At 53.0% G+C, this 140,996-nt stretch overlaps 2 protein-coding genes, 1 long non-coding RNA gene and 1 other non-coding gene across 8 annotated transcripts; 1 reads left to right on the forward strand and 3 right to left on the reverse strand.

The window, feature by feature from the left end:
* Positions 1-13,810: 13,810 nt before the first annotated feature.
* SYNE3 (spectrin repeat containing nuclear envelope family member 3) lies at positions 13,811-100,435 on the reverse strand. Of its 3 annotated transcripts, XM_059183032.1 has the most exons (19): positions 100,325-100,413; positions 99,387-99,460; positions 68,714-68,871; positions 58,882-59,054; positions 57,672-57,981; positions 50,183-50,344; positions 48,198-48,545; positions 44,569-44,705; positions 43,278-43,452; positions 37,238-37,420; positions 36,561-36,704; positions 35,423-35,557; positions 32,253-32,414; positions 31,952-32,124; positions 31,409-31,538; positions 30,143-30,301; positions 27,066-27,215; positions 26,022-26,060; positions 13,811-18,649 (listed from the first exon to the last, which is right to left on the reverse strand). In XM_059183032.1, the coding sequence occupies exons 3-19, from the start codon at positions 68,855-68,857 to the stop codon at positions 18,419-18,421; spliced, it is 2,955 nt and encodes a 984-aa protein (XP_059039015.1). In that variant the 5' UTR covers positions 68,858-68,871; positions 99,387-99,460; positions 100,325-100,413; the 3' UTR covers positions 13,811-18,418. The 3 variants fall into 3 exon arrangements, with proteins under 3 accessions (XP_059039015.1, XP_059039014.1, XP_059039013.1); XM_059183031.1 differs by lacking the exon at positions 99,387-99,460 and having other exon boundaries at positions 100,325-100,435; XM_059183030.1 differs by lacking the exons at positions 68,714-68,871; positions 99,387-99,460; positions 100,325-100,413 and adding an exon at positions 59,182-59,234.
* An 11,092-nt stretch (positions 100,436-111,527) lies between these two features.
* LOC131836955 (uncharacterized) lies at positions 111,528-116,496 on the reverse strand. Of its 3 annotated transcripts, none has more exons than XR_009355857.1 (4): positions 116,250-116,496; positions 114,818-114,988; positions 114,491-114,704; positions 111,528-113,330 (listed from the first exon to the last, which is right to left on the reverse strand). It is a non-coding gene; the product is annotated as an uncharacterized LOC131836955 (long non-coding RNA). The 3 variants fall into 3 exon arrangements; XR_009355855.1 differs by having other exon boundaries at positions 114,491-114,712; XR_009355856.1 differs by lacking the exon at positions 111,528-113,330 and adding an exon at positions 113,347-114,010 and having other exon boundaries at positions 114,491-114,712.
* On the reverse strand, positions 115,302-115,575 carry LOC131837772 (small Cajal body-specific RNA 13). The gene has a single exon (XR_009356355.1). It is a non-coding gene; the product is annotated as a small Cajal body-specific RNA 13 (non-coding RNA).
* A 298-nt stretch (positions 116,497-116,794) lies between the features above and the next one.
* Positions 116,795-126,707, forward strand: GLRX5 (glutaredoxin 5). The gene is made up of 2 exons (XM_059183033.1): positions 116,795-117,127; positions 126,063-126,707. Exons 1-2 carry the CDS (start codon positions 116,833-116,835, stop codon positions 126,239-126,241), a joined length of 474 nt encoding a protein of 157 aa, XP_059039016.1. The 5' UTR covers positions 116,795-116,832; the 3' UTR covers positions 126,242-126,707.
* Positions 126,708-140,996: the final 14,289 nt, after the last annotated feature.

Genomic DNA, 140,996 nt, shown 5'->3' on the forward strand with positions numbered 1-140,996 from the left:
CCTCTCCGGAGCCCTGGCCTGCTCTCTTGGGCCTATCTGAGCTTCATGTCACCCAACCCTCCTGGGCTGGACAGGACTTTCTCACTGTGGATGTCAGAATCCCAAACCCAACTGGCTGAGGGAAAAATGAGGATTTATTGATCGATGTAACTGGGAAGTTCACGAATGGGGCTGGCCCCAAAACTAAAATATTATCACTGGCCTCAGTTTCCCTTTGTCTGTCACACTCAGACACACACACACACACACACACACACACACACCCCAACATACTTCTCCAGGGTCCTCTGTGTATAGAACTAGTTTTTCCTGCTATAGGTGAGTTTCTTCTTTTTGTCCCCAAGGAGACAAGATGTCACAGCTGCAGAGAATCCCGGCATCTGGCATCCCAGCTCAGTCACACTGAAGGTAGACCTTTTCGCTCTCTCCCTCCATACTGAGACTCCCAGCAGGAGATAGGTCCCGCTCAGTCCCCCGCATTGCCTGTATGATTATCTGCCTATGGCCGCAAGACCGGAAGCTCTGCTTGGCCAGGGCCTGGGTCACGTGACCACCCCCTTGGCCAGGGCACAGGATCGGCGGGCGCGCTGGAGTCACAGGGATGGAGGGCAGAGCAGGTCAAAGAAGAGTCTGTCTAGTCCAGTGCCTACATTTTCCCATGGGTACAAAAGGAGAGAAGATCTTACTAATTGGGGATGCAAATGGGGTATTCATGATTACCCTCCAGGATCCCCCCATTTTGGCAGAAATCGTTTCCAAGGCTGCTTCCCCCCAAGAGCAGGGGACATCAAGGAGGCAGTGGAAGCCAAGGGGGGCCCATTGCCCGTCTTCGCGCGCGCCCCAGCCCACCCCATCCAAGCCCAGAAACCAGAGAGCTTCGAAGACGCCCGTTCATTCGGTCTCCAGAAAGCCCAGTTGAGATCTGTTCTAATCCACCCGCGTGGAAAGGTTTCCAGTGTGTTTATCCCGTTGCCATGGGTTTGCTTTCTGCGTCAGGCACTCTGTCAGACATGACAATTGAATAATATTTTTATTTTTAGGCATGGGTCACCAAGTCTTTTCATTCCACTGCCAGGCTCGCCTCCGCACCGGAGCCCCAGGGAACAGGGCCTCCGGGCGCCTGGAACTTGAAAGGCTGCAGCAGGAAGCAGGGTGGGCGGCGTTGGGACTGAGCTGGACACTGTCCTGGGGGCAAGAAGCCCCTGTCTCGGTGGGGGTCCATTTTGTGTCTTGGCGGAACGACGGTAGTTGGGTTTGGCCAGGACCTGGGTGCCATCAGGCCCAATGCATAAGGCTGGCAGGGTGGGCGGGCAGGTGGGTGGGGCGGACGCACTGTGGGTGGTGGGACGAGGGCCACACGGTTGGTGGCCTGTGGTAATGGTGGCGGGGAGCAGTCGGCTGCTCAGGATCAACAGAGAACCACGGACGCCCAAAGGTGGGATGTAGGCTTTAAGTGGAGGCGGGGATGAGTCTCGAGGGTCTAATCAAAGCGGGGGGCGCTCAGAAGGAAGACCCTCCCGTGAAGGGCTGGGTGCAAGTCAGGCAGGACCTGTGGACAGGGGCCCCAGGCAGCCTCAGTTTCCTCATCTGTGTAATGGGGATAATAACTGTCGTCGCCTCACGGGAGTGATGTGGAGGTTATGTGTGGGGGTTAACACACGCCTGCCATAAGGTGACCGCCACGTGAGAATCAGCATGTGTGACCATCCCTCCTGTCACTTCCCTGTTCATGACCGGCCTTTGGCTTCCCAACCCCCACCCTGTGTCTTGTCCGCCTCTGCCCTGCCCCCACACTCCTACCATCCCCAGGCACCTGCATGCCTTTCAGAGGCCGGACCGTCTCAGATTCCCCCCCAGCTGGAGGGACATCCCCGGGATTTGTTTCAAGGTTCTGCTGATGTCATCTTTAAAGCGTTCAGATGGTGAATGAGTCTGGTATCTTGAAGAGGAAGGACCCCTGGAAATAGACCTCAAAGGAGGTGATGACATGCTACCCGCAGGGAGCTGTCCCGAGAAGTGATCCGTGGCCACTGACCGTTTCACGGGCAGGAGGACCCCCCAGAGAAGGGGGATGGCGGGGGACCAGCCTGGAAAAGCCTCGGCAGGTTGCAGGGTGCGGCCTTCATGCCCACTAGAGGGGAATGCGATAGGGCTCCTTGCTCCTGCTTTGAATTTAAAAGAGGGAAAAATCTAGGCGAAGGGGTGTGAGTCATGAAGAGACAGCGCCACCTGTTTCTTGAAGCTTGCTGTTTGGAGAACAATGAGGAGCCCCCCACAGGGCCACTGTCACCGCACACCCCAGGTCGTGGGGCCATCCTCGAAGGGCACCTCACAGCAAAGGGCTGGGGTTCTTCACCCTGGAGCTGTTCGTGGTGCCCGAGGCAGTGGACAGGGAGCACGGGAGCGGGCGAGCACGGAACAGAAGGCTTCTCTTCAGTCCCGACCGTGGGAAGCCTGCCCGGGCCAGAGGGCCCCGCGGAGGCCACTTCGGCAGGGAGGCGTGGGACCTTAAACCTGTGTTTACTTTAAGCCCATTTCCTATTGAATCTGGACTCAAAGTTGTTATGAAAAGAGAAGTCTCGGTGGGTAATTAAATATTTATGCTCTTATTTAACAACAATTTCCATTTTAGTAAAGAACGCCCGACTTCATCGTTCCCCAGACACTTCTCACCTCTGCCTGGAGCAGGCCCAGCTTCGGGTGGGCCCAGAAAAACATGGACTGGGGTGGCCGGGGGCAGGGGGGCAGATGCCTAGAATGTCAGGCAGAAGGTGAAGCTTCGTCCAGACTACAGCGGACAGTGTCCGGGGACTGACCGAGAGCTTGTCTTTGACCATCACGACGCTTGGGGTCAAGCTGTGGCCCCACCTCCAAGAAGCAAACATTTTTCCCTGAGCCTCACTTACCTCGTCTGTAAAATGGGCACGAGGCTCTCTGCCTTACTGGGAGGCTGCAAAGCTGAAACGAGTGAATGAGTGTTGGTGGTTCCCAGGGGCGGTGGTGCCAAGAGTGAAGGGAGAGATGGTTAAAACACAGGTTCTTGGGCTCCTCTGCTTTTCTGATGAAGTGAAACTGCGCTGGGACGCTGGGACCCTCTGACAAGCTTCCGGATGATTCTCACCCCAGTCTGTCCCCAGGAAACCCTCGTGTCTCTGAAGGACTTTGTACAGAGCCCGGCACGTCATGAGCCACCAGTCCACGGAGGGCTGCATTCTTGTACACCAGTCGAAGCAATAGTGCGTGTGACAGACAGTCCCCAAGTCCAGCCACTCAAAGGAGTCATTTGTTTAGTTCATGAATATGCATGTCAGCGATTTGGGCGTGGTGGGACGGCTCTTTGGTTGGGCTCGGTCACAGGTCCGTCACCGGCTGGCAGTCCAATGCAGCCACGGCACACGGGGAGACGGATGGACGGATGGATGGGTCACAGGACTCCCCTCCTCCAGCCGGCTAGCCTCGCCGTGTCCTCTTGCAGGGGGCGGAGGCACACATATTCCCAGGCCTCTGCTTACTGTCACGCTTGCGGTCAAGCCAGTGGTCCAGTAAGTCACCCGGCTGAGCCCAGAACCGAGGCGTGGGGAGCAACCCACCCAGACAGAGGGGGTCCCGATGGGTGACCTGCCCAAAGTGGGGGGAGAGGAGTGAAGATTTGGGGTGATTAATATAATCAATCCGTCTCTCACAGGGATCCTTTTAGAAAGTAACAGCGTTGCACCTTCTTTGCCTACCAAATTTGTTTCAGTGAGCATGCATTGCGTTTTAAATTAAAAAGACATCATTATTTCCCTGTCCCCACTGCATGTCAGAACAGCAGTGGTGATCGAAGCAAGAGCAAGACGATTTCTGAGCACCTCCTGTATGCCAGGCACTGGGCTAAGTGCTTGAAATATTGGCTCGTTCGACGCCCACAGTGACCCTAGGAAGCAGTGTGTTAGTTTCCTACTGCTTCTGTAACAAAACTGCCACATGCTCCGTGGCTCAAAATAACACAGATTTATTTAATTTTATTTATTTAATAAGATTAATAAGAAGGGGCGCCTGGGTGGCTCAGTGGGTTAAGCATCTGCCTTTAGCTCAGGTCGTGATCTCAGGGTCCTGGGATTGAGCCCCGCATGGGGATCCCTGCTCAGCGGGGGGCCTACTTCTCCTTCTCCCTCTGTGCCCCTCTTGCCCCCTGCTGTGCCCTCTCACTGTGTGTCTCAAATACATAAGCAAAATCCTTAAAAAATACATTAATAAGAAGTCCAAAATGGAGCTAAAATTGAGGTTATTAGCAGGGCTGTGTTCTTTCTGGAGATTCTAGGAGAGGATTCATTCCTTCTCTTTTCCAGCTCCTAGAGGCCATGTGCATCTTTGGGTTTGTGGCTGCCTTCTGGCAACAGGGGTAAAAGAATGGATGGACAGATGGACAGACGGATGAATGAATGGCACACAGAGAGATGGATGGATGGATGGATGGGCAGATGGACAGATGGACAATGGATGGACAGACAGGGGATGGATGGACAGGCGGATGGATGGATACATACCAGAATGTCTCGTCTCCCAGGCTCTCATCTCCCAGGCTCTCAGCTCTCATCTCCATGGCTGAGACAACTAAAAAGCATCTTTCTCCCCCGCATCTCCAGGGCTGTAGTTTCTTTTCTGTCCGTCAGCATCAGGACAATTCCCACTTGACTTCGTGGGTGAGAGCCATTCTCTTCCCAAACCTCCCGCAGAACCAGCCCCCTCCAGTTGTGAGAAAGTAAGTATGATGCTAAATCATCAGCCATGTCGGTCAGGAGAACTTTAACAAAGAGATTAGTTCTGCTTTTATTTGTTGGTACAATGGAGAGCATGAAATATTTAATGGCGTCGTAATGCAGAGCAGATGGGAAAGATGTGGCCTTCCAAGACCTCTCCTCTCCCACCTTCCCCCAACAGCCGAACCAGGAGGCCCTTGAGGACACTTTACAGGCTGGAGGGCAGCCAAGGGACTGCTTGCCCAGGGGCGTCAGGGACCGGCCCAGCCGCCCCTGAGAACGCCTACTGGGTTATCCACTGAAGAGGATCCAGTTACAACCTTCGGCACACTGGAGATGCCACAGTGGACCAAGACGCCGCATGGGGTTCAAGTCCTCCTCAGCTTTACATGGTTATTGGTGTTCAGGGAATCTTTTTCTCTGGTGCTGATTGTCATGGAATTTCTACCCACAACCCTGGAAAGCTTGAAAAATCACCAAGGAGTCAACTTCGATTTGGCTGTGTGCTGTGCAATCTTGGGCAAGTCTTAACCTCTCTGAGCCTGTGTCTTCAGCTGCATGAGGAACGAGAAGAGCCAGCTGAAAGTCCCACGAAGCCTGAGTGAGACAGTGTGTCAGAGCTGCTGACAGGCTCATAGCAGGTGTGCAAACCGTTTTCGGGCCCAGCGGGCGAGTGACCAGGCATTGAACTGCGGGTCCCACCAAGGAACATAGCACATGAGCACTATCTCTGGATCTGGGTCCCACATAAAATTCTAGAAATGTGAACCGAAAGGAATCTTGGGCATTATTTAGACTAAAGGGTGCGAAGCAAAGGCTCATGGGCCACATCGAGCCTCAAGACACGCGCGCGCGCACACACACACACACACACACAGTTTGTACAGGTACTTTCTAGTTATTCAAACTACTTGCCACTAAAAAGGAAAAGAAATGTTCTAATATTAAAGTCTGACATCTTGTGTGATCTCAGAACTGTCAGATTCAGTTACCCAAGGGTCCCCCAATCACATGGCGGCAAACGGCAGCCCAGCCCCAATCCTTTTTCTCCTGATAATTTTTTCACACGTGGTCTCGTCTCTATTTGCGTTTCCCGGCTCGGTTCCGTAAGGATGTGAGTTTGTGAGCCCCGATGGAGCGCAGTCCTCTCACCTTTCGGGACAAATAAGACTAAGAGAAGATAATCCTGATATGCCCGTCCCCCCACCGCTGCCCTGGGCTTCACCATGAGATCTTGGAGCGCTTGGCTTAGTTCAAGCCCCGGAGTCCTTCGTAACCCAGCGCTTTGGGCGGTGCTTCAGGTGAACCCAGCAGGTACCTCCGCGCGGGGTGACTTTGTTCCGCGCTCTCCAGCCCGGCTGTAGTCTTCACCTTGAGGCTTTGTTCTCTCTCCTGTACCCAATACATAGTCTTGGGGGTGGGATACAGTAATGCCTTTGACATCATTGTAAGAACCAAATGAAATAAGTACCCAGCAAACTGTGAATACTAGGTTATCATGTTATTAAGCCCAGTGTGCATTAGTCATAAAATAAACGGCTCTCTCCCTGACGTCTCCTCCCACTCCTGGATAAACTTGGGTTTTGATACATGCGCAAACGTAGCTTGGGGGAGGGGTTCTGGCAATCCAGACTGCACATTTTGTGTTTGGCCTCCTGGGCCTTGGGTCGGGGGTCGGACATGCCTTTCAGCACAAACATGATCGTAAGAAGATGTTTCTTTAATTAATGCAATCTCCTTCTTTATAGCTCTGACCCCCTCCCTGACCCCGAAAGGCAAGATTTGCTGCGTGTTCAGATGCTGGCTTGGATTGCTCTGGAGGCCCCCACCTTCTCCTGACCTTGCCCATCCAAAGGCTCATTAACCCACACAACAGCCTTTTTTCTTTCCAAGCTCAGTTAAAAAATAGAGAGCGAGGGGCACCTGGGTGGCTCAGTGGGTTAAAGCCTCTGCCTTCAGCTCAGGTCATGATCCCAGGGTCCTGGGATTGAGCCCCGCATTGGGCTCTCTGCTCCGTGGAAAGCCTGCTTCCTCCTCTCTCTCTCTCTGCCTGCCTCTCCGCCTACTTGTGATATCTCTCCCAAAAAAAAAAAAAAAAAAAAAAAAAAGAGAGAGAGAGAGTGAGAAATGTCCATTCTCTTTCCCTGGCCCACAATAATCCTCAAATTATGCACAATATCTGGAACAGAAAAATGGCCTCAAATTTAATTTTCTGGTTTCTGAAGAGACTTCATCAGGGAACCCCCCGCGGATGGGCCCCAGAACTCTGCTGGGGGAAATGCCCCCAGGAAAAGCAGTCATGAACGCTGGACAGCGAGCCATGCGTGTGTGTGGCTGTGTGCGGGTGCGCCTCTGTGCGTGGTTTGCGGGGAAGGTAACTGCATGGGGTGTGCGTGTCTTTGTGCATGCGTGGGACGTGTGCATACGTGTGCAGGTGTCCTTACATCTATGAGGTGCACCTGTGCACAGTGTGTGTGGGGAGATGGTGCGTTTGTATCTGGTGGGAGCGCGGATGTGTGCAGGTGTGTCCGGTGTGTGTGTGCAAGCGTGTGTATCTACCGTGTGTCGAGTGTGCCTCTGTGTCAATGTGCACGTGCACCAGCCTGGCTCTGCACACGTGCCCCCGAGTGAAAGATTCTGCGCAGGATCTTCTCGAGCTTCCCCCGCTTTGCCAGTGTGTTGTCCTCTCTGCGTGCTCCTGGCGTGCAGGGTGCGTTAAAGAGGATGGACACCGCCGCGGGAATTCTCCAGAGCGATTCACATCCAACCCCACGTGACAGTGAGGGATGTGGAGGAGCAGAGCGGCCACTCCAGAGCTACCTGGACGCAGAGGGAGGTGGTGGCCATTGCAGGGACTGGAAGCAACTTCTCCCGACACCCAGTCCCACGGGCTTGCTCCTGGGTCCCCTTCAGGGGGGATCAGAACCAGCCGACAGGGAGTCAGTCGGTCTTCCCGAAGGATCTGGCTGGGATCCAGGGATGAACAGCTTGGATACATGCAGTGGCTGGGCGGGGAGTTGCCTAAGCAGCGTCCTGAGCGGGGGTTGGTAATGCATCTCTGTGTGGCCAAGCAGGAAGTAGTTCAAGACTCTGTAGGCTAAGAAGCGAAGTTGAAGCTATTATGTAGGTACTTAGACAACCACTCGATATGTGGCCATGTAAACATAGAACCGTTTAAAAATTTAAAAATTATGGTTATCTTCTTGGGCTACACAAAACAGGTGATGGTGGATTTGGCTTGCTGGCCAGCCCAGTCCTAGAGGATGTGAACAACCAAATAGCTCTGGATTTATGGTCAAAGCCAGGGGACGAAAGGATAGAGCAGGAATCAAAGAGCAGCTGGGGAAGAGAAAGTGCAAACCAATGGTCATAAATTAGCCTGAGGGGAGGGCAGAGGGGGAGGGCATGTCGGCGTTGCAGGTGTAAGAAGTTCAGTCACAGCCTGTTAGCAGAGAAGGGTCTCCCAGCAGTACCCCGAGGAGCACATGGACAGAAGTCCGTGTTGTGGACAATGCTCCAGTGGGGTCAGGAGCTGTGGTGGCTGAGAGGACCCCCATCTGCTCGTCCAGTCTTCCCATGGGTGGGAACCTCACACTGCCCGGTCCCAGCACCACGTCCAGTTGCTGGATGAGTGCCCAGGTGCGAAGTCTTGGCCTCTTGTCTCATGAGGTCACTCTGTGAGCTAGGAGATTCACATCCCAGGGCACCCACGCCTGCCGCACAGCCTCTGCCCCCTCAGCCTGCCTGTGGTCTCTCACCTGGAAGTCCCTGTGACCAGCTGTCAGAAGAGGAAAGACTTTGAGCTTAGTTTCCACATGGCTTTGGATGATATGGTGGAACCAGCCAGAAGGAGAGTCCTGCTGAAGGCTGGGATGATAAATAGCAGGGAGCGAAGCCCCTCTATGGGCTGACTTTGAGCTGTCTGTTGGCCTTTGGAAGGACACGTGGCCGGCGGTACCGATCTACATGGATGCTGGGCAGTGGCCAGCACTGGGAAGTCAGCTCCGCGAAGGCTGACTGTGTTTGTCCACCATCTTATCTGTACCTGACATATCACAGGAGCTTAGTCATATTCTTGACTTAAGGAAGGTCAAGGGCTTGAAAAGGTCAATTTTGGGGATTGATCACATGGAGGTTTGGGGAAGAGGCTTGTGGGTGGCCCATTTGGAGTAGATCTCATATGCAGGGGTGTGTGTGGGCTCTCAGCTCCCCCAAAGCCTGACTATACAGAGGAGCCTCCTGAGAGTCTGACGGGCAATCCCACAGCCTCTTTCCCCGGCCACCCCAGTGCCAGTTCATGGGCTACATTGAAACGGGGGCAGGAACTGGGTGGTTAACCTCAAAATTCAGTTTACAGACTTCGGGATACTAAGTTAAGGTTGTGAATGAACCTGAGGGACAGAGCATGGAAATGGATGTAGCGACCTGTGAGACACGGGGCTCAGTGTGCACCTGTTTCTACGGGAGAAGCAAGTGCATTCCAGGAGTGGGAGCCGGCTGTTTCTGCTACTGCTTTCACTTGGAGATGTAGATGCAGAAATAGGGGTGTGCATGGATATTATGTATTGATAGGTGTGGACAGTGGGGTGCTCCCTCAACACCTACTAAAGCCTTGCAAGATGCCCACCTGTAAAGCAGAGAGGGAAAGCTAAAGGGACATTTCCCGACTCCTTTGCAGCCAGGTTCTGATGTGCGCTAGGTTCTGCCCGCCCAGATTCTCCTGCACAGATGCGCAGTATGGAAGGGAGGGACACCAGGAGATAGCCTGACGTGGGGGACCTGTGTGCCACAGCGGGCGGGGGCAGTGGAGACCAGACTCCTTAGGCAGCCACTGCCCTGGTTTCCTGGTTTGGCGACTTTCTGCAGAGTGGTCCTGGGCCAGAGTTATTCCTGGATCTCAGGCTCGATTCTGTGCCTTCAATTCTTCTAACAATTCTGTGAGCCACTCGATACCCCGAAATTTATTCTTTTCTCCTTAAACGAGTGAGAGTGGATTCTACAGTCTTCGGTGGAACCCTGGCTGATTCTAGAACGCCCCTCTGCAACAAGGATCCCCAGGACCTTGTAAGGGCCAAGGGGACACCCCAGACTCCTAGCAGCTGTAGCGGGGCAGCCCTTTGGGATCAACCTCAGTGCCCTACAGACTCCAAGTTCAGGCGGCTACAACAAGACGAGTCTGCTGAAGCTGCCCGACATGACGGAGGAGCTGGCTGGGATAGGGTTGCATGAGTAGCTCCTGATCACTCCGTGTTTACTCTGTGCCAAGTACGGTGCCAGCCCCTCCCACGGATGATCCCTTGAACTCCTAACCTCATCCCCTCGTGGTGAATATCATTCCAGAATACTGCAGAACTCCCCCAAGGTCCGGACCTTGATGATATGGTTGCTGGGAGCCACACACAGATCAGGCTGACTCTGCGTCTACTCCGTGAACAGATCCAACCCCATTTTAGGGGAGCAATTTAAGGGCAAAAGATTAGTCTTACGATTTTCCCAAGGCCAAAAAAAAAAAAAAAAACCCACAAAACCCAAACTAATTAAAAACAATTTTTTAAATTTGGGCTCATTTTAGAAAAGGTGCAAAACAAGCACACAGTTCCCAGATCCCATGCCCCCAGGCTCCTCTGATGCTGACATCTTAGATAGCCACGGGACACTTGTCAAAACCGAGAAATTCACACCTGTGCGATGTTATTAAGGAGACGACGGACTACATTTGTGTTTCATTGAGTTTTTTGATAATGTCCCTTTACTGTTCCAGGATGCAGTCCAGGATACCAAATTGCATTTAGCTTTTTCTTTTCTTTTTTCTTTTTAAAACTTCGCTTTTTGTCATCCCGTCACCTGATTCCAAAGCAAAAGGGCCTCAATTATTTGCACATGCTCAAGGACGGGAAACCCACACTCACGTGTGAGAGAGACGGTCGCAGGACAATTTGGAGCAATTTCCCTTGCTGTCCATCGGTAGCGGAGGCCCCCTGTTAGAAATTGGCAGCAGAAGGCCACGGCGAAGACCCAGCGGGAGCTGGAAGCAGTGGCCGAGCAGGAGGCATGTGCCAAAATGCAACTGCCATCCGGAATCCCCGCCCCGGGAACCCCGAGCAGGCTGGGGTCCTTCCCTTCGCGGCCTCATCGAAGGAAGCAGGGTGGGGGGAGGTCACTGCAGGAGAGGTGGGGGCCGGGGCTGGCGAGACGGCGACAGGAAGGGCCAAGGCCAAGTAGCTGAATAACGTTCGCGCCCAGGGGTTTCCACGAAAGATGATGAATCTCTCCAATTAAATGTGTCATGGCCGGGCTGGGTCGCCACAGATGAAAACAGGGAAGATAATTACTTCCATAGCAGGGTTGCTTGGGGGCGGGGGGGAAGATCACACAGTTGCAAAAATGACTTGGGGCGCCTGGGTGGTTCAGTCGGTGCAGTGTCTGACTCTTGGTTTCAGCGCAGGGCACGATCTCGGAGTTGTGAGATCGAACCCTGCCTTGGGCTCCGCGCTGGGTGTGGAGTCTGCTCAAGATTCTCTCTCTGCCTTCCCCCACTTCCCTCTCTCTCTCTGTTTCAGCAGTATTATTGTTTTCTTTCTACGGATGGGTAAACAGATTAACCAAGAAATTAAGTTCCCCAAAGTGACATAGGTGAGAAGCATGGGAACAACCCCCTGCCTTTTCAGTCTTGTACTTCTCAAATCCGTTCTGTCCACCATTAGGACGAATTCGAAGGAAGGGCTGCTGGGAACTCGGTCGTGATAGGAGCAGTTCTCCTTTTCTGCCTCCTCACCTTGGCAGTTTTTCTGGCACAGCAGACTTTGCTCTGAACGAGCTTCCAGGTGAGAATGAAGGACTGATGGGGCCCAAAGGGGGTGGCAGGGCGGGAGTCGGTACATTTGCATTTCATACTCTTTCTGATATGGATGGAGAACATGAAATCTGTTTTAGCTTAAGAAAAACTTTCTTTCTTTTTTTTTTTTTTAAAGAGTTTTTATTTATTTGTCATAGAGAGAGAAGTGAGAGCAAGCACAGGCAGACAGAGTGGCAGGCAGAGGCAGAGGGAGAAGCTGGCTCCCTGCCAAGCAAGGAGCCCGATGTGGGACTCGATCCCAGGACGCTGGGATCATGACCCGAGCCCAAGGCAGCTGCTTAACCAACTGAGCCACCCAGGCGTCCCAAGAAAAACTTTCTATAAGAGAAGCCTCTTCTGGGACCCCTGGATGGCTCGGTCAGTTAAGCATCTTCCCTTGGCTCAGGTCATGATCTCAGGGTCCTGGGATCAAGTCCCAAGTTGGGCTCCTGTTCCATGGGGAGCCTGCTTCTCTCTCTCTCTCTCTCTCTCTCTCTCTCAGATAAATAAATAAAATTGAAAAAAGAAAAAAGAAAATCTCTTCTTTTAAAGAAGAGATAGTGTCTCTCTCTCTCTTAAAAATAATAATGACTTGATCACCCAGCCAGGAGGGTGAGAACTCCGCTAAGATTTAGAAACTATGGTTTTCCCACCGAGATGATGTTCTAACACCGAAATGCCTGACCCAGGGTTTGACGCCTCCGTTGCAGAAACAAGCACGTCCGCCCCATGCTTACCATCAACGATATGCGGCGTACTCTCACGTCCTACGGATTAAGGCCATTTAGAAGCAACTACACAGACCAATCCCAGGACCTACATAATCCTAAAGGGCACAGCACCCTGGGGGATGGGGTTCTGTCTTTCTTCACCACGTATATTTTGTTTTGGGGGACAGCCAATTAGAAGTCAAGGAGCCACAAGAATCATGAGAGTTTCTTTGCAGGCCCTGGGTGCTCCCTTAAGACGTAAGCCTGTAGGTCCCAGGATCCCTGGTGGACACATTTCTTCCAGGATATTCCTTGCAGCGAACAAACACTGCTCTTGCTCTAGTCCGACAGTAGAAAATCATTCCGTCCTTCACCACCAGCTCCTACCAGCTGGGGCACTGGGGACTTCATTGCTTCCCTTGCTGGGTATGCCGGCCTGTGGAAACCGAGGACCCCCTTCTAACCGAGGACCCCCTTCTAACACAGCAGCCTCTCCCACTCAAGTCAGGGACTCAGAGAGCAATTGGAATGGTGTTGAGGGTCAGGGCACGTGCTCTGGGACCGGATCCTGCATCTAGAAGATTCCAAGTCATTCTCACTCACAATTCTGGACACCACTTAGAGGAACGGAGAGTCTAAAACCTGGTTCCACCTTCTACCAGCCCTTGAGGGCGGACGGATTACAGACACCTTTTTCTCACCTGACAGGCCTGGTTCTCTCTCCTCTCAGGAAGTGATGAGGGTTTCTTCAGAGAACAGACCAGGAAGAGTATGACAAGCAGTACTGAAGGTAACAGCGCATTTTTTTAAATTTGAGGTTGGGGGCGATAGTAAATAACACAGAAGGCAAAGCCTTTCTATTCTAAAGCCTTCCCATGGGAAGTGGGTATACTTCGTAAACAGAAGATTCTAGACACAAATTCCCCTTCTCTTGGCAAGCCAGGGCCATTGCTAGGAGGAGGGGTCATTAACAGGCAGCGGGTCTAGGACTCATTGCTGGTTTCTTAGACCTCCCTCGAATGGTAACCCCCTTCTCCTTATCTGTGCCCTCTCTGGGGACAGCGCCCAGTGCCCTGTGGGTTCAGAAACCAGACCCTCAGACCCGAGAACTGTTTGTTAAACAAACCATCAACATGGGGTTTTGATCCAAGGGGTGAGAGCAAAGTGCTTGGAGGGCCTTCTGTTATTTGCCTGGTGCCTGCCTCTGTTTTGGGCCGCCTCTCTCCTCAGTGCATTTGGAATTTTCAAAATCCACTTGGTTTACCCCCCGGGATGGCTGCCCATGAGCTCTGGGGAGATGCTGGCAATGTCTGTGAGCACGCTTCCGGGTGATCCCGACATTCCGGTCGAGCTGAGAGCCGCTGTTGCCCTGAGGTCGGAGGTCGGCCTGACCAGAGTTGCCTCCGCCCAGAAGTCAGAATTTAAAAACCAGTCAGGCCTCACCACCTACTCGCTTTCTCCTCAGAACCCCTTCAGACAAAACCCCTCAACTTCAGAAAAAGATGTCCCAAACCACACAATGCTTCATAGACCAAAATAGAGATTTTTTTATTTCCAAACATAAAGCAGATACATTTTTCAACACATAAAGCAACAACAAAAACAAGCCAGACTTCGGGAACACAGCTCCTTCCAACTGGAGCAACAGAAAGGGACTTTGAAACGCAGCACGGAGACGAGGCGAGAGGAGCCCACGCGTCCCTCCCTCCTGAGCAGGAAAGGCTCTAGGCCGGCTGTGGGCTTGATGTGAACCGAGATAAAGCACACACGTTTCAGAACACTCACTTGGCTCTGGTACGGCTTGCCTTCCCTGAAAGCTTCATTTACTGCAAACGCATGTTTTACAATCACAAATAATATGAGGAGAGTGGATATGGTCCCTGCGAATACTGTTTACATAACAGAACATTTTAAACAGTGAAGTTAGTTTGCCTTTGATGCCAAAACCCACTTACGTGATGTGTGCACACACACACACACACACACACACACACACCCATTCTACCCATCCACACTGCATTAACCAGACCGGGCCATCGGTGTAAACAGCTGGTCAGTGTCAGGTTGCAAAGATGGCGCAGCTTTGCCCCTGCGGACCTGGCTGACAGCAGAGAGGTTATAGGGAGGTGGCTGAGGCCTCCGGGGTGGGGGTGGGGGAGCTCTGCAGCGGTGTGGACCCTTCCTTGGCCAAACCAATCACTAGATTGTCTATACTTCCAACCCAGGAAACCTCCAGTGGGGGAAAGTGGGCTTCTCCACTTGGCATTTCCACCCACAAATTTGTACCATGGCCCATGACTGCAGGTGAGTCATTGTGCCAGGAACAGAAATGACAATACACCGGGCACCTGGGTGGCTCAGTGGGTTAAAGCCTCTGCCTTCAGCACAGGTCATGATCCCAGGGTCCTGGGATGGAGCCCTGCATCGGGCTCTCTGCTCCGTGGGGAGCCTGCTTCCTCCTCTCTCTCTCTGCCCACCTGCGATCTTTCTCCGTCAAATAAATGAATAAAATCTTTAAAAAAAAATGACAATACATGTGGAAGATCTGAGGGTGTGCACATCCACGGCCACAAGAGGTGAGAGCAGAGACAGAGCAAGGAGGTGAGCGACAGAGTGAGTCCCATACACTGGGAACCGCTTCCTCTGAGTCCTGGAGGGGAGTTGCGGTGTCAAACACACTCACCTCTGGGGTTTTTCACGCGATGCTATAAGCACAGTGGAAGTCCCCACCCCGTGCTGGGCACCAAGCACGTCAGCCATGCTTGGGACCGCGCAGGGGGACAGAGAGGGGCTCAGCCCTGGGATGGGCAGAAAGCCCTGCTTCCCTGTGTGGCGGGAAGTAACCGCTGTGGAGGTGTTGTAGAGGACCCTGGGGACGGTGCCCCCTGCCCACCTGCCGCACGGTGGGGGGTGACCCTGTGCAGAGCCCTGGGTGAGACCAGCCCTCGGGAGATGCCCGCTCGCCGACCAGAGGGCAGAGCGCTCGCTCTCTGAAATCCACCTGCTCCCCGGCAGAGCCGGCCCCAGCCCCCTCCTCTCCTGCCAGCGTGGGCTTGGCACGGGCTTGGCACGGGCAGACCCGGATTCGAATCCCACCTCTGCCTGGGCAAGGGTCTCTACGTCTTCAAGTCTCAGCTCTCCTGTCTTTCGAGTGGAGGCAGAGTCCCCGAGAGCTGTTGTAGGAATGAAACGAAATACAGCTCCTCGGGCACCGAGCAAGGGCCCAGCACCTGCACGCACCGCGCAGAAGGCACTCTTGGGAGGATGCCTTCGTCCTGCGCCCCGATGCGGAGCTCCTCCAGAGTCACCTCGGCCCTCCGCAGCCGCACATCCCACCCCTTACCGTCGGAGCATGCCCGGGCCTTTCCCCACGGAGGTGCGGCTGGGGAAAGGGCCGGCTGAGGGCCACTTGAGGAGGGGAGCAGCACCTTTGATCATACTGTTTCCTCTTCCCCCTGCTCCCCTCTGCCCCTCTCCCTCGGCTTCCCCTTCCCATACCCCCTCTCTTCTGCCCTCCCTTCTCTTCCTGCCTCCTCCTATACTCACTCCCCTCTCCTCCTCTTCCTCCCCTCTTCTTCCTTCTCTCCCTCTTTCCTTCTCTCTCTCTCTTTCTGTGTCACACACACACACACACACACACGTGCGCGCACACACGAGCCCGCTTGTGGAGCTGGGCTGTGATATTCACATCTCTTTCCACGACTCTCACTCCGGGGACAGAGGAAAAATAAACACACGCCGGTCCCACTGGGGCACCTTTCTCAAATGGCACTTGAAAGCTCTTTGCGGTTGTTCAGGAAGCTGGAAAGTCATAAAAATCATAACTGTCTACATCCACTTGAAGCAGAAGAGATTACACTTGAAAAGCACCAGCGAGGAAGCTGTTATTTCACAACTGTATTTATAAGAAAGTAATGAAAATATCAATTCTTTTTTTAAAAAATTATGCAAACAAGCAGGATCTATGGCCTCCTTATCAACGTTTAAAAAATATGCAGAGACATCCCCCCCACCCCGCCCCGCCAGCCCTGCACATTGTAGCCCTCCCCTCCCCCTCCCTGATGGGGGCCACAGGGGACACAGCTGCCTTCGCCTGGAGTGCCTATTCCTTGTGGAGCTGCTGACATGGTGGGATCGGGGCCCTGTCACCGTGAGCCTGGGGACAGGGGTGCCGGCTCTGTCTGGCCTTCCCGCCTCTCCCTGTGTGGCCACGGCTAAGCTCCTCTCCTCGCTGGGCCACAGCCTCCCCACCTGCAAAGTGGGAGAGTGGAAATGGGAGATTGCTCGAAGGCCCTGCCCTAGTCTGACCTTGACCTTCCAGCATCAGACCCACATGGCCCAGGGAGCATCTGGGCTCAGCCACCTGGGCCCAAGGCCTTGGTTCCCTCAGCCCTGAGTGTCCACAGTAGTGGTCCTGGCGAATAGTCTTGTGGTTCGGTTTCTTGGTATCCGGAGAAAAGTGTGCTTTCCAAGTGCAAACCAAGACCTCTTCTGAGCGATACCATTTTCCTGCCTGTGAATGTCCAGCTTCTCCGAGCTTCAGGGAGGCCTGGCTTTGGGCCCTTGGCCACTGGACAGGGAGAGGCCATCTGTGTAGGTCTGTGGGGCGGGGCTTGGTGCTGTCAATCAGGACCCTCCTGGGTCCTCAATTTCCTTCCCTTTAGAGGGCCTTTCTGAGTCTGGACACTTTATGACCCCAAAGGCCTGTATGACCCCACCCCCCTTGGTCTCCTCCTAGAGGAGAACAGACGAAATCAGTTTGTAAAGAATGGGCACAAGGCATTTTCTAAAAGGCCACTTAGTGTTGATTTAGGGGAAAACATGATCCAGTTATAATGCACTTAGGAGCCATCGAGAGTTCCCTGGGGAGGAAGGGACATGTTTCCGGCCTCAGGGCCCAGCATGGAGTCCCCCGCCAACCCGCTCCTCCCCAGGGGGTGCTGGGAGATTAACAGCCTAGCCCTGCCAAGAAGGACCCTCGTTTGGGATTTGGGGTGGTCTCGGCCACCGGCCCTTGTGAGGACACCTGTGGGACAATCTGGGCCCAGACGACACGCCTCTCTCTGAAGTTCTTTGTTGGAGGAGGAAGAGGCAGAGCCCCCCAAGACAGGCTCAGCTCCAAAGTCCATCTCTGATCTCTGTCCTGGATCCCAGATCCCTGGTGCCTGGCCTGCCGGCCGCTCCCCTTCTGGCCCTTCAGCTCCAGTGCAGACCAGGAAAAAACAGCCCGAGGGTGACAGACGGGACACATCTTCCCCAGGGGTCCAGCACGCAGCGCTCCCCATTCTGCACGAAGACCCCAGCGATGACGTTTCTTTCTTTCTCTTCTCGTTGCATAGAACACGTGGAGCCCCGGCTCAGCTGCGGCCAGATCAGCGTCGCGGCCCCAGACGTCCAGCATCGCACTGTGCTATGGGAGGTGGAGGGCGGGGTTTGCGCTTTCCACACCCCCTCCCCGCCCCCACGGAGCCCTTCAGCTATGTGCTGTTTCAGTGCTGGGGCTGCTCCTTCCAGCCCTTCTTTTCATTCCTAGATATCACTTGTCACTTGTCACTGCTGTCACCTGGCCCGCCTTCGATCATCACCATTTCTGCTTCCAACACGGAGCGTCTAAGCTGCTGTCCTTTGTCCTCGCTGTGCCCAAAGCAGGAGTAACTGGGCGCTGAGCGAGGGCCTGTGTGGCTCGTTCACGTCCACAGCTGGGGGTCTTCTCACTGATGTCGGGGCTCAGGGCTTGGCTTCTGGGCAAGCGGTGGCCGTAAGTGACATGTTATTGCTCCCACTTTTGGGGTGGGGCGGGGATGGGGGCACCGCAGACCAGGGCAAAAATGCCACCCCATCCCACCAGACATGCACACTGCTAGGCATGTCCCCCTACAAAGAGATGTCCTATATGAAACAATACAGACGGAGCATCTACGCACAGAGGATATAAAAGTCCATCCGGTATTCCCTGGTCACGCACAGTCCATCTTCCGTATAAATAGACTAAGACAACACCGTATAAAAAGTGGTTTTCTTTGGGGCGCATTAATACAGTATGTATACTGAGGCGGCCCCGCCGGCGGCTGGGAAGCAGCCCGGGGGCCGGCGGAGGGTCAGGGAGGAGAGTCCCCTGCGTCCCCCACGGGTTAGGTGGGCGGCGGGCCACTGTAGCGGAGCATGAGCCGGAAGGAGCGGGCGAAGTTGTTGGCCAGCGAGCAGCTGCGGGGCTCCTCCCCGACCGGGAGCAGGAACAGCAGCAGCAGCAGGAGCAGCAGCAGCAGCTGCAGGGGCAGCGCCACGCGGCACGCCTTCCGGAAGAGCGCGCAGGGGTCTCGCCACTGCCACGGCCACCGCCACCGCCACGGCCACTGCGGAGTCTGCAGAACAAAGGCAGGTGTGAGTGGGCTCAGGGGCCCTGAGCGGGTGGGGAGGGCGAGGGGGACGCTAGGTGAACAGCGGCTCTGGGCTGACTAGCTGGGGCTCAGTTTGCCTGACTGGGAAGCGGGGCTTCTGTTTTGCCAGAAATGAGGATCCCCGGTTTTCTCACGGCAGTCACGGTAGGGAAGGTACCGCTGTGCTCGGCGCCACGCTCTCCAGCACCACCTCCTCCCCCTTCTCCTCCACCTTCTGCATCACCACCGTCACCATCGACACCGCCAGTATCACCCAAAGGCCAGATACACGGGTCCAAAAGCCTAATCAATGGTCTTGCTGTAATACCCATGAAAGTTGCCAAAACACATTTCCCAAAGTCTAGAGGCACGGGCTGGGTTGTGGCCTTGTGGGATGTCCTCACTGCCAAAAAGTGCAGGCCCAAGAGCTGGCTACTCAGGGAAGTAGAGGCCCCATGGCCCAAAGACAGCACAGTGCAGGGCAGAGGCCTAGCTCTTAGGGACCTGGCCGACTAGGGTCCAATGTGGACTCTGTCACACAGTATCTCTATGACCTTGGCAGAGTCAGTAACCTCTCTGGGCCATTTCAGTCTCAGCAAGATGGGGATAAAACACTTACCCCCATTTGTCAGGTTCTAGAGAGGAGTCAAAGCAAAGTATATTTATATATCAATTTAAAAAGTATATTGGTAGGACTACTATTGTAGAATGTATCTCTTGGGTCCTTGAAGAACCAAAGGGTCACTGTCCAGGAACCAAGAGCTACAGTGAAGTGATGGAGAGGATGATGATGACGATGAAGGTAATGGTGGTGGTGGTGATGATGGTGATGGTGGTGGTGGTGATGGTGACAGCATGAGGATGGTGGTGGTGGTGATGATGGTAGAAGAGGTGAAGATGATGGAGATGGTGGTGATGATGGTGATGGTGGTGGTGGTGATGGTGACAGCATGAGGATGGTGATGGTGGTGGTGATGATGGTAGAAGAGGTGAAGATGATGGAGACGGTGATGGTGATGATGATGGTGATGGTGGTGGTGGTGATGGTGACAGCATGAGGATGGTGATGGTGGTGGTGATGATGGTAGAAGAGGTGAAGATGATGGAGACGGTGATGGTGATGATGATGGTGATGGTGGTGGTGGTGATGGTGACAGCATGAGGATGGTGATGATGGTGGTGATGACGGTAGAAGAGGTGAAGATGATGGAGATGGTGGTGATGATGGTGATGGTGGTGGTGGTGATGGTGACAGCATGAGGATGGTGATGATGGTGGTGATGATGGTAGAAGAGGTAAAGATGATGGAGATGGTGATGATGATGGTGGTGGTGATGGTGGTGATGGTGATAGCATGAGGATGGTGGTGGTGGTGGTGATGATGATGGTGGAAGAGGTGAAGATGATGGAGATGGTGGTGATGGTGGAGATGATGATGAGGATGATGGGGATGACGGTGGTGGTGATGGCAATGATAGTGACAATGGTGATGGTGATGCGGTGGTGATGATCACCATGGAGGTGGTGAGGAGGATAACAATGATGACAATGGTGGTGATGGTGACAATGGTGAGGATGGTGATGGTGGTAAGGAAGGTGAGGATGATGATGGCAACGGCAGTGATGGTGGTGATGAGGAAGCATTGCTGAATGTGGGTGTTCTTGGGAGGTTCTGACCTGAACACTTCTGACTCTCCAGCTCTCACACTTGACTCACCTCACCTCCTGCCACACGATCTCCTCCAGGTTGATAACACTTGACCCTATGCCTCCAGCTCAAGTGTTCTCACTCACCAAAGCCCTTTGCCACTGACTTTGCAAAACCAGACTTCTTGTAACCCACACAGCTGAGAGGCCCTCCTGGTGGCGCTGCTATCAGCAGTGTCTCGAGGAGGGAGTTAGGTAAGTCACCTGAGTCACCAAGTGAGCATGAGTTCCCAGCGACATCATGGGTCTCCCAGTAAGGCACCAAGAATACAGCAACCCTTTCACAACATTCCTGCCAGAAATGCACAGCCCGACTCCAATCACAAGGAAATACCAGGGAAACGTGCCTTGAGGGACATCCTATAAAATCTCTGACCTGGACTCAAGGTCAAGGTCAAGGAAAACAGAAGACACGTTCTAGCCTAGAGGAAACCAAAGAGATGTACCAACTGAATGCAGTGGGTGACCCTGGACTGGATCCTGCACGGAGGAAAGAGGTCTACAAAAAAGACCAGAAGTGGAATATTAAAACAATGGGATATGACTCAGTGACAAAAAGAAATGAGCTTTCAAGCAACCACCAAACCAGATGGGAACCTTAAATGCATATTACCAACTGAAAGAAGCCAGTCTGAGAAGGCTCCATACGGTCTGATTCCAACTCTACGATGTTCTGGAAAATACAAAACTACAGAGACAGTAGAACAATCCGTGGTTGCCAGGAGCTCGGTGGGGGAGGGTTGGGTAGGTGGCGCATGGGGATTTCTTGGGCAGTGAAGCTGTTCTGCGTGGCACGAGGAAGGTGGATATGTGCCATTCCACATTTGTCAAACCCATAGAACAAGCTTCACAGTGAACCCTGATGTAAACTCCGTGCTTCAGCTAACAGGGATGTGTTGATATTGTGACAGATCGATTGTGGCCGACAGAGCATACCAGTGCAGGATGGTAATGATAAGGGAGAAGTGGGAGAAGGATTGAGGGGAGGGACTAGCTGGAACCCTCTGTATAGTCTGCTTGATTTTTCTATCAACCTAAAACTGCTCCCCCAAAAAAAGTCTATTAATTTTTTAAAAGGCTATCGAGGCAGCTTTAAGATTTTGAATAATGACTCTGCATTAAGTAATGGAATTTCACCCACACGGAGTCTTACTGACACTGATTGTGTTCACTGGAAAAAATAAGACAAAGACAGAGGCACCCAGGACCCAGCACGAGAAGAGACGCCAGAGCAGCTGTGGGCGGGGAGCGCGGTCACCAGCCTGGACTGCCCAGAGGCCAGGGACAGGAGGCCAGAGACACGCTCACGAGGCTTAGTGAAGCAGGAGTTACCATTACTTCGCTGGGGGTGAACTTCAGAGGAGTGGGGAGGTGGGCAGAAGGCAGGTGGGCTGCGTGACGGGGTTGGGGGGAGCTGAGGACATAGGGCACATAGAGAAGAACCTGTCTGGATTTCTGAAGTCAAAGACAAGTTTTAAAACCTTGATGTCCGAAGAGTTAGCATAGACTCTTTCCTACATCGGTCGTAGCCTGTCGCTTCTGGGCTTGGTGGACAGATGGACAGACAGGGGCCCAGGATAACACAGCACATGGGGGGAGGCCCGGCCTGGGCTCTCTCCTCTTCAAGGTCAGAGACTGCACAGTCCCAGAAAGCCCCACCCTTTGACCAAGAAAGAGGCAAAGTTAGCCCCCCAAATCGCACAGGGAATCACAGCGGGACAAAGCCACGTTACATCTTCTCTGTCCCCAGCCCAACTGGGCCCTTTGTCACATATGGAAAACGGGCCAAGAGGCCATGCTCCTCCCACTACAAAGAAGGTGGTCACAAGCGACAAAGGCTGGCACCTGAGTGTTAAGAGTGTCATGCCAGTGCATAGTAAAGATTTTTTTAAAAAAGATTATTTTTTAAAAAGTTGCCATCTAATGTAGAGAACTCACTAAGGCTTCCTTATATTTGACAACTCAGTATTTCCCCTGATCTAGGACACCGACCGTGAGGTGTGTCATTATTTTATAAACCACTCAGAAAGGACACAACCAACCAAGATGAGGCATCTGATGGGAGACTCCACCTAAATCTGGGCCCCAAGGGGCCTCGCCTTCCCTGTCAGGGGAAAGGAGAAGTCATCCCACCTCCCAGTAAGGGGAAACAAAGAAATACGAGGTATTATCTTGGCACTGGGTGAAGTGAGGGGAGTCCCTCTTCCCTGCGAATGTGACCCACAGCTCCTGGGTGTGGGGAGGGGAGAGTTCTGAGTTTACACAATCAGTGTGAGCTGAAGGAAAACAAAACAAGACACCACCTGCAAGCAAAGATTTTCCACTTAGAGAAATCTCAGGTGGTGAGCGTCCTGGGTGGTGGAGGGAAGCAAGCCCAAATCCTCGGGGAGAGAAGTAGATCCTAGTAAGTCGCCCAAATTCCAGAAATGTGAAAATGTGAAAAATCACGAGTCTTAAGACCTATGCAATATGACGGAGTAAATAAAATGTAACTTTGGGTGGCTCGGGTCTGGGGCTACACCCACAGGGGCCACACTGTGCAAGGGAGGGGGTGGGGGTTGCTCTCCAGTCGTGCAAACCAGTGCCTTGGCCCTGCCCCAGTCGACCCAGGCAACCAGAAACCCTTGCCAATCTGTTCTTCAACAAACAATGTGTTCTTCCCCACGCCCATGCAAAAATGCAGTCGACTCATGGCCCAGTTGCGATTGAAAAAGCAATTATGTGTCCTGTGTCTGAATGCTGCAGGCACGCGTCTCCGGTGGCACCGAGCTGCCAAGTGTGTAGGCAGCTGCAAATTTAATAAATCTTAATTATTGTGTTTATACAAACAAGCAGGCTGAAGCCACTGACGTCGCTGGAGCTTTCAATGACTTGGTGCATGGAGGGAAAAAAAAGTGCAGAGAACCAACTGCTCATAAATAATTAGCTTCGGGGCAGGTCCCCCCCCCCTTTCCTTTTGGACTAAAAATCACATACGAAAGGTTTTTAAGTTGGCAAGATTACAACAGCCTGAAGACAGAGTCTGCTTTCTGCCAGTTGGGCGCGCGCGTGTGTGCACGTGCACGCGCATTGGCGCAGGTATGCGCATGCGCGCACACAGACGGGCAAACCACTCAAGAACCGAACCAAAGGGAGAAATCCCTCCACCCCCAGGAGCGTCACTGCTCTCTTTGTTCTCAGAAAGATAAGCAGGGGCCGTGTCCGCAGAAGTCTTCCGGGGCCTCACTGATGGGGCAATTAAGCACCTACTGTATGCGGGTTGTTACAGGAACTCTGCAGACCGTTAGCTCGGTGGACCCTCATTCTGTTCAGCGGAAAACTGTGGCTGAGGGACACGTGGACAGGCACACACGCTAACGGCGGGTCTTAGATTCAAATTTGGGGCACAAAACCGTGGTTCTCAAAGTGTGGCCCGAGGCGGCCTCAGCATCACTTGGGAACCTGCTAGAAACGCAGGTTCTTGTGCCATCTCAGCCCCTGTGAATCAGACACGCAGAGTGGGACCCAGAAGTCTGTGCTTCAGCTGTCACATCAGTGAGCCCACAATGGTCTCCGCACACTGGCTTGTAGGCTGCTTACATCCCTGCAGCCGGCTTCACAAAAGCCAGCCAGCCAGCCAGCACCGAACTCAGATGTTCACCTACTTAGTTATTCTCCAGAGCCCGAATAAGCACTTTTTTTTTTTTTTTTTTTAAAGCCACAAAGAGCCTGCCTGTTTTACAGACCCTACAAAACTGTGCCCAACATCTGCCGGCTGCAGGTAAGACAATCCCTGCTATAAAGACCCCAGTCTGCTGCTGCCCTTCAGAGCCCCAGCCCCAGAGACACTCACTGCCCTGAGCACCATCAGCTGGATGTGGGAGCCCTCCTCCCAGGCGCCCTCCACCCCGAGGGGATGCCCAGTCTCCGGGGGCGGGTCTCTACTCTTGTGCTCACCCATGGATCTCAATTTCCCAGTGGCACAAAGTTGGGGCTCAGTAAACCCTTGTGAAATGAACGAAGAGTGAATGAGTGGGAGACAGCAAGTGAACACAGGGCTGTGGACACTCCACATTCAGCCAGTACAGGCTGCTGGGACACTGAACCTGCTCGGGAGGCCTGGTGCCCCAACCACGTGTCCCCCTACACAGAAACACTCAGTGAGCACTTACGGTGTGCAAGGCATCAGGGACCCAGACAAGACTCCCATGGAGTCCAACCAGAAGCTCCAGATCAGAAGAGGGCTCCCCATGGAGGGGCTTACAATGCGGAGGCCACCAGGAGTCACCAGGCTAGACTGGGAGACACCTTGTTCTTCCTGAAGCTCTTCCCCATTTCTTGGGGAGACCCTCTGTTATTCCAAATTGGGGGTAAAACCAGACCTCTAGTCTCTCTGAAAAATTCTACAAATAACTTTTCACATGATCTTCCATACCCATTCCAAAGGAAATAAAGTCAGCATTGATAATTGATCATTGATCATTCCATTTAACAGATGGGGAAAGTAAGAGGCAAAGCAACTCAATCCAAGCTAGTTGACGCCTGGCCCAAAGCACAGTGTTGGTCTTGTGACGGCCCCATCCCGTCCAAGGGATACCCATTCCCCTGCAGATGTGAGATGTGAGCCCCAGTCAGAGACCAAGAAGAAATCCTGGTGCTCAAAGCACCTGGAAACAGATTCCATGGCATTAGGGATCTTGAGGAACCCAGAGCTATCTGGAGCAGAGCACGCTGAAGGCTCTCTTCGTTACGGGCCGGTGCTTGGCAGGGAAACAAGTGTGTTTCCTTGGAAAAGGTGACATCAATTTACATTGGGTTTTCCCCGAAACAGGGATACCCACTGGGCCCCCGAGATGCCGTTTCGAAGGCACAGCATGGAAAGCCAAGATGTGGGCTTTGGAGCCAGAGGCCAAAGACCACCCAGAAGCTGCATGGGCTGGGCTGAACGAGTCATTCCAATCTGGTCATGGCTCAGTTTCCTTATGCTTATGTGGAGGGAATGATGCCTCTTGAGAGTTGATGGGACAGTTAAATGAGATGCCCTGATCATGATTTAGCACGATTCCTGGCACACAGTGGACAGTAACTACCTAGCATCGAGGGCAATAATAATTATTACTCATTAAGATTATTACTGCTGTCACTGTGACTGTCTTGGCCCGCAAGCACCTCGGGAGGGGCTCTTGGCACTTCTCAATGGGCCCAAGCAGAAACACCTGCTGGTAGAACAGGAAAGGCACGACTCCCCCTTCCCCTTCTGTCCCTGCCCTGAGCCCTGGACACCCAGCCACCACTCAGGGGGCCCCACGATCCAGCATGCCCAAATGGTCCAGGTTTCCTGGGACAGTCCTGGTGTATACCTGTTGTCCCCACATAACTCCCAACAGTGTCCCTGTCCGTTCCCCATCACATCCTGGTTTTGCGTGAAAAACTCCAGGGTCCTTCCTCTATCATGGGTGTGTCACAACCGAGTACATTCTGTACCCTCCTGGGGCTTTCCCAGGGCCCCGGGGCCCCACATAGGGCAGCCCAGAGCTCATTCCCCACAAAATGTGCCTCGCACCTCATGGAACCTTCCAGAAAGCCCAGGAGTCTGGCTTCAGCATCGCAGGCCTACCAGCCTCCAGACACCCTGCCCTCTAGCGTGTGGAGCAGATGGCAGACACGGTACCTTTTGGAATCCAGTCGGCTCCCCTGGAGAACTCTGTGTCTGTTATTTTCGGGAAGGAAAGGAAAAGGGGAAAAAAGACATTAAGTGAGTGAAACTCAAATCCCAACAGAGCCTGTAATGGAATATTCATTCTGTCAGGGGAGTGTTTCTTTAAAACTTCTGGTCATCTGGATAGGCTGAACCAGCAGGTGATTCGATTTAATGAGCTTTTTAACGCACTTCAGGCCCAGGTGGGATTCTGTCTGGGAAGGCTCAGGCCAGGGGGCCCCTGGCCAGGGCTATGCTGACACCTAGTGGCCAGCACTGGCTGTTGCAGGGACAGCGGAGCAGGAGCGCCAAAGCTTGGTGTCTGGGGTCTGAGGACCCATACATAGGGCCCCCCGAGGTTACCTCAAAGGCCCTCACCTCCGGCTAGCCCTGTGCCTCAGTTTCCTCGTCGCATCTCAGAGAATAACAACAGCACCTTCTTTATAGGGTTGTTACATGGATATCACATTTCATAAAGGCTCTCATGACTATTACTACTTTTTTGTGCAAGGGTTCATGGGGACACAAAGGGGGAAGGTGCTTGTCCCACATGGCAGAGCAAATCGGTGGGGGAGCAGGGCTGGATCCCAGGGCTGAGGGCCGCGCTCCCCTCTATCATGCCTCCACTGGTGGGGCGCTCTGAATGCTGGCTCTGTGGCTTCCTGGCTCTATGACCCTGAGAGTTCCACTTCTCTGCGTCTCAGCCCCTGCTTTGGAAACTGGAGACAGGACTGAATAGCGTCCTGAAGGTTTTAGCTCAGTAGGCAGCAAAGCTGTCCTCACACATTAACAGTGATGGCTCCCGCCATCGTTCCCAGAGCGCCAGCCACACAGGGCAGCAAGACGACCATGTGACATTTTGTAACCGAGCACTGCTCTCTTGGAGTGGTCGCCTCAGTCTGGAGTGTGGAGGCCCAGGGCAGAATGTGTGTGGCCCAGCTCGTCTCCCTACGTGAGCCTGGGCTTAGCCAGAGTCCCATCCTGAGGGCCTGGGACCCACGCTTCCTTAGCACCTACCAGCAGGTAGCTGGAGTCCTTGAGCTTGGACTTGTACAGCATCCACTGGTACCGCAAGTCCTCCAGCTCGTTGGAGGTCCCCCTTGCTGGCCCAAGTTGAAGGAGGTTCTCGAAGAGATGCTGACCTTCTGGCACCCGAGCCTCCAACTCCTGTGGGGAAAGGGCAGTGTCCTGTGAGCCTTCTAAATGGCCCAGACCACCCCACCTGGCCAGTTACCAGGAGCCAATCAAATTTCACTTGAGAGGCATCTGGCAGAACCTGTAAGGTGAGAACCCCTTCAGGCAAATTCAAGCCTAGGCCAGGCAGTCACTTTTGGGAACAATCCGGAATGATCTCCATGGTGACTTCCATCTCTAATGTTCTAGAACCGAGTCTTCTGGAGGGCTTGGCATCAGAGTTGCCCTCATTATAAAAAGCTACCACGGTTGAACATGCTTTTCTGTTGGCATGGGTAAGCCTGGACGTGGGCTATGGGGATTGGACAGATAATCCTCAGGACTCTGGGGCTGTAGTGATGTGGGGGTAGGAGCAGGGCTCCAAATCAGAGCACATGGGTCTAAATTCTGGCTTTGTAGCCTTGCTTTCATCCATCCTACTCACAGTGTGACACAGGTAGTTTGCCTAGCTTCTCAGAACCCATGAGAGTGTGAGCTGGACAAGAGTGAGGCTTAACCTGGGGCAGTCGCAAGTTGTCTGTGATACAGCAGACAGTTGGGCAGTGGTGGCAAGAAATCAAGAAATGAATTGTGGCCGAATGTGAAGTAGGAGGTCCACTAGGTCACTGTCCCCTAGATCATTGGACAAAACCTCTCGCTGAGAACAAACTACTAAAAACACTGAAAAGGCTTCCAAGAGTTGGCAAGAGAGTGAGGCACATCAGGCTAAAACCCAGGAAATGATGAAGCCCAGAGAAGTAAGCCCATTGTCAGGCCTGCTTTTGCCTGCAGGACACTTGCCAATCTGGAAGAAAGAGTTGTGAAGCAGATCATGATTTTGGAAGCCTCACAGGGCTACAGAGACAAAGGTCAAGGCCTGGGCTCTGTAGGAGTGGAGATTCTCATAATCTGCTCCCCCTGTGGCTGAGACTTCCTAAAGGTTAATCAGAAATAAACTCACACCCTGTGTGGACTAAAGTCTGCTCCAAGTCATCAGGGGGCGCAGGGAGCCTCCAATATTGAACTTGGATTCCCTGGTTTCAGAACAATGAAGCCCTCCTTGCCTGGAAGCCACAGACAAAATCCTCCCTGGAGAAGAGATGATCCTCAATTTCAAATTAGCCCTATACTTCTTTCACCACATGTGATGCCCAACACATAAGCAAAGCAGCCCCACGCCTGCAAGACACCGACAACAAGAACAGGCAGAAACAACACGCAGAAGAAACGTTCCTAAGATGACTTGAGATACTAGAATTATTAGACACACTTGGTAAGGCAGGTCTCTTTACTAGGCTCGAAGGATTAAACACCAGGCTGAAGAAGATCAGCAGGGTTCTGGAAGCTATGGAAAGTGACAGAGTGGTTATTTCAAGAGAACTGGGTAGAAATTACAGAACTGGGGAATATGTATCAAAAGGTAAGGGCATAACAGACATGTGTAAAATGAATGAGACAGCTAAAGAGAGAATCTGTAAACTGGAAGGCAGGCTAGAAAAAGTCTCCAGAATGCAACAGGAAGAGACTGAAGGATGAAAAAGACATAAGAGAAGTGAGGAGACATAGAGCCCCCAGTGAGGGGGGCTGGGCAGGAAGACCATGTTTCAGCAGCGTCACAGAAGGAGAGGAGAAGGGGAACAAGGCAGTATGTTAAGAGGCAATAAACAGAGGCAATATGATAAAGTATCACAGAATTTTCTAGAAAGACTCTAAACCACAGATTCCAGAATCCAGATGAGTTCCAGGTAAGAAAAATGTAAAAAAAAAAAAAAAAAAAATCCAAACCCTAACATATCCCAGTAAAACTGCAGAGAAACAAGGAAGAAAAGAGGTAGGCTGGGGCCTGGTTGAGCTGACCTCATGTGATATGCTTAGGGTGCAGATGTGTTTGGATTCTCTACTGAAAAGTTCTCGTCAAGGGAAGAACAAAGGCAGGTTTATGATGCTAAAGGTCACTCTGGCTGCAGATCTGAGCTGTGACCTGGATGGGGTCCCAACAGAAAGGAAGGAGGCCAGCTGGGAGCCTGCCACCATAATCAAGGTCAGAAGTGGTAACTACCTAGATTAACACAGTGGGAGCAAGCGGGCACAGAACAAAACACACCCAGGGGTGGAATCCAGAAGGGCTTGGGGGATTGTTTAGACGTGGAAGTGAAGGAGAAAGAAGATTGGTGGTAGAAGGATTGTAAAAATCGCTACGATCCTCCCAGTATACCTCCTCCAGCCATATCCATGCCCTTTGTGATATGGCCTTGAGTATTTCCCATCAGGAGGTGGAGACGCTTTTTCCTCCACCTGAATCTGGCTTGGCCTTGTGATTTTCCTTGTTCAACAGAATACAGGGGATGTCATGTACCAGTTCCTACTCTAGGCCTCAGAAGGGTGCCCCCACTTACCCTCTCAGGTAATGGCTCTGCTACTAGAAGCCTGGGCTGCCCACAGGAGGAGAGCCGATGCGGGGTTCGTCTCCAGCAGCCTGCCAACCCCCAGTAGAGCTGCCCAGCCGACCCATAACTGACAGCAAATCAGGGAGCCCTGCTGAGACCAGAAGCATTGCCCAGATGGCCTTAGCCTAGACTGCCAACCTTCAGAATCATGAGTTAAATGAAACGGGCTGTCTGAAGCCACAACCCGTCAGAATGGTTTGTTACACAGCAACAGCTAACTGATATCAGAGTTGAGATTAGTAGTGATATTTTCCAAGTTCCCTAGGCTGAAGGAATGAATGGTTCTTCTAGAGTTCTTCTGAAACATGTGAACCCCAAAAGTTTAAGAACTGTTACTTATACATAAGTAAAAATGGCTCACAAGCCAAGTGCGTTCTCTCTTTCTTTCTTTTTTTTTTTTTAAGACCTCCCTGGTGGCAAGCACATCCATGGGGGGAAACCCTGTAGACAGAGGGTCTTTCTGTGGGAACTAACCTGCAGCTTTGTCTCCCTGGTCCTCAGATCCTCGGCAGTGGCTGTTCTCATGGCGACGATTCTAATCAGCTTGGCATTTTCCTCCTCCAGCCACTGCTCGAAGTCCCTCTGGAGCCGGGAGAAACCTTCATGGCCGCCTTCATCCTGGAGCGGATTTGCCTGCAGAGCACACAGCACCGTCAAGGCATCAGAGGTGAAACAGCCCATCGGCCCCGAACCCTGGGGGTTTCCACTGAGGCAGAAGATGGGGATGGGGATGCACAGAAGGAAGAAGAGAGGCCTGGGCGGGAGGAGGCATGTCCCTCCATTCGATGTGGCCATGTTAGGAGTTTAATTCTGATTCAGGTCCCGGGGTCCCGCAGGGTTGGGGTGGCCCAGGGGTCTGCCTCCGCCAGTGTTCAGGGTGCCCTGGGCCCCTCAGGCCTGTGCCACGGGGTCTCGTGGATGGGTGTCTGCATGGCACGTGGGATCACGGCACTTTCGGCCCCGGGCTGCTGGAGCTATGACAGTGGGTCATCGTGGCCACCTGCTGGTGTCCTAGTGGCAGCCGCCACCATTCCTTACCAGGACGGCTGGAACAGTGGTCACCTGTGCACCACACCTGGCCCTCTCCAGGCTCTGGGGCCAGAAGGAATGTCTCAAATGCAAGGCCGTAGTCAGCGAGGCTGTGGGTGTGGCCCTTTGAGGGCCCGAGGTCCCAGTCTGCCGGGACCATTTTTCTGTGCAGACCACCTTTCCCCCACCCTAAGCCCCCCACCGGTCACAGCGACCCCCAGCAGGTCATTTGGGAAGGGACAGTACAAGAATACAGGGGAGAATGACAGCTGGCATTGGTTTCTGAAGAACCAAGAAGGAACGTCTTTCTAATGCGTTTCCTTGGCCATCAAGAGAAGAGACAGATAACGCAAGGTGGTTAGGTTAGATCTCTCCAACAAAATACAGCTTAGGGCACAAAGAGGGGCCCACCTTGCACGACTGCAGTTTGCACTCAGGGGTCAGCAGGAAGCCTTCAGCCCTGTGGGGCCGGCTGGCTATCTTGTGTCCGAGGGGTGAGGACCTGTCCCCACAAGGGACGCCTCTGACCTTCCCTGGGGCCTGGGTCTGGGGTCTCTGGGTCCCTCAGTACCGTGGCACAAGGAGCAGGGGCAGGGGCATCCAGGATGAGACCCAGCCGAGTCCTGAGCCGAGCACGTGGCTGAAGACCATCCCCCATCCCTGACACCAGCCCCGGCCACCCCCTGGGGGAGGCCCGAGAGTCAGACGCACCTGACGGCGACGCCTGGAGACAGGATCCACGGGATCGATGAGAAACCCGGCCTTTGGGATGTTGTTGGTGAAAATCATTTTCTTCCCCGAGTCCACTTCCATCCTCTGAAGCTGCCGGTTTCTGATGAGGCTGAGGAGACAAACGGGCCAGTCACCGCGGTGATGTGACGGGGACTCGCCAGGTCACAGAAGTAACAGAACCGGGGCACCGCGTGGTAGGAGCCCATCCTCTGGGTCGCCGATCCTTCGGGTTTGCCGGAACGCTCCCCTGGCACATGCATTTCCAGTTTCCTACTGGAGACCCACGTGACCTTGTCATTAAAGTGTAGGTGCCCATGGAGAAGGGGGAGGCCCCAGGCAGCGCGGGCTGGGGGCTCAGCCCCAGGCTGGGACACGGCTCTTGGGACAGACCAGAGCTGCGCCTGGCATCATGCTTGGCACCCAGTGGAACCCCAGCCTCCTGTTCTAAGGGCACCCCAGGGCTCTCCCCTGCATGGGAAGGGGGTGTTGCCTGAGACCAGGCTCCGAACCAGGGACCCTCACCTCAGCAGGCTTTCCTCCAGCCGCCTCAGGGCCTGCCACGATGCCACCAGTTCCTCCAGCTCCTCCTGGACCACGGCAGCCCCTTCCGGAGACGACTTCTTCATCACCAGCTGGCCGTGCGCTTCGACCAGGGGCAGCTGGGCCTCCTTCTCTGGGAGCTCAGCCAGCAGCCTCTACAGGACACGCGGCCCCGCACAGTGAGAGGTCGGGGCGGGGGTCTCCAGTCCCCGCATGTGGGATCTTTGGCCTCCCAAGCCTGCTTCTTGGGAGGCAAGGGAGGGAACTGGGTAAGCCGTCTTACCTCGACTTCGACCTCTCGGGACGGGGCGTCCCAGGGGCCCGTGTCCTCTCGGTGTGACCGCAGCTTCTGGGAGACTGTGGCAATCCACTGCCGCAGCTCCAACAGCTCGTGGCAGAAGGTACAGTGCTCCCGCACGCCCTGCTGGCACCTGTCCGTGAGGTCCTGCAGCACAGCCCCGGGGGGGCCCAGTGTGGTCTGAGCACCAGAGGGGGCTGGGACCCTGGGCGCCCCCATATCCTACAGGCCCCCCAGTAAGATGGCCCTTAGGGCTCCCCACCCAGGAGGAACACAAGAGGCAAGTCCTCCCTTCTGCCCAGTACAGGGAATTTGCCCTGGGCAGACCAGCTGTGGTTTAAAGTATCTTTAGTCCAGCATGACTTTTACAGACAGCACCGTGTCCGGATGAGGGTGCGGGCAATCAGGGCTCCCCCGCACCACCTGTGTGCACAACCCTCACACACCGCTTGGGAGAACCAAAGGTCAGTGTCTACTACAACTGAACACAGGCATCCCTGTGCCCCAACCATCTCACTGCAGAAGTAAATGTAGGAGACACAAGCAACTTCACCAAAAGGCACGCCCGCGTGTGGTGCTGCTTGTGAAAGCCCCGACCTGGAAGCTAGCCAGGTGCCCAGCGACAGAAGCACGGGTGCGTGTGCGGAGCTATCTTCAGACAGGGGGATATTTTAGAATGAACAGTTTAAACAAGAACCTAACGCAACACTGTGAATGAATTTATAGCCAACCTGTGGGCAGCTGGGAGCTGGACACAAAAGATAACGTTCTGTCGGATTCAATTAAAATAACATCTAAAATCGGGCAAACTCAATCCATGGTGTTCCAAGTTGAAAGTCGGGGTAACCCTCAGGTGCCAGGAGTGGTGGGCAGTGACTGTGGGGGGCAGGAGGGGCTCTGGGGGCCGGGGGAAGCCACTATTATTCTATGTCATGATCTGGGCGCTGGCACGTGCACAGTTTTTAAAAATTCATCCAACTGTACCCTTAGACATTCGCTTTTCTAGATAGGATTATATTCTGATAGTTTTTGAAAATGGTCTTGCTTTTTCTTGCCTCTCCTCTGGGTCAGCCCCTCTCAGCTCTCTGAGGCTGGGCCTCGTTCTTCTCTGTCTTCAGGAAAGGAGGGCGCCTGTCTGTCCTCCTGGTCACCCAACCTGGGCCCCTCTGAGCCCTCCCACCGGCCCACCGCAGCGCAGTCAAACCCCCAGGTCTCTCTGCGAGACCTGGCAGAGGCCACCCCCGGCCCTGCCCTCCTGCATTCCAGATGCAGATGCGGGCTGACATTCCAGATGCGGGCTGACACCACTAGACGCCAGGCCCACTAGAGCTGGGGACACACAGACGCTGCAACCCATCTTCCTGCCACAAACCAGCGACCGGAGCCCGAACAGTCACCTAAGACTCCGCTTCTCCGCAGTGTCACCACACCTGCCCTTCCCGTCTCCTGGGCACCTTCAGACCCAACGCCTTCAGTGGCCTCGGGTCGCCTACTGGGGTAGGTGCCCTCCCCCCCCCCCCCAGGAGGAGACAGGAGGGTCACTTGGGCTGTGGGGGAAGGACTTATTTGCACTTAAAGGATTTAAAAATCCCTGAGTACCCCAGTAATAAAAGGGGGGGCATGACTTCTTTGAAGAAATATGTAGACAACAAATGAAGAAGCATGAGACGATTGGAGAATCCACGTTCCCCCGCTGCTAATCAGGCTCAGCTAATGCTGCTTCTAATTATTATCACGATCAAGCAGACTCATCACATGATACAAGCATTAGTGCTCATGCTTGCTGCTTCTCTGGGTTCTGTGGGCTCCCAAGCAGCAGGGACGGTGATTCCTTTTTCTCTACGCCCCCCGCCTCCACCTTGAGACCCCTAGCTGCTAATTGATTAAGTGGAGTTAAGTCAGTCATGCAGATCAGTGGGCATCTATAGGTGGGCCCGTGTTTCCTGGAAGCTCGCAGGGTGGGGGCGGGGATTGGTTGCTGTGACAGTGATGGGGCAGGAGTGGCACCTGCAGATACAGTGAGAGCGACAGGTGTGGCCACCCTGCTGCTCCACGGCCTGCAAGGTTTCCTCGTGCCCTCCTTGAACCCGCAGTGCTGAGAAACGTGCGGATCATGACTCCGGCTTGGACACTTTCCCCAGCTGATGGACAAACACAGGTTCCTGGTCCTAATAAACAGGTTGATTTTTCCAGGAATGCCTCTACTCCGTCAACGGATGGAAGACTGTGCTTTGGTGTGATTGAAACTTCACCAAGTTTTCACATTTTCAGAGAATCTCATAAGTAGAGGCGCTGGGGGCGGTCACCCACACGGGGCGTGCCTTCCTGGGACCACCTTCCGCACTTACGTGCCAAAAGCATTTTATTCGAACTACTGCCTTTTCTCTCTCGTATCACAGGAAAGGCATTACATGCCGTTCTTACATTGCATGGATCACTTAGATTCTCTATGAATTTCGGGATGACACAGGATTTGGGGAACATTTGATATTAAAATAGGCCGGGTCCTGTAGCGAGGAAAAGTCCGCCTTAGACTGTTTTCTTGAGGGCCGGCCCCACAATCCCCTGGGCACATGTGACCAACGCCGACCTGGGCCCCTATCTGAATCAGTCACTGAAACTTGTCCTCCGGCCAGTTTTGAAGAAGCGTGCACCCCGCCCCATTCCCAGGGCTCAAGGGGCCGGTGGAAGGGTGCAGACCCGACAGAGCCCAGGGCGGCCGCTAGAGGGCGCTGCAGAGGAAGCCCCGGCAGCTGCAGCGCCACTTTCAACTTGCCCTTAACACAGCCAACGCCCACTGCACGCCCGGGGCTGCTGTGGGGATCAGAGCAGCCGGTTCTGTTCCTCGGCCTCCTGGCACATCTGGAATTATATCTGAACTTGCTATTTTGCTGACTCATGGTCCATCCACCCACGAGAATACAATCCCCCCCGGGGAACAGGGGCTTTGGCTGGCTGGCTGGTGCGGCCTTCCGCCCCAGAACGCTGCCTGGCATACAGGAGGTGCTCAATAACCATCTGCTGGGTGAATGAGGAAGAGAAGATAGGAACGGAAAAAGAAACACAGAAAGGTTGGAAGGAATAGGCAGAAAAGGCAGGAATAGAAAAGGCAGAGGAAGAACCCCAGAGTGTAGGATCCCGGGAGCCTGGTTTACCTCCAGAGATCTCTGCAGGGCCTGGTAGCTGGTGGAGAGCTGGTCCATTTTGTGCTGGTGGCTAGGGTTCCCCTGGATGAGAGGCCTCAGGGCCTCCATCTGTGCCCCTAGGTCCAACCCTTCTTCCTGAAGCCCCTGCAGGAAAAGCAGCAAGTGTGGCTGTCCTGTTTGCCTCTTGTCATGGGAGCCGATCAGGGTTGGGGGGAGAGAGTCTGAGTGGAGGAGCTTGGGAGGGTCCCGCCGTGATGGGGCTACCCACCCCTGAGGCTGCACCCTATGGCCACCTGACAGGTTCCCCTCTCAGAGCTGGTAAGATATTTAAAAGGAGACAAAAATATTCTGGGACAGGGTGCTTGGGTGGCTCAGTCTGCTAAGCATCTGCCTTCAGCTCAGTCAAGATCCCAGGGTCCTGAGATCGAGCCCCGCGTTGTGATCTCTGCTCAGCACAGAGTCTGCTGCTCCCTCTCCCTCTGCCTGCCACCCCGCCTTCTTGTGCTCTTTCTGTCAAATAAAATCTTAAAAAAAAAAAAAAAAATTCTGGGACACCAGCCTGGAAGGCTTCTCTGGGGAGCAAACTCCCATGTGAATTCTTACTTGACGACCACTTCTCCTGGAGAAGAATCACAGCCCAACCTGAGTTTCAAAGCCCCCAAATGCACCATTTTTAATGTCTTCCTAAGAACCCTCTCAACAGAAGTATGAGCTCTGCGGGAGTTTTAAAAGGATCCTTGTATCACGTGCAGTTAAAATCTTATCAGCTCCTTATCAAGCCGATAATTATTGACCCGCAGTCTGTGCGCAGCCTGCAGGTGTTTTAAAACATTTATTTTCACTTTCAAAAACCCAATTATTTAACTGAAGGCCGCTGAACTCATTAGGAACCCTTAGCAAAGCAATTTAAGGAAAACTGAATACCCACAGTAGACTTTGGAATCACAGAGTAAACACCACTTTGCTGGGCTCGGGAATCAGCAGGTACTAAAGGTCTCTTGGAGGCCGGAAGCCACCAGATAAATCAGCAGAAATTCAGAGGAAGGTCTGAGCTCAGGTGAGAGGCTCTGTGGCGGCTGGAGGGGAGCTGCTTCTGGGCTCAGCAGAGCCCCTGAGCAGGGCCACTCAGGCCCCATCAAGCCCTTACCTGCAACCTCGAGAGCTGGGCCTGTTTCCGAGGAAGGTCCTGCTGAAGCCCATTCTCGGTTTGCACCCTGTCTTGGAGGTCCGAGAGCTTCTTCTGGAGGGGCTTAAAAGCAGCCCCAAAATCTTTGTGCTGGGCCAGCAAGCTCTGCAGAGACACATAACGGGCAGCACAGAAATTAAATTTTCTCACACACACCTTGCACAACCTGCCCCTCATACCCGCATTGCTCTTTCTCCAGCCTTCTCCTGGCTGCTTCACACCCACTCAGGCATCACCCCCTCCAGGAAGGCTTCCTGGAGCCCTTGCGGAGGTTGGACGCCCTCCCTGGAATCACCGTTGGGGGGTCCTCACATGACGGCTGTTCCGCTCTCTAGCACAGAAATCTCCTTTGACACTCCTGCCCCCCCAACCCCGGGAAAGCCAGTTCTGTGTGACAGCAGTGTAGATGGGTTTGGGGGGCAGAGGAGGGAATGGCAGGTGCCCAGGACACCAGTTAGAACCAGTTAGAAGGCTCGCTCGTTCATCACATCCGGTGTACAGATGAGGAGCTGAGGCCATGGGGACGAAGGGAGAGGGCAGGCCACTGGCAGCCGGTGGTGCCGCTGAGGCAGGAAGGCAGGCCACCCCCCTCCCTCCCCAGATGGGCTGGTGCCCAGTGGGTGGCCCGGGACACCTACCTGCAGCTTGCTTTTCCTCTGCAGAAGGCTGTTGTGCAGCAGGTCCCTGTCCCGCACAGAGCTCGCCACCTGCTCCAGGAGGGCCGTGGCTCTCTCCGGGCCGAAGATGCTCTGCAGCAAGTCCTTCTTCAGCTGCAGCCCCGTCAGCTGCTCCTTCAAGCGCGAGCTCTCGGCCAGCGCCGCCTACGGCAGACGAGGCGTCCGGTAACCCCAGAGGCCGGCCAGGGCAGGTCCTCACTGGGAGGCTGTCCTGCTGCCCCCGCCCCCCCGCCCCATAGGACGTGCGCCTTTCATACCCGGAGTGGAGGGGATGTCAGAACACGTTGGGGAGGCCCTGCATTTCAGGGTCACTGCAATCCACTCTCACCCCGCCCCCCAACTTCCATCTAATCACCAAAACCTGGGCAAGAAGTCTACCTCCTCTCCAGCCATCCCCACTGCCATGGTCCAGTGATCCTTTCCTCAATGACCGCCCCCTCCAACCTCATCACTGACAGCAATGGGCCTACCCCCTGGGCGCTGTTTAGGACATTCTGAAGGTCTAGGGGCCTCGGGGAGCGTGGTCGGTTGGAATTCAGGAAGGCCCCCCGGAAGAGGTGACGACAGTGTGGAATTTCGCTGTGTGGGAGCTCGCTGGGTGAGGGAGGGCCTAAAGGAGACGCATGTGATGAGAAGCTGGCTCCCATGCAGCTGCAGCCAGACCCGGCACAGCCCGGGCCCCACCTCCTCCAGGAAGCCTGCCCTGACCACATCCCCAGCCTATGCTCCCTCCTCCTGCCCCAAAGCCCTGGGCCAAACCTCAGGTTCCTGCTGATTAATTTGCTGTTCGGGGTAAGCACCTCTTGTGGCTCTGAGGGCCCCCACAGGGGTCTTGGCGTTAGCCGGCAGAGTTTTTCCATTTTATACCTGTGACATTACTGAGATACGGAGCTAGTCAGGGAGCTGGGAAGGAAGAACAAAGATCCCCCCCGGCCAGGTAGGTAACCCTAATCCAAGGCGGAAAGTGATCACTTCCCCGAAAGTTTCTACAGAGCCATCTGGGTGTTCAAGGCAGAGCTGAACACTCCTAGTTGGGGAAATCCAAGAAGGCTCCCAGAGGAGGCAGTTTTTCCAACAGCCCTCGGAGGGCAGAGAGGGTCCCTGGAGGAAGGGCAGCACAAACATGGCCGACACAGCTGAACTGGTGTAACCTTCCCACGAGGGCCTGTGGTTGGTGATCGGTCACACAGAGGACAAGCCTCTTTAGGGAGGGGGTGACCGGCACTCCCTTTTCAGCAAACCTGGACACCATACCACAGGGGTCACAAATTCCAGCTGAGGAGTCGCCATTGTGAGTGTGAATTCTGTACTAACTGGGAGGCCTTGGGTAGCTCCGAGACTCAGTTTCCTCATCTGTAAAATAGGCGAAGTCACACCCAACTCACGGGGCTGGATGAGGCTGACATGAGGGGAGACCCAGCCAGCATTTAACACGGTGCACAGCCCACAGCGGGCACACGCTAGCACACGGCCCTTCTCAGCTGGGGTCAGTACACCAGCTCTTCCGGGATGAGCTGCATCCCCTGCCGAAAGATAGGAAGTCGTGGTAGCCACTATCCCCAACTACCTCCGAACGTTGCTTTATTTGGAGATAGGGTCTTTACTGAGGTTACCAAGTTGAAATGAGGTCATTAGGGGGACCCTCATTCAGGGTGACCTGTGCATTACTAAAAGGGGAACTCTGGACCCAGATACACATGCGCAGACAGAAGAGAAGGGGAGAAGCTTTCCATGTGACCCCAGAGGCTGAGATTGGAAGGATGGGTCTATAGTCCAGCCGACATCAACAACCGCCAGCAACCACCAGGTGCTAGAAGAAGCAGGGAAGCCTTCTCCTCTAGAGGCTTCAGAGATAGCATGACCCACTAGACAGCCTGATCATGGCCTTGCTGTCTCCAGAACCATGAGAAAATGAGGTTCTGCTGCTCTAATATACCAAGTTTGGGGACTTGTTACAATTACCCCCGAAAACAAGTATTTCAGCCACGTCCAATGTTGGGGCCTGGTGTCTCGGTTTCAGAGGAACTTTGCGGTTCCATAGGATACTCTGAGGCTCAGTGTAGGAGTTGAGTCAAGAAATATAGGGCTGGCAGCCTGTTCCTGGCCCGTGAAACCCATGCTTCCTGGGAAAGGCTGGTGAGCGTAATCCAAGACATGATCGCAGCCAGCAAACAGCATTTAAACACAGACAAACCACAGTCCTGCCCGATTTTCCAATAGACTGCTCTATGAAACTCCTGGCCTGGGGGTCCTGAGTCACATTCTAGAAAGACAGTACCTACGCCTCCACCCCCGGCCTGGCATAGGTCCTGGTTAGCTTTCTGCCCCAGGGAGATGGACAAGATGGAAACACAATTGGGATCTAGTGGGAAAAGCACCTGTTGCTGAATCAAAGCCAGCCCTGACACTGTTGCTGTGTGACCTTGAGTAAGAGCCTTCCCCTCTCTGGGACACAATTTCCTTAACAGTCAAAGGATAATGATTTAATTGTCCTGCTTGCTTCACAAATATCTTCCCAGGACCCAAGTAATGGCAGAAATAAGAACATAAGAGGCTAGAATCCACCATTCTAGTCTCAGCTCTGCCTCTCGAGTTACCTTGAAATTGAGTGCCTCTGCCTGACCTTGAACAAACACCCTAACTTCTCTCTGGCTCTGGTCCCTGAGGAGGAGGGAATGATGGAAATGGAGACCAAAATCTGTACATGGATATTCAACATATACAAATGATGACAAGGAAAACCGGAAGCAACCTAAATATTGTAAGAAAGGAAAAGCATATTATGCAGCCATTTAAAGTGATGACTTTTTGGAAACATTTTATCTTTTTTCCTTAAAATTTGTTTAGTTGAAGTATAATAGACCTATAACATATTAATTTCAGATGCACAATATAGTGATTAGGTATTTGTGTACACTGTGAAAATGATCACCACATGAAATCTAGCACCATCTGTCATCACAGAAAGTTATGATTATTTTTTCTTTATGACAATGGTTTTTTTTTTAAAGATTTTATTTACTTATTTATTTATTTGGCAGACAAGGATCACAGTAGGCAGAGAGGCAGGCAGAGAGAGGAAGAGAAGCAGGTTCCCTACTGAGCAGAGAGCCCGAAGCGGGGCTCGATCCCAGGACTCTGGAATCATGACCTGAGCAGAAGGCAGAGCCACCCAGGCACCCCGACAATGAGAGCTTTTAAGATTTACTCTTTTGGCAACTTTCACTATGCACTACGATAATGACTATAGGAACCATGCTGGACCTAACAGCCCATGACTTATTTATTCCGTAACTGCAAATCTATACCCCTTGACCCCCTTCACCCATTTTGCCTATTCCCGACACCCCACCCCATTGGCCACCACCATTCTGTTCTCTATATCTACAAGTTTGTTTTTTTTTTTTTTTTTTTTTTGAGATTCCACATAGAGATGGGATCGTGTGGTATTTGTCTCTCTTGGCTTGACTTGTTTCATTTAATGTAATGTCCCAAGATCCATCCATGTTACTTTCAGTGGCAAGATTTCATTCTTTTTTATGGCTGAGTAGCATTCCATCATGTATGCTCGGACCTATCTATCACATCTGCTTTTATCCACTCGCCCATCAGGGGACCCTTCAGTTGTTTTCAGGCCTTGGCTATTGTAAATAATGATGTCATGAACAAGGAGATGCAGATATCTTTTCAAAGTAGTATTTTTGTTTTCTTTAGATAAATACCCAGAAGTGGAATTGCTGAATCATAGGGTAGTTCTATTTTTAATTTTTTGAGGAACTTTCATACTGTTTTCCACCATGGCTGCACCAATTTATACTCCCACTGACAGTGCTCAAGGGTTCCCTTTCCTCGACATCCTCACTGATGCTTGTTATCTCTCATCATCTGACAGGTACTATCTCACTGTGGTGGTGAGATGCACTGCCCAGATGATGAGCGACGTTGAGTACCTTTTCATATGCCTGTTGGCCATCTGGTTGTTTTCTTTGGAAAAACGCCATTCAGACCCTCTGCCCAGTTTCTGATGAAAAATTTGCCAATAGTTCATGAAGTTTCCCTTATCCGTAACACATTATTTTTCTCTTGCTGCTTTTAAGATTCTTTCTTTAAAGTTTTGACATTCTGATTATCATGGGTCTCCCTGAACCATTTTAAATGATGCCAAGAGAAAGCTCAGATGGGCCAACTACAAATATCAGAATACACAACTATATAACATGATCCCAAATACACAAAAATTGTCATGTATTATTTAAGGCTTCTGTCTAATGGTGATCATACTGCATAGAAATGGCTAGATGGATTTTCAACAGATATAAAGGGTATTATTTGGGATTGTCTGACCTAAAATTGATTTTTCCAACACATGTAAGATCCTCAGGCCTCCCCCAAGTGAATTTTATGTGTGTTGAAGGGCCCCTAGAAATACCAGGTTGGATAGAAAATGTGATGTTGTGTCCCTCCACGTGTTAAGAGTGGTCCTAGGGTGCATGGGATTGTGGAAGCTTTCTGCTTCCTTCTTCACAAATCTTCACATCTCTAAGCAGACATGACTTCCATAACCAGAATGAAAATTAATATAAGGCGAGGCTTGTATCTGACATTCTTTTGCGTCTCCTCCCATTCAGTGTGTCTTAGAATCCCTGGACCTAGTATTTTATGGACTAAAATGCTTGAAAGTATTTCATGGACTTCAGAGCTCCACTGGGTACCATCAGGCAGCATTGATGGGCTAATCAGAGCTGCCATGTTGACGGGCGTTTGTGGTAAACGTTGAGGTCTGCTCACCCAACACTCATCCCTCCTTCTTGCTCACCCAACAACCAGCATTGTGTCCGGATGGCAAAGTACCCCACTAAGGGTGCTGAAATAAGTTTCTAGGATCAAGATGGGTCTACCTCCACCCTGGATGCCAAGGCAACAAAGTGAAACTTCCAGATAAGTTCTGATTCCCCATAAACGCTCAGCTTGACCATAAACACAGTGTATCTAGCCTGCGATCCCCAACGTCAAGCCAACTCTTGGCCTTCTCAACCCAAACAAGGCTGACCGTCAGCCTGTCAGAGGTTTTCTATCTGTCTTTTCCTTGTTCTTCATTCTTTATCCTATTAAACCTTCCTGCTGTCTGCCCCATTTTGCAGTTCTCCAAAAGGAGGCTGTCCGCTTCATGAAGCGTTAAACAAAGTTGGTTTGTTTCTTCTCAACTGTCTTCTTTAATCACGTTTGACACCAAACAGTCTGTTTGGTATAAACCAGTCCTGGCAAACCCATCGTTCTCAACCAGTGATGGGCCCAGGGAAAGTCATGTGATCCAGCAACTGAGCTGTAAGGAATCCCTTGGGGCTTCTGGAAGGAGGGTTTGCCTCCCTGTTCAAAATGGTGAACAGAGAAAGCCTTTTTGCCCCCATGCTGTTCCTTCCTGAACAAGATGTTGTTCATGGGAAGATGCAAGCTTGCTGTGGTGGCAGCCATCTTGGGGCCATGAGCGAAGATGCGGCTTTGAGCTAGAAAGAGCCTGGGTCCCAGAAGATACTGTTGATCTGTCAAGCCAGTCCTGAACCACCTGAAAGTGTCTGGGTTTTAAGCTACCGTTGGTCAGAATTTCTGTCACTTGTCACATGCCTCCTAACTGATGCCCACGCAGTAAAGGTAATGGCCTCACATGCCCTCCCTCAAAATTGCTCATGCTTCCCCCAGAGGACTGTCTGCAGGAGGATCCAGGACGGAAGGGGTGTGGGAGGGTCGGTACAAAGTCCTGTGGTCACACCAGCTACCAGACTTTGCCTTCTACCCAAGAATTGAGGATGACCTTGGTCGCTGATGACATTTCCTGTGTCTACTTAGAACTTGCCAGGCAGGGGTACGATGAACTTTGCCCAGATTCCTGGAGCACCCAGGAACACGCCTTTCACTGGAAGTAGGGCTGTGGTGTCATGCCTAGTGGGTGTGGCCTCCCTCCTCCCCCCTGCACTGGTCAGCCGTCCTGGCAGGACCTGCTTACCTCGATCTGGGGCAGGAAGGTGTGAATGGCAGGCAGGTCTGGCAGGCTGGCGGTGATGTCCAGGAGCCTCTGCGCCAGGGCCCTCCACAGCTGCAGATCCTGTAGGGGCCGCTGGAAACGCTGCCACAGCTCCAGCCCCGTGGCATTGTGAAGTTTGGCGCTCTGCCCCTTCAGGCTGTGAGGGCCACAGAGGAGAGACACGGAAAGAGGAGAGAGTGGGGTCAGTTCAGAACTGAGGCGACTCCCGGGGAGCCCAGCGCACGCGCTCCCGTAGCCTGCTGGGGGTGGCTATGGGGCCTTTGGCTGGATTAATGTGCGCTGGAAGGAAGCCAGTTCTCAGACAGACCTGCAGCCCAGCCTCACGACCCAAGAACCTCAAGCCTTGAAGAGGAATCATGAAGCCCCTGGCCTGGTCCAGCTCACCCCCAGGCACCTTGTGGAAGCTAAAGCAAAATCCCTTCCTGAGTGAGAGACCATCATCCTGGTCCCTAATAATTTCTAGAAATAATCTCTCAACTACGACATCCAATGACAGAGAGCTAGCATGTAAAACCTCAGCAGGAGAAGCTGGAGGGGAGTCCCTCGGCTAGCGGTGCAGAAGAAGTCCACGGTCCTGCCACGGCCTTAGCTTCCCGCAGGGGATCCCAGGCCCCTGCTCCGAGGTATAGATGTACAGCAAGTGGGGAGCCCCTGAGTTCATTCAGAAGGAGCCTGTGTGCCAGGTGGAGGGAAGAGAGGTTCTGTGGATACGTGGACAGTGTGCTATGTTCACAACCCCTTGGAGGCTTGTGGAGCAAAAAGAGCTACAGGCTGCAAACTGGCACTGTGCTCGGCTCCAGAGTGGGGCGCGCTCTGATCTGCTGGTCTTGGCTGAGCCAGGACACTGGAGCCCCAGCTCTGCCTGAGCCCATGGGCCAAGGGCGAGGTAGAGGCTGGTCTGAAGACAGGCTCAGATGCCGAGTCAGCACCATCTGCAGGCAGGGGGATGGTGTTTGTCTACCCAAAAGCCCTCCCTTTGGGCCATGACTTGGGGGACGCCTCCCTAGGGCAAAGCTACATGGAAACCGATGGAACTCGGTGAATGAGCCACGCCTCCTGGAACAAAGCCAAGTCCAGTCCTTCTGGGAGCAAAGTCCCAGGGATTGAGGGGCACCAGAATTATGTTAGAGTTCCCAGATTGTAAGAGAAAGCAAGCACGTTTCCCGGCGATGGCCTTCGATGCAGTCAGAAGCCCCCCTTGCGCCTGGGGTTCAAGGCACTCCCTGAGCCCCGCCTCCCTCGGTGCGGATACCTCTGGAACTCCTGGAGGGCAGCGACCACGCTGTCGGAGAGCGGCTGTGGCTCACAGGAAAGGGCGATGAGCTCCTTCAGCTGGGCCTGCAGCCGGGCCACCCGGGGCTCTTCGGCCTCGAGGGCCATCCGTGTCGCCTGCACACACAGACCAAACCAGAGGGACGCGGGAGAGTCAGCGATGGAGGAAGAGTGCGGCCGGCGGGAGAAGCCCGTCACCCGGGGCAGGGACTGGGGTCTCCAGAAGCTCAGCCTTTGCTCTCCTGCTCTGGGCCCTGACTTTGGCATTTGCTCTCACCATCCTGGTTTTTGTTTCTATCATCACTGACCTCAGTGTTGTCGTGAGGACCCACACCTAATAACACCAATAACGAATACCTTGGGAACGCAGCACCCGCCGAGTGTTCTGGGTGTCCCATTCACTGAAGCTGGGCAAAGGCCCTGGGAAGTAATTATCTGGGTCCCCACGGAACAGCCAAGGGAAGCTCTGGCTAAGAGTTTTCTGCTGGTCGTGGGGCCAGTAAGCCGTGGACCTGACGTGGGAGCCGGGCCCCTCCAGCTCTGAGACTCTGCAGCATTAGAGGAAAACAACAGTCTGAGGTGCTTTGTGGATCTGGTTCGTTATTGGTAGACTGACCTTGACCTTGATGCTTGCTGGGCCCATGCTCAGTAGGAGGAGAGATGGGGTAGTGGAAAGTGCTGGGCTTTGGCATGGCACAGGCTGTCTGGGAAACCCCCTCGGCCCCTTCCTAGCTGGGCAACCTCGGGCTGTTCCCTCACTGCTAAAATGGGGACACCCCCTGGACCAGGCACTGGGTACAGATCAGGAGTCTAGCCGTGCCGCTCCCCAGCTGCCCCACACGCAAGCCTGAGCCTTGGTCCAGATCATTCACTCACAGGGACCAGCAGCAGCTCCAGGCAGCCTCAGTCTTGGGTGAACCACAAGTGACCTGGGACCCGCGGGGAGCTCAAGGGAGCAAGGTCAGCTGGAGGGATGGGAGGCAGCAGCCAGGGGTGGGAGGGAAGGCTGTGCAGGCAGCGGGCTCGGAATCTGCCTGGGCAGCCTGACTCAGGCTCCAAATTATTCTTGTCTGTATTTAGTTATGAAGCAAATGTAACGAAATCTGTGCATGTTTTCATAGAAGAGGAAGATACAACTGGTGTGTGTGTGAACTCGCAGTTTCCGAGCCAGTCACGAGGAAGCCCCGCACATCAGCTCCCTGGAAGGCTGGCCGGCCTGCGGACAAGAGAGCCTTGACCGATGCCGGGCAGGGGTCTGCAGTGAGGAGCAGAACCGTGGGCTGCTTCGAGAGAAAGGCCCGTCCAGACCCCACAACAGTCAAGAGTCAATGTGGGGCCCAGCAGGTCACAGAAACGTCAAGTGACCAGGGACGGACCAGCAGGGACCCAGGGTGGAGGCTGCCGCCCACACGCTGGTCGGGCTCAGCCATGCTCCTCGTTAGACAGAGCTGCCCTCCTTGTGAAATAAGGGGGCGGGGCTCTTCCAGCCCTGCCGTGCCCTTTCTGCGCCCATGAGGTGGGCATCTTTAGTGGCTGGATTTTTGGGATGCCCACGAGGGGGGCCGTGTGAAGCAGCTGTGGTCAAAGCTGGGTTAGACACGAAACTGCTCTGACTTCAACCTCAGCTGCTAAAAGTCTCCCTGAAGGGGATGAATGGTCCCGCCCGGTCCTCCTGGGGATGCGGCAGACCACTCCCGGCCCCTGTTCTCCGTGGGGACGGGTCTTGGGACTGCCCGCAGAGTGGCCAGGAGGTCCCAGCCCATCTGAGCTCCAGTGTCCTTGTTCCTGGTCCTTGTCTCTCACTGTGCTAATTTCCTAAATCTGGGAGTTGAGGGCTAGAAGCGTGTGCTCTGGAGTCCGACTGTCTAGGTTCAAGTTCAAATCCCTGGCCTCCACCTGTGGAGTGCACAACCACAGGCTAGTCTTCAACTCCTGAATAGCCTCGGTTTCCCCACCTATAAAAGCAGATCAAGCTCTCAGCATGCCAGGTAAGCAATGACTACCTCGCATCGGTTTGAAGATGAGCACGTCACCCTTTCACCTGGGGCCTGACACCCTGTGCCTCTCTGAAGTTTGCCTGTTTCTCGGGAGAGGGAACAGTCCACATTTCCTTCTTGGTGCAAGGTGCGGCAAGTGTCCTCTATCTTTCACGTGCTCTGCCAGGCCATGGTGGCTCCCGGCCAAACCTGGTGGGTTCCATGGGCCTCGTGGCAGAGTCCCCCTCTGCGCCCCCAACTCCGATGGTTGGCGTGGAGCAGGTCAGGTGTGTGTGCCTACTCCTTCCTACAGAATACAGATAAGTGCAAACAGCAGCTGTGTGAGTGTTCACTCAAGAACAGACGTCTTGAGTCATAAACTCCAAACTTCCGTTTTTCATTGATTTCGGTGAGTCATGACTTGATTGTAATTGAGAAAACATTGGAACCAGGTGGGGCAGAGAGTTCACAGGGAGGTGGTCAGGCTCCTGCCTCGGGACAGGCTTCCTGACACACAGCCGGGCCCAGGCAAGAAGCTGTCATGATAGGACAGTGGCAGGGCTTTCTAGGCCTTTCTTCCCGAACTGGTCCTCCTTGAGCACCGGCTTTGGCAGGTGAATGCTAAGCACATTTTAAGTTTTCACCTGGTCATTTCTGTTCTGCATACAACGGAGGGTTAAAGCACTTCTCTTAAGACCACGCAAGTAGAGAAGGCAGGATCTGTGCCCCAGCAGTCTGACCCGAAAGCCCACGCCCTTGACCCCTGCACTCGCCACCTCCACCTGTGCCAGGCAAATGGTCCTAAAGAGGAAGCCATTCCCTCTGGACAGAGCTGGTCGCCGCAGTGGAAGCTGGTCTGCTACGAGGCTCGGCGAGCCCTACGGCCTATGTGCCTTGTTTCTCCCCACACAAAAACGTGTCCGAATATGGGCAAGAGAAAGAGAAAGAAACCGAGCGACAATGCAGACTGGAGGTGGGATGTGGGCAGCTTTTCTGTTAGACGTTTCCCGCCACGGCACTAGCGCGGCGCGGACCCGGTGAGTGAGTGAGTGAAGACAGGAGTCGGGGACATGGGAATCCTCTAAAAGTCTCTCTGGGCGGAAGTCAGACCCGCTGAGTGTGCACACGGGCAGGAGGAAGGCGGATGCACTTCGACTGCACACTCTTGTCTGGGTGGGAAGCCAGCCCACCCTCCCAGGATAGGCACTGTCTGCGAGGTCTCCCCAGGACCCCAGCATCTCTACACTGAAGCACGTGCCCTCTGACCTAACTCTCCCTGCTCCGGGCTCAGGAAGCCCATGCTACATCCCACCACTGGGCAGCGGAGCGGCAAACTCAAAGCCAGTCCGCCTCTGGGTCATCGTGTGATCCTGGGGAGGTCGGGGCTGGAGAGGTAAAATCTCTCTGGGCCACAGTTTCCTCATCTGGAAAATGGGTACGAACACCCAACTTGTGTATTAACACCCAGGGAATCCAGGTTCCCAAAGATCCAGGGAAATCAGAGTGAGTGTGCTTAAGGCTTAGCTTGATTCTCCCCCCAGGCAAGGGAGCTCCACATGGTGAGGCCCCGAGGTGAGGCCCCGAGGCACACACAGCCCCCGGATGGTCCATATCTTCGCCAAATTCTGCTTACTGAGTAGCGTCTCCAGCGGGCCACCAGGTCGTCCTCGGTTCCCGCCTTCATGGGGGGCTCCAGGCCCTCCTCGGCCAGCCTCTGGAGGTCCTTCTGGAACTCTCCCAGCTCGGCCTCCAGCTGCCGCCGCTGCTGCTCGCAGGCTCCCATGGACCTGAGCAGGCCCTGCAGCCGGCCCTCCTCCTCCCCACAGAGGACGCGCAGCTTCTCCAGAACCCTGCGCATGTCCTCCAGCTCCCCGGCGATCCTGTCTGCACCCAGAGGGGACGTGTTCTGGATGACGCCCACAGCCTGCTCCTCCAGCCGCCTCAAGGATGTCTCAGCCCTCGGAAACTCATCAGCGATGTCCTACGGGGAGGGGGGAGCAGGGAGCGGGCAGAGAAACACATGAGCAGGGAGAGAGAGGATCTGCCACATTTCCCAGAGCCCCTGGGAATGTCACGTTAAACGCCCATCCCTAGACTCCCAGGTTAGGGTCCAGAACGCCTTTCCAAGGAGTGCGCTGTCTGCCTTAAATGGGGTTGACTCGCAATGCCACGATAGGGTTCCCTTCCCTTGCCTTTTATACCCATTTGATTAAGTCCAGGAGAAAATCTGTTGGGTGTTTCTGTCTTTAACCCTCTCTGCTGTTTGTTGATCTTCGATTTTAACGAGGACAAAGGCAGCCTCAGAAGTAGGAGGGCAAACAGAGCCTAGTGACCTGTTTGGTTTCATTATATTCATTTGCATGGTCATCTACTAATTATGAGCGAGCGCTGGCCTTCCATTCATGACAATGAGCTCCATTTTCCTTTCAAATACAATGTTCATTCACTTTTCATGAAAAACAAATTTATAGAAACACCTTTCAATCTCTTTTGTTTGAAAGTGCCTTCCAAATATGTTACTTTTTTATCGAAGTGTCGTTGCATGGGGTCAAGTATACAGATCGTAAGCATGAATGTTCTGAGGATTTTGAGAAACACTCATGCCCGTGTAGTCCACACTGTTCCCACAATTTCTAATATCCCCAGAGCTTCTAGAACGTCACATATTTGAAGTCACAGACTATATCAGCTTTGGAAACTGGCTTCTTTCAGTAAAATACCCTCTAGAGTCTTCCATGTTGTATATAGGAGTATATAGGAGTACCTCATTTTTTTAAATTGGGATATATATATATATATATATATATATATATATATATATATATATATATATATCTCCTGTTCCACAACATCTAATACTCCCCTGACTAAAATCTGAGTTGCTTTCAGTTTGGGACTATTACAAATAAGGTCTGGCAAATATTCTCATACTAGTCCTGTAACATTTTTTTAGAGTCATTGTTCATTGTGTGTGTGTGTGTGTTTGTTTTTTTTTTTAAAGAGTCACCTTAAGTACAAATATGAAATAAATGGTACAGGTGCTGGATATCTGTGGCAGAACTTATAATGCGATTCTGGAATTTCTGACGGTGATCCAACACTCCATTTACAGAGGACATCAGAAGCTCATTCGAGGTCATGGCCATTCAGGAAGGCCAGAACAGACCACATCTCTCACCACCACAGGCCTGATGCCTATGCCAGGATTCCTTACCATGGCATTCTGACACCTATGGGGGGGGGGGAGGTCACTCCCTTGTGGGGGCTGCAATGTGTAATACAAGATGTATCACAACATCTCTGGCCTCCACCCTCCAGACCAATAGCATCTCTACCCCCAGCCCTAAGCACCATCTCCAGACATCGCTGGAATGTCCCCTATTTGAGACCCACTGGTCCAGAGACCACGCTGCCCTGGCCTCGGGTTTCCAAATGCCCTGCTGGCTCAGAGATCTCCAGAAAGCAGCTCCTTCATCCATGTGGGGGTCTGCATACCCTGGGTTTTGTATCTCCTGTGGCCCCTAGGGCATCCTATTAAAGACATGACAACCCAGACAGAACCCCCGTCCTGGAGCATTTCCTCCGTGGCCCCTCCGATGGAGACACAGCCCAGTTTACCTGCAGCATGGAGAGCCGGTGCTGGGTGGACAGTTTGCAGCTGCGTCCCACACAGCTGCTCACCTTATCCATCACCGCCTTCAGCCACAGCTGGAACTCGTCCACATCTGCCTGGAAACGCTCATGCTCCTGGGTCATCTGCTCCAGCAGATTCACTCTGTCCTGCGGGAGGGGAGGAGAGTCACCCCCTACGAAGGTCCCCTGGGCAGGCTACCTGTGGCCTTCAAGGCCTGCCTGCCTGCTTCTGTGTATGTGTGTGTGTGTGTGTGTGTTTAGGGGGTGCGAGATGCAGCCAACCTTCTGTCCTGCTGAAGGCAAAGAGGTCCCAGATGCTCTCCTCTACCTTATTAGCAACCAAGAGACTCTTGGTCAAAGCACGTCCTCACTGGGCCTGTCAACTCTACAGAATTTTTTGTCTTGCCATGTCCTGGGGGTGGCCCTCAAGACAGGCATGCTGTAACAACAACTCTTACTACACAGAACCATCACGGGAGCACTCACTGAGGTGCGGGGACTGCTCGAGGAACTTTCACAGGCATTATCATCTCCTTGAGCTCTCCTGATCACCCCATCAGCTGACATTATTATTATTATTATTATCTTGGCTAGACAGATGGGGAAACTGAGGCACAGAGGGGCGCCTCAGAAAGCACATGCCCAAGGTCACCTGGGTAGGAAAGCGTCAAGGTTCAAACCCAGAAGGCAAGAAGGGGCCAGCAGGGTCTGCAGGCATGCTAATAAACAGAGGCTCCCCCCAGTTCCTTCTGGGTACGGTGATGTTGCCGGCATGGGCTGCGGTTACCTCACTTTGCAGACAATCCCACTCTTGTTCTAACCACACGGGGACAAGACGGTGTCCTGAAGGCGGCTGTCATCAGGGAAATAGCAGTGTCCCTGCTGTAAGACCTGTGTGCCCAGGGATGCTCTTTCTCAAACACACCCCTGATCACAGCTCCATTTCTCTAAAGCCCTCCATGGCTCCCCATTGCCCATAGGCCCAGATTTCATGGCCATAGCCTACGGGTCAAGGGCAGAACCCCAAGATGTGGCTGTAGCCCTGAGGTCAACGCCCTGTGCTCAGGAGCCCCCTGCCCATGACCTAAACCCTGGCTTGCCTCCTGCCTCAGTCTCCCTATCTATACATGTGGTGAGTAACTGTCCCTGCCTCGCTGCGGTGCAGTGGGATTAAATGGGTCAGAGCTCACAGAACCCCAGAACCACACTGGGAGGCTAGTCAGCCCCTAATGCCCGTGAGCCTTTGACGCCTGTCACTTGCTGTCCCCTGTGTTCTTGTCACACCCAGCGGAGCAGGAGTGGGCAAGAGAGCAGCTCCGTCTGGATACACCGACCTCCAGGCCCTACCTCCTCTCTGCCGTGGCCGGCCGCCCTCAGGCTGAACGAGCGGCCTTCCCTCTGTCCTGTGCTTTCCCCCTGGCCTTGTCCACCCTTGTCACCTTCTCGGCGAGCCAAGGGCTCCCTACACACCAGGCTGCCCCGGGCTGACTTCCTCTCCAGGCCCCGCGCAGTGTAGCTCTGAGAATGAATACATAGATAGAGTATGGCCAGCAGAGGGATGTTTTCAAGGAGAGCCAAGAAGAGCGAAAGAGGGACTTCCTTCTCCTGAGCACCCGCTAAGTCCCAACGGAGCCCAGCCCGCCCATTCTGCAGACGTCCAGGCTGATGCTGGGAGGTCAGTCACGTAACTCTAGAAGGGCCTTCTAGACAAGATTTAAACGGCCAGTGCCTGACTCCAACATCCTGGCTCCAATCCGGAGGTGGGCAGACTAGATGCTGGATGTCTTCTGGCTTGTCCGCGCCATGGCATCTGGTAGGGCAGTTATGTAAGCGCTAGGCTGCGGCTCACCAGCCGCCAGAGACACACCCGTCGAGCAAGCTTGTATTTCAAGAAAACTCAAATGTGGACGCTGGGATATGAATTTTGTAACATTTCACATGTCCTGAAAGATTCTGTTTTTTGTCTTCCTCCCTTGAAGCGGGTAAAAGCCATTTTCAACTCGCAGGCCGTACAAACTCAGGAGATGGGTCGGACTGGGCCCACAGGCCCTCATTGTCTGGCCTCAGCTCCTCCTCGGCCAGGGAGCAGGCAGTGTCCAGGAGGGCACTGACCCTGTCCGAAACGAAGTCAGAAGTTCCCAAATGGCCAGTGTGGACAGACCCGTGGATTCAGAAAACTTCCCCGCCCTTTGAGAAAGTCCTCACCAAACCTGGGAATGCGAATAGTAATTCATTTAGACCTTTGCAACAACCAGGGCAGGGAGGAAGAGCTATCCCCATTTTGGAGATGGGGAAACTAAGGCACGGGGCCAAGGCCCTCAGTGAAGAGCCGGGAGCCTCCCAGTAACGGACCGAGGCTCGGTGCATCACCAGCAGCGCCCAATGGGCGCCCAAATTCCAAAGGTGGACCAAGAGACCGTGACCCGCTCCACACCTCCCCTGCTGGCTCTTCCTTCCCGCGGGATCGTGTGCCTCCCTCAAAACCCTCCAAGAGCTACCCCATCCGCAGGAAAGCCTCATTTCTGAAACTGGGTCAGGAATAACAAACAGAGAATAAATGTGGGTTGATGCTGATGGTGACAAGTGTCCCCCCCCCTTCCCCGAACGTGCTGGCCGGCGGCCCTGCCAGTGAGCAATGAGGTGCCGGCCAACGCTCGCGGAAGGCAGAGGCAATAAAAGTCTTCGTGATACTGAGCAGGCGCCCAGAGCCCAGCGCGGCCGAGAAGGGCAGGCGTCCAGACTTGCTCTGTGCCAGGCAGACGGTCACAGAGCACCATCCAGCCACGGCCGGGCAGGCACCGTTGCTGGACGACAGGGTGACAAATGCGGGCCTGCCTAGCCTTCCCGCATCAGACCAAACAATTAAACCATCTGTGGCGGGCGGGGCTGTCAGGAATGTCAAAACCCAACCAATTAACAAGGGCAGCGTGGACTGATGTCTGTAGGTCTGTGCCAACAGCTCTGATTCATGGCCAGATGCCAGACGGACACGCCCCCTTCGAGAGCCGCCTGGGGAAGCCGGGGGAGGAGGTCGCCGCTGGGTGCCTGGCCCTTTCACAAAACATAAAGGGTGGTTAAAAAAAACACCTCGTAGTAAACTAGCAGGACCCCGCTGGCAACCAGCCTGCTCTCTTCTTGACTCCCCAGGGCTGGGGTTGGCCGTGCGCCCCACGGCTCACCTCAGGGCTTGGCCAGTGACTCAAGTCCGGGGTCTCCCTCCAGGGGTGGTCGCAAAGGCCACAGCCCGGAGTGGCCCCCACAGTGCCTCTGTCGTCCTGTCCTCTTCAACACCGGCGGCTTTGCTAATGAACGCGTCGGAAGTCAAACACGGATTTTCAGAGGGTGAAAGCAACGGGCGGCTGACTAGCTTGAGAGAAGTTGAAATGGACCCTTCACTGGGGAAAGGCAGGTGTTAACGCGAGAAGGTCTGCTACAGCTGGAGCTGTGCCCCCCGATTCACAGGTTGCAGCTGAATCCCTGAACATGTTGGTATTTGGAGGCGGGGCCGTTGAGATCAGGGTCACTTGAGGCCATGAGGATGGGGCCTCCAGGATGGGATTGGTGCCCTTAGAAGAAGGGACAGCAGAGAGCTTACTGTCCCCCTCTCTGCCATGAGAGCGAGAAGGCAGCCATCTGCAGGCCAAGGAAAGGCCCCTCACCAGGAGCCAAACCTGCCAGAGCCTTGATCCTGGACTTCACAGCCTACAAAACTGTGAGAAATACATCTGTGCCGTGGTGTTGTGTGATGGCAGCCCGAGCAGACGAGGACAATGCTGCATAGGCCCACCCTGAGCACAGGCCTGGATTCCTGGCCTCGTCCTGTCCCTGGGTTAGGAGCGTTTCAGCGGCCCGCCCGGGGACGGCTTTCTTTTCTGCCTTGGGAGAGCCCTTCATGCAAGGAGAAGCCTTTGTCCAACGTCCGCGGCAGGTGCACAGGAGGCATCTGGACCATGAAGGAGCCTCAGGGGCCCCAGGACATGGAGTGTTGCATGCCTTGCTTAGCACAGAGTTCCAGAATGTTCCTATGGTCTAGGGCTGCAAGACTGGGGTGTGCCCCGGGGGTTGGGGTCTGTGTGGTGAGGGCTCTGTCTCATCTCAGTAACGAGGACCTTGGGCTTGGAAGTTAAATCTCTAAGGACAGCACCAAAGTTGGATTTGCTCACTAAATTCTGAGTCTTGGCACGCCTGAGTGGCTCAGTCATTAAGCATCTGCCTTCAGCTCAGGTCATGATTCCAGGGTCCTGGGATCAAGTTGCACATTGGGCTCTCTGCTCAGTGGGGAGCCTGCTTCTCCCTCTCCCACTCCCCCTGCTTGTGTTCCCTCTTTCATTGTGTCTCTTTATGGCAAATAAATAAATAAAATCTTTAAAAAAAAAAATTCTCAGTGTTCCAGGGGTCAGGCCCCCTCTGGAATCTGGAAGAAGCTACGGCTCCTGCCCCAGCCAATGCACTCATGCAAGTCTGCAGAGACCTTTGGACGGCTCGCGGAGCCCACCCTGGCCCTCCCCAGCCAGCACCACTGGTCCACTGCGGCCCACTGTGGGGGAGACAGCAGCTTCCCCCGACCATGACCATGGGCTGACAGGGGAACAGAGCTGCCAAGGCTCCGGTGGCCGGGAAGCGAAAACCCAGCATCTGCGAGCTTCAGCCAGCTGGAAGCCAAGGTGAATTCACTTCTCCACTCAGGACCAGGTCACCCTGCAAACATGGGAGCCCCCAAGCTTCTGCTCGACAGACCTTGATAGCTGCTCTCTGCCTCCTGGACACCGCGGGAAGCACGGTGCTCCCTCCTCAGGGGCTCCAAATCTCCCACTCGCTGTTGCCTGCCACTTTCTCCACGTGACCCTGAAGGTCACCTGAAGGGTGCAGGGCGAGGACCTGAGGCACCGTTGGGGGTAGAGCCTAGCTAGAGCATCACCTAGAACCTTCTGGGTCTTTCTAGAGGGACAGTGGGGACTGCCACTTGGGTTTTTTGTTTGTTTGTTTGTTTAAGTCTGCACAACAGGCCCAGGCAAACCTGCTCTATCTACCACAGAGAAGGCTGGAAGGACCCGGTGAGGCCAAAGACATGAAGAGACTTAGAAAAGACAGACATGGCCAAGAAGAATCGTGCTTTCTATGATCTTTCGGATCCAGTGAGGGGGAGGGCCCCTGAAGTGACCATGAGGATCTCTGAGGTGATCATTTCCACACGTGGTCTGGTGCTCACCCGGGGTCCCTGGCACACCCCCTCCACACACACGCACACATGCATACACACACACACAAACACACCCCCCCACGCCAAACGTTCCATTTCCTGTCCTCTGCCTGCCACGGAGGCTGTCTGCTGAGTGACAGCAGCACCTGTTTCCTGTAAAGTCACAATGAGGAGGCCCTGGGGCCTGGTGCCTTCTCTGCTGGGGCCCCAGGGGCAGACCTGGAGAGTCACTGCCCTTGCTGCTCGGGACTTGGGGAGGGCCAACTGGCCTCACATATGAGAACCAGTCTCCCTGCCTGCCTGGCCCGCCTGTCCATTCTGTCCCTGGCACAGCTGCCCCACCACCTCCTGTCCCTTCCCTCCGGGGGCCTTGTGCCTCCAGGCTGAAGGGCGGGGCTCTCATTCACTTTGTAAACAGCTCCTGGACCCCGCTGTGTCCCAGGCTCCATTGTGGTAGTGGTCGTGGTCGCTATTTACTCTCACTGCTATTGCAAGCAGAGCAGAGGTGTCCTTCCTGCTAGGAGGCCGCCTGCCAGTTTGCAAAGGGCTCACCGGTAACTCATTTGGTCCTCAGCCCGGCTGCTTATAGGGTGAGCTGCCCCGAGCCACGCAGCTGGGAAGCAGCAGAGCCTGGAGGGAACCCAGGTCCCTTCCCAAGCATTCGGGGACGGGAGTCCTGTTCTTGCTACGGTATTCCGGGATTCCTGTCCGTTATAGGACTGCTGTCCTTAAATTGTGATCAGAAAGGACCCAGCAATATGGCAGGCTAGAAAACCTGAATACCTCCCCAGGACCGACGGCCCAAAACGCCGCATACAATTTAACAAAGCGTTGTTTAAACGCAGACCCGGGTGTGCACACACCAAGGGAAGAGACATCACGTGGACCCCAAGCAAAGACTGTAGATTGTTAAACCCACGGGTGTGCTTGGGGTCAGTGCAAAGGCCGGAAGAGGAAGCAGGACTTCGGGCCCAGAGGAGGCGGAGGCAAATGCCCAATGTCAGAACCCTTAGGGGTGAACCAGAAAAATCTCCTCATATGCAAAATACAAGAGAGAAGTCTGGGTTTCCTCTGGGGCTCTGGGATAAAAATAAAACCAAACAAATAGAAAAAAACAAACAAACAAAAAACAATCACCTTTCAGAGTATGGATCCAGGAGCCTCTGGAATAATTTTGGCTTGGGGTTCAAGTTTGGAAACAGAAACTCCCCAGCGAACACATGGACACGAACAGAGGAATCACGCAGGTGAATTCCCAGGGGAGCCTGGCTGAGGCAAACACAGGCCACTTAGGGGCCAGGCCCCAGCCACAGGGGTTCTGCAGACAGAGTGCCGCTTGGGGCGAGCTCACGGCTCCAAACCACAAAGTCCCCAAGGAAATGATCTGCCCTCTCAGGAGACCCTACGCACAGCAGCGTCAGGCTCCGGAACCTCAGCTACCCGAACAGCATGGTGGCGACTGCAAACTGCACGCAGTGAGAACGCTGACAGATAGAGCCCCGATCCGGACGGAGGGCAACATTTACACGATGGCAGAAAGAACAGTGGAGATCATAAAACAAAATTACAATTTCTTTTAAAAATACTAATTGAAATTGGTAATTCAATGGACTGGTTAAAAATCAAGAATATATGGGCCCATTGGGCCGTGCTGGGCGGGGCGTCTGCTTGACATGCTCTCTCTCTCCCTCTGCCCCTCCCCCTGCTTGCATGCTCTCAATCAAACAATCAATCAATCAAATCTGTACTAAAAAGAGGGCAAGGATATAGCGATGTGTGGAGGTGGGGACAAAGAATGGGCAGAAGGATTGAGGGGGAAGGTCCGGAGAGGTGGCTGATCCCCGAGGGGGTCGTGCGCGGATGGAGAGGTGGGGATTACGGAACATGAGCTTGGTTAGGCTGGTGGGAGGTGACTGACCAGTAGACTGACCGGTAAGTGAGTCAACAGCAGGAGGGCGCCTACACAGAGACATGGCTGGGGGGCGGGGCAAGCGGCAGAGGGGTGGGGGCAGGAGAGCCAACAGCAGGTCAGGTAGGTTAGTGAGGGAGGAGACAGACAGGGAGTGGGTAGGCGCAGGGGTGGCTCGCTGCAGGGCGGGGGCCAGCGGATGAGTGGGTGTTGGGGGGCAGCACCACAGACAGTGAGTACATGAGCGGACGTCCAGGGTGGGGTGGGGGGGGCGGACGCTCAGGGAGCGAGTGCTTAGCTGTGTGGGTAAAGGGCAGGGGTGAACGACGCAGGGGCGAAGCTGGAGCCCGCCACACCTCACGCACCTGGGCTTTGGCCTTCACCGCCCCGTACTCGGCCTTCATCCTCTTCTGGGCCTCTTCGTCCACGCTGGGGTCCCCGATCCTGCTGAACAGGGAGCCCGCCTCCTCCAGCAGCCGGTCCAGGAGCACGGCCTGGTTGTCCACGTTGTGCAGCAGCACCTGGGCGTGGCTCAGCTGCCACTGCTTCTCCTTCAGGCCCACCTGCAGCTCCACGGGGGCCTCCAGCGCCACCGTCATCTTCTGGAACCAGCGGTAGAACTCATCGCGAGCCAGCAGGTACTCGCTCCAGTGGAGCCACACCCACTCGATGCGGCTGCGGACAGAGCGGCGGGAGGCTGTGAACTGCCGCATCCAATACCGTCCAGAGTGCGGGAGTATGGGGGGGCTTGTCCCCGGCTCCGGGGGGGGCGCAGCGCATTGGGGGCCTGCATGTGGGTTCAGAGGGGCCACGAACTGGCTGCATCTCCCTCACTCCTCACCCGCCTCAGTTTCCCCATCTGTAACATGGAGATGGTCTCATCTATGCAGCATCTATCCAACATCGAACTACTTTGTAATTCTAAGTGAAGGGGCTTGCAAAGCCCACAGCACCGGGCCAAGTCACCCCAGGCACTCGCCAGTGTGGTTTCATAAAGACGGAGGGGACGCTGCTAGCTCCCACGGCCGGACCCACCGTGCCTTGCTCTTGACATTGGTTACCCTCTTTCCTCTTCTCAACCACCTTCGAGGATCACTTGATCACACCCTGATCCAGGGGAGGAGCCTGGCGCTCAGAGAGGTCAAGTAACTTTCCCAAGACCACACAGCAAGTCACCACAGCAGAACAAGGGGCAATCTCAGGTCTGTCTAATCCCCCACCCCTCATTGGCTCCCAGGTCTAGGCGGACAATCTAGGCTAAACTGCTATCAAGTTAATTTTCACTCTGCCATTCTGCTGAAGGACGAACACACGGCAAGTCTGCTAAGAACTAATTGTTGGCAAAACACGACTGGCTCCTACTGTCTATTATCATCATTAATGATGATTAATTAGATTAATCATCATTAATGATGATTATAATTAGAAAGAGGTAGGCAGCACTGGCCAAAATCCCCAGAGAATGCCCTGTTCCCAGCAACCCCAGGACTGGAGAAATGTCTCCTGGGCAGAGGACCCCAGGACAGTGCAGTGGTGGACAAGGAGGGTCCCCAGTAGGGTCCCCAGCCACCCTACCTGTGACAGTGAATCATGTAGGTGACTGTCTCCTCCCACTGGGCTTTGATGTCCTTCAGCTGGGCCAGGATTGGGGGCTTCTGGTCCTCATGGCAGCACGCCAGGAGGGTTTCAGCCGCCCGCAGCACAAGGTCCACCTTCACACGTCCCTCCGGCTCCAGCTGGCACAGTTTCTGTCATGGACACAAAAGCCAGTTTCCAGGGGTGAGACAAAGAAAGTACAAGTGGACAGAACCTTGGCAAGACACTGGCATGATGGCAAGAGCCAGGCCTTGGAGGTCAGCGGGGCTGGGTTCTCACCATAGCCCCTGCCTCCTTCTCCCATGACCGTGGGCAGCCAGCTAGTGGCCCTGAGGTCGGAAGCCGGGAGCCACAGAGCTGACCACGCCCCCGCAGAGCTGTCAGATGGTGTCATAAGTTCCTTCCCTTTCCCACTTGGCCATTTCCAGCTCTGTGAGCTCAGACAAGCGGCATTAGCGCCCAGGAACCCGGGACTTGGTTTTCTCATTTGTAAAATGGGGTCATTTATAGTAACTAGCTCCCCAATTTTTCTTTCATTGTTGTTTTTCAGTATAAAATGAGAAAATGCAAGGTCCATGTCACAGTGTGTGGGGCCGTGAGAATCTGTCTCTCAGGTCTACTGGCGGGCGTGGGCTTGACCAAGGGCTCTCAGCTGCTCCCTCCAGGGACCAAGCAGGAACATCAAGGCAAGCTCCTCTGATGGGTGCCTGGTCCGGGAGGCCCCGCAGCCTGACCAGGCTCCCTTAGAACCACACCGCAGTCCCAGACACTCCCTGATCCCCTGGACTGGGGGGTCGGACCTCCGTCAGACTGACCTTGCCCCTCCCAGCCTGATGGGGATCCCAATTTACTTTCTCTCATAAATGTTTCCCTATCAAACATACTGAGATTTAAAAAAAAAAATTAATTTAAATTCAATGTAATTACCATAAAATGTATTATTATTAGTTTCAGAAGTAGAGTTTAGTGATGTGTCAGTTGCATAGAACACCCAGGGCTCCTTCCATCGCGTGCTCGCGTGCCCTCCTCAATGCCCATCACCCAGTTACCCAGCCCCGCCCCCAGCAACCCTCAGTTTGTTTCCTATGATTAAGAGTCTCTCATGGTTTGTCTCCCTCTCTGATTTCATCTTATTTTACTTTTCCTTCCCTTCCCCTAGGTTCACCTGTTTTGTTTCTTAAATTCCACATATCAATGAAATCATGTGGTATTTGTCTTTCTGTGACTTATTTTGCTTAGCCTAATACCCTCTAGTTCCATCCATAATGTTGCAAATGGCAAGATTTCATTTCTTTTGATGGCTGCATAGTATTCCATTGTGTATATATACCACATCTTCTTTATCCATCCATCTGTCCATGGACATCTGGGCTCTTTCCATAGTTTGGCTATTGTGGACATTGCTGTTATAAACACTGGGGGGCACGTGCCCCTTTGGATCATTGTGTTTGTATCCTTCGGATAAATACCTAGTAGTGCAATTGCTGGGTCATAGGGTAGCTCTGTTTTTGACTTTTCGAGGTACTTCCATGCTGTTTTCCAGAGTGGCTGCACCAGCTTGCATTCCCACCAAAAGTGTAGGAAGGTTCCCCTTTCTCCACATCCTCACCAATACCTGTCGTTTTCTGACTTGTTAATTTTATTAACACACCATTCTAACTGGTGTGAGGTGGTATCTCACTGTGGTTTTGATCTGTATTTCCCTGATGCTGAATGATGTTGAGCACATGGTTTTTTTCACGTGTCTGTTGGCCATTTGCATGTCTTCTTTGGAGAATTGTCTGGGCAAGTGTGCTGGCCATTTCTGGACTGGATTTTTTGTTTTTTTGAATGTTGAGTTTGATAAGTTCTTTTTAGATTTTGGATATTAGCCCTTTTTCTGATAAGACATTTGCAAATATCTTCTGCTATTCTGTAGGCTGCCTTCTAGTCTTGCTGACTATTTCCTTTTCTGTGCAGAAGCTTTTTTATCTTGATGAAGTCCCAATAGTTCAGTTTTGCCTTTGTTTCTCTTGCCTTCAGAGACGTGTCTAGCAAGAAGTTACTGTGGCTGAGGTCGAAGAGGTTGCTGCCTGTGTTCTGCTCTTGAATTTTGATGGATTCCTGTCTCACATTGAGGTCCGTCATCCATTTTGAGTCTATTTTTATGTGTGGCATAAGGAAATGGTCCAGTTTCATTCTTCTGCATGTGGCTGTCCAATTTTCCCAACATCATTTGTTGAAGACACTGTCTTTTTTCCACTGGACATTCTTCCCTGCTTTGTCGAAGATTAGTTGACCACAGACTTGAGGGTCCATTTCTGGGCCCTCTATTCTGTTCAACTGATCTTTCTGTCTGTTTTTGTGCCAGTGCCATACTGTCTTGATGATTACAACTTTGTGATAGAGCTTGAAGTCCAGAATAGTGATCCTGCCAACTTCGGTTTCTTTTTCAACATCACTTTCGCTCTTTGGGGTCTTTCTGATTCCATACACATTGTAGGATTGTTTGTTCCAGCTCTGTGAAAAATGTCAATAGTATTTTGGTAGGGATTGCATTGAACATGTAGATTGCTTTGGGTAGCACAGACATTTTAACGTTTGTTCTTCCAGTCCATGAGCATGGAATGTTTTTTTTTTTTTTTTTTTAAAGATTTTATTTATTTATTTGACAGAGATCATGAGTAGGCAGAGAGGCAGGCAGAGAGAGAGAGAGGAGGAAGCAGGCTCCTGCTGAGCAGACAGCCTGATGCGGGACTCGAGCCCAGGACCCCGAGATCATGACCTGAGCCGAAGGCAGCGGCTTAACCCACTGAGCCACCCAGGCACCCTGGAATGTTTTTCTATTTCTTTGAGTCTCCCTCAATTTCTTTCATGAGTGTTCTATAGTTTTCAGAGTATAGACCCTTTACCTCTTTGGTTAGGTTTACTCCTAGGTATCTTATGGGTTTTGATGTAGTTATAAATGGGGTCGATTCCCTGATTTCTGTTTCTTCTGCTTCATTGTTAGTATATAGAAATGCAGCTGACTTGTGTGCACCGATTTTATATCCTGTGACTTTGCTGAATTCATGTAGCAGTTCTAGCAATTTTTTGCTGGAGGCTTTCAGTTATCTACATAGAGAATCATGTGATCTGCCAAGACAGACAGAGTGATTTCTTCTTTGCCAATTTGTATGCCTTTTGTTTCTTTCTGCTCCCTGATGCTGAGGCCAGGATTCCCAGTATTAAACCATCTTGAGCTTTTATCTCACCTTGGCCTTGGCCTCTTGGAGGACCCAGATTAACACACCACGTGTAGCAATTAGCATGCCTTTGATTAACAGCAGATCATCTCCTTATTAACTGGCATTATTTACTTCTGTGGCCACTAAAGTGTGGTCTCTGTAATAAAAGGACAACTGGATTCCAATTCCAAAGCCACTCCCTCCTACCTCGTGACTTTCATCACAGTACTTAAGACTCTCCAGGCCTGTAAAATGCGAGCCTGATGCCATCCAGGGTCATGGTCACACTCCCTGATGCAGGGAGAGCCCCGGGCGCACCATCACCTGGCCATGCTCCACTGTCAGCTACCAACTGTCCACTGGTAGCTCTGACTTTTCCCACCTTTGATCCCTGTTCGGTGACAGCATGTTTGCTTACCGCTCAAGCTTTCTTGTCCCACCAGCCTTCTCGGCATGAAGCCCCAGGGGGCTGGCTTTCTGGGACCCTTCTCTGCGGTGGGCACTGGGACCGGGTGAGGGACGCCAGATGCCACTTCACTGATGGCTGTGTGCCCCCAGGCAGGTCCACGGATCATTCTGGGCCTCCCTTTCACACCCTGAGATAGTGACAACAATCCCCACTTGGTCTACCTCATAGGGTTAGGCCATTAATCTAAACAAATATAGTTACTTAAAACATTGCTGGGTTAATATACTTTGTAAAAGGTTGAGATATGATGTAGGGCCTTTTCCAACACGTGCAAATGGGCAGAGGTGTCAGCCCTTGTCACCTTCTAGGAGAATGGTCACCAGTTACGGTGATGACGATGGGAGAGGCCTGTTCTCCTCCCTGTACTCTCAAAGAGTGACATTGAACAAGCTCCTTCCTCAGGCTCCCTGTGGTCTGTGAGCATCGGGGCTGGTGGTACAGGCAGAGTGGAGAGCAGGGAGCTACCCCAAGAGGGGAAAAGAGGTTTTGTTTGCTTTGGGGCCTGGCCAAGCAGGGGGATACAGCAGGACCCCAAAGAACCCTACAGAGCTGCTGGGTCCCTCTCAGTATCAGGCTGTGATGTGGAAGACAAAGACCCCCTAGAAGTTAGCATGGACTAAAGATCTGGGGGCCCCTGTGGAACGTTCTGGGCTGAGGGAGATTCCCCACCCCCTGCACAGACCATGTCATTCCACTCAGGAGAAGGGGTTCCGCAGTGAAGCTCAGGATGAATTTCTTGTCATCTCAGAGATCTAATTTGATGAAGGGCCCGAAATTTCTGACCCCCAGTGTTGAGGAGTAGACGGAATGCCCACACCCTGAGCTTACAAGAGGGGTGCCCCGCTAATGGCAGCTTCATAGGCAAGGGCGCTGGGAACCCACAGAAACCTGGAGGCTTGCGGGACAGTTCTCCACAGCAGTGGGGGCGGCCTCCTCATACCTGCCCCCCAAATGGGGCTCCGTCAGAATCTGGCTCTGTAAACCCAAGGGGCCAGTGGCTGGGGGGTAAGACGCTGAGCTCAGTCTCACCCCCAGAGAGAGAGCACCAACCAGGCCTGGAACAACGACCCCTTTACCACAACCTAGTGTCCTGACGGTGTGACCTCCTATAGGCCTCTGGCCCTTTGCTCTCCTGCCTCCTCGGCTCGGAGAGGTGCAGGCTGGATGGAGGGGACACGGCAGACCTCTCAAACCTCTGCCCTTTGCAGGGGAGGGACTCTGAGGTTTCCCTACCAAACAGGGGAGAGCTGGCCAAGCCCAAGGCAGACAGAATGCCAGCCCCTCCTGGCCCAAAGCAGAAACATCTGCCCCCAAACCAAAATATCAACCAGTCGGGTAGTTCCCGGCCTGGGGCCGGGAGGCTGGGCCTAAGATTTAAGAAGCCGATTCCACCTTCCTTCACTGCTGTCAGGACAACGCTCTCTGGCTGGTGGGAAGCTCTTTTACAGCCGATCAAAGGCAAGATCTAGGAGTGCTTGGCAGGAGGTGCTGGCCAGCTGGGAAGGGGCACTCGACCTGCAGCTACAGAATGATCCTGCTTAAGGAGCCAGTGAGAGTCACAGTCTGGTGGGGGCTGGATGGGGCGAAAACCTCAGGGGAGAGGAGAACAACCCGATAGGAAAGCTGGAGGAACAGGGTCAGTCTGGGCTTTCATCAATGCAGCCAGAATGAGACAGGAACTGTGCTGGGTACTATGCTTAGTGCTATGCTGGGCACTGTGTGCAGTACTGTGTTGGGTACTGACTTGGACACTGAGCTGAGTATTATGCCAGGCACTACAGTGGGTAATATACTGGGCATTGTACTGGGCACTGTGCTGGGTAGTATGCTCAGTGCTATGTTGGGCACTATGGTGGGTACTGTGTTCAGTACTGTGTTGAGTACTGTGCTGGGTACTGTGTGTAGTACTGTGCTGGGTATTACGCTGGGCATATGCTGGGCACTGTGTTGAGTACTATGCTTGGTACTGAGTTGAGCACTGTGCTGGGTATTATGCTGGGTGCTATGCTGGGTACGATGCTAGGTACTATATTGGGTACTATTCTCAGTACTCTGCTGGGTACTGTGTTGGGTCCTGGGGTCCAGGATGAACCAATACAGCCCAGGGCTTGCAGGGTGTGGTGGAGTCTGCAGCCAAGAGCACAGAGGACTGTAAATGAGCCACAGACACAACAAGGTAATGACCAGAGTTCCAAGGAGGGACGTGGGGAAACCCAAGGAGGCTTTATGAGGAGGTGGCATTGGCGCCAGCTCTTAGTGACATGCAAGCTTCTATGACGGGGGCTTGAGCAGAGGTAGAGGAGCACGAGGTATTCAGGCACAGTGCGTCCAGCACTTGGAAGCCAAGTCCTAGGGAACGAAGCCTGTTTCTGACCATAGCTGGGCAGGGGGGGTCTGGAAGCCAGCCAGGAAGCAGCCCAGCAGGGACGTGGCCCCAGAGCAGGGCCACGGAGGCTGGGAACCAGAGGGCAAAGAGAGGAGATGCTGGGCACCAGGGGACCAGCTCCTGGAGGCTCGGGCGCAGGCAGGGAGGGTCAGCACGCACCCATTCCTGCATCGAAACCACAAGAAACTACCTCACCCACCGGCCCAGCTCTGCCAGGGGTCCTGCACTTGGCCAAGGGCCCCAGTAAGCCATTTGCCTCCCTGTTCCCTCCACCCCACCTCCACCCCAACACTCTTAAGCTCCAGGTGTTCCAGAAACTCCCGAGGCACCACAGCCACGCAAGGATTCGAACCCCAGCCTGCCAGAGCCCTAGTTCCCAGAGTGACACTCTCCAGTCTCCCTTCCCAGAAGGCTTCCACCACCCTGGGGGTCCTTGAGCTGCACGAGGGGGAGAGGACCCTCCCTGCACTCTGCAGGAGGGCATGCGACTCACTCCTGGCCACAGAGCTATGAGGTGTCACAGCTGGATTGGAACTGACACCCTGGCCCCTCCAGAAAATGATTACCAGGAACACACATCACTGAGCTGGGGTGGCGGGGGGGGGCCCACAAGGGAGACCCCGAGACCCCAGAGAGAGGTCCCAGGGACTGGGGAGGTGGTAAAGTCCCTAGCAGCTCCCTTCCCCAGATGGCAGGAGAGAAATGTTTTCTTTCTTATTGCGAAATTGGTTTTGAAATGTCAGAGCCCAGAACGGAGCATGCCTGAGCCCCGTGGGAGAGCCGGTGGTAGAAGACCCAGGACACGACCCCTCCCCCCAGTCTCCAGGGGTGGGCACAGGCTCTTCCTCAGGACGACCCCCTCCTCGGCTTACCACCCCGCCTCACAGCACCAGAGGGTGATGACCTGCCGGTATACGGGTGCCAGGTCCAAAGGGATGGGTAGTACCGACACAGCGGGTACATACAGGGCTGTAGTGTTCCAGGACTGAGAGCATCAGGAGCTGGGCTGCAGGTGGAGAGGTGGGGTGGGGGAGGTGGTATTTCATTTCACAAGCACACCCACACCCACACTCAGTAAAGGGTGTTCCAAGTAGAGGCAAGAGCACAGGCCAGAGGCCTGCTAAGCGAACATCTAGGCTGTCTGCCAACAGGAGAGGACATGTGCTTGCTCAGGCTGACGGCTGGAGCAGCTGAGGCCGGAAAGCAGGGCCGAATAGGCAAGAGCAGACTTGGACACCAGGTGAAGTCTGGGTTTTCTTTGGTGGGCAACAGGGAGCCATGGAAGGTTTTAGAGGAGGAGAATCCCATCATAACATCAGGACACCCTGTGTGGCGTGGATTCTGGGCACACCTGTCCCCCTTTAGGTCGTGGGCCCTGGGGTAAGGTGGACCTCGCCTGCCTCTACTGCCCCAGGCCCCTGCATGGGGATGGCCAGCGACGCTCAGGACTCATGCCTGGGTTCAAGCCCCAACGAGGTCAGTTTCTGGAGCTTTGGCTCATCACTGTGTCCAGGAATCACATGTTGCTATTGACAAGTGGGTACAGGGCTTTTGTAAAATAAACGTGAAAGCGGAGAGCGCTGCCTGGAGGAACTGACAGGCGGTGAATGAAGGTCGTGCCCCCGCTCTCAGGGATCTGGGAGGACGAATCATTGGATACGTGCCTCCTGGTGGCAATCACGGTGCTGCTGATGGGGAAGGCCAAGTCTGACACGGGAAGGGGCTTCGGGCTGCTAGCTCCCCTCCCCTGGGGAAGTCCTTCAATCCCAGACCCTCCGAATTTCCAAACCACCATCCCCCCTGTTGCGGAAGAGACATCCAAGCCCCCCAGCTTGGTGCTCTAGGCTGTCCCCCACTGACCCCCTAACCACCTCTCTGGCCCTATCCCCTGCTTCTGCCTGACACTCGGTACTGTCCTAACACTAGCCCTGTTAGGGCTCCAAGTGTGGGCTTCGGGCTCTGCTCACCTCCAGGCCTTTCTTACTTGTTCCCTCTGCCTGGAGCCCCCTCCTCCCCACCCCCACCCCTGCAGTCCCCCACTCGACTACCTCCTCTGTACTGGAGCTTCAGCAGTAAAGTCGCTTGTCCCTAGAGAATGCTCTTGATCTCCCAGGCTGGGAGACACAACCTCCCTGGGGTTCTTCAAGAGCCCCGGGTTCTCCGCTCACTTCACTGTCCAATTGGGAAGCATTTGATCATAGGACATTCGATCACCTGGGAGTCCCAAGGCCGTGGTCTGCGGCCTGCCGCAGGGGAAGCTAGTGAAAAAATGTGACTCAAAAGGGCAGGTCTCTGGTCCAGCAGAGTCAGGCACTGAAGGTATGAGAAGCACATTCTGAGATAATTAGCACCATCCCTTTCTAGAAGGGAAGTAGATGGAGGCCCAACAGGGCCAAATGACTGGCTGGTGCTCACACAACCAAGCAAGAAGCCGAGCTGGGATTTGAACCCAAGATGTCCAGACTCCATAGCCTGGCCTCACTCAAATCCAGTGAGCTGTTCTATGGGAAGAGTGTCAGAGGAACCAGAACGCCCTGCTTTCTGCCCTGCCGGGCACAGTTTTATTGTGAATAGCATCTCTGGTCATCAGAGGAGCACATGAGGCTCTAGGGAAACAGAAAGCTCATCTGACAAGGCCTCAGAAGATTCGAATTCCAGGAGAGAATGTCCTACCCAGAGACGGTTCCAATGTGGACGAGTCACATGACCTAGGCCTCAGTTTCCCCATATGTAACTGAGGCTCTTCCTTCACAATGTTGTGTTGAACCTGAAATGATCAGCCTTACAAAGGTGATATAAATTTCTTCATTTAGACCATCCATTTCTAAAAAGAGCATTAGATATTTTCAGAAAGATACACCAAATCAGTAAGACTGCATGAAAAAAAGAAAGCAACCCAGGACAGTGGGTGTGGGGTCAGCTCGACTTCTAGCCTGGTCGGGAGATCGGTTTGTGTCGGAGAAGGTCAGCTGCCCTTAAGAGTGACCATTGTTAGGTGACAAGTTAGAATTGCAGGATATTCCGATGGAGGTGACCTGAGAGACGTGTCCGTCACGGCTTTGCTCAGAGATGGGAAACTGAGGCCCAGAAAGGGAGAGGGACTTGACTAAGGTCACACAGCACATTAGCATCAGCATAGAGAGTCTAACTCAGGTCTCTGATTCATGCTGATGTTCCTGCCTTGTCCCCAGGCCCGGAGCAGATGCCCATGGATGGGGGCAGCACAGTGCCAGGCCAGGCCCCGGGCACCAGCACTTCTAGTAGGCACAGCACCACAGACCCTGAGCCCTGCCTTGTGAGGAGCAAGGCCAGACCCTGGCCCTGGGGTCACTTCTCGCTGGGCAGAACCAACCTCCTGAAGGCCGATCTGGACCCACCCAGACCTGGAAGGGACGTCCGGCTCAGGGACTCAGGGAAACAGGAGGATGCTAGAGACCCACCTGGCCGCATGGAGCCTCTGCTGGTGCAGAAGAACCAGACGGCCACTGAGAGAGCATGGTCCCAGGACCAGCAGCAATTGCGTCACCCGGATCATGTTAGCAATACCGTTGGCGGGGAGGGGGACCGGGGGGGGGGGCTGCCCTGACCTCCCAGATCACAATCGGCACTCCAACCCAAATCCCCGGGAGATTCCAGCACATCCAAGTTTGAGACACACCCCTGCCATTTATCAGCCCCGAAACCTGAGGCCTGAAGGGGGAGGGACCCAGCCAAGGCCATGGGGCCACGGAAGCCCCGGCCTCTGCATACCTCGGTCTCCCGCAGCCTGGCCTCCAGGGCCGCCCGGGGCCCCTGGGTGTTGTCGTTGACCTGCAGTCGCTCCTGCACGGCCTTCATCCACTTGAGGGCGTCCTCCACGCTCCTGTCGAAGCCCTCCTGGGGCGGCTGAGTCATGGCACCTGTGGGGGCTGAAGGCAGGACCACATGAGATCCGGCCGGCGGGTGAGAACGTCGGGTAGTGTTGGTGGGGATGGAACCGACACTGGGGACAGACCCGCAGCCCACCAGCGCCCCTCCTGGTGCTCCCACTCGGCTGCACAGTCCTCCAAAGGACCACAGAGGAGACCCCCGGGGTCTCTCCTATGGGAGAGCGGGCCCTGGGCGCCGGGCTGGCAGACATCCTCCCCAGCCTCTCGGCGCCCTGCCTCCCGCTCACCCTAGCTGGGGACTCAGGACCAACCCTCTTCTGTCTCTGTGGGTTGAAGCCCCTCCAAAGGAGAATCCCAAAACACATACAGTCTGAGATGCCCATGACACATAATGAATCATGATCTCAATGGATCGAGTAGTCTCACCCTGAGAAATAATTTTTGGCATCACGCAAGCTGAGGTCAGCCCCAGAATCCCACCTGAATATTACTGGCTCAGGGCTGGGGACGGGCCCCATCCGCCAGGGGTCTTGTTGTTAGCTCTCCACGAACTTGGGTCCATGGGGGACAATCACTGGTGTTTTTCCGCTGAGCCACAGACCACCTAGCTTGTGGTGGCCACGGACATTCAACTGACCCACCTGCTCTGCCGCCTTAAGGGAAGCCCTGAAGCCTGGATCCCGGAGCTAAAGCAGCCCTTCCTATGGTGCCCCCCACTCCCTCGCCCTTACCTTTCAGCGGCAGACACCAGGGCTCAGATTTTCACCCGTAACTTTCCTAGAATCCCACTAAACCCAGGCAAAACTATTCTGTATTCCAGCTCTAGTTGTCTGCTTATACCACGATAACCGACTTCAGATTAAAGTTATTTATATCTGCATCTTACGGGAGGGGATTGTGTGTAGCTTATCCCCAACCTCCCATAACGCCTCTGCCAATGTTGAGACGGCCCAGAACTGGTATGAAGTTTAAGGCACCGAAAAACGAATGTAGCATTGGTTAAAATGGCAAATGAAGCAAAATTGGAAAAACCCAAATGCCCAGCAGTGGGCATTAGTGAAGGGATGCAGGGTTCCCCGCCTTTAGGATATTATGCAGCCCACGAAAAGTACGCTTAAAATGAATGGATGATGGAGAATTTTTACACTATAACAACACCAAAACATTCGGCAAAATTGTATGTTTAGTAGTTACAACACTACACTAAAAGCAAACAGAGCCACAAAAAACTAAGCTCCTGGGGAAAGGTTAGGCAGTCGGGCCACGACGGGTCCACGTGACTGACTGCAGGGGGCGTGGCCCACAGTGGCTGAAGCCACATCCCACGTGACCTCAGGCCTCTCTTTTCCTGGCACAGTGTCCTTGGAGGCTGCTCCGGTAGAGACTGTTGGCCTGTGGATGGTGGAAACATAGAGTTGGAAGCTTCGGTTTCCTTATTTTTCCACAGGCACTTTGGGAATTTTCTAGAAAGAGCAACCACCCCTTTAAAAATAAAAATTTTAAAAAAACACAACAGTTTCTTCACAAGGTTGAACTGCATGTTGGCTCTGTCCTCGATCATCAGCTTGTGGTCCAACAAGTCTTGACGGAGGGCCTGAGGCTCTAAGCTCCCACCCAGGGCCGGCACAGGCTGGGCTGTGTCCCCAGCGTGCAGGGGACGGGCCTTCACCGCCGACGCAGGCGGTCCGCACGGGGACCTGGGCCTGCAGTTAGGAGCTCAGCGTCCCAGCCTGTTGTTTTCCTTTCAGAGCTGTTTTGATTTTTTTTTTCTAACAATTTAATAAGTTCCCTGAAGCCACTCCCTGTCTTTGAATGCTCCGTTTGTAAAGCACAGTAGAATGTGTGGGCGCTTAAATTGGGTTCATTGTGTCTTTAATCTCCCGCCTAGTGTGGGACTTGATTGGCTTCCAGAAAGTTCAGCTTTTACATAACTTTACAAAGCAAGGCAGGGGAGGGGCAGAGAGGAGTCTCCCAGAGTTTCTGGGGGCAGGACCGCTGGCAAGAACTTTCTTCATTGCCACACGGCCTGAGAGAGGCTTGGGAGAGCCCTTCTGGCGGCAAATGCCCAGGGCCTGTAAGGCAGGGTGATTTGGAGACCCCGATGTACACTGCACGTTACACGTTGTACGATGTACATTACATGGGACACCTGGGGTGCAGCGGGGTACGGCGGGGCTCAGGTGGGCCTCAGACCCCTGGATCGGCCTCCACTGAGGGACCTCACGAGGCTGGGCTCGGGGAGCCCCAGGCGGAGTTCAGGAGACGGAGGCATCTTAGCCTGTTTTGCAACCATTTCGTTCCCCATGACACACACGGGAACTCAACACAAGCTTGCAGCGAGGCCTGTCTCAAGAAGCTCACAGGAGAGGGACGCCTGGGTGGCTTGATCGGTGAAGCGTCTGCCTTTGGCTCGGGTCATGATCTCAGGGTTCTAGGACGGAGCTCCACGTCTGGCTCCTTGCTCAGCAGGGAATCTGCTTCTCCCCCCCACCCCCCCACCCCGCCCCTGCTTGTGCTCACCGCTCTCTCTCTCTCTCTCTCTCAAGTAAACAAAATCCTTTTCAAAAATTAAAAAAGCTCATGGGAGAGAAGCAGCACACTGAGCACGCATGTGGGCTGCAGATGAATGTGCTCGGGGCTGGCGTGGGGGTGGTTTGAGGGAAGCGGGACAGCTCCAAACTTCCAGAGCTTTCTCTGAATAAAGGCTTGAAATGGCAACAATAGAGTGCAAAGAATTACAAAGAAAACCAATGGTCTGAAAACACAGTTATCAGGGGCCTTGGGTGGGCTCAGTCTGTTGAACATCAGACTCTTAGTTTCGGGTCAGGTCACCATCTCAGGGTCCTGAGATGGAGCCCCGCATAGGGCTCTGCTCTCAGAGGGAAACCTGCCTAGGTTCTCTCTCTCCTCTCCTTCTGCCCCCTTCCTGTGCTAGCTCGCTAAATAAATAAATAGATAAGTAAATAAAATCTTTTAAAAAAAAACCATAGTTATCAAAAGACTAAATCAATGAGATATACATGCACAAACACACAATTTTTTATTAACACATTAAATCACAAGAGCTAACAATGGGGCTTCGCTACACGACTATTTCTGAGCTTCGGGCAGGTGACCCTGGCCAGGGAGGGTCGAGAGGGGAAGCCTTCACAGGGGTGGGCGGAGGCTGGGGGTTAGGCCGAAAGGGGCAGGGGCAGGAGGACCCCAGAGGGAAGGCTATGGGAGCAAGCACGGGGCTGGTCCGTAGGAGGAGAGAGAGTGAAAGGAAACCATCCCAGTTTCCAGCCTCCTGTTTGGTTACCACAAATATGGCAGGAAGAGAAATGACATTTTGGCCTTGACGACAGACAAGCTGGGCCAGGTCGTAGGCATAAAGCCGAGGCAGGACAGATCAGGGGCTCAGCTGGAACCCGGGTCACAACCCCTAAGTGTGAGAGGCTGACATGTTAGTAGGAGGCTGGCAGGACTTGTGGGATCAAAAGGGGGGGGGGCTGAACTAGAGCTTGAGGAGGAAGGTTCAGGGCAAAGTGAGGGCCCAAACGCGGTTGATATGTGTGCTGTGGTAGAGGGTGCTGGAAACGGGATGTAGCCCAAAGGGAAGAGAAAGGCACGAACAGGGCTGCCATGGTACACGGCCTACACTGCGCCAGGCACTTGGCCCAGGGCACCCGCCACCACGACCTGAGAGGGAGGGGACACAGGGGGCGACAGACTCATGCTGCCCCACGGTGGGAGTTCAGCCCAGCCTCCCCCGTCCACCAGCACCTTCCTCGTAGAATGTCCTGGGGACTCGTCAGGAAAGCAGGTGCTCCGAGCCCAGCACTGCCCGGCCGCCCCCACTTCTCCCCTCGCAGGTAAGAACACTGGGACTAGGACGTCTGGACGGTTTAGTTGTTTAAGTGTCTGCCTTGGGCTCAGGTCATGATTCCGGGGCCCTGGGATCGAGCCCCACATCAGGCTCCTTGCTCAGCGGGGAGCCTGCTTCCCCCTCTGCCTGCTGCTCCCCCTGCTTGTGTGCTCGCTCGCTTGCTCTCTCTCTCTCTCTCTGACAAATAAATAGAATCTTTGGGAAAAAACAAGAACAAAAAAAACGCTGAGACCAGACACACAGACCCACGGCTTCAGGCTTGAGAGCTCAACCTCATTCTGTCAGATTCCACAGTCTGTGCCCGTCCCGCGGACCACACTGTCTCCAAAGCCAAGCCCAGCTCCCTGCCCCTTGGGGCATCTGACAGGTGTGCCCCAGGGCGGGCAGTGACCCCATATTGGACAGGATCCTATAAGGTGAGTCGAATCCACTCAGTCCAGCGGCAAACCTCCGGGGCCAGCGGACGCAGGGGTGCGGGAGCCCAGAAGCCGCGAGGAGACCAGAGGGAGCCGGGGATCGGCCCCGCTCTCCATGCAACTGGAGCCACCGAGCAGCAGGGACCGAGCACTGCAGCAACAAAACCACTGACTCTGACTACTGACAGCCCGCCGGGGCTCAAAGCCCGTCTCCTGACAGTCGGTGCACAGACCCCCCTCCCCTTCCCAGGACCTGCAGAGCTGAGGCAGTATGGTGCAGGCCCCTCCTGGCTCTGCGGTGCCACCAGACTCCCTAAGGAACAGGCTGGGACAGTCCCCTGCTCAGTCCTTCCAACGCCTCCTCTGGGAACATGCACACACTGTAACACGTGCCATTTGGGGATCTGGCCGCTGTCGTCATGCTGCTAAGGACCTCGCCCAATTCCAATGGGGAACGCGGTACCCCAGGACACCCAACCCCTCCCGGGCAGAGAGAGGGGCAAAGCCAGGTTCACAGAGTGGCTGTCATGGGGCTGGCATTATTGGTTCCAATTTACAAAGATGGAAACAGACCCAGGAAGGTAAATGCGCCTGTCCCAAGGGGCGGACGCAGGGTTGAGGGTAATAATTGCGATAGGCAACAAGGGTCTGGTGTTGTGTGTGTGCCTAACTCTAGGATGAAGGGCTTATGGCTATTAACTCATTTATCCTACAAAGCCCCAGTGAGAGACTCGGCATTACCCCTACATTATTGCTGAGAATATTAAGGATCCGTGATACTAAGAACGTCACCCGAAGTCAGAGGGATGTTAAGTAGAAGGTGTAGGACTTGAACTCAGGTTGGCCTGCGTCCAAAGCCTTTGCTCTTAAACACCACAGTTCTACGAAGCTTCCATGCCTTTGTCCGTGGCCCCCAGCTGCCCAACCCCAGTGAGGGCTGCCCATGCAGTGCGGGGATCCCGTGGATCCTCTCTAATGAACATCAAAGTTCCAAGAAGGCTCCTCCGAGGGGACATCTGGGCCTCTGTTCAGAGATCTGGCCCTTGCTGCAGGCAGCCACAGTCCTGCAGTGTGGGGCCACTGGCATTCGTTCTGGAACCCAGAAGCCTTCAGCACGCAGACCTCAGTAATCCCTGGACCGTGGCAGACCCTATGGAGAGTGACAGCCCGCTGTGCCTGCCCTGCCAGCCTGGCCAGTGGCCGCCACCACACACTGACCCTGAGCCCGGGGAACGGGGCGCGCACCCCTTCCGTGACTCGCCCAGCTTCCCCGTGACTCATTCCTGCCCCGCCACGGTTTCCATCCTTACTCATTCCCGCTGCTCTCATGGATGCAGATGGAATTTCAGGCAGCTGGTTTGAATCCCAAAGTTTATTTCAAGTGGATTCTGGGAATGCACTCTTTTGTTTACGTGTGGCGATGATGATGTGGCCAGGCCACCGTTCAAGAGTGTCGTTCGGAGCACCAGGACGTTCCTGGGGCAGTTCTCTCCTGCCCAGCATGCCCAGAAGGTGATTCTGAGAGCAAAGCATGAAGAGCGGGGACAGAGTCTGGCACCACCTTATTTCATCTTTGAATAGTCTCTACGGGCCCGAATCCAGAGCCGGGACAATCGCTGGGCTCTGTCCCATCTCAGAGGGAAGGACAGGCTCAGAGAAGCTAAGGGACAGCCCCAAAGCCACACAGACGACAGGCCACCGCAACCTACCCTCTGCCCACCGCATTTGCTGATACCAAAACCCCCTCATCCTACCAGGCTTGTGGGGTCCACTTTACAATTCCAGCCCAGAGGGGACCGGCCAGTGACGGCTTTCACAACGAGGGCTCTGAGAACGATTTTCGAACAGCCCCCGTGACAGAAAAACGGCCGCTGGCAGTGAACACTGTTCTCCGGCCCAGCTCCTGCCCCAGACTCTGATTCTGAAACAGCGTTTCCCAGTCCTCTCAATCGACTGAAGCCAAGCTCTCCGTCAAAAGGCATAGCGCGGAGGACGCCACAATTTCTACCGAGGGAGCACTAACCTCAGTGAACATGGTCAAAGGTCAAAACAAGCATCTGGGAATGGAGAGAGAATGCACAGGGCAACTAAGAGACAATGAGGGGGAGAATGCACCCCTGGGGTAGGGCAGAGGCTCCTGGGGCACAGGTGTGCTTGGCTCTAGCCGCTGGCTGGAGGCGGGGCGGGGGGGGGGGTGAGGGGGCAGGCGGGGACCAGTCAGAGGCCTCAAAGGGGTGGGCTCCTTGTAGGGATCTTGAGGCCCCAGGATCACGGCTGGCTCCTGGCAGCGTGGGCAGGGCGGTGAGAAGTCCAGGAGGCACGGACTGGCTGTCAGATGCAGATCAGAGAGCACTGGGCAGGGTATCAGAGCACTAGTCCGACCTGGCTGGGACAGAGAGACTTAGACCACAGGCACGAGGTCGCTCAGGCCAGTCAAGGCGGTCCTACTGGCTTCTGATTCAGAAGAGATTGTTAGGTGGGTGTTGTTTTTCACACTGTGGGTCATGACTCAATCTAGGCTCCAGCAGTAAAAACATGGCTTACAGTCCCAAGGACACCGTGATGACACCCTCTAAGGCTCAGGGCCGGGAGGACATCCAGGCCAGCTGCAGGTGCTGCCCCAGGCTCCATGGCCCCGGCCTGAGAAGATCTGGCCCAATGGGATGGAAGCCAGGATGAGGTGTCAGCCCTTTGTCCCTGCACCTGCCCTGGCCTCCCTTCTCAAGTGATCTGTGACAGCATGGCGGTGACAGACATCCCCACGCCCCTCCTCCAGGCCTCGCACTGGCCCTGCAAAGCTGAGGCATCTATCAGGTCCCCTGTGCCTCACGCCTTCTCTCGGAGGTGGTGGGGCAGGGGAGTCTTCCCAGGGAGTAGCAAATCCCACAGTCATCCCCGAACCCATAAGACCTGCCTGGCCTCTGGCCCGACCTCCCTCAGCACCTCCCCCAGAACTGGAGCCCCCTCCCTGCAGGGTCTGCACCATAGCCCACGGGAAGTGTGGCCACAGTGACCACGCACACCTTGCCCCACGCCTCCTGCGGCTCCCCCATGGAAGAAGGCAATGGCAAACCTTTTTAAAGGAGAAGCCGTGGCTGCATGTAACGTATTCTCAGAGCCCACTCTCACCAAGACGGATTTCAGAAATGAGAACTTTCGGCTAGGTGAAAATCTGGCTTTTCAATCTGAGAGCATTGCCCCAACATGTACAGTTTTTAACTTTTTATTTGTTTTTATTAGACTAGATTTGGCATACGACCTGTGGCCTCCAGAAACACCTCCCTCAGGTCCTAATTTGAGAACGCTTGGACTGGTGGATGAGGCCAGGGCTCCTCGTGACCCTCAAGGACCGAGCTCCCCGCTAACCCTAGCTCCACTTTGCTGCACCACAAGGCACACTGTCGGGTTTTCCAGAAGCTTTGAGTCTGGGTGCTGCCCCCTCCTCCAGCTTAGTTCTGGCTGGTAAGTCCTTTCCTACCACACCCCTCTGCACCTCCTTCCAACAGACACTTCTCTGATCTCCTTTCCAAGATCCACTTAGCGCCACCGAGAGAGGTGGAGACCTTCCAGCTTCCTCCCTTCCTGCCCAACCACCCCTCCTTCCTCAGCAGCTCGTGGACACTGTGTACGCTGCTGTTGATGATGGGTTTACTAAGCACCATCTGTGGATTTCCCCATGTTCTCCTTCCCACCTAGGAGGGAGTTAGGATTATGGTTTCCATCTCATGGAAAGAAAATTGGGTTTTGCTTGAGGGGGGGGAGGTGCACAGCATGGTTCGTAAGCCACGGACCCAGAATGGGACCCGGCCGCTGCACCGCGCTGTTCCTGTTCCATTGCTCCTTTGTGCTGAGGAGTTCTCTGAAGGAAGGCAGGGTCAGACTCATCTTTTTGGTTAGCTGACTGGAGATGGGGTCACCTTCATTTCCAACGGCTTCCCTGGGAGTATAACTGATGAATAAGGCATTGTTAAAGGGCACAATTTATAGGGTTTGACATGTACACCCATAAAACCATCACCCCACTCAAGATAAAGAACACATCCATCACGCCCCGGGTTCCTGATCCCACGTCCGGTCCCTCCCTTCTGTCCACACCCCATCGCCGGCAAACGCTGATGTGTGCACGGTCACTGCAGGGCACTTGGCATTTTTCTGGAGGATTTCACGTAAATCGTATGATGCACTATGTATGTGTGTATGAATTTCTGGCCTGGCTCCTTTCCCTCGCCACAGCTCCTCTGGGATACATCCACGTGGATGCTCGTCTCAATGGCTCATTCCTTCCTGCGCTTTATAACGGCCCCATTCTGCGCAGACAGCACGGACGGACCGTTTGCAGCTTTTACGAATAAAGTGGCTCAGAACACTTGTGTACAGACATTCCCTTTCATTTCTCTTGCAGAAATACGTAGGGGTGGAGAGGCTGGATCACGTGGTTGGTGTGATGTTTACACTTTTTGGTAGCCTGGCAGTTGCCAGGCTGTTTTCCAAAGAGGCCACACCCCTGGCCATTCGTGACAGCAGTGTGTGTGAGGGTTCTGGTTCCCGCACATCCCCCCACGGCCAGGTCTTCAATCTTAGCCTCTTCTAATCGGTGTGCCGGGATAGTTTATTGTGACTTTTAATCTGCAGTCCAGAAGGCCAACCACCTGACCGTCTTATGTTTGCACTTCGAGCGCCCTTACTAAGCTCCCGGGCTCCGCAGAGCCCTTCCCAGGCTCCTCCTTTCAGGCTGTCCCTGGCTCAGCTCCCAGCCTGGCCATGGGCTGAAGGCCAGAGGAGTAGGGAGCTAAGTGACAGGGGGACACACAGCCAACAGGAATCTGCTCCAATTCCAAGGGGCCTGCCAGCTGACTCCTTGAACAGGTGGTTCTCTGAGGCCAAAACCCTTGAACCAACAGCCAGAAGCATGTAGCATGTGATGGTCTCTCTGAGCTCTGAAACAGGGGTTCTGGGGGGTGCCCTACTCTGTGCTCCTGGAGCTCTCAGACGGGCTGAGTTCAAAAGGGACCTGGATGCCCGCACACAACTCAGCAACTCAGCTCACTCAGTGGCTGCCACGGGATGAAAAGCGACAACTTCCCCAACCGCACTGAGCTCCTTTGAACGTGAACTTGCATCTGAGCCCGGCCCTTGCCTGTCTTGATCGCTGCTCCCTTGATCAAGGTACCTGGGACAGACACTGAGACGTGGCTGGAGTTACAAATATGTGTGAACAGACAGGTAAATCTGGAAATTATAGAGAATAGTATTTACTCCCACTGTCACTTAAGTTGGTACTTGGTAATTATCAGCTCAATTCTTTTTTTTTTTTTTTCTAAAAGGAAGGGGACCTACTGATAAAGAAACAATTAGTGTCATAGTTACTGTTAATTTTCAACAAGGGTGCCAAGACAATTCAATGAGAAGAGTCTTTTCAACAAATAGTGTTGGGACAACTTTATATCCACAGACAAAGACAGAACTTGGACTCCTACCTCACACCATAGACCAAAGTAACTCAAAATAGATCAAAGGTCAAATTGTAAAGAGCCGGACTATAAAACTCGTAGAGGGAATCATGAGCATAAATCTTCCTGGCCTAGGACTGGGCACTGTTATCTTGGATATGACACCAAAAGCACAAGCAACAAAGGAAAATTAGATAAATCAGACTTAATCAAAATTATAAACTTCTGTGCTTCAGAGGACACTATCAAGAAAGTGAAGAGAGGGGTGCCTGGGTGGCTCAGTGGGTTAAGCATCTGCCTTCGGCTTAGGTCATGATCTCAGGGCCTGGCATCGAGCCGCACATTGGGCTCTCTGCCCCCCCCCCCCCCCCCCCCCGTCTAGCTCTCTGCCTACTTGTGATCTCTCTCTCTCTGTCAAATAAATATAAATAAAATCTTTGGGGAAAAAAGTGAAGAGAAAACCCCACAGAATGAAAGAAATTTTGCAAATTATTTATCTAATAAGGGATGTCCATCTAGAAAGACAAAAACCCAATTATAAAATGAGCAAAGGATCTGAATGACATTGCTTCAAAGAAGATGTGGGTACAAATGGCCAATGAGCACATCAGAAGATGTTCAATATCATTAGCCATCAGGGAAATGCAAATTAAAACCAAAATGAGATACCACTTTGTGCTCATTGGGACCCTTAGAGTCAAAAAGATAAACAATAACAAAGTATGCTTGAAGACATGGAAAAAGGGAAACCCCAGATACTGCTGGTGAGAATATACAATGATGCAGGCACTTTGAGAAATGGCCTGTTGGTTCCTTAAATGAACACATAGTTACCAGAGGACCCGGCAATCCCTGGGTGTTTACCCAAGAGAAATTACAACATGGCCCCACTTGAAAACTTGTACACACGTGTTCATGATAGCCAAAAAAGTGGAAACAACCAATACGCCCGTCAACTTATGAATGGGTAAATACATGTGTTACATTCATACCATGGAATATTACTCAACAAGAAAAGAGAATGAAGCCATCATAAAGCCATACTATAAATGTCCCTTGAAAACATGATGTTAATGACAGAAGCCAATCACAAAGGACCACACACCACCTGATTCCACTGATATGAAATGTTTAGAACAGGCAAATCTATAGACATAGAAAGTCGATTTGTGTTACCTAAGGCAAGGGTTGGGGAAAGATGGGGGTGGTGTAGGGTTTCCTTTTGGGGGAATAAAAATATTCTAAAAATGATCATAGTAACTTTTGTACAATTCTGTGAATGTACTAAAAGGCATCAAACTGCATACTTTAAATGGGTGAAATATGTTGTGAATTATATCTCAATAAAGCTTTTTAAGAAACGATCAGAATCCAAAAACTAAGAGGGCCATTCAAAGAGACCTAGTTTAAGCACCCATCTTTGTTTGAATTTCCTTAAAAATGTACCCATCCAAAGGCCTCCAAGACCCTTGCACACCTCCAGTGATGGGTGGCTCACTACCTATTCACAGCAGCCCGTCCTCTTTTTACAAAGCTCAGGATTCCCTCTGGGGCTGAGCAAAGTGCAGGCCTGGGAGCAGGCGGTGTGGCTGGCCAGGACTGCATCACCAGGGCCAGTGGGCTGACACTGGGCAAACTCTGTGGGCATACCCTACCAGTGGTATGCCCATATATGAGGAGTTAACGGGCTACCTGAGATCTTTTGTAAAATGGTGAACCTATACATTCCATCCACTGAGCACTTATTAGGTACCAGGAGACCTCTTTGTCTCCTGGCCCGCATGGCCTCACCTGACCCTTAAGGTAACTTTGACGGTTCTTATGATAGCCCCTACTACAAAGATAAGGAAACTAAGTCTCAAAGAGGTGAAATAACTTGACTTCAAACTTTCAGGGGCACCTGGGTGGCTGAGTTGGTAAAGTGACCAACTTAATTTTGGCTCGGGTCATGATCTCAGGATTGTGGGGTGAAGCCCCTTGTTGGGCTCCACAGTAAGCATGGAGCCTGCTTAAGATTCTCTCTCTCCCTCTGCCCCTCTCCCCACTCAATCTCTCACACACGTACTCTCTCTCTCTCAAAAATAAAATAAAAAAAATCTCAGAACTGGTCACTGTGATTGCCCAAGAGGCACAGCCGGGATTTGAACCTGGGTCTCTCAGACTCCAGAGCAGCAACCCAGCCAGCCAGTCGGGCCAGACTGCTTCTGAGAGCCTGACACCTCGCCAGCATCCAAACTGGGCTTCCGGACACTATGTGAGCGGCATGAAACGGGAACAAACAGAAAGCAAACTCTGCCACCCTTCAGAGGGGCAGAAGGCAGCAGCCCGGCAGGCTGAGCAAAGCGCGGGCCTGGGAGCAGGCGGTGCGGCCGGCCAGGACCACGTCACCAGGGCCGGCAGGCTGACACTGGGCAGACTCTGCGGAGCAGAGTGAGGCCCGGGGAAGCATTCCAGCAGGCTTGCCAGGGTTTGCAACTCAAGGACACATCACTTGGTACTGGGAATTCCTGGGAGGAGCAAACCCTCCCTGTGAGAAGCTACTTGATGTGACAGCTTCTGCTGAGTTAATCATAAAAATATTTTGTTATGCTTGAGAGCTGGCCTCTCAACACCCAGTTCCAGTTTATAGATGAAGACGCTGAGACAGAAGTTGCACGGCCTGCACGGGGGTCCAGGGCTAGAAGTTGGGCGACAAGGGGTCAAATCCAAGCTCATCTGACTTCAAGACCCAGATGTGCCCAGTGCGGAGGCCGGCGCTGAGCCTGGTATGGCCTGCCGGTTACAGGGCTTGTGGTCTGCACGAGCACGAACCCTGAATGGGGCCAGTACAGGTGCCCAAGTGGAGAAGCACACCAGAAGCTCTTGGAGCCTAGAGAACAGAGCGATGGGAGATCCCGGGAGGGGTTCAGAGAGGAGGGGCCACCCTGGCTGAGACGTTGAGGACAAGCAGGCTCTGCCTAAGATGCAAAGCGGCAAAGAGCAGGACGAGTGGACGGAGAAGCGGGCGTAAAAGTGAGTAGGTGGAAAATTGCAAGGCCCAGTTCAGGCTGTAGAGGGCTTGGGAGTTGTTAAAGGGAGACAGAAGGAGGCAGTTGTCAGAGAGGTAGGCCCCGGGGTCTGAATGGCAGGGATGCGAAGGGGTGGACTGACTGTCCCCTGCAGGCAATAGGGAGCCAGTGAGGGTCCGTGAGTGAGGGAGTGGCATCCTCTAGTCAGGGGCAGCCCCACAAGCAGCGGACAGCATCTGCCCACCCCTGTGAAACGACGTCAGACTGAGCAGGTTCCTTGCAACCTGGCCCCTCAGGGCACATGCTGGAAAATGCCTCCTGGAGTGTCGCTTTCCCTTCTCATCACAAACGCACCCCTCATAAGGGCAAGGGTGCAAGTCCAAAGATCTTTCTCGACAACTGATCAAATGTGCAAACGTCTGATGAGCTGTAGAAAGTGGCCTCCAGGCCCCCAGCAGCGTCTGTGCTTGAAGCCTGTCCTGGTGGGCCCTCAGCCAGCAAAGCACCCGGCCACGCCCCATGGCCAATGCTGTTTGGTAGGTAACAGGTGCCCTGCCTGCTCTACTGTCCTCACCCAGCTCATCTATGACCTACAAATGCCCTTGGGTGGGTGTCAAGTTTACCAGAGACCTTGACCTTTGGATGCCCAAGGAGGCTCATGGCGTTGGGAGAGATGGGAGCAGAAGTTCGTACGCGGGAGGGAGGCCCCCTGCCGTGGGCTGGGCACTGGGCAGGTGCTGGGCATCCCGTACCCACCGACACCAAGGCAGGAGTGACTGTGCCCCTTCTCCAATGGGGAAACAGAAGCTCAGAGGGACCAGCTGTCCTGCCCAGGTCAGATGGCGGCCGAGGCACAGAGGTGGGAGCAAGCTCAGGCCCGTTTGCCCCAGCACCCGTGCCAGGCTGCAGAATGGCCAGCAAAATGAGGAAGTGAGTCAGGAAGGCAAGAGAAGGGGGGTTCCTTTCTGAGTCAGAACAGGATTTCCCATCACACACCCGACTGACTACAGAGGCACACAAGCTTGGGGGTGAACCCCAGCGGCTCCCCGGCAGGGGCCAGCCCCCCGCACTGAGCACGGTTCAGATGGGCACTAGCCGGAGAGAAGCCTGCATAGCTTGAGGTGACGGCTGCTGGGCCTGGTGACGCCTCCCCAGCAGGTGTCCTGGCTGTATGGTCCCAGCTGCAGGGGTCTTGGGCCGGCGCTTCCAGAAGACCAAGGCTGAGAAGAACCCGGCTCTCCCCTTCTCCCGCCTTGTGCCTTCCCCTTCCACCCAGAAGGGCCGAGGAAAGACGAAGGTCAGGCTCTCAAAGGACCGGGAGGGAGGAAGCAGGTGCTCGGGTTGGACTCATTTCATCTTCTAAGCGAGAACCACACCAGGCTTTTTTCCCCTCCATTCTGAAGCCTGGGAGAGGCTTGGTTCCTTTCATGGCAAATCTCGTTTCAACACCTACTCTCCACCAAACGCTGTGGTTGTGGGTCAGCGTGAAAATCACAGAAGGGAAGAGAACCGCCGAGGTCCTGCACCCTTGGGGGGCCTGACAGCTCAGTCTGTCTTTCTGCTTCTGGAAGATGGTCACCGGGCTCACCGTTCTCCCACGGCCTTCCTCCCACCCCTGATCTCTGTAACACGGCGTTTCTCAACCTGAGACCCTCTGCAGCCCCCCCGTTTACATGTCCTATGGGAAGCGCTCACTGAATTCACCTTTCAGAATGTCTCTGTGAACCAGGGATGTTAATCTGTCCCCAGAGACCCTCAGGGGCAGTGCACGAGGGCTCCTTGAGCTAGGAACGTCATGGCGCCTTTTGGGCCTGCCTCCTGGTGAGGTCTGCAGGTCTCACGAGGCCCCCCTGACTGGGGAAGATGAACACCGAGCCTGCCCCACACCACCCATGGTGTTAACCATTAACAGTTCTCATTGTAAGTGACCCAGAACATTCCACAGGTGGATGCCACAACCATCCTCAGCCATTCTGTTTCGCCTGTTGGCGGAGTTGTTCTCAGTTTGACTAGAGAATTGGCAAATGTATCACTTACTTAACAACTGAGTTTCTGATCGACTCTTGCTGGTATCACACACATGGTATTTTCCAGATCATTTTCTTGGCCCTGCCCTTTCTTTCTCTCCAGCATCGGCGGCGAGCCCCCTTTTCCACAAAGAAACAAAACATGTGGTCACAGGGCCCTGTCCCCATGGCTTGTGACAAGGAAGACCAGAGAACGGTCAAATCTGGAGGATGTGGGGCGGCCGGGCGGGGCAGGGCGGGGCTCGTCCTGGTGAGTCACTGCCCAGAGCCCCCTCACACCCAGGCACAAAGGCCTGCCTCTTCTGGACACTTCCTCAAAGCAGCCCGGCCTCCGGAGCTAGCCTGCTTGGCAGATTCAGACCTAAGCTAAGTGGATTTAACTTCTCGGACTTCACTTTCTCACCTGTAAAATGGGAAGAAGCGGGGCACCCGGATGGCACCGTTGGTAACGCCACCGACTCCTGATTCCATCAGGTCAGGATCTCAGGGTCGTGAGATCAAGCCCGGCGCTGGGCTCCCCTCTCAGCATGGAATCTGCTTGGGATTCCCCCTCTCCCTCTGCCCCTCCCCGCTCTCCCTACCTGCTCTCTCTCTCTCTCTTAAATAATTTTTTTTTAAAAAAATCTTTAAAGTTGGGGTAATAACAATAGTATGAACTTCCCATTGCTGATCTGAGAAAAAGGCGAGGTCTGTTGTGAAGCGGTTAGAACAGTGCAGGTAAACAGCAAGGGTTACATAAGTGTTTTAAATAAATAATAAGTTGACAAATGGGGGGAGGAAGGAAAACAAAACAAACCAAAAGCCAAGACGCGATATAACAGTGCAGCAAAGAGGAAATGATGGAGAAAAGTTTGTGGCATCATTTCGCGGAGTATTCTGGGCCATTCACAATGAAAACATGTGACGGTTCCCACTGAGGCAGAGTCCAGGAGACCCCACCCATTCTGGACCAAGGGCCGGCAAACTTTTTCTGGAAAGGATCGGGAGTATCCCAGCCATATGGTGTCTGTCACAGATCGTCACAGCTACTCAGATCGGCAGTTGTGGTGTCAACACAGCCGGGGCAACGTGTGAACCACCAGCATGGCTGGGCTCCAGCAGCTTTGTTGATAAAAACAACTGGCACTTGGCCAGGGGGGCTGTAGTTTGCCAACTCCTGCTGGTAAATTATGCAAAAGCTGTGTCAACACAAAACAAAAAAGAGATACAGATAGAAGGGAATGTGGAAAAAGACAAGGGGTTCTCTTAGAGCAGTGGAATCACAGGTACATTGTTGTAATTTCGATTTCCTTAAGGTGGTATCACAATTTAAAAAAAAATTGAAGGGCTTTAATGTAACACACTCTAATAACACATTAAGAGATTTCGCTGTTCTGTCAGACTTTCCAAACAAGTTCACGTGAGCATTAAGCCCAACAAGGACATTATGCTGCACAGAACAGGTAGAGACTTTGAAGTATGGCGGGTCTGGGACTGAACTTGTCAGCTCTGTTTTCTGTGTGACTTTGGGCAAGTTTATGAACCTCTCTGTTCCTCCGTGTATCTCAGTTAGAAAGTGAGAATTAAAACGCACCCACAAGCACACAAAAGCCTGGCACTGAGCCTGGGGCACAGTAGGGCTTGCCTCTCAGACCCACCAGGACCTACAAGGATCCACGTGAGCCAGATCCCTCTGCCCCTAGGCCTGTGTCATCATCAAGAACAAGGCAGATTAGAAAGCTGGGCATTCTTTCCAGGTAAGAAAAATGCCCTGCTGTAGTTTTCAGGTTTGGTTTAGAAAACAACAACTTGACCATCATTTTTCAATTAAGAAAAGGCACTCCAGCTGTGGGAAGAACAGCCCCAGGAAGGGAGTGTTCATTCCAGATGGGAGTTCTTGGAGGGAGCCCTGGGGGCTTGCTTATTGAACCCTGGGGAGACCCTAGGCCAGACAGAGGCAAAGCCATGCCTGTTCTCCTTAGGCATCAGAGTGCTTCGACTCCTCCCCCAGAAGCCCGCCAGTCTCTCTCTTAAGATTTTATTTATTTATTTTGAGAAAAAGAGAGAGAGAGAGAGTATGAGCACAAGCAAGGCGTAAAGGGAAAGGGAGAAGCAGGCTAACAGACTCTCGGGTGAGCAGGGAGCCCAATGGACTCGGGACTGTATTCCAGGATCCCGGGATCATGACCCGAGCCGAAGACAGATGCTTAACTGACTGAGCCACCCAGGCGCCCCAGAAGTTTCAGAAATAGAGCGCACGGTCCACAGATAGCTGGCTTATAAATAAAGATAAAAATTCCCATCTACATAATGGAATACAATACTGGGAATATAAACGACAGGTGTGTGGAAAACAGCACACATATGAACAAATGCAAGATTCCAGAAGCTTAGATTAGAGCCTTTACATAACACTCATACTTCCCAGGACCACCTCAGATATCTCTAGAGGAGAAAGTTTGCAGGACCAGAGTCCTCTCCTCTTGGCAGAAAAGGGCATTTAAGGGGTTGGGGTCAGGGCCTCCCGGACTTAAACCCTTCAGTGCTCCACAGCCCCTGAGAAAATCCTCAGTGCTTAACAGGACACCTAAAGTCCTTCTCCATTTATCTCTGCAGCCTTACCTTCCTCACTTCCCACTTCCTTCCCTGTAACAGGAGCTTCCTGGGCGGGGCCCTCCCCTCTATGCTCTTCTCTCCCTGGCTCCATTTACCCATCACTGCTTCCAGGAAGCTCTCCAGGATTTTTCCTGGGAATTAACATTGCTAAATACCTACTAGGTGTCCGGCACTGTGTTCAGTGTTCATGCACATTCAGCTCATTGATGTCTCTCACCTACTCTCGGAAGCACAGCAGGAAGGATTGATTGCCTTTTTTATAGGAAAATCAAGATTCAGGGGGATGGTAATAATCTGCCCAGGGTTACACAGCAAGGAATCCTGCTGCCATCTTCTTTCATCTTAGCAGAGCCCAAGAGGTTTAAAATGGTCCCCATGCTGCTGAAATGGCAAGGTGATTTCCACAGTCAGAAGAGTCCACACCCTGTATTGTTAACCCCTGCGACGTATTTGCAAGCCTCACGGCACCCTGGAGACGTTCCCCTCAGGGAACCTTCACCTCTCTGCAGTCCAAGGTCAACTGTTAACAGGCAGTGCAGATTATAATTAGCACATGCCTGTTCCTGCCAGGGCTTCAAGATGCCAGGTTCAGGATACGTCTGTGGGAAGCCAAGGGCACCCAGCTTGTGGGCCCACTGCCGTTCCTCTCTGCTCTGGGATCTCAACAGGAGGGTGTGACCCCCAGAGTGACATCCTTGTAGGTGTAGAGGTCCCACCCAGATTGCCTGGACCTCAGCACCAGGTGGAAGCCATCCTCCAGGGCTTAGGGGAGTGGGGTGTGTCCCAGGCCCAGGACACTATGGCCCTACACCCCTCCTGGAGGGGCCCGTGTCTGGGCTTGGGTGCCCCGTCAGTCCCACAGGATAGTCCTCCACTGTCAAGGACAACCCATGGCATCTGATGACCTTGTCACCATCCATATCCCCCTTGACCCTCTCCCTGGCAGTCCCCTGCCTAGGGCTGGAGTGAGACTTTCCTCCTGGAAAAGCCTGGGCTCCCGGGTTCTTGCCACCAGTCCCTTTGCGAGCCCATGTCCGTTCTGGCCATTGCCCTGGCAAGGTCACCCACCCAGTGGGGCGGGCGGACAAGGGTGGGCCACATGTGAGCCTGGCACTTGGTGCTCCCACCCCAAGAAGAGGAGCAGATACATACTGAGCTGCCGCACGAGGCACACACCATCAGACTTTCTAAAATGTGTTTTGTCCCCTGCCCTCACACAACGCCGGCTTTCACAGATTTCCTTGAAGGGACTGAGGGCCCACGTGCCACCAAGCCTGAGTGGGCCACACTGCACAGGAGGGCCGCCACCACCCAGGGGAAAGTGCCTTCTTTCTGCCTCCATGGGAAGGCGCCACCTGTACTCCATCCCCGGCCTGCTGGCAACCGGCAGGAGCTCAGCGACTCCCCTCTTCCTTCACACCCTCTTCAGAGCACGTGCAACCTTCTGGTCCGGCCCATGGCGTTCTTGCCTGCTTATTGAATCTAGAGGCTTCTAGAGCTTTCCAGAATGTATGTTCCATCAGAGCAGAGACTCTGCCAGTTATGTTCACTGCTCGCATCCCACTTCCTGGGACCGTGCCTGGCACACAGTAGGTCCTCAGCAAGGAATAAATGACTCTCTGCTCTACGTGTTCAGTGTCATTCCTTCCTCCAAGAAACCTTTACGGGCCTCCAGGTGCCAAATGCAGCAGAGGAGACATGACAGTGGGGGCCTTCCCTTGAGGAGCTCACAGTATATGGGGAGAGAGATGCAGAAACACAGAAGCCCGGTGATGGAGCTGAGTGAGGTCCAGCTCAGAGGGGCACAGTGGGGCTGGGAGACACAGCTTGTGGTGAGGAGCAACGGTCGGAGGAGAACTCATGCAAAGAAGCAAAGCCTGAACGAGCCTCTGAGTCATTCGCCCCAGCGTTAGGGAGACCCTGAGCCCCCAGCCAGTCCCCCCACAGCATTTATGGAGCGCTCTGTGCTCTGGGGACCTGCAGTGGGGGGCAGGCGGGCAGGAGCGGGCGGGGGGATTGGTGTCTCCCGTCATGTGCCACAGACCCAGTGACTCCTCACGCACAGGGGCTCTGAGCAGACACTGAGGCTCAGGGGAGAGCTGACCCCCTCCTGCACCGCCCAGCCACGACCCAGACTGCCCAACGCCGCAGCTGGGATGGTGCGACCGACTGACCCAAGTGGGACCAACTGTTCTGGTTTGCTCCGGTTTGCTCCACAATTTCCCTGTTTCTGCCCTGAAAGTCCTATAGTCCAAGAGACTCCTCCATCTAGGGCAAACTGGGGACAGTTGGTCCCATCTGTGCCCATCTATCTTTCTCTCCCAAGACCCCTCCCCCAGTCCTGACGCCCCTGTCCATACCCCAACCTCTCCGCCACTCACAGGTGGGGGCTGGGTTTCCAGAGCCTGTGTCCAGGCCACTTGTCCTCAGGTAGCCGAGAGAGGGAGATGCTCCAGGTTACGGGCGGGGCAGCCGACCCTCGAGCCCAATGTCCGTGTGTCCTGCTCTCAGACAAGGGCAAGGAGTGCGGGAGACCCTGGCTGGCCTCTTCCCCCAGCTCGGAGCCTAACCGCAGCTGGCCCAGATGCGTGATCCCTCCACGCTCTCCCTTGCCTGGGCTTTATCTCCAGCGGCCTCCACAGTCCAAGGTGAGGCTTCCTCCCCAGCCTTCTTTTGTGCAGTCAGAGCAAGGCCCACTGCAGGCGCCCGGACAAACACATGCTCAGGCAACAGGCCACTAACAATGACATTTCCATCCCCATTTTACAGATGGGAAAACCGAGGCCTGACACTGGTTAGGAACTCACCGCCAGTATCTGTTTCCTAAGACTCCAAGGATTCCATTCTTCAAATGCAGCTACCCTGAATCCAGTCTTCTAGAACCTTCTAGAGCCTTCCCCACTAACCCTGCAGAGACTCAGACACCACAGATCTTCTTGCCCAAGGGGAGTCTGGTAAAGTTAAAGACTTCCTCCAGATGCCTGTTTCCAGGCTGGGACTACTAAACCAGAACTCCCTGCAGAATGACAAAGATCCCCCCCGCTAAGATATTTACAGAAAACCCTCAGCCTGGAGCCTTCCATGGGCTGCTGGAAGTCCGTACGGTTCCCCAAATGATACTCATCCCCAAAGAATTTGAGGCACAGTACAGAGCCTGGCTAGAAAGGGAAAGATGCTGATTACATTAACTGCTCAGCAAGTACTTAGCTGAATTAGACTTAATTCCCCCTCTGGTCCACTGGTATGACATTGCATGGAAAGAGCTAGGTCCTTCGAGTTACACAGCCTTCCAGTTCTACTGTTTATAATCAGCCGTGGCCTTGGATGAGCTCTGTAACTTCTCGGGGCCTCCTCCATAAAGTGCCAAGTAAGATCTACTGTGCAGGGTTGCTGGCTGAAAGGAAAAAGCTGCCCCAGCCACCTGTGCTCTTGAACTCATTGCAGGGGGAGAGGACACAGCTGACCTTCCTGGAGAGTGTGCTATGTGCATGGTACGTGTTAAGCCTCGCACTGATCATTCCATTGTTGTGGTAGGTCCCACTATTCTTGCCTCCCCAGATGGAAGAAGCGAGGCTCAGAGAGGCTGAGCCACCTGCCCAAGGGTTGCACAGCCAGCACAGGGCAAGTTTTCTCTCTCCAGGTTCCTCTCTTCCCCGCCACTAGACTTGAGGTTTAGCTGAATGCAGGAACTGAGTCACCGACCCAAGGTTCTATTTTAAGCAGCAGGCTTCAAAGACTGAGACCTGTTTCAGAACTAGCGTCCAGAACCAAAATGATTAGAACAACAACTCGCTCCAATTAGCAAAACCCACGGTCCCCAGCAGCAGGGGCTTCTAGTACAGGCGCCTGCAAACCACCACCCACTGCCTGTTGTAGTATCCAGCTTTCCAGCTAAGAATGATGTTTCTGTTTTCAAATGAGGGGGTGCCTCAGTGGCTCAGTCAGTTAAGCATCTGCCTTTAGCTCAGGCCATGATCGCAGGGTCCTGGGATCGAGCCCTGCATGGGGCTCTCTGCTCAACAGGGTGTCTGCTTCTCCCTCTGCCTGACACTACCCCCTGCTCATGCTCTCTCGGTAAATAAAATCTTGTTTAAAAAATAATGGTTGCGGGAAAAAACTGAGAGAGTAATATTTTATTATGGGTAAAAATGACATGAAATTCTAATTCCAACCTCCGTAAACAAAGTTTTATTGGCCACAGCCACGGTGCCTTGCATACAACGGGAGAACCGAATCATTGCAGCAAAGTCTGTGTGGCCCATAATGCAAAGATAGTGACTATCTGTTCTGTCACAGAAAAGGTTTGCCAATGCTGTTTATCAGCTCCACACAAAGACCTCACCCCTCCCGCTCCGATCAGCACAGCATTCCTGAGAGGTGTGGAAATCTAGAAGACTCCATACTATTCCTTTCAGCCAAAAGTCTGCAATCCTTGATATCCACATCGGGCTGACCAGTTAAAAGACAACAGGAACCTCACACAGTCAGGAAAGAGGGGCTCATGGGCCAGCTCGCCCGTGGCAAGAGGTGACTCCCCCAGATGCAAGCAGGAAAAGTGGGCTGGGGCCAGGCAGGGTCTGTTCTCCTGGAGTTCGACTTCCAGGTCCTTTCTGGAGAGCTGAAGCACTGAGGGCGGGGGTTGGGCCCTCCTCCATCTGTGAAGTCAAGGTCTGAAGCAGCAGATTTCTCACGTCCCTCCAAGACCTGGTTCTCCCATGTGCCAGTGAGGGTGCCAGGGTCCTATGGAGTCAGATCCTGGTAACTTTGCATTCACTGGGTTTATGCAGCAATGTCTCGGGGGGAAAAGAAAACCCCTGAGTGTGTCCCAGGGGGCTTCCCAAGCTGCGGCTATGATCCAGGAGAGATGGAAACCCACTGTGACTGAGAAAACCAGCTGGCCTCTTCGGGGGAGAGGGTCACTGAGTAAAGCAAGAGGGGGACACCGCAGGCACTCTCACCCCCGACTCTGCTAACCCTGGCTCCCCAGGGGCCAGGCGGCTGGTGTGAACAGTCTGGGCCATCTGCCCGTTTTGCTTGGCCATCCACAGGGAGCGCCTCTCAGATCCATCAGGACGTGGGGCCTGGAGGGGCCCTTGTAGGCCAACAGTCACAGTTCTTACATACCTCAGCCATCTGCGTATCACATCTGCAATCCGGGCCATATCTAGGGATGCCCGCTCTGATTATTTTTTCTCATTAGTGTTTTTTTGCTTTTTATTATTCCCACTTACACTCAGATTTCTTTTAAAAGGAGAATTTTTATCTTTACCTCAAAGAGACAACCAGAGTGAGGACCGATTACCACGTACAGAACCTCAAAAGGGATAAACAGTGCATGTAAACACCGTTTACTTAACTCCGTCTGAAGCTGTTGCTAGCTTGTGCCCGAGGCTGCTCATCGTTAGGGATGGGCAAGCGTTCGAGCCAGACGGGACCCCACCGAGACAGAGCCCAGCGGTTCTCAAACAACCCCATGTGGCAGGATCGCTCAGGGAGCTTCGAAAAAACACAGGTAAGCAGCCCTGGGTCCAGATTTGTACACTGACCTAAAGCTAAGCCCAGGTGATTAGGAGAACATTGCATAATCTGAAGGTTAAAGGGGAAAAGTCAGAGGGGAGGATAGAAAGATGGAGAAGGGAATTAAGGTCATTACCTGCTCTGGGCACCTGTCACCACATTCGTCCTGTCTGTGATCAGTAGCCCCCAGTCCAAACTCAGACCTCGGACCTCACTTACACCCTCAGACTGTACTGAGGACCCTGAGGCTCAGGGCTGGGATAAGACTGGAGGGCCCAGTGGGCTGACCTTGACTTTTTCCCAGTCAATTCTATGAAAGAAAAAAGTCACTCTGGGATGGCTGGGATGCTGGGAGGAATGTGAGTGATCAAGATACACAGTCTGCACCCTATACACCCCAAGAAGAGCATTCCCGGGGTTGGGGGGGCAAGTTCCACCCATAGCGTCCCTGGGCCCCCCCCCGGAGAATGGGCCCCCGCCAGGAACACCTGAGCCAAGCTGACTAATCAGCAACATGCAGATCCAGCCACTGGGACTTCCCCAGCAGAGGCGGGCGGAAGTGGCCAGGTCCCTTGCACGTGACCCACCCTGCCACCAAAGTCACTTCCCTAGCTGAGGAGCACCCTGGGGGGAAGGGGGAGTGCTCAGAGAAGCTGGAAATGGAAGAGCCAGGGCAGCTGGGACCACGCACTCACTCAGAGCTGGGAATCCCGTGTCCACGTGGGCCACTCTGCAGGGAATGCGTGACCAGCCCCATGAACAGGTGAATTGGCCCGGCCCATGCAGGTGTGACGTGACTTACCAAGATGGCACTCCCCCACAGGACTCCACAGGGCACAGACATGCCTCTGGAGTCTTCCTCCCCCTCCAGCTCAGCGGACGTCTGGCACACGACTTCCAGCACCGAAGAGCTACAGCCTGGCCATGAACTCGGGTCTCTCTGGCTCTCCATGCAACGTGGGTCCAGCGAGGAGCCGCGTGACCAACCCCGCCACTGCCTAGAGGAGACCAGCGTGGAGACCTACAGGGCCACCCCCTCACCAGGCCAAAGGAGCCCGTGAAGCTGCAAAGACCGCTGGGAGCCTCTTCCCTTCCCCCGCCCAGGCATTCTGGTGGTGTCGCCTAGAAGGAAATGAGGACAAGAGATGCCACAGATGGAATTTCCTACAAACCCATTTTCCAAACTCATTTCTGAGCCAAGCTGCATTTGAAACCAGCAAACAGATAAACAGGCAAATCACATCAGCCAGGCTTCACTGCTGCTCAGTCCCGAATGGAGGAATTTAACCTGACAGCCCCAACTGGCTCACACTCAGCCGGCAACGGCCAGCTTGTGGTCACCGAGTTCTCAACAGGGAGTGAGCACGCCGCAGGCGGAGCTCCAGGACCTCGGGGGACAAAAGGGCGTGGTCGGGGTGGGATGCCCCGGGGTGGGTCCTGGCTCTGGAAAACCTGTGGCATTCCCGGACGCATGTAACATCGGCCCCACAGCAAGGATTTCCTGAGGAATGGCCTGTCAGCCTGAGCGCCTCTGGGGGTTGCCGAGGAAGAACTCCAGAACGCGATGCTTGGGGAGGAGGCCTGAGCTCTAGGTGTGACTCACTGCGGCCAGCCCAGTGCAAGCCCCGCACGGAATGTGGAGAGGCCACTGAAGGCTGGGGGTCCCCTGCACGGGCTGTGGAGTCAGAGGGTCAGAGCTGAATTCTAACTCCGCTGCAAAGTGGCCAAGGGGTCCGGTCTTGAACGTCTCTGTAAAAGGCGACCGTCAGAGCCTGCCTCCTGGGCTGCCGGGAGGACACAGAGGGGCAAACGCAGCTGGTATTTGGGGCAGCGTAGCCACTCCTGAGGGCTGAGCAGATGTTAGCCATCAGGATCGAGTGTGCCGGGCCCCTCGGGGGGCAGTCGGTGCCCCTTGTCAGTTTCTACTTCCATTCATCCCATAAGTACGGACTGAGCACCTACCACCTCGGTGAGGCTCTGGGGACAGAAAAAAAAATCCTTGCCTCTCACGGAGTTGACCCGCCAGCAGCGGAGATGGAGGCTACGCTCCGGGGCCAAGAGGTCGGGTGATTTCAGGGAGTGATAAGTGCAAGGAAGACTCAGAGAGGGAATGAGCGTCAGATGTGAGCCCCAGGGGTTGCTAAGACGTGTCGGATCCCAGACAGGCCCTAGGTCCGGCGCCGGCCTGGGAGAGCTCAGGAAAACGGACAGCTCTCCAAGAAGACAGTCTCCAAAGAAGGCCACAAAGGAAGTTGACCAGTGTCCCACCTTCTCTCCCCAGCCTTGGGGAGACACCTTTCTCCTCGGTGTCCTGGGAATTACTAGGACCTGCCCCATCCTCTCCAGTTGGGGGAGCTCATTAGGGTGGCATCGGCACCCCTAGAGTTTGTAAGATGCGATTTTGAACTGTAGAGCCATTTAATTAAAAAATAACAACAAGGGAATGAAAAACCCCATATATCTGTCCCCACGGAGGTCACAATCCTTGCGAAATCAGATGAGAAAGCTGAAATTCAAACACCAAATGGAAAGAAAGTACACGAGGAATAGGAACACAAACCCTCAATCCCGCTGGGTGGCCCGAGGCAGGCTTCTAGGAGGAGATATCTAGCAGGTGTTGGTGGGGAGGAGCTGGGGGAGGGGGACAGGTCTAAAGGCAGGGAAAGTCCAGGATGGGTTTGTGGTCTCGTGGGACCGGGAGGTAGCCCAGATGGTAGAAAGCACAAAAGGCCAGCCGGGCAGCCTGGGGCCTGGGACTTAGTCCTCAAAGCAAGGGGGAGTCCCTGGAGGGGACAGGCATGGGCTCACCTGCTTAAGTAACCTGGTCTCCCCGACGGTGGGCAGATTGCAGCGGGAGACTCGGATGTCCCCAGACACCTCCTTGGAGGCCATGGCTCTTGGATGAGAGGACATCCGGACTTCAAGGCACCTGGGAGCTCTCCTAATTTCAGCCTCCCATTTCGAAGGGCAGGGAGCCAAGACTGGCCCAAGTGAAGGTCAGTGTGCCTGGGGACCAGCCAGCCCCTCCCATCATCACAGAAGGGCCAGCTCTTTGAAAGAACAAGGAAAGAGGCTACCCCCAGTGAGTCAGCCTGCTGTATTAATTCACCAAATGTCACTAGGGAGGGGCTCAGGCCTTTCCAGGCCTCAAAGAAAGCTCCTGGCTTAATTAGAGGCCCACCCGTGACTCCAGGGGCCTTACCTCTTCTATGCAGGCCTCGTGAAGAGCCAGACGGCCTAACCCCGAAGACAAGGCTGTCTACATCGTCTGCCCAGCCCACCTGGTGTTACGGCACGAATGCAGATGAAACAGACTTTTAGGGAAGGTGGCTTCGAGGGAAGAGTACCAGCCAGGGACCAGAAGACGCCATCTCACATCCCAGATTGGCCCCGAGGCACCAGAGAGACCTGGGCCAGGCACTTCCGCTCACTGAGACTCTGTTTCCCCACGGGGAAAATTAGAGACCCAGAGGAGATGAAGACAAGGCTCGGGCTGGCTCTTGTTCTCCGCCGCAGCTGTCTCTTGCAAACCCTTCGTGAACACTGCACACACAATCTCCGCGGGCACAGACAGGCAGGGCTTGTTTCCCAGCTTCTGAAAGCCGCCTGGCTGGGGCATAAGCCTTGCCCGGTGGGGAGGCACCACCAGCCCCGACAGGCACATGACAGATGGGCTCACGGCGCCTCAACTGGCCCCAGGAAACAGGGCAGCGAGAGGGACCGGCCCTGGTCTCGACCGCACAGGTGAGCGCACACGGGCTTGACACACAGCCGCCTCTGCGCCAGCTGCAGATCAGGAGAACCACCACCTAACCCATCAGTCCTGCACCACCATCCCCCGGGGCCTCAAGCCCCATTGGCCTCTGCAGAGGGAAGGCCCGAAGAATAGCTGTGATCTGGGCAGAAGGAAGGTGGCCCAGAATTGAAGGGAGCACCAGGGTCAAAAATGGGAGGGATTCCCCAAATCTCAGCGCACTGCTGTCCTGCTCCCCCGTAAGCAGGAAGAAGTAGCGTTAGAGCCGGCAGCCTCCAGAGCCTTCTGCGCTCTGACAGGTGGGCAGACACCGCCCAGGTATGCTCGACCAGGGCATGTCCCATGACTGCAGCTTCTGGGGAGCGAAGGACACATTCACAACACAACACATGCAAAACAGTTCCTGTCTTTTCAGTTCTTCCTCTGGGTGGGACCCCAGCTCCAGCCCTTACCTGCCCTGGGATTTGGGGGAAGGCACTCAACCTCGCTGATCCTGTTTCCCCAACTGAAAACCGTGGTACGCATACCCAGGGCAATAAGCTGTTTTGATGACTTACGAATAGATCAAGTGTGCCCCCCAAAGACCAGGAGGAACACGGGGGGCTGTCCTAGGAGGGTTTCGCAGCGGAGGGTATGGGTACTGCTTATGAACGCCCTTGGAGGACACGACCATGTCTGTGTTCGTGCAAGTTCTAGAAGTGCTCATGTGTGTGGTCATGGCACACTGTAGCTTCTTTCTGACTTTTTAAAAATTAAAATGATTGCGTTAGTTTAGTCTTGAATATGCCACCCATTTCTCTGCCTGTCCCGAGGAGGTGGCCATGACCCTTGTCACCGTGGTGGCCTGGGTGTGGCAGGCGGGGCCCTGATGAGAGTCACACAGGTGTGGGAGCCCAGAGCGAGCTGTCTTCCCTGCTTATGTGCCTAATGTTGATTTTGGCCGCGGCACTTCCATTAGCCATAAAACCAGCAGGTTGGTCCAGGTGACCCGAGGTCCCTCCCGGCTCAAACATTTCAGGACTTTCTGATTCATAAGCATAAATCATTACACGGAGACTTTAGAAACTCCTGTTGATAACCTGAGATTGCTGTGTTCGCACCATCTTCTAGCTGTTAGGACTTCAGAAGAGGGAGATGATTTCTCCAGAAGAGGAAACCATGTGTCTGTCTCACACTAGGATTTGTCTGTGTTTTATTTCTTAAATCCAGCCGGATTAACATCTGAATCCATGGGAAGAGTCTGATTTCCTAAGAGGGCTTCCTGAAATGTTTCATATTTCATATTACCTTTTCATTTTATCGGCATGTAAGATTTGATATCCACAATGGAATATATGTGTGTGTGTGTGTGTGTGTGTGTGTGTGTGTGTAATCAGATACATACTTGTAAACGAAGAAGCATAAAACTATTTTAAAAGAGTATCCACGAGCATACCACTTGACAGAAGAAACAGAACGTGATGGATGCCAGCAAGGGTGCATCTCCCTTGCCCTGTGCCCTCTTCCCCTCCAAAGATAACTACCCTGGGTTTGGTTTTCCCCTGCCTTTTATAAAATCTGCTTAAATCTATGGCACAGGATCTATGTAGAGAGGGGCACAGAAAACATACATGTCCTTACCAATAGTTACAGAGGACATTCCTCTGTCGCAGACCCCATGACCCTCCCAATCCCCTCTTACCCTCCACCCCGATGCCCCCCGCAATGGTCATCTCTGACTCATTAAAGGTGATCACTTCTCCCACTTCGCCATTGCTCTACTTCCCATATCCACATCGCTAAACAACTCACGGTTAGCATTTGTGTTTTGACGTTCGTTCCTACTCGGCAGCTCTCCGCCCAGCCTTTCAAAGCATTTCAGAGATGCTGGGATTCCCTGCTCAGAGTATGCAAACTAGAAATCCAGGCCAGAGGGGCAGGCCGCCGCACATTGTTCTGGTTACACTAGGATTAGTAGTGATAAAACCACGGCAAGTCCTCCGATGTGTCCCCACCCTGCGGCGCATTCTACTGAGCCTTGTCCCCCATTGTCTGATTTATCCCCCACAGCAACCCCACAGGGAGGTGTGGGGGCCTCATATCTCTACTTTAGAGATGACCAAACCGAGGCTTGGGCGGCTGGGACTGTCCCCCATCTGCTTCCTGCTGCTTAGCTCCCCCAACGCTGTCCCCAGATCCCAAGGCTATGATTCCTTGGCTGGGGGGGGGGGGGCATGGAGAGGGTCAGCAGATAATTCCAGAACTCCCATCTCCTCCTCCCGGGTTCTTCTCTCGGGGGGCCCTGTTGAGCTATGTTTCGAGGTTGCAAGGAGAAAAAGTTCAGAATCCATTCTTTTCCAGCAAATACCAATGTCTTAGTGATAACCAGGGTCCTATCTCGTCAATACTATTCTCCTGAGGGTCCGCGGATAACACAGTCCTTCCTTTGAGACTCGCTGTGGGGTGTAATGAAGAGCAGCAAGTCAATGGCCCCGAATTCAAATCCTGACTCTGCCGCTCCCAGCTTCTTCATTTGTCCCCTCATCTGTAAATGGGCCAGGAGTGGCAGCCTCGGCTGCGGTCAGGGCCATAGGAGAGACGGGAAATGCTTCCTGAGAGCCCACAGACACTGGGGTCCCCTGGAAGGCCCCCTCTAATCTCTCTTCCTGGGTTAAAGACCAGCTTTCAGGGGTGTAAAAGCTCCAGGGCCTCCTGCCACTGCACAGACATGGGTTTTCAAGGCAGAGAGGAAAGGGCAGAGCTGTGGTGGGCAGAGGGGACTCAGGTATCCCCCTGCCATGGACCCCGTCACAGTAAACTGTGACAGCTGTTTGCATGGGCTCTGTCAGACCAATGCAAAATGCTGTTCCTAGAATGCCTCATTTAATGCTCACAGCACCCAAGATGGGGACATTATGGTCACCCCCCCTCTCGTGGGGAAGAAAATGCAAGCTCTGAAAGGTGAAGTGACTTTTTCATGGCCAAAGCTGGACTGGACTACGATCTTCAGCTTTTCAAGGCAGCCTGGGTCTAACGTGGCCACCTCTGTTCGTAACAGCTGGGCCACACGGGAGGCCCCATCACCCTCTTGGCTCTCAGGGGCTCCACCGTTTTTAGGGGCTCATGCTGGACCTGTCCAGTCTTACCTCCCCAGAGCAGAGGTCACCCTGCAGCCACGCCAGGATCCCCCAGCTGTCCTGGCCCCAGGCTGTGGCATGACGAGGCCCCGCGGCCACACAGACAAGGACAGGTCTTCAACGGTTACAGAACATGCAAAGCAGCTGGGAGAGAGGGTTGGTTGTTCCCATGGAGACGCAAGGAGTTCCAAAGCGGGTGCCCATAGGGGGCCAGCCTGCACCCTGGGGCAGAAACCAGAGTCTGGATTCTCAGATCTTCCCTCAGGGCCACTAGCAAATCCTCCGGCCTCCTCAGGACCCCCAGCAAGGCAGAAGTTCCAGAAATAAGCCTCCCCAGCCCACTCCCCCCCTCCAGTTGCCCCCAGAGGGGCCTCCCTAGCTGAAAACAGCGCCCTGGGGCCGGCAGGCTTGGCACAGCTGTGACTGTCGGCAGCCCAGCGAGGTCCTGCTTGAGGAATGTGCAGACCCCACACGTGTCAGAGAGCCTGGCTGGGGCACGGTTACAGGAAACAGAGCAAAACAACCCGTTGGCACCAGCTTGTCCCTCCCGCCTCCCGGCTCCTGGCCCCCGGGGGCCGCTGGCTGTGCAGGAGGCAGGGCCTGACCCTTGGAGAGAGCCAGCTTCTGTTCTCGGTCCTGCAGCTCTGGGCAAACCGCTCCTCATCCCCCGGCCTGCTTTCTCTCTCCTTGGTGGATGAAGAAGGCTGTCCCGCCAGGCTCAGAAGGGCTGTGATTTTTGTGACATCCTCCCTTTGTGGGAGGATGGTCTCTTTTCCCCCATGACTCCCCCTGCCCTCTCTCACCTGGGCTGGGGCATGTTTCCTGGGCATGTCGGGCTCCCCCACTGGTGCCAGGAGGAAGTGATCCCTGCGGAGACCTGGGAGAGGGTCCCAGGGCAGCCTTGAGCCAGGGGTTTAGGACCAAAGTGATAAAATAAGAACATTCATTATCACCCACTGCAGCCTTATAGTTTTGAGGCAGAGGTCAGCTGAGCTGCATGGGACCCTCACCTGCTCCTGAGTGGACCACCTGGTTACTCCCACCAGGTGCCCCCTCTAGAGTCAAGATCTGAAAACCCTGAGGGGAGTCAGCATCCATGTGGGGCACACTCAGGCCGTGCAAGAGATCTTTGGCTCGCTAGGCCCTCCTTGAGAGATGTAGGATGAGGCTCAGAGACGCCAAGGGGCTCGCCCAGAGCTGCACAGCCGGCAGGAGGTAGGTGTGTGAAGGAAACCGAGGCAGCCTGGGGCGACCTCCCCCGCCTAGCACGCGGGCTCTGGGCTGCCTCAGGCACTACGAGGAGCGCGCGTGGTCGCCGGGACCGGGGATTCCCGCGCGCGTTTACTGCCCAGGCCCGGGACACGCGGCGGCGCGTGTCCGCGGTGACAGGTCCCTTGGCCCCAAGCGGAGGTTGAGCGAAGACGGGAGGCGGCGCCCGGCCGGCCTGGGACACGCTGCTCAGGGCTTAGGGGCTTTTTCTTGGGGACCGCACCTCCCGGCTCGGGGAGCGGAAAGGCTCGGGGACTTCGCAGGCGGCAGGGAACGGTTGGGTTTAAACTAAAAATACCCGCCCGCCCGCAGCTGTCACGCCAGGGCCCCCGCCCCCGCGTCCGGCGCGCCTCCCCGGGTCCCTTCGACTTTCGGCGACCCGTGCCCTTGCGGGACGCGTCGCGGCTGGGCGGGGGGCTGCGGCCCCGACCCTCCCCGCCCCGGCTCGGCCTCCGGGTCCCGTGCCACTTACCCGGTCCGGAGCGTGCAGGAGCGCGGCGCCGCGGGCAGCTCTGGCCCAGCCGCCCTCCTCCCTGCGTCCCGGGCGGCTCCGGAGAGGGGCGGGCCTGGGGCGGGGCCGGACACTCGCCCCCAGCCCCGCCCAGTCCCCTCCGGGACCTGCCGCGGGAGCCGTCCTCGGGCAGTGCCACCCGGCAGGGCTGGGGAAGGACGCGCCCGGCTCCGCGCGCTCCGCGGAGGCCCCCGGAGCACGGCTCCAGCCGCCGGGCGCCCGATCTCAGACCCCTCGGAGGGAGGGATCGCGGCCGCGGGGGCTCCCCATCTTCACCCCCGGCCCCGCGCCCGGGGCTGCGCACTCCCGCCTGGGAGCCACCCGGATCTCCGGACCCCTGCCTGCCTCTGCCGGGGTCTCATCCTTGGGGATGACACAGAGCTGCCTCTCCCCCGGGGAAAGTTGGATCCGGGAGGGAGTTCCTCTGGCGTCCAGATTTGGGGGAGAAGGCTCGGGGGCTGGCAGGTCTTGCCCCCTCAAGAGCCTCGGTGGGGCTAACGGCAGGGCTCTCCTCCCGGAGGCGAGAAATCCGAGAAGGAAGTGACACCTATCAGCTGGCCTGACAGTGGGGGCGCCCCATCCGGTCCCTCCCCCCACCCAGCGCCTGGAGCCACCACTGGGGATCTCGGGCCCCGGCTCAGATGGGGGCCCTCCAGGATGCCGAGAGGGGGCGACGGTGCGTGAGCCGCAAGGGATGTGAATTCTTAGCATAATTGGGACCTTCCACCCAGGCAAGGCCGGCGAAGTGTCTCCCTTTCCTCCCCGCGCTCCACTCCCACCCCAAAGACAGGTCCTCTCACCCTCGCTCAGCTACTTCACTAACTCTCAAGCCTTGCCGCAGACCCGTCTGAATCTTATCTACCCCCTCGCTTTTAGCTCCCGGCACACCAAGGCCCTTTGAACCGTCTCTCCACCCCAGCCTTGATCTTTGTCAGCCTAATTACATGTTTTGCTGATGGTTCTGTCTCCTGTGCATGGGGATAAGAGCCGCTAAGGCCACAGCTGGTGGAACTGGGTACCAGGGGGACTCCAGTCCTCACAATGCAGGTGCGGTGATGCCCATTTTGCAGAGAAAACAGGAAGGGTAGAAAACTGCAGAGTAGGGAGCTGGCCCAGATCTATGGCTTCCCAGAGGGTATTTTCCTCTTCTGTTCCTTAGTGAGGTTGGCCCGTCCTCTATCCTCATTGGTTGAACAAATCAGTGTCCGAAGACAAAGATGAAATTGATAAACAGGACCAGATAGTAATGGTGTGTGTGCACTTCACGCATGCGTGTGCAGGGGTGTGTGTGTGCCTTTGCCAAACCAAGGGCAAAGCCCAAGAATGCCACAGCCCAGAAGTAACACTGGGGTAGACCTAGCAGGAGTCACAATGCTGGTGTTAGTCATACCCTCTAACTCAGAACTCTGCTCATTAAGCTATAATTATGCACAGGGCCGTAGGAGATGCCCACAGATGGCTTCTCCCACGCTTCCCCTTGACCGGTTTTAGGGGCCCTATTATGTTTCTCATTATCATCCTAACTCCATCTGAGGGGCTGTCACAACCCTTGGGGTTACAGTCGCCAAGCTGAAGGTCCAGACAGCAATGCGCAATGATGATGATACTTGGCATTTGGAAACGCGCTTTGTTTTTCCAAACACTTTCACGTGTATCTCCTCGTGGCATCTCTGCTGGGGTCTTCCAGGTGGTTAGGAAAAGTTTCCCGAGTCTGTTTTAGGATGGAGGTCAGGTGCTTGGCACAAGGAGGAAGATGATCCCACCAGCACTGCTGGAATTGGGGAGCAGTGGGCCAGCAGAAACCAGCTTCCTGCCGGGAGAGATGGTTTAGCACAGTTGGGGTAAAGAACTCAAGCTGGTGTCAAACTGACCGAGCTGGCGACTTTCTGCTCACTACTCACCCTTGGTTTCCTTTTCGGTTACATGCGCCCAGTAATAAGAATCCATCTTGAATGGTTTTGCACCTGGTGGTGTGAGACCCCCCATTCATATGAGCTATTCTGGGCAGAGCATGGCCACGACAGTTTTGTTACACACCATCAGACATTTCCTGAGCACCTACTATGTGCGAATCCCTGGGGATATGGAGAGTGAGAAATGGAGGCCTAGTGCCAGAGGATGAGCTTACGGTGCAATGATTCTGTGTCCGGGGGGTTGTCTCCTGAGCGGGCGGTGGTGGGCATAGAGATGCCCCGACCCCACCGACACCCCCAAACCCCCAAACCCTCCCCACACAGCACACAGTGCCACCTCACAGCTGTGAGACCCACACTTCGGACCCAGCTCTGTGTTCCAACACTGTGTGAATCCCAGCAAGCCGTGTAGCCTCTTAGAACACAGGCTCATCTCTTGAGTGGGCATAGCAAGAATATTCCACGGGTGAGAATACATGTGATAAAAATATTTTCTGTGCTAATATTAGTAGATTTATTGTCTTCCTTAGGATTCTCTTTAGCTTTATAGGGCTTGGTCACTTGGGAGGACACTCTCCCGTTGCTCTTCTCAAGCCTGACATCAGCACAGGGCGTGATTTTTTGTTAATTCTGTGGCAGTCTTCCTCCACTCCAAAGTAGTCCACACCGACCAGGAATGTGCTGAGTAATCAAAGTGGGAGAGAAGGGGAGTTTGCAGCTAGGGACGCTGTAAACCTTCACCTCTATCTTCAGCATTACCCACGGCTACAGAAAGGAGTAGAGACGAAAACTGCTCTGGAAAGAAAATTCTGGCAAAGGATGTTGGAGGGAGAGTCCCTCCAGCATCTCTGGAATTGAGCACAGGAAACCCCGCCCTGAGGCCTCCCTTTCAGAAGTGGCCCAGAGAGGGAACCACAAGGAGGCCCTAAAATTATGCCATTCGGAAATTCTGACTCACTTGGCAGTGGGGGCTGTTTGTGCAACACACAAAATGTCTCCCAAAAAGTGAAATTTTTACTGCTCCTTCCCCGCGTCCCTTCCCTGCAGCCAGCATCTCCACCACCACCCATGGGGAAGCAGGGGCTGATTTAATAAGCCCGGGAAATGACTCAGGTCTGTTACACATTTGCCCTTGGTTGGCGATCTGAACGAGTCTTATTTTGCCAGGCTGGTTTTAGTTATTTGTTTGTGTGTTCAGTCCGCACGAGGAGCTTTGGACAAAATCTGGAGCGGCTCTCCTGGCTAATCCAAACCCCTTGTTGTATGAATGGGTAAACTGAGTCAAGACAGCAGCAAGGAGGGGCCCTGCCCAGGGCCCCAGGTGGTAATCGGTGTTCTGGAAACTGGTTTCCATTTCTCTGTCCCTAGCCTGGCTTCCCCCTTTGGTGGTGATTTAAATAAACACCACTGGCCACACTGTGATGAAAAGCTCACACTGGGGTGGCCATTTCTGGGGTCCCTCCTCAGAGAAGCCCTGATCTGGGTGCGGAGAGCTGGTTCTCATCCTGGCTCTGTTCCCAGCTTCTTCTTTCTCTGTTTTCTTTCTAGCCAGTTGTCCGAGGCTTATTCCGCCGGTTCCCACTCTGGTCCCATCATGTGCTTGTAGGGTGAGGGGCCCATCAGTCTGGTTTATTCTCAGAGTCAGTTGCTGTCCCCACCAGCAGCAGCAACCCCGTAACTGGGCAGGGGCACCCCTGCTGGAGGGCAATGAGTCATCTCAGGCCCTAAGCATGGACACCGGGGTGATTCAGGATATTGATCTAGATCCACGCATTGTGCCGAAAATAAAAATACAGAGCAGTCAGAAATACAGGCCTGGATCCTGGGATGCCTGGGTCCTAGTCCTGGTTAATTCTGCTAGTTATTAGTGAAATGAGAGAATCGGAAAAGATTAGCTCTCGATGACTCCTCCCAGTTTAAAAAAACCATGTGAATCCTGATGGTGTTAGACAATAATGTTGTTTAGCATGACTAAACACTGCTATTAATATGTCCCAAGGATTAAGTACTAATGGAAACAAAAATGTTAAGTACAATCGACAAACTTCCTTCCTAAAAAATAAAACCTTTCTAGAAGAGACTTGCCATATTTCTCCCATCAGTGGGCAACCCAGTCTATTCTTTCTGCTTCTGCTGGGAATGCCAAAAGTGGCTTTTTAAAAATTAAACACTTGGTTTAGAGACAATTATAGATTATGCGGTTGTGATAAATTACACGGAGGGTTCCCTGTACCTTTGGCCCAGTTTCCCCCGACAGTGATGTCTTGCAAAAACACACAGCAGGATACCATGACCAGGACATCGACAATGACACCATCAAAATGCAGGTGGGTCTTCCCCATCCTCCAAGGGTCCCACAAGCTGCTCCGAGTCCCTCTGTAACATCTGGCAACCATTAATCCATTGTCATTTCTACAACTTTGCCATTTCGAGTGGAGAGACCGCTGTTTGTCTAGCTTGTCTGCTTGTTGAAGGGCATCTGGTTGGTTTCCAGTTGGGGGCTATTGTCTCCCAATAGACGTTCACTGTGGGCACTTTTGCGTCTCTCCAAGTCTTCCCGTTCAGCATGTTAGCTGCTGGCTGTGGCACCCGTATGTGATGCCAGAGCACTAGATTTGTTCCTGCTTGTGTGTAGTGAGGCACTCACTCCAGCGGTGCTGATGTGTCCAGCGGTTACCCAGGACGGGGCTGTACGCTGTAGGAATCCAGTCAAAGTAAATGACATGTTTCCTACGACCAGGGATCTCCTGTCTATCAACGATGCAGCATTAAGACTCAAACATTGAAATAACGCTGGAATCATAAGACAGCACTGCCTGTCATCAAATACTGGACTGCACGGTAGAGAACTGAACCTTAGAGGAATCTAGAAATGGGAGGCATGAAGGTCCAAGTGTTTGGGGGAAGGTGTTCTGGGTAGTAATGACAGTTAACATTGATTAATGCAGCATTAATGACCATGTGCCAAGCACTGCACTAAGCTTTTACTTATATTAACTCATTTAATCCTTTTCACCACCCTGCAAGGTAGCTACTATGACCTAATTTTACAAATGAAGGAACAGAGAGGGTGATGACTTGCCCATTGTCACACAGCTATGATGTGAGCGGGAACCAATCCAGGCATCCTGGCCTCAGGCTGCATTTAATCCCTAGGGCTTCTGCGAGTCTGGTAGCAATCGCGGAGGACCATCTCCTGGTTATGATGCCATCCCCGTCCACTTCTTAGGTTCTATTTTTACACGGAGTTATGTGAAGCTGAAATGTTCATCTCTGATCTCATTGGTGTGATGAGTTCCTTAGGGGTCAAGGTCATTGATGAAAAATTAATTGTACTTTGCAAAGAACTGCATGGGCTTTAGCAATAGGCAAGAAGCCTGCGTACACTCTGTGTGCGGGAGAGGGTGAGCACCGGCCTGGAGGTCTGCCCCATGTGTGTGGTGCGAGTGTGTAAACAGCAGGGCTGAGCACTCCGGTTGTGTTGAGTACCTGTGTACGCAGCGAGAAAAGCGTCAAAGTTCCGGCTTTATCCCGTAAAACACCCAGGGCTGGCTGAGTGCATTTCAGATCGTGAATGTGGCTTCATGTCTTCTGAATGACTGTAGCTGGAAGGCCACATCCACACTCACTCTCTCCATGGCTGCCCAACACGCCAGGGGTGTGGTTTCTGTTCAGTCACAGCGTTCCCTGCCGTTACAGCTTCCTCATCTTAGTTTAAATGAGAGGATATCCAGATGCCTGGGTGGCTCAGTTGGTTAAGCATCTGCCTTCAGGGACATCTGGGTGATTAAGCGGCTGCCTTTGGCTCAGGTCATGATCCCAAGGTCCTGGGATTGTGTCCCATGCTGGGCTCCCTGCTCAGCAGGGAGCCTGCTTCTCCTTCACACTCTGCCTGCTGCTCCCCCTCCTTGTGCTCCTGCTCTCTCTCTCTCTCTCCCCCACCCTGGCAAATGAATAAACATCTTAAAAACAAACAAACAAACAAACAACCATCTGCCTTCAGCCCAGGTCATGGTCGCAGGATCCTGGGATCGAGTCCCACATCGGGCTCCCTGCTCAGCGGGGAGTCTGCTTCTCCCTCTCCCTCTGTTGCTCCCCCTGCTTGTGCTTGCTCCCCCTTAAAAAAAAAATAAACGACAGGATTCCAGCAACCTGGCTTATTTGTGTGTTTTTGTTCTGAAACCTAAATGCAGCCTTGAGAGTGTTGACTGCTGGCCCTAGGGTGGGTGGGCAGAGCGAAAAGCTCATTGGGTGAGACCCTTCGGACCAGGACCTGGGGTTATCTCTGGGTTCTGCCCCCTCCAGCCGGCGGAGCCGGGTGCTTCCCCCCACCACCCTGTGTCTCTACATAGAAAGTGGGGACAGTTTCACCCTGCTGTCCCTGTAGGAGCTGTCCCCGCAGGAGGTGTCCCCAGGATAAGGACAACAAGCACGGGCTAGAAGCCCACTCGGTGAGAATGTCTGCTCCTGTGGGAAATTGGATCCTGCCGTTGCGATGCTTGCAGACACAACTGCAGGACCCGCGCCAACTCGGAAGAGGCGGTGAGTGAGGAAGACTTCTCCCCGGAGGAGGAAGGGGAGCCTTTATTCTTTTGCTCCCTGGAGACGTGTTTTTGGAAACCGGCTGTGCTGTGCTCTGCTTGCTTTGGGCAGGCTCGGCAGTCCTGGGCACGCTGTGTGATAGGCAGTGTGCCCAGGAAGCCAGGAGGCCTCGGAGCTCTGCCTGGAGGGTGGCAGAATCTGGGCAGGGCATTGGGGGGGGCGGGGGGCCCTCCAGCATCATGCCAGCAGGTGGGGCTCTGCTCTCTGGGGAAGCCCGTACTTGGGGCGCAGTGCTCCAGCCACAGGGGCTTGCGGCTAACAGGTCCCTGGTCTGACGGACACCTGCTGCTCTTGAGGACGGTTCTTGATGGCCCAAGATGAGTCCCCAGCAGAGGGAGACCCTTTCCCTGCAAGAACCTCACCCACAACGCGTTAGAATCTTGCCACAAACGGCTGAGTCCAGACACATGGATCCGGTGTTTCCAGACAGACAGCTGCACGTCCCTGCTGTGGCAGGAGCTGTTCCTGGCCTGGGATTTTAAAGAACTTTCATCTTCGATTTCTCCTTTGATATTGTAGAGTTGGCACGCGGAGAAGGATGGCAAGGCCGTGCACCGCGCCTCCAGGCTAGCTGAAAAGCCTTGCTCAGCAGAGAGAAGCAGCCTAGTGGACAGGCGGGAGAGAAGGCAGCACACATGTCTCGGTGTCCTTGGGTGTTTGAAAGGTCCTTGCTGGCAGGACGCCTGGGGAGTCAAGGCTGTTCACCATCCGCACTGAAATGTTTGCTTGTTTGTGTCTCTTCTGAATGCAGCAGCAGGACTGGACCCAGTGTGCTTGGCTTTCAGATCCTGGGTTTGCACACAGACACAGAGGTGATGGCCAGAAGCACCTTCCACCGCCACTGTCCTGGGTCTTTCATGTTCCAGAGACCCTAGGAGGTCCAAGGAACATCCTGATTGCTTTGGCCCACAACCAGGCTTCACTCAGTGGCCCGATCGTCCGGGTGACACTCGGGTCCTTTCTGGCCTCTCCTCCTACCTCCTCCCAGTCCCATGGCCTGTCCTTCCCTAACTGCACACGCTCTCCGGGTTCTCCTGTTGTTCCTTTTCTCGCTCTCCCTGCCCAGATCTATAGCCCAGACCTGTAGAGGCAACAATCTGAGTGTAATGTGCCCCCGTTTTTTATTTTAAGATTTTATTTATTTAAGATAGAGTGAGAAAGAGAGCACAAGCGGGGGGAGAGGAGGAGGCAGGCTCCCCACTGGGCGGGCTCGATTCCCAGGACACTGGGGTCATGACATGAGCCAAAGGCAGACGATTCACAGACTGAGCCACCCAGGTGTCCTGTGACCCCATATTTTAGGTACAATCTAATGATTTCGATGCTCTCAACATGTCCGAAAGCAATTCACGACTCGCCCTTCCTTCCCCGTCCCCCTTCTCCCTTGTATCCCGAGCCTTAGCAAGAAGAACCCACCAGCCGCCACGCCAGAATCCTGGGGATAAGCCTGAGTCCCCACCTTTGCTTCCCAGCCAGCTCCCCACCTCCAGCCGGGCACCAGATGCCGCCAGTCCCAAGGGAAGCCACCATGGGTGCCCTCTGCCCATCCGAGTCCCTGCCCGGCCCCCCTCTGCCACTCTGCCCCCCACCAACCTTGCTAAATGTGCCTGCCGGGGTAGCTCTCCCAAGCTCTGCAGCTCACGCTCTCTCTGTGACCTTCTTCCACCCTGGGGAGGAGAACCCGAGGCCCTCAGCTGTGTCCACATGCCATCCTCTCTCCGGAGCGTGCGTGCGCCTCGGAGCCTCTGCCCTGGATTGTCCTTCCCTTTCAAACAGCCGCCCTTCACCTTGTTTTCGACATAGTTTGAGCGCCGTCCAGTCCCCTCTACAAGCTCTCTCTGGCCCCCGAGGCACGGACTTGCTGTGCTGTTTTCTTGCATCTGTCCCCACCATAGGACCGTGAGGCCCTTGGGAGCGGGAGTGCCTCATTGCACCCTGTGTTCCCCTTAGCGTCCGTGCTGGAATGTGTCTTCGCGTCCTGTGGTATCTGTGGTTGGGGTAAGAGTTTTGGGCAATCTGGGATTTCGGAGATACTGTCCCTTATTGCTTACAGTGCTACAGGCTCTTCTCTCGAGAATGATGTCCAGAGCACATACTAAGTGCCCGGTATAGGGCTAAGGACCAGGGGCAAAATAATGAATTCTGTCGGCCTAAAACCTGATGGTCTAGTGGGAGTAGGGAGGACAGAAAAAAATAAAACTGTGATCCCTACAAAATGTCTGAAGGGCTTGGCTCCCAGCAGCAGGGAAGTAGGGTTGTGCTGTAAGACGCGCAGTGATGTTCTTCGATGCGTTTAAGGGCACGTTCCAGATTGCACGCCACAGCAGCGTTCAGATGTGGTACGGACGGCTGTCTCCAGGCCTGGTGCTGGCTGAGCTCTCTCAAACCCAACATGTGGTTCACTGTTTGCAAAGATCCAACCATATGCCAGTAACATTCAGCCCCTCCCCATCTAATTAAACTTCGTATTTCTAAGGGGCTTACCATGAACTAATAGGCGGTACCTAATAGAAGTCGGATAATATTGTTTATCTGGCATAATGATGGAGGAAAGTATTCCTTTGAAGTTTTTTTTTTGTTTGTTTGTTTGAGAGAGAGGAGAGAGAGCGAGCAGGAGAGCACGCACACAGAGGGAGAGGGAGAGAGAGAATCCCAAGCCGACTCCCGGCCTAATGCAGAGCTGGACAGAGGGCCTGGGTCCCGGATGGTGAGATCATGACCTGAGCCAAAACTGAGAGCCAGACACTTAACTGAGCCACCTAGGGACCCCTGAAGTTTATTATTATTTTAAGATTTTATTTATTTATTTGAAAGAGAGAGAGAGAAAGAATGAGAGGGGAGAAGGTCAGAGACAGAAGCAGACTCCCCATGGAGCTGGGAGCCCGATGTGGGACTCGGGGAACATGACCTGAGCCGAAGGCAGTTGCTTAACCAACTGAGCCACCCAGGCGGACCGTGAAGTTTATTTTTTAACACACCCCTTTAATGAAGCCATGTGTGTGTAATCTGCCTAGGCAATTGGGTCTATGTTGTTTCCCTGACTTCCTAACCAAAGCCTGTGGAATATTGTTCTTCTCTTGGTGACTTGGAATTATTTTAGGAGGCTCTAAAGCCCAAGGCATAGTGACATGTGATGGCCGTTGGCCTGCTTACATCAAATGCTTCCAGAATGCTGCTTTACCAAACATAAACAACAAAACCAGACAAAACCAAACCAGACCCCAGAGTCCGCTTCTACTTTTGTACAATCTCCAGGTAACCTGGTAGCCCCTGCTTCTTCCTGCCCCTACTGTTAGCCTTTTGAGCTTACGGCTCATGCGTCGTGACTGTCATGATAGAGAAGTCAGCAAGCTAGTCCTTCCCTAGAGCAAGAGGGGGCCTTGGAGGACGGAGGGACTCTGCCTGGAAGCCGGCAAGCGGATGGTTTCCCAGACGCTGCGTGCGTGGACCGAGGACCGACCTGGTGACAGGTGCCCGCCGCCCCGGCTTCCCAAGTAGACCAGCGCCCCCTACCGGCCCGGCCGGGAAAGGCCGACACTCGGGAAGTGCTCCGGGTTTCTCGAAAGACAATGATCTTTAAGAACACATGTTTTACTTTTGCACATGAGCAAAAGTCCCTTCAAGTAAAAAGATACTATTGCCCCTGTCCCCGGCCAGCAGGATGGGTGAACTATCACAGGGCAGCAGCTGCGTGGGATGAAGGGAGACGAACCCACAGGAGTCTCTCTCATCCCCAACGGGTTGTACCAGAAACTCAGTGCTTCCTAGACAGAGGTCCCTGCAGAAGAGAAGGCCATGTGGCTGCAGATCTGCGGGGGGGGGGGGGGGGGGGGGGGGGGGCGGGGGCGGGGGGGGCTGAAATACGCTCACCGTGTCCTCAAGGCTTCTCACACACACAATTCTCTTGATCCCCCAATTTTTGTAAATTTCTTCCTTTTTTCTTTTACAGAGTATAATTGGTTTATAACATAGTCTTTTATGAAAACTCTCCAACTCCAGCTTACAGAAATTTGATATCAATTAATTATATCTCAGTAGGCTACACTCTTAGAAAGTATAAAGTTAGAATTAACAAAAGGGATTTTTCTGGCCATAAAGGAAAAAAAAATTCTCTAACTTTTCTCTGTAAAGGAAAACAAACAGTTAAAGTCTCCTCCCATTTCCAACCCCTGCCACGGGCCCCCTCCCCCTCCCTTTCTCGATAAACTGGGGTGATTTCCCTTCCTTAGCTGATGGATTGTTGCAGAAGGCTGGAGCAAAGAAGCCTTGCAGAAGGCTGGAGCAAAGAAGCCCCACGTTGGCAAGATTTAATTGAGAGCATGAAATTATTCAGACTCAAAGGCTGAAGTACAAAGTGAAATTCTGATGCATCCTCAAGAGTATTTATGGCCTTGGAAATACATCTTAGCAATCATTCAAAAGAAAACAATGAAGCTTTTCTAAATGTTCCTCTGGCTGCAAACCCTGGGTGATCATCAGAGGAAGACCTTCTGCGAACAGATAAATCTCATAACAGGTTTGACACGCAACACTGGCTGCTTGCTTTTCACACCCTAGGGTCCACCGACCTTCTCAGAAGCTGCTGGAATAGAGTAACAGTTTGTGCTCTGGAAACTACCTCCTGGCAAACAAACAAACAACACCCCACATAATGCAAAACATAAAAATTTCATTAAACAGACAGTTGAGGAAAAATCAACAATCATTCTATCACTTCTAATCAAGTCTTCACATGGTTCCTGATTACCATTTATTTCTTAGTATTACCTTTGAGGAGGTTATGATTTGGGTTCTTTTCCTCTGAATAAAATGAAGTTTTCAATAAAGCATAGTGCAGCCCATGCCTGATTTTAAAAGCCCACAGCAGAGTTCGGGCCTGTAGAAAAGCAGCATGGGGACCAAGGAGCACAAAACTTCCGAAGTGAAAAGCTATGTTGATCCCTACCCCCTGCCAAAGGATTTTTGGACTGAAATTGTGGCCATTTTAGTTTCACAGAGTCTACAAATCACATCTGTATCTCCCAGATACACATGCGGCAAAGATAATTCAGGAATATTTGACTTTCTTCAGGGCTTGCTGATGATACTATGATTCAGCAAGGGGGAAAAAAAAAGTGCTTTGAAGGCAACAAAACACATAGAGGAACCCAAAGGGCTCCAGTCTGCCAAAAAAGATGTTATAAACAAATGCTGGAGAGAACATAATTTGGGAACCACTGGAGTTAAATGAAGGGTTCAAGGGAGTTCATGTACAAGAATACATGCTATGCCGTACATGCAAGAAAAAGATGGTATTATCTGGGGGGGGGGGGTAACTGTTTGGGAGCAGAATGGAGTACAAATACCTTTCCTAAAACCCTGCAGCCCTCATAGAAAGATATCTTGGAATAGACAAAACCTTTTGCAGATGTCACAAACACAATTTTCCCAAACCCCAGGAGGGAAAGATAGGAGGGGTGGAAAATCTCCAAGAGAAGGAACTTTTAAGTCTAAGCGATGTCAGCCCTAGAACCCAGGCCTCACACATCTGCCGTCCAAATCCCAGGACAGAATTGGGGGCTGCTGTGGCATCCAGGCTTCTCAGAAATGCTGCTTCAAAGAATCTGCTTCCTCCTGGATCTCCCAAGGTCTGTTCTAAACTCAGCGAACCCAATTCACAGCACACCGTGTTTCTCTTTTCACCCAGACGAAGAGAGCTGGACCAATGGAAGGGGGCCCTAATGAGGCCAGCCTTCCTGTCTCTAGGCAGAGCCCCCCAGCCGTGGGTCAGAGATTAGCACAACTGAAGCCACTCCCATGGCCAGAGCAGGATTTATAAAACCAGCTGTCTGGTTAGATAGAGGGAGTGAGCACCCAAAAGGCATTTCTATCTTGGCACAAGGGATTGGCAAAAATGCTCTCAAAAGGCTGGGCATTGCCTGGGTTTCTCACACGTTTCACTATTCTTAGGGGAGCTGGGGAATCGAGCTAATTCCATGACTGGTGATGCTATAAAGTTACTGGATGATAGCCAAACACGCCGAGAAAGGGTTCAGGTTCCAGCTCATGTCTGTGGAACTGTGGGTCTCAAATGCTATTTTAACTCAGGGATGTTGGGTGGTTCAACCCCCTGTGGAGTCCAAGCAGCCACTTCTCTGTTAAAATGACTCTTCTAGAATGCTCCCGCTGGCTTGGGCCGCCCATGTCTGCAGCACATGTGCTAGGCACAGAAACACACCCTCTTTGCAGGAATGAAGCAGGGACTGTAATAGTGAGGTCACCGTACAGACACAAATAATGCTGGGTGTTCAAATAATGGTCGTCTTAGGCTCAACAACCTTGACTCTTCTTTGAGGGCTGTTATATAGAAGAAATGAGCTCACATTTGTAAGGTTTTTAACCACAGGTTTCATGGTGAATTTGCCTTCGGAGGGGTGGGTAGAGAGATTCTTCCAAATATAGTAAAACATTATCTATAAATAAGCACAGGGAGAAAAACATTTTAGGATGCTTGAGTCAGCATGTTTATACACGGCATGGTTATTGAGTTTGCGGTCTAATTACACTTTGTGACCCAAATCCCAGGATTCAGCGAAGTTCCTGTGTTCTTCCCACCCGTACCTTCTCACTAATGTCCAGGTGGGAGACCCACAAACTGATAGAGATTACTGACTTATGTGTTCAAAACACCCAAACACTTGGGAGTGTAAGTGCAGATCTCTGACAACTGCTTAAGAAGTCTATTTTTATCATGTTTCCATTACAGAATTTTTTTCTCTTTTAATCCTGGCATAGTTAACTTAGTGTTATATTAGGTTCAGGTATGCAATATACTGATTCAGTTACAATAAAAATTATAGAGAATCCTCAAAACTGAAATGCCAAATTATACACAAGAGTTTGATGCTTTGAGAGAAATATTTTGAACACCATTTTTTTCCACGTCTTTATTTATTTATAAGATTTTATTTATTTATTTAGAGTGTGATGAGCAGGGGGAGGGGCAGAGAGAGAATCTCCAGCAGACTTCCGTGGAGCGGGACAGAGGTCTTGGTCTGATGACCCTGAGCTCAGGACCCCCGCGGAAATCAAGAGTCGGATGCCACCCACGTGCTTTCAATCACCATGTCTGATGCCAATACTCCGAGGGTGGCTTTGAGATTAAAGGCAGAAAGGAATGTGTTCAACATACATAGTATTTTATATTTGTGGATGCTTTAGTAAAAACTTAAAATTTAGGGGGCACCTGGGTGGCTCAGTGGGTTAAAGCCTCTGCCTTCGGCTCAGGTCATGATCCCAGGGTCCTGGGATCAAGCCCCATATTGGGCTCTCTGTTCAGCGGGGAGCCTGCTTCCTCCTCTCTTTTAGCCTGCCTCTCTGCCTACTTGTGATCTCTGTCAAATAAATAAATAAAATCTTTAAAAACAAAACAAACAAAACAAAAAAAGCCCTTAAAATGTAGGTCTACAGTTTTCATGTCTTTGGTTTAGCTACCTGATTTGTCCTCCTGCCTTTGATCTTGCCATCAACGCTGCCCACTGAGCTTTCTGAAGGGGCACAGACATGCTTTCCCATATCCTAAGGTTTCACTCATGTTCTTGGGCTCTAGACGGCACACGGGAAGTCAACTTACTGTAGGTTTGAAGAACACAGGCTCTGTACTGTTCCTGCTCCAGGTTTACTTGTAACCTTTAACAGCAGCTCTGTTTGCCATTGAATAAATAATGTGTGATGACTAAGAAAGACAACTATGCTTCCAAGGCACTGTTACACACCAGGGAAGGGACAGTTTACTCCCCGTCGCTGGCCCACGACTCTGCCTTCGGGAAGTCTGTGAGCTCTTCTCTCTATTCCACTCAATACAGAAACAGATCAGTTTAGAGCAGGAAACAAACTGTTTGAGATTTTCCGGGATTATCAACATTTATTTAAAAAACCAAACAAACACACCCAAACTTACTACAACATAAGCCTGAGTACAAGTGAGGTGATTTGGGAAGTAATCTCTTCTCTAATGTGAGTGCCCCAGGCCAGGTCTTCTGCAACTAGGCCTGGGCTTCAGCACCCCCACACTTCCTACACATTCCTGTTCAGGACACTTGTTCCTCTGATTTACCTGGAATCCATGAATCTGGGGGAGAAAAAAGAAAACATTCTGTAAGGAGCTGATTAATTTTGGGTCCCCCATGAGAAAACAATCACACATCCACAACATCAATGTGGCTGAAATAAACAAGTCACTGAGGAGCACTTCTGAGTAGCATCTTGAATTTATTCCCTGTTACTAAGGTTCAACTTTCATGCTGAATGAGTATTTCCAAGAGTACTTGCTAACAGCACTCCGGCTCATTTTCTGGTTTTAAATTTGAGAACCTCCAGAACAGAAGCAGGTCACCTTCAGCAACAATTAAAAAAAAAAAAAATTTTTTTTTTTAATTTAAGTAATTTGTAGCAGTACTTAGTGTCCAACAGAAACCACTCCGTCTGTTAAACAATATCTCGACTGCGAGGCTTCTCTTACTGTCGGTGGATAGATAACGACACGGCAGAGTCATTATCACCGTGGCAACAGTACCCAGGACTATCCGAGGAAAATTGCACATAGAACCGCTGGCCCTTGAGCAGTCATGCCTCAGCTTCCTCCGGAGTATGCTTTCTCTGCAGGTCTGGTGTGGCCCAGGGTACCACCAACCCTGCGCGGCTCCAAGACCACAGATGGTGCACGGGTTTCGCCGGAGTCCCGGGCTTCCGGAACCCCTCATTCCACCAGCAGGCACACGTGCCTCGTCCCAACCACCGCTGTCCGCGGTGAGGATGCGGCAGTGAGTTCACTCCAGTGCCTGGGAGGGAAATCAGTAAGCCAGAGAATGAAGGCATGCCCAGGGGCCATGCGTACAACGGGGAACCGAGGAAGCAGCGAGCCCTCTTCTGCACCCGCTTCGAGGTCCCGCCGCTGACTACCGGCTCTGGGCATCCCGCGCTGGCACCGTGCCCGGCGCGCAGCAGCAGCCCAGGAAACCTCTGTCCCGCGAACCAACTCCCTCTTAGCTCCCGGTTCAACAAAGCTTTCCTGGGCCTTAGGCTCCAAGGACTTAAGAGGCCTGCAAAGCCCACGAAGCCACATACCCGGAGGGGATCACGCACACGAGGGCACCTCACACACTTTCAAGGTAATAGTTCTTCTGGAGAAATAACCGAGCGGTGGAGACGGGAGCCCTGGGGCCGGGTGTGGGCCTCTGCTGCCACGCGGGCTGCGGGGCCGACGGTCGGCCGGGACACGCGGCCCCCGCCTCGACCCGGGAGTCGCGGCCGCGAGAACCTGGCCCCGGCCCGTCCCCACCACGAACGGCCGCTTTCGGCCACGGCCTTACGGAGGCACCGGGATCGCTCACCTAGGCTGGGAAAGGCGGACCGGACCGGCTCCAGCCCCGTCGCCATCCCAGACGCTGGAACCAGCCGCCCGGCTACCGCGTTGCCACGGCAACTCAACTACCGCCTACACCGGAACCGGAATCACCGCCTGGATGTGACCCCTTCCCGGCGTTCCCCGGAACGCCGAAACCCGCCCACTGCCTTCCCTAGTCATCCGGGAGTATCCCAGCAGGCCCATCTACCGTCGGAGGAAGTCGTCTTCCCCCTGGTTTCGCCTCTCCTTGCCTCGGAGCGTGACGCTGATGGACATTCACTCTCTCCAATCAACTGACAAAGCGACAGGCAGCGACCAATAGGAAGGCCGTAGGGTGCGGCTCTGAGTTAAGGACGGCCTCCAATCTGTCGGGGGCCGGCCGAGCCACATGATTGGTAGAATCGAGTAAAGTGCGGGCTAGTATTTTCCAATCATGTGGAGCAGCTCGGAGCCGGCCCAATGAGATCCTCCGGGGGGCGGGCCGGGCTGCCGCGGGCCGGGGGAAGGGTGGGGGGGCGGGGGGCGAGCCGAGGGCCCGGGCCGTCGAGGGCTCCGGCTAGTGTGTGGGGATGAGTGGGTCCCTGGGCCGGGTGGCGGCGGCTCTGCTCCGCTCGGGGCGCGGCGCGGGCGGCGGCGGCCTGCGGGGCCCTGGCGTGCGGGCGGCGGGCTCGGGCGGCGGCGGGAGCGGCTCGGCGGAGCAACTGGACGCGCTGGTGAAGAAGGACAAGGTGGTGGTCTTCCTCAAGGGGACCCCGGAGCAGCCCCAGTGCGGCTTCAGCAACGCGGTGGTGCAGATCCTCCGGCTGCACGGCGTCCGCGACTACGCGGCCTACAACGTGCTGGACGACCCCCAGCTCCGGCAAGGTCAGGGTCCACCCGGTGGGGGGCGACGGGCCGAGGCCGCTCGGCGGGGCGGGGCTGGGCGGCGCGGGCTCAGTCTGGGGGTTCGAGGGGGGTCGGGGCACCGGCTCCTGCGCCGTGTCCGGGGTCGGGTAGGGGCATCGTTGACTTGAAGTGGGTCTTGAGGATCTGGGCATCTGGTACTCTTGTCAGCTTGGACACTGGGTAAGTTCTAGCGGTTCCGCGGTCCCCACGCGGAGCCGAGAGAGGCCTTTGGGGGCCCGATCGCTCAGGCTCGGTCCGAGGAGAGTGGTGGGGAAAGCGGGGCCTGGAGGGATCCTGTAAGAACCACTAGAAGGCAGGCACTTTGGGGGACACGTTGAGTGAGTCGGCCTGTCTCTTGGTGCTGTTGATGGTAGAGGCAGGGCCGGAGCTGCCCTTGTCAGAGGCGGTGGGGTCAGAGGCTAGCCTGGTGCCTCAGGGCTGCGGGTGTCAGGAGCTATCCTGTGTTGCTACAAGGAGCGGGTAGACACAGCTTTTGGACTCGTCTTCGTTGGGATCACTTGGTGTGGAAGGAAAAGGCATGGACTTTATTTTTAGATCCTTGAGGCCAGGGAGGGATTTGTGGGGGTCTAGGGCTTGGAGAGAGAGGCCTGTGCGGAGAGGGATGAGGAATGACCCTTGGGCCCCAGCTAACTCCAGCGTGGATCTCAGGGAACCTGGGGCCAATCTGGGTGTGTGTGGCCAGATGGCAACAGGTCCCTGACAGCTAATAGAACCTTTTCTGCGGAACACGGAACACCGTGCCAGGAGCCTTGTAAGTATCTCAGTGGGGCAGGAGGACGGGCCAGTGGAGGACATAGATCTCCTTGGCCAGGGCCCGTGGTCAGAGTTGGTGGAGAAATGGGGAGGCGGTGGGCGCCTGGGTGGCTCAGTGGGTTAAGCCACTGCATTCGGCTCAGGTCATGATCTCAGGGTCCTGGGATCGAGTCCCGCATCGGGCTCTCTGCTCGGCAAGGAGCCTGCTTCCTCCTCTCTCTCTGCCTGCCTCTCTGCCTACTTGTGATCTCTCTGTGTCAAATAAATAAATAAAATCTTTAAAAAAAAAAAAAAAAAAAAAAGAAATGGGGAGGCGGTGCCTGCGCTTCCTGGAGAGTGGCTTAGTATCCTGCATTCCAGTTAGAGACCTCCAGTAGGGGTCCTGGCATCTCTCTGAGCCCTGCTGTTCTTTAGTTACAGAGTTCTGAAAACAGTTTTACCAGGCACCAGGTTCCCTGTTATTCTACACGCAGAATTCTAGAGTTTGTTATTATGTACTTAGGACTGTTATTCTGCAGTTGAAATGATCAGTCCTAGTCCTCCCTCCTTGACCAGACAGGCTGGTGTGAAGGGCTGACTGGCTTGGAATCCCGCCGCAGCCAGTCAGCCGGGCAACCCTAAGCAGGTCCCATTACTGCATTTTTTTCGGTAATGGGACGATAATGAAACCAAACTTGACAAAGGTTTGATGAGGAAAAATAGAGAAAGTAAATCTTTTTAGAAAGTGCCCATCATTTTATCCGGAACACAGAAGGGACCCACTCAGCAGGAGGTATTTTATCATTGGGACTTAATGGTTCTCAGAGGAAGTATATTTTCCGCAGATTAATTCCTGGAAAACTCTCGGTTTGGATGGGTGGAAACTAGGAGGACGGAAGGCAGGTTACCGTGACTCGCTCTGTGTGATGTTACCCTGTAGGAGCCTCGTGGTCCTTGTTAGTTTGCCTGCTAGAGTGTCACTGGCTGCTCGGGGCACTGGCGCCCAGGCCTTGGGCTGTGTTTTTCGTACAAGGTGGGGGGGTGGGGGATGGCCCCAGTCTTCACCCAGCGGTGGCTGCTCTGCTTCGAAGATAAGAGAGGAGAAACTACTCTGCAGTCTTTCAGCAGGGACCTTGCCACGGGGCAGGCTAGGAGGGCTGTTAATAAAAAGTCATGTCATTGATAGCTTGCTTAGTATAAGGTTTTGAGGGTCTTTGGTTTGTGGTTTCTATTCTGTTTATTTTTATCTTTTGTAAATTTATTTATTTATTTATTTAAGAGAGGGAACGCAGAGGGGAGGGACAGGGGAAATTAGAACTTGAATGGTTTTTCGGGGGACACAATTCAACTCATAACACCAGTCTTTTTAAAGATTTATTTATTTATTTATCTGAGAGAGAGAGAGAGAGAGAGCGCGTGCAGGAGCGTGCATGTGCAGTGAGGAGGGGGCAGAGGGGGGGGGAGAGAATTCTCAAGCAGACCCCCCCCCCATCTGAGTGAGCAGCCACACTCAGGGCTCGATCCCTGAGATCGCGACCTGAGCAGTTGGTCAACCGACGGAGCCACCCAGGTGCCCTGTGTTTCCCGTTTCACCTAACTGGAGATGGGGTGTCCTGGAGTGTAGGAAGAAAGTAGGAGCAGAAGTAAGCAGGTTTACATGTAGCGCTGAGGTTCCCGTCTCGTATTTCAGGCTCACATGCCGGTGTTGAAGCAACAGCAACAAAAATTTAGCCCTTAAATTTTTTGAGCATTGAGTTTCATCATTTTTATCCCTAGTTTGTTTCATACCAGATTATTATCTTGGTCAATAAATGTGTTGCATATATATTGGACATTAACACACACCTCTTTTGTGGCTTGGAACAATAAGCGTGCATGCCAGTACTAACCCTCAGACTGGGGCAGGGTGATGTGAGCTCGTTCCCGCGGTGTGGATGAGTTTAGTCAGGGTAAGACTCGCTAAAAACACAAACACTCTTCATCTCTTTGCTCCCTGCAACCTTGAGTTTTACAGAGAGAAGCTGACAGGCTGTCTGATGCTTGCTTTTGCTAGCCACAGATACATCTGTGCACCTTTCCCAGAGCCAAGGTCACTGCTTGTAACTAGAGGGGCTCCTGCAAAACTGCCTTGCCTTTTCTCTTGTGCCAGAGCTTTACAAAGGGCCCAGAGCCCAGGGAACACCCGCAGAAGCTGTCTTCCTGCTCTGGGGGCCGGGTCCCTGAAGTGTGATGCGGAGACAGCTTGGCCGGTGACCTAGGGAGCAGAGACGAGTGTGAGGTCTTCCTCAGGTCTTTTCTTTCTCCACTGACCTGGAAGAACACAGAAGGTGGCCACAGAGGGACCAGGTCCCGTGGACAGGTGTCAGCATACCCTAATCCTGGTCTAACAAAGAATCTCTTTCATTTCCTGTTGTAAACCTGACATGCTCATTGAAGAAACTTGGAAACGCTGAAGGCAATAAAGGGAAATTACCTGTAATTCTATATCCACCATTATTAACATTTGGATCTAGTTTCTAATCTTTTATTTTTTAAAACTGCATTTGAGATCAGGCATGTCTGGGCATAGTATTTTGCCCTCACGAAAGGAGGGAACTTGTCTTATGCCACTGCCTGAGGACCCTGTATATTGCTTATGCAGAGCAAGCTTTCAGTGATTCCTTTTTTAAAGCTTTAATTTATTAAAAAAAAAAAAAAAAAAGCTTTTATTTATTTATGTTGAGAGGGAGGGAGCGCTTGTGCGCATGTGCATGAGTAGGGGGAGGGGCAGAGGGAAAGAGAATCCTAAGCAGGTTCCTTACCCAGTGCAGAGTCTGATGCAGGGCTTGATCCCAGGACCCCAAGATGTTGACCTGAGCTGAAACCAAGAGTCAGACACTTAACCAGTGGGACGTTTAACTGACTGAGTCACGCAGATGCCCCTCAGTGAATGTTTTAATGAATAAGTAAATCCTTCTTTTATATATACCTCTTTTAAACTCTGTCCCATGCTCTTAAAAACAAACACTGTGAAATTTCTGCCTGTTCACATCATCTGTAGAATGAATAGCCATTATCCCATTGTCGACTGTTTAAGTATTTGAAACTATGCTGAGCATCAGGGAGTTTAAGCAACAGAAACAAATCTGTGACACTGGCAAATGTTAGAAGTCACATTAACAAGTGGTGTTTCTGGGCTCGTGTGGCAGATGTGTCATACACCACAAATGAGAGTATAAAAAGGAACCAGCACATCGGAGGAGTCACTGTCAGTACCGGGTCAAGTTGAAGGTGAACATGGCTGAAGACCCAGCTGCTTCACTCCTGGGCACACAGTCTGGAGTGGGGGTTGACAGACTTCCTTTGTAAAGGGCCAGAGAGGAAATACTTCAGTCTGTGTGGACCGCACAGTCTCCATGGCATGGATTCTGCTCTGCTACGGTGGCGTGAAAGCGGTTGTAACAGTACCTGACAGGTGGGTGTGGCCGAGTCCCAATAAAACTTTATTTAAAAAAATAGGAAGTGGACCACAGACGGCCCAAACGCCATAGTTTGCCACCCTTTTCTCCAGAGAGGAAGCCCCTGCGTTTGAGTTAGAAGACAGATAAAAGGATATTCATTGACATGTTGCTTGGAATAAAGAAAAATTAGCAAGAGGGGGTCTTGGTCTCTTAGCAGACTGGATAAACAAACTGAGGTGTAAAGCCGCATGGTGGGAAACGAAATTGTGGCTAAAACAAGCTGGATCTAGATGTTCTCCATGTGACTGTGTCCCAGAGAATGCAGTGTTTAGTCATGAGGTAAATTGCAAAAAAAGTAACTATGGCACAATGCCGTTTGTGTTAAAGGTGTGAGACGGTCCCCCGTGTCCTGGATACACGTGCAGTGTGAGTGTGGTTCGTGGGCAAGGGTGACTTGCAGCCACAGGCCAGAGGCCATCTCTGTTGGTCTAGAACTCGGCCTTCGGACTCGTGGAAACCTGGACGGAAATCCAGGCTCCACCACTTGCCAGCGCCGTGACTTTGGTCAGATAACCTCCCTGAGCCTTGGTTTCTTCATCTGTAAAACAGAGAAAATTATGCAGTCCCTGTCGGATTTTTGCAAAGGTTAAGTGAGGCTATGTGTGTAAAATTCTTAGAGAGTATGAAATTCAGTAACCCTTAGCTCAGCACAGGGGTGTTCTCGTGCCGCCTGGCTGCAGGATGGGTATTTGTTTCTGCCTTCGTCCCCATTGTGTGTATTTCTCAGAGGAGCGGGACGGAAGGATGGCGTACGGGACATCACGGTGGACAGAATCTGCGCTGGTACCTGGAATTGGGGGAGTTTAACCCCATCACCAGTTAGACCTCATCTCATCTTCGCGGTAAATCCGGAAGTAGTTATTCCCACTTCACAGGCAGGGAAACTGAGGCGAAGAGAGTAGCAGATTGATCTGACACTGCATTCATTTACAGGCTGGCAGGCCACAGCCTGCTGACTCTGTTCTCTCTGGCACTGGCCCCTGGCGGGTCTGCCTCTCCCTTACTCTTAGCTCAGATAATCTCCTGTGGTGCTGTCATTCTCTCTAGGAAGCCAGAGGAGGCCCTGTGACATGCCCGAGGCAGAGTTGATCTGCATCAGGTTCCCGAGCTGCTCCTCCGGTGAAAATCTTCCAGGGAAAAAGGAGAACCATAATTGTGGTGCTCCTGTCCTTTGTTGTCCAAACTGGGAACGAAATCTAATATTCTGAAACATGATACATTTTGAAAAATCCCTTTTGAAAGCTCTGGAAGGGAACTTTCTAATACCCGTATTTTTCCCTGCACTCTGGTTGGATCCTCCGGAATATTCATTTTTTTAGTGGGGCAGTAGGTGCCTGTAGAACTGATTTTATAAGACCGCCTCCTTCCTTACTCCCAATTTCTAGTGTCACCCCGTTATATAACTTTGCAGTCAATATTTTTTGTCCCAAATTGAATCGTCACTTGTTATCTGTAAAATATGATTACCATTAAAATCCATTCTTGGATACGATTTCCTAATTTTTCAGAGTTTCTCTCTCTGATTCTGAGTTATTTGGAGTGAAATTTGGAAGAGCTGTCATTGTATGTTACAGTTCTTGAAAATGAAAAAGCAAGAGAAGTTAGCCATGTTTAAACGATTACATATGAATTGATGGGATTCATTTTTCATTTTCAACTTAGGAACAGTGGTCTTTTATTCTTGGAAGTTACTTGCTTTGTGCTATAGGAATCACTTGAATATTTCTTTAAATATTCAAACCTGTAATCAGACCTTTAAAAATAGAAAATAGTATATTTTCAAGATGCCAGAGCTCTTTGCCTTGATATCAGCTGCCTATAACGCTTGTTCCCCTAAAACCAAAGAAGCAGGGGCACTGGGGTGGCTCAGTGGTTTAAAGCCTCTGCCTCCGGCTCAGGTCATGGTCTCAAGGTCCTGGGATCGAGCCCCACATCGGGCTCTCTGCTCAGCGGGGAGCCTGCTTCTCCCTCTCTCTCTGCCTGCCCCTCTGCCTGCTTGTGATCTCTGCCTGTCAAATAAATAAATTTAAAAATATAAAAATAAAAATAAAACCAAAGAAGCAGGGAAGTTTAATTTGATAAGCTATCTGCTAGTTGGCACCTTAGCCACTGTCACATGCCATCGTGGGCTCTGAGGCCAGGTTCTCCTGAGTTCTTGAAATACAAATTATTAGGCAAGAGAGCATGGCCCTAGGATCTGGAAGGTGTCTGTCTCCCTCGCACATGGCTGTGTTGTGTCCCATGTTCAGGTTGATTGGAAAGCCTACTTGTTTGGTAGTTTTGACGGTGACCGCTGATTCCGGTGACGCGCCCTCTTCCCTCTCGTCCGGACATGTGATCTGTAGTGACGCGCCGCCTAAATGAACGAGACAAGCCTAAAGCTTCGAGTGAGTGTGGGACTGTAAACATGATTGATGAGAGCAAAGTATTTAACTTTGCAGAGATTTTAAAAAACGACTCTTTAGGATTGGATGTATGTGGTTGGAGTGAACCTCAGATGGCAAATTTATTTTCATTTTTGGTGTGTCTCATAAATTTGCTGTGTTTCCTTTAAGCAGTCACTGAAAGAATCATGTTCGTTGTCTTGGAAGGCTTAACACAACGTATTACTAATTGGAAAAGATCCAGATAGAAAATCATGCACATGAAGGGTTTATGCACACAATATAGAAGATATTTAAGAAAGTTTCCAAGAATTATGACTTCTATGCTGAGTCATCTGTGTTGCACCAAATATCAGAATTCAAGATAAAAACTTGAATTCATTGAGAAATTCTAGTAAATCTAGGTATTTGGTACTATAAGGGCATTCTAATGGTTAATGGAATTTTCCCTTTTTTAGTAACCCCCGTACCTCTAGCGGATTTATTTATTTATTTTTAAAGACATCCAAAGTGGCTTAGAAGTATCCTTTTCTGGGGGTGTAGTGTACAGCATGATGACTGTAGTTACTAATACTGTATTGCACATTTGAAAGTTTTTGAGAAACTAGATCTCAAAAGTTCTCATCACAGGAGGAAATCTTTGTAACTGCCTATGGTCACGGATGGTAACGAGATTTACTGTGCTGATCAGTTTGTAATATATACAGATATCAAGTCGTCATGTTGTAGACCTGAAATGTTACGATGTCATATGTCAATTACACCTCAAAAAAAAAAAAAGTTAAAAAAGCAGTACGTTTTTTGGGCCCTATGATATTGTAACCCTTTCTCGGTAGAGGAAGTCTGGAGGAGAAAGATAAAGCCCTCTGTGGGGAGCCTTCTCTGGTGCTCTGTTTAGAAAGTCACTATTTCTTTTAAGAAGGTAGTGACTTTTAAAAGAGAAGAAAACATTATTATCTTAGGACTTGTGATATGAGTCAAATGGCTGATTTTATTTGGAAAACCAGTGATCATAAGTGATAGGATATCAAAGACCAGTTTTGGTATTTTTAGTTTATTTACACAAAACCCACCAATTGAATGATTTTTAATATGCATAGTGTTGTATTTTGTTTGAAGAATCTTTTGACTTTTCTGTTTTATTTTGTCTGCTCATTTTGCCCTTTTAAAAATACCTTCCTATCTATAGAAGTATAAAAATAGCAACTGTGGTCTATAGCGGTTAATTCTCCTACGCCATGCTTTTGCTCAGCCTCTCTTTATAGCACCAACACAGGTGTTTTATGGATGGATGGATTTTTAAAAGCGTATCTCATCTGTAGGAAGGAGGTAGAAGAACACGAAGAAAGAGTAATCTTTTGTCTTAAGCCTGAAACCACATTTTACTTCCTCCTGTCTTCTTAAGACCATCAGCCTTATGGTTTGGAACTGAACAGAGTGGTCGCCCGGTTGGGGGTTCTAGGAGGTGCCACATCTCTGTGTGTCCTCACAACTGTTCGCACGGTTCTTGAGGTTGTTGTCCTTGAGGACAGGGAGGGGTCTCTCTCACCCCGTGGCCCAGGACATGGGCATTAGCCGGGCTTTGGGCCTTTCCTTGCTTTGACTCAGTGACTGTGAATTCTGGGCCGAGCCCCATCAGCCTGCCCCACGGAGAGCCCGTCCGAGGGGTTGAAGAGGGTGAAGGCTGCAGGCTGCCCTAGGAAAGAGATTGTTCTTTGGGCAAAAGGATTATTAAAAATAAAAATATTATTAAAAATAAAACCCAGTGATGCAGCATCTTGGTTCCCCAACCCAGACGGGCACAAGAAGCCTGAGTGAGGCCTGCCTTGCTTGGCAGACTTCCCGGGATGGACCCACATTAGACGGTCTATTTGGAAAGGAAGTCATAGCGCTGAAGTTTTGTTGCACGGAATCCCTGACTGCCGAGGAAGGGGGACCAGGGCATCCACCGGTCGGGTTCTCTGCCCTCGGTCCCTGTTCACTGTCTGTCCTCTGTCCGGGGAGAGCCTCACCTCCCCGATGCCAGGAGAACGGTGCGAGGTGGGGGTGGAAACAGGCGGACAGTTGAGTGACTTGGGGCGACCTCACAGTTGGTGATCGGAAACGGTAGGGTTTACATAGCGATCCAGTTTTCACTAAAGCTCCCACTCCGTGGCCAACATATGGTTCCCCGAGGATGGGAGGGGACGCGGTGGGGGACCCCGGGAGGAAACGGATTGCCCCATGCACAGTTCAGCTCCGAGCACCTAAGTGACGCCTGAGTGTTCTTCCCTGCAGGCATTAAGGACTACTCCAACTGGCCCACCATCCCGCAGGTGTACCTGGACGGCGAGTTCGTGGGCGGCTGTGACATCCTCCTGCAGATGCACCAAAATGGGGACCTGGTGGAGGAACTGAAAAAGCTGGGGATCCGCTCAGCCCTTTTGGATGAAAAGAAAGACCAAGACTCAAAGTGAGGGCGGCCCGGGGCCTCCCAGTGCGGCAGGGGGCTGTGGGCGCTGAGAGCCGCTGCCAGCAAAGCCTTACCGAGTCTGCTGTTCACTCTCTGGATGGCCGCTGCTTGCACGGGTCCCCATGCTTGTCAGCAGTCGGGGGGTTTTGTTGTGTCTGGGGTTTGGGCTGCAAATATTCGATTGTGAACATAATTATAACCACTGCACTATAATAATTCACTGTTGTATTATGATATTGTTGTCAGCAAAATCTGTTCTCATATTGTCATCTGCTCTTTGCGTGATTCAGAAGTAAAACCAGGAGTTTTTAAATCATCATTATTCATGAATCCTCTGCAAATGTGTCAGTCGGCAAAGATAATACCCACCCCCCAATTTTTCGTAGCTTCTTCTGTTAAGAAAAATGATGGCCAAGGAAGAAGATGTGGGAGCTGGGGTGCTGTTTTTTAAAAATAAACTGTCAACTGAGGGATACTGTGTGCGAGTTGTTAATTCTGAGTGGTGGTAAGTCGATCCCTCAGTCTCCTCCGGCTGCTGTGACAGAATACCACGGACTGGCTGGCTTGTAAACAACACGTGTTTACTTCTTCAAGTTCTGGACGTCGGAAGTCCAAGCTCAAGGCTCCAGCAGATTAGGTCTCTGGTTCGTAGGCTCCTCTTCTCCCTGTGTCCTCGCGAGGAAGCTCTCTGGGCTCCTCTTAGAAGGGCGCAGATCCCATTCCCATCCGCCCTCATCTGCTTACTCCCAAAGACCCCCCAAACCACCACTCTGGGGGTTAGGTGTCAGCACAGGAATGTTGAGGGCACACAGACCTTCAGTCTGCAGCAACTAAGGATGTTTAATGCCTTTGACCTTCTCTTTCTAGAAATCAAGAGTGATTCTTACACTCTTCCATTAAATTTGACATAGAAATTGCCATCAGACTATGGTCTCATTTCTCGAGGGGAGGTAAGTGTTGTCAACATTGAGTGCTGTTGACGGTGCAGTTGGAGGCCTGGGTGTCGTGCCCAGAAGTGAGGTGGCTGCGGCTAGGGGAGGTAACCCTGCTCACCCACTTTAGAGGGCTGGTGCTTGGCAAGCCACACTGCCGTCAGCTGGGGAGAAGTCACTGGCAGGCCTCCAAAGAGGAATCCACACAGCATTTTCTCTCTTAAGAAATACAGTGTATGATACTGTGTAGAGAAAACCCTAAAGACCACCAAAAGACTTCTAGAACTGATAAAGGAATTCAGTAAGGTCTCAGGATACAAAATCTGTTGCAATAATGAAGCAGCAGAAAGAGAAGTTAAGAAAACAGGCACCTGGCTGGCTCAGTGGATTAAGCCACTGCCTTCGGCTCGGGTCATGATCTCAGGGTCCTGGGATTGAGCCCCGCATCGGACTCTGTGCTCAGCAGGGAGTCTGCTTCCCCCTCTCTCTGCCTACCTCTTCTGCCTGCTGGTGATCTCTCTGTCAAATAAAAAAAAAAAAAGAAAAAGGAAAAAAAACCAGTCCCATTTATACTTGCACCAAAAATAAAGTACCTAGGAGTAACACTTAAGCAGGTAGGTGAAAGATACGTACTCTGAAAACTCTGAGATTTTGATGAAAGAAATTGAAGACCTCACAAAGAAATGGAAAGACAAAAACAAATACTGTTAACATGCCCATGCTACCCAAAGCAACCTATAAATTTAATGCAATCCCTATCAAAGTACCAGTAGCAATTTCCACAGATTTAGAACAAATAGTCCTAAATCTGTATGGAACCACGAAGACCCCAACTAACCAAAGCGATCTTGAAAAAGAAAAAAAAAAACAAAAAAACAAAAACTGGAGATATCACAATTGCAGATTTCAAGTTATATTACAAAGCTGTAGGCAATGACAGTATGCCACTGGAATAAAAATAGACAGAGATCAATGGAACAGAATAGGAAACCGAGAAACTCACAATCATATGGTCAATTAATATACAAGAAAGCAGTTAAGAATGTGCAATGGGAAAAATTCTCTTCAACAAATGGTGTTGGGAATACTGGACAGCTACATGCAGAAGAATGAAATTGGACTGCTTCCTGTCATCACATACAAAAATAAACTCAAAATGGATTAAGGCTCTAAATAGACCTGAAACCATAAAAATCCTAGTCGTGAGCACAGGCAATAATTTCTCTGACACTGGCCTTAGCAATATCTTTCTAGGTGTGTCTCTTGAAGCAAGGGAAATAAAAGCAAAAATAAACTGTTGGGACTACATCAGATTCCCACAGCAAAGAAAACCATCAACGAAGCTAAAAGGCAGCCTGCTGAATGGGAGGAGAAGGTATTTGCAAATGACATGTCTGATAAAGGGTTAGTATTCAAAATACGTAGAGAATTGCTACAATTCCACAAATAATCCAATTAAAAAATGGGCAGAAGACATGAACAGACATGTTTCCAAAGAAGACATCCTGATGGCCAGCAGAGAAGATGCTCAACGTCACTCAACATCAGGGAGATGCAGATCAAAGCTATGATGACCCATGACTTTCCACCAGTCGGAATTCTGGCTAACATCAACAGCTCAAGAAAGAACAAATGTTGGAGAGGATGCGTAAAGAAAGGAGCCCTCTTGCACTGTTGGTGGGAGTGCAAACGGGTGCAACCACTGTGGAAAACAGTATGGAGGTGCCTCTAGTTAAAGATAGAACTACCCTATGATAATCAGACCACTGGGTATTTACGCAAAGTACACAAAAACACTAATTTGAAAGAGTATATGTACCTCCGTGTTTACGGCAGCATTATTTCCGAAAGTCAACAATGGAAGCACCCTAAGTGCCCATTGAGAGATGAGTGGATAAAGATGTGTATATGCACAATAGAGTATTACTGCCATAAAAAAAAAGAGCGAAATCTTGCCACGTACAACAACAGGGATGAATCTAGATAGCATAATGCCAAGTGAAATAGACGTGTTCGTCTATGTGTGATCTTACTATGTAGAATTTAAGAAACAAAGCCTTCAGCTTAGGTCAGGATCCCAGGGTCCTGGGGCCAAGTCCCATGTCAGGGAGCCTGCTTCTCCATCTGTCTGCTGCTCCCCCTGCTGTGAGCTCTCTCTCTCTCTCTGACAAATAAATAAAATCTTTAAACAGATTCAAGTTCCTGTGATCTAAAAAAGCAATAAGCATGCAAAACTCCATGTCCTCTTTAAAAAAAAAAAAAAAGGGAAGAAAAAGAAACAAAGTGGGGGTGGGGTGGGGGTGTGGGCAGGGAGCGACAAACCAGGAAAACCACGAACGAACCAGACTCTGAACTATAGAGAACAAGCCGTGGTTGCTGGCAGGCATGGGGAAAATAGGTGCAGGGGATGACGAGCACTGAGAAGTGTATGGAAGGCGGATCACTGTGTTGTACACCCAGGACTCCTACAACACTGTGAACTATGCTGGAATTAAAAAAAAAAAGGGGGGGGGCGCCTGGGTGGCTCAGTGGATTAAGCCGCTGCCTTTGGCTCAGGTCATGATCTCAGGGTCCTGGGATCGAGTTCCGCATCGGGCTCTCTGCTCAGCAGGGAGCCTGCTTCCCTCTCTCTCTCTGGCTGCCTGTCTACTTGTCATTTCTCTCTGTCAAATAAATAAATCTTTAGAAAAAAAAAAAAAAGACTTGGCACATGAGAAATCGATAAGGTCTTTACAAAAGGGATAATTGGAATCACAGAAGATACTCTTCCAATATGCAGTATCTTTGTTTTTTTAAGTTAGGATTTATTTATTTATTAGAGCGTGAGCAGGGGGGAGGCAGGAGGGGCCGGGGCTGAGAAGCAGACTCCCAGCTGCATGTCCAGCCCAAGGCGACTTGGGGCTCGATCTCACAACCCTGAGATCAGGACCTGAGCCAAATCAAGAGTGGGTCGCTTCACTGCCTAAGTGCTGCAAGGGCTCCTACGGCAGGACTGTGGAGGCAGAGCTGGAGGCAAGCCTTACAGGTCCTGGGCGCAAAGCCCATCCTGTCACCAGGTGCCTTTGGGTCCCCAGAGGCCTTCATCCCTCTCCAGGGCCTTAAGCCGGACGTCTGTTGGAATTGTATCTTCCCAGGGGCAGAAATAAGAGAAAGAAAGCAGTTTTTCATAAACAGACCGGGAGTGACAGGAAGGAGGGAGGGCTCATTCCCCAGAGCTGTTCTAGAAGCTCGTTCCCTGTACTTGGCTTGAGTGCCTCTTGAAGAAGCTCTGAAAACAGACCGACATAGGTAGGGTTGACCTTCTGGGTTCCTGCCACCATCCCTGCCCCAGAGGTTTTGGGATCCAGAAGAAAGGAAAGAGGAAAGCGGGAGCCCCAGCCCCACTGCAGTAGAGACCACCCCATCGGATTAGCGGACCGCTCCTAGCCCACCACAGAGCCAAGGGCTTCTGGGATCAGAAAGCAGATCGTTCTCATAGAAAGGATTTTTATGACTTGAGTTGTGCCGTGCATCCCATCAATATCCTGGTGTCAGCTCTAAAATTCCATGGACACCTCGGCGGGGCTGGGACTCAGCCAAGTAACCTTGTTTTGCAAATGGTAGTGTGGCCACTAGAAGGAAGGAAGGCTCAAGGTCTCCCCTGAGTTGCCGTAAGGAGGCCAGGAGCCAAGGTTGCAACCTTAGCCTTTGGAGAGAATATCACGGTCAAATAACAATCCCTGAATGAGTGTGCGGCACACACGGGGCCACACAAGTCTTCTTCCCATTAACCTCTGACGTGTAGTTGGTACTTAACAATTTTGCCTTTTTGGCTTTTCCTTAGATCTGCCTACACACCTGTAGGGTTCACCTGAAAAATGAAACGACGAGAAGCTCATCAGGGAAACACCAGTGTAAGACCCTTCCCCAGAAGAGCAGGACTGGGGGAGGGCCACCGACTGAACAATCCCACTCAGACCGACGCTCGTGACTCACGGTGACATGCTGTCTGTCGCCAGAGAGCCTCAGTGTTGAAGGAATCACTGAGCTCTCCAGAAACAGAAATGTTCTTTGCAGAAGTTAATTAATACTTTTTTCCTCTATATGCTTAACGAGTCTTTACCAAGTGGAAAATTGAAGATGCTCTCTTCTGTCAGCCTGAATAATTGTAATGATCTGCATAATCGGAATTCACTGTGATGATTAGAACAGTGACACCAAAGCTCCTTGTACAAATAGCGGTGTCGCACGCCATCTATTTTGAAATGGAAGGTCCGCTTCATAGCCTTTCAGCATAGTATGTTTGGCTTGTATCCTCGTGATTTTTTGGCTTACTGTTTCGGCTTCCAAGTGCTGTGTTAATAGACCCTTTAAAATAGCGGAAGTTATTTTAGAAGCTTAAACGTCTGCATGATTTCAGGCAGTTTTTGCTTCCTGAATTGGTCGTTTTTTATAAATGGTATCACACTTCATTTAAGCAATGAGTGTTGGAGATACTTTGGGACAGAAGGGACATTTTAAGAAGTCTCTTGGCCTTTGGGGTGCCTGGGTGGCTGAGTAGGCTGAGCGTCTGACTCTGAAATTCAGCTCAAGTTCTGATCTCAGGGTCATGAGATTGAGCCCCGAGTAGGGCCCTGCACAGGCTGTGGAGCTTGTTGGGAAATCTGTTCCTTCCCCTAAATGCCTCGGCCCACGCGTCATTCACCAGCGCTCAGGTTGTGTTGGTGGGGATTTTTAGGTAAAACATATATAATGTCGCCCTTGACTCCAAGGCGCACCTTTCCACATCAGATGCCCAACATTCCATTGCCTTCGAGAGTTCTCTGGCCCTTTCCGGGTGATCTCATCCCACTCCCAGTTCACCCCCACAGCCACCCCCACCCTACAGGCAGTAACTACCGGATTTTTTTTCTCCCAGAGTCACAATGCACTTTCGCTATTTATGTCTCACTACAGAATTTTTTAAAAAAGTGTTACTTTTCTTTCCTACAGTGGGAAGTCTTCACCCATAGATTGTGCTTTTATTGTGCAGAGTTATGCTTCAAAGAACACCGTCAAACCTTGAGCCAATTCTGATGTACCGACAGCAAGGATTGTGATACTAGATTGTCTTTTACCTAATTAAGAGTTTTCATAGGGATCATTTTTCCAGGAAAAAAAAAGGAGAAAAGAAATGATCCCCGGCTCATAGGAAATTAGGTGATGAAGTTCAGAAAGTATTTCCAGATGACTGGTGTCTGTCACCGGACAGGCAGGGGTTAAAGCAGGCAGGGGCTTTGAAGCCCTTGCTGAGCCCCCAACTCTGCAGGGGGAGCTCTTCCTGCCCCGGACCCAGGCCTGCTTCAGAGAGCCTTCAGCTGGGGGTCAAGTGTGGCGGGGCTGGGGTCTGACATGTGTGTCAGAGTACTTGGAATCTGAAGAAGAACTTGGCAGTGATTCAGTACCTGAACAAGGAAGCTGGAATCCTGAGAACCTAGCGTCATATTTCCCACCATGCTGGCTTTTTTCCATTTTTATTTTTATTTTTTAATTTTTCCCCACAATTCCTTAGCAAACGCTCCTTAGAATGACTTATGGGAGAGCAGACACTATTTTGGAGGAGAGAACAGAAGATGGTTTTGGTCCCACCCATCCAAGCCACCACAGTCTGGGTAGAATTTCGGAAGAACTGGTTTGGTGGTTGGAACAAGGGAGCCCCAGAGGTGCCCTTGTCCTAATCCTGGAGGGTGTGACTGTATTACCGGGCACTTTGCCAATGCGGTCCAGTTCAGGGTCCTGAGACAAGGAGACGGCCCTGGATGATCTGGGTGGGCCCGGCGCAGTCTCACGTGTCCTGGGAGAGGGAGGCAAGGTCACGGTCAGAGAGGAGGTGGGATTTCAGCAGCAGAGCGTGGAGAGGTGGGCTCTGCAGACAGCGAGGGGGTGTGGGACGAGGAGGTCCGCGGCTTCCAGAAGCTGGGAAGGGCAAAGAGGTGGCTTCTACCCTGGGGCATCCAGAAGGAAACCCCCCACCCCGCCACCTCCGCCTTGAAGTTGGCCCAGTGAGACTGATTTTGGATGTCTGACCTCCGGAACTGTAAGAGAATAAAATTCAGGTTGTTTCCGGCCATCGAGTCTGGATATCTGCTACAGTAGCTGCAGCAAACGGATACGGCTGGATTCGTGTGGGAGGCGCCACTTGGTATGAGTGGCCAGGGGTCTGGGGACAAACATTTAGTGAACCCCTACCCTGTGCCAGGCATTTAGACCCCTAATATACTGGTCACAAAAAGCCTGCAAATGTGGGAGAGGGTCTCTGCGACAGGTGATAAAGCAGACAGAATGGGTCAGGTGACTTGTCCAAGGTCACTGCCTGGCGAGTAGCCGGGCTGGGACGTGAATGGAGGTCCTGGCACTGTCTCACACGTCAGAGGCCTGGCCAGATGGTCCCGTGCTCAGCGTGGTGCCAGCTGTGTCTAGGAAGACAGCCTTGAGAAAGGCCTTCTGCTGCTGAATTCGGTCTTCACTTCCCGCCAAAGCCCATAGTGGGGGAGGCTGGGGCTTCTTGGAGACCCTCCCTGACCATCCACAAGTAAGTGTCCCCAGCCGGGGGGACATCCAGCTACAGGAAGCAGCCTGCAGTGAGACCAAGGAGGCCGGGGGGCCCCTGGTGATCGGTGTGCGAGGATCGAAGATTGAGGGGCGTGGGAGAAGCAGGGGTGAAGCAGGGAGTAGTGGGACATGGATGAGGGGTGGTCCCAGGAGCAGCCTTCATGTCACACATGGCTGTCAACTTTTCATGGGGGAACAGAGGGGAGCTTTGGGGAGACCAGGCAGAGGCTCCAGCCTGAGATGGGGCAGCTGGTCTAGAAGCCAGTGGAGCCAAGGACACTCTCGGAACGCAGAGGAGGGCGCATGTGATGGACAGAGCTGATGGGAGCTGTTGGGCCAGGGAGGTCTGCGCCCGCCACCTGCCCTCCTTCCCTCGCTGCTAGAGCCCAGGGCGTCACTCGAGTGTCCATTGGGGCTCTACTCTGGCTCCTGCAGTGGCCGGCAGCCCTCAGGACCTCCAGGCCCCGGGGACTCCTGTCTGCTGGGAGTATGTCTGTGTGCCCGGGGCCCTGGGAGCTGGAGACTGAGGGGCTGAGGAGTAAGCACCTGCGCCACAGACCTGGTACCCAGCTCCGGTGAGTTCACCTGGCAGGCAGCCCTCGGGCCATGTCACATGGTTGCTGGAAGAATCAGGCCTTGTCCCTGCGGTGACCTGGCGAGGGCAGCTGCCAGCTCCTGCCTCGTCCTGCATGGACTCTGTCCTGTGTGCCTTCTACCTTTGCTTTCAAAATGGTCTCTAGCTTGTCACTGTATAAGGCACGTAACAGCTTCTGTAAGTCCCATGAGTCCTGTGTGGTGGTCCCAGGGACCCCTGGCTATGGGGAGGATCTCCAGCTGGCTGGGCTGGAAACCCCAACACTTTTTTCTCAGAGTGACCAGATCTCATTAACTTGTTACAGATGACCTCCACCATGACCAGCCTGACCTCTGGACTCGTGGACCCACGACCCCCCCACGGCAGTGCCTTTAAGAACAGGCACACTCAGAATGGACAGCCTGGCTCATGGGCACAGACTCTGTGCCTGGCCTCAGTCATGGTGGCCTTCCTTCCTGGACCAGACCCCCGACGGCCCCGCACACTAGCACTCTGCACCTTGCAAGTTCTGAACCAAAAGAGAAACAGTTCTAAACCCTCTCTTTCATCTCCCTGGAGCCAATACCTGAGCTGGGATTTCCCGCCTGGGTTCCAGCCTCCTCTGCGAGCTGTGTCTCCTGGGAGCGACCTCTGACCTCTGCGTCTAGCACTAACCCTGGCCTATGATCCACCTCTAGGAAAGGGCCCGGGGAGGGGGTGTGGATTGATGTGCAGAAGGACCTTAAGCAAGCTGCAATTTTGCTGCACTTTTCAAAGTCACCCGAGTTTTCTCCTACTCATTTATGGACTGTTTACATTTGAAGACTTTACCCCAGTGTTGACTGAGGTTAGCAGAGCGGGTGGTGAATGTAAATATCGCTGAGAGCCGGGACTTGGGCAGAACCCAGCTAAGAGCTGCGAACTGATGCGAGCGACCCCAGATTGCTGTATTCCAGCTCAAGCGGAAATAACTTTGGGTTTCCAAACAGTCAAATACATTAAATACACATATATTGAAAGTATCCTAATTTTAACGTTGATTTGTAAAAAAGATTCTATTTATTTATTTGAGAGAGAGAAAGAGTGAGCACGAGCTCGGGGGAGAGGCAGGTTCCCTGCTGAGCAGGGAGCCCGATGCAGGGCCCGATCCCAGGACCCTGAGATCACGACCTGAGCCAAAGGCAGAGGCTTAACTGACTGAGCCACCCGGGTGCCCCAATTTTAACATTGATTTTAAATTTACCAGTGAGAGTGGGGCTCCCGGGTGGCTCAGTCAGCTAAGCATCTGCCTTCAGCTCAGGTCATGATCTCAGGGTCTGGGGATTAAGCCCCACATCTGGCTCCCTGCTCAGTGGGGAGTCTGCCTCTCCCTCTCCATCTGCCCCTCCCCCTGCTTGTGGTCACTATTTCTTTTTCTCCCTCTCATATAAATAAATAAAATCTTTTAAAAATATAAAGAAATTTACCAATGAGAGCCCTGAGGCATAGAGAAGTCGAGCAGCCAAGAGACACACAGCTGAAAATAAATGAAAGAACTGGCTAAGCAGCCCAGGGGAGTAGGCCCAGGGCCCACGATCATAACCGCTACACTGCTAATCTAGTGACATATAATGTATTATAGAACACATTTATTTAGGAATATTGCTTCCCCCCACTGTTTATGAAACACTATGAAAACACTCCATCTGCGTTTTCATTATTGAAGTGTCTCTCATCAAGAGAGCACATTTGGAGCTCTGTACCAGCTTTTCTAGAGCTGGACTTCTCACCGTTTGTGGGGCATCCCGATTTATTGTTTATTTGAGAGCAAGCGAGTGACAGAGCAAGAACAGGAGAGGGGCGGAGGGATGGAGAGAAGCAGACTCCCACCTGAGCAGAGAGCCTGATGCGAGACTCGATCCTAGGACCTGGGATCATGACCCAAGCCAATGGCAGATGCTTAACCGACTGAGCTCCCCAGGTGCCCCCAGTCCCAAATTTCTAACAAGCTCCCCAGCCACGCTGCTGCTGCTGGCCTGAAGACCATGGGATGAGAAGTAGGTCACAGGAGTGCATTGCCTGGGCTTTCATTTACGAGAGCTGAGCTGGAGCAGCTTTGAATGTATGTGTGACCACGGGAATCTGGTCTTAAGCCTAGTGGGGCACTTGAACTTCTCCTGTTGTCCTGTAAGTGTTTACCCCCAGTCTCCATGATGTAACCACATACTGTTCTGCCTTTTAAAGTGATCTTTAAAAGACTTGGTTAAACGACCTTCAACATCCCAGCTGGGACTAGTGATTGCATCCTGTTTAAATACTTTGGCCAAACTAGCTCCAGGTGAGGTCATTTTGGGGCTCTCCAGATGGAAGGTCATTATTATTATTTTTTTTTTAAGATTTATTTATTTGACAGACAGAGATTACAAGTAGGCAGAGAGGCAGGCAGAGAGAGAAGGGGAAGCAGGCTCCCCGCTGAGCAGAGAGCCCGATGCGGGGCTCGATCCCAGGATCCTGGGATCATGACCCGAGCCGAAGGCAGAGGCTTAACCCACTGAGCCACCCAGGTGCCCCGGAAGGTCGTTATTTCAACGAGAGTGGCTCAAAGGAGGCCCTGCAGGCTGACATTTTGGAGAGTCAACTTGCCGTTCCTTCTGCTTAAGAAACTCTTCTTCCCTACGTGGCTGCTTCCTTCTCGTGGTTTGTGTCTACTCAGAGAGGACATCTCTACCACATTGACCGGGGGGTGAACCCTACTTCTTCCCTCCCCCAGAGTGCTGGTCAACATCCGTTTCATTTTTGATTCTCCATCTTTTTTTTTTTTTTTTTTAGATCTAATTTTTAATTTTTTTTTATTTGGCAGAGAGAGAGAGAGCACAAGCTGGGGGAGCTGGAGAGGGAGATGCAGTCTTCTGGGTGAGCAGAAAGCCCACTGTGGGGCTCGGTCCCGGAACCCCAGGATCATGTCTTGACCTGAGCCGAAGGCAGACGCTTCACCAACAGAGCCACCCAGGCGTCCCAATCTGTCTTAATCCTGGCATCTGCCAATACCTAAACTGAGCCTGTGTGTGTACATACATGTGCACGTGTGTACATGTATGTGTGCAAGTAGGTCTGTCTGTACGTGTGTGTGTTCATGTGTGTGTGCGATGAAATGGCTATCTTTTACCAAACGCAACTTCCAAAACAGAAACACTGTCTTATTTTACCAGGCTCTTGACATGTACTTATCACATAGTTAATAAACACTCATTTTGGTTTCGTTTCAAATGCTAAACAGATAAAACTCTTGCATAATCTCAAATTTAACTCCGAAGAGTAAAATGCAGAGTTCTCACGTGTCTCTCGGTCTTTGGTGGGTCGCAGAGCGTGTCGCACGACGGACATCCAGCAGATGGCGCCGTTTCCCCGGGACTGAGCCGCTCCGCCTGGGGGTGGCTGGGCAGGCTCCAGGCTGGGGCTGTCCCTTGACTCAGGCGCCAGAGTCTGATCTTCCCAAACAGTCCTCTGTGTGGAAAGCAAATGGGGCAGATTTACACATGTCCCCGGGTACAGCGCCGCATCCCCCACCTGCCTCACTCCCTCCCACAGAAGGGGTCTCGCCTCCTTCCCTGGGCCTTCGGGGTGCAGCCCAACCCTATAGAGGAGCCGGGTGGGTTTGGAGCCCATGCCTTCCCCTCCCAGAGCTGCCTCCTGCATCAGGCCAGAAGCCGGCGGTGTGGTGTTCTGGGGCTCAGAGCCACCCGTGGGGGATGGTGGGGAGGGAATGTGGGGTCTGAAGATTGGGGGAGTCCTTGCTCCCACTGAACTCGCTCAGCTCTCTCCGTTTCCTCCTGTCAACTGAGATAATCACGGGGCCTCCCGACAAGGAATGAATTCGCTGCGGGTAAGGATTAGCACGTGAACTTGCTTCTCTACGAGGGAAGCCAGCAGAAGGTGGATGCCCATGGGGTCAAGGCAAAGGCAGGGTCTATCTTCCGCTGAGATGCTGAGGGGCTGGCATCGCAGAGGGCCAGCCAGGGTGTCTGCCGTTGGCTTGCAGATGGGTCATCGAGGGAGCAGTCTGACTTGCGGAGGGGTCTCCAGAACTCTTGGGGCTTTAACTGTGGGATTCCCATGGCACAGGACTCCCAGATGGTCCCTTGCAAGGACTTCTGAGTCCCCCTGACACTGGTGCCCTCTGCCTGTGCCTCCATTCATGCTCCTCCTGGGGTCTGCGTGATGCTGTCGCCTTGGGATCTGGATCAAATACTCATTCCATGGGCCTCACCGCTCCTTCTTCCTAGAGGAAGCCACAGCCCCCCAGTCCTGGCTGGTGCCTCCTGGGACCCTACTTTCCTCCCTGCTAGTTCTTGGGTTCTTCCTTGCCTCCACCACTGAACATAGGCTCCCAGGGGGCAGGGACATGTCTCCCTTCTTCCCTTTAGCCCCTCTGGCACCCAGCACAGTGCCTAGGGCATAGTAGGTGCTCACTAAATGCCGATTTTAGTGGGAGAATCCTCTGACCTATGCTTCCGTAGAGGAGGTCCACTCTTTCTCGAGGCAGAGTTATGGACATTTGTGAATGGAAGGACAATCTTGCTACTTTAAAAAGGCCCTGAGTGGGAAGCCAGTCAGAAATGGTGATAAAACTAGTTTGGAGTGGTAGAAAAAAGAGTCTTATTTTTTATAAGTCCCAGATTTGGGGCACTCTACCATCTATAGTGGCAGAGAGCACAGGGCTGGGACGCAGGTGGCCTGGCTTCTAGCCCTGGATCTGTCACTCTTACGCTGTGCAACTTCAGGAGACTCACTTTTCCTCTCTGGGCCTCCGTTGCCTCTGCTGTAGATACAAACACTAGGGCTGCGGGTTCCCTGGGCTTTGCTATGTGTGATGTGTCAAGGGTTTGTAATGCAGAGATCATCATCAGGGGCTGATCAGTACTCACAGCGGCAGGCTAGTTGCTGGCAAGACTAACACTGACCCTGGTCACCCTGAGAACATCCTGGTCAATGGTAGTCCCGAGCTCACTTTTTCAAGGCCTCCAGAGTGAAGCTCGCTGATCTCGGACGGCGTCACTCTGAGTCTCAGGTAGACGTGTGCGTGCTCTCTCCCTGCTCTCTCCCTGTGCCCGCTTCCCTCCAATACCATTTCTGACAAAGTGGGCCGAGGCTGAATTGCATTCGAAATGCATCATGACCGTGGCTTTGGAGGCATGGCTGGGATGGACGGGTGTACTTGCAAAGTGAGAAGACTTGTCCCAAGCTTGCTTCTGCCATTGTGGACTTGCATGCATGCATTGGATTGGCTCCAAGGCGACCCCGCCCATGCTGGCTTCCCAGGAGCGTGGCCACTAGCTGGCGGGGCCCAGCCTTCTAGACCCGGGTTGGCAAAAGCCCCATTAGTAAATATTTTAGGCTTGGCAGGCCGGAGTGTTCCTGTCACCATTCTTTGACTCTGCCATCGTCGCTTTAGGAAGCCTTACATAATATGTGAAATATACGTGTGGCTCTGCTCCAGACTTTATTTGTGTGCACTAAAATTAGAGTTTTATATAATTTTCACATGCTCTGAAATACCAATTTTATTTTGTTTTCTCTTTTTCAACTACTTAAAAAACGTAAAATCTGTTCTCAGCTCACCAGCCACACAAGAATGAGGTGGTGGGCAGGGTTTTGGGCAGTTTCGGACCCCTGTTCCAGACTGTGGTGCAGGGGCTGACCAGCCGGGAGGGCCTGGGTCCAGGACGGGGCCTGGGTCCTGGAAGGGTTTAGAGGATAAAGCGCTTATGTGTCAGGGGAACAAGAAAGTCAAAACAGATGTGTCCTATGTTTCATCAGGGAGTGGTAAGTTCTAGAACCCCACAGCAGGGAGAGAGGGCAGAGAGATGCCACTGGGGCCTCCCCATGTTTGAGGGACCCGAATATTTCCACAAGGCCTGACCAGGGTTGACTGGCCCTGTGAGGCCAGCAATACTTTCTGCTTTCAGGGACATCCTTGGAAGGTGAGGGACACGCCTCAGTGAGGGCGCCTGGTGCCCATTGAGAAGGGGCGTTTGTGTGGATGTCCCTTTGTTGTTAGGCATCACGTGGTTACTTATGTACCATACGTTTGAGGAAGGGACCGTGGGGACCCAGAATGTGACCTTATCTGGGAACAGGTCTTTGCAGCCAGGAGTCGTTAGGATGAGGTGATGCTGGCTTAGAACGGGCCCTCGAGCGCACATGCCTGGCGGCTTTCTAAGAAGGAAGAAGAGGAGCAAACACAGAGAGGTGGGCTCGTGAGGACAGAAGCAAAGACTGCAGCGAGGTAGCTCAAAGTCAGGGGTAGCGGCCGGCCCGGGGAGCTCAGAGGGAGGCCGGGAAGGGCTCTCCTGTAGCACCTTCCGAGGGGCGTGGTGCCCAGAGCATCGACTTGGGACCTCGAGCCTCTGAGCTATGAGCGAGGACGTCTGTGGTTCTAGGTCAGGGCCGCGCGGGGCATGAATGCAGCTCCCCCGTAGAGATGTCAGGTTGAGAGCTGGGAGGCCCGGTCTGCCGTGGACAGGAGGGAACTCCTGGTGGCGATTCATGCCCCCCGGAGTGGCTCAGAACGTGGGGGAGTGAGTCTGAGTCCTGATGGGGGAGGCGCATGCCTGAGCCCTGGCTCTCTCTGATGTTGGCTGGGAGAGGACAGCGGGAGAAGCTGGCAAAGGAGGGTTAAGGACCAGGAAGCAGAAATAAACTAG

This window comes from Mustela lutreola, chromosome 7 (genome assembly GCF_030435805.1).
Source record: "Mustela lutreola isolate mMusLut2 chromosome 7, mMusLut2.pri, whole genome shotgun sequence".
Taxonomy (NCBI): Eukaryota; Metazoa; Chordata; class Mammalia; order Carnivora; family Mustelidae; genus Mustela; species Mustela lutreola.

What these genes read in the sequence shown, in the direction of transcription:
- GLRX5 (XM_059183033.1), top strand. Translation starts at nt 116,833, where the DNA reads ATGAGTGGGTCCCTGGGCCGGGTGGCGGCGGCTCTGCTCCGCTCGGGG. An exon ending in CGACCCCCAGCTCCGGCAAG is followed by an intron (nt 117,128 to 126,062) that starts GTCAGGGTCCAC and finishes TCTTCCCTGCAG; the next exon opens with GCATTAAGGACTACTCCAAC.
- SYNE3 (XM_059183031.1), bottom strand. Translation starts at nt 68,857, where the DNA reads ATGACTCAGCCGCCCCAGGAGGGCTTCGACAGGAGCGTGGAGGACGCC. An exon ending in CCCTGCAGAGATCTCTGGAG is followed by an intron (nt 32,415 to 35,422) that starts GTAAACCAGGCT and finishes GCTGTGCTGCAG; the next exon opens with GACCTCACGGACAGGTGCCA. An exon ending in TCTCCAGGCGTCGCCGTCAG is followed by an intron (nt 30,302 to 31,408) that starts GTGCGTCTGACT and finishes TGTGCTCTGCAG; the next exon opens with GCAAATCCGCTCCAGGATGA.